Below are 144,179 nucleotides of genomic sequence, written 5' to 3'. Positions count from 1 at the left end.
CCTTCATGGTCAAATAGCCCTTACACAGCCTGGAGGTGTGTTTGGGGTCATTGTCCTGTTGAAAAATAAATGCAAACCAGATGGAATAGCATGCCGCTGCAAGATGCTGTGGTAGCCATGCTGGTTCAGTATGCCTTCAATTTTGAATAAATCCCTAACAGTGTCACCAGCAAAGCACCCCCACACCATCACACCTCCTCCTCCATGCTTCACGGTGGGAACCAGGCATGTAGAGTCCATCCGTTCACCTTTTCTGCGTCGCACAAAGACATGGTGGTTGGAACCAAAGATCTCAAATTTGGACTCATCAGACCAATACACAGATTTCCACTTGTGTTCTTTAACCCAAACAAGTCTCTTCTGCTTGTTGCCTGTCCTTAGCAGTGGTTTCCTAGCAGATATTCTACCATGAAGGGCTGATTCACACAGTCTCCTCTTAACAGTTGTTCTAGAGATGTGTCTGCTGCTAGAACTCTGTGTGGCATTGACCTGGTCTCTAATCTGAGCTGCTGTTAACCTGCGATTTCTGAGGCTGGTGACTCGGATGAACTTATCCTCCGCAGCAGAGGTGACTCTTGGTCTTCCTTTCCTGGGGCGGTCCGCATGTGAGCCAGTTTCTTTGTAGCGCTTGATGGTTTTTGTGACTGCACTTGGGGACACTTTCAAAGTTTTCCAAATTTTTCAGACTGACTGACATTCATTTCTTAAAGTAATGATGGCCAATCGTTTTTCTTTACTTAGCTGCTTTTTTCTTGCCATAATACAAATTCTAACAGTCTATTCAGTAGGACTATCAGCTGTGTATCCACCTGACTTCTCCACAACGCAACTGATGGTCCCAACCCCATTTATAAGGCAAGAAATCCCACTTATTAAACCTGACAGGGCACACCTGTGAAGTGAAAACCATTTCAGGTGACTACCTCTTGAAGCTCATCAAGAGAAGGCCAAAGGTGTGCAAAGCAGTAATCAAAGCAAAAGGTGGCTACTTTGAAGAACCTAGAATATGACATATTTTCAGTTGTTTCACACTTTTTTGTTATGTATATAATTCCACATGTGTTAATTCATGATGCCTTCAGTGTGAATCTACAATTTTCATAGTCATGAAAATAAAGAAAACTCTTTGAATGAGAAGGTGTGTCCAAACTTTTGGTCTGTACTCTATGTATGCAGGTACATACGTCTAACTGGTTACCACCCGTCTGTACCCTTACTGCAGACTGCTAGCAATTCATTCATAACTTCTAGTAGAAATAATAAAGGAACGGCTCAACATAGAGCCATAAGACTGGATGCTCCAGAATTGTTATTACATGGGGAATGCATGAAGCTATTAAAACGAGCATGTCAGGAGTGGGGAGAGGTCCTCTTGAATGCACCTTCATTTCTGCTGATCAAGTAGTTATTGGGAACTTTTGGTTTGTCTATGATTGTATACAGGGCCGGTGCAAGGATCTTTGCTGCACCTAGGCAAGATAAAAATTGCCGCCCACCCTTATCAGATGATCTGCCCATATCATGACATCACATATGTTCCACCCGTTTTTCAGCATTTAAATTAAAAGAGAGTTATATGTTGCAATAAAGCACCCTATTAAGAACGGTGGAGAATACCTATCATAACTTAAGCCATAGCTAAGCCATAGAAACAAGCCTGGGGCGCAAAACAATAAGGCCCTCCCCCCATGACACTTGATGACTTTTACAGAAGAAACTGTATATTGTGGGGCACAGTGTTTGCTATATGTTTATAACAAACATATTTCATATGAAAACTTACAGTTACTTGGCTTGACCCTTGGGGATCTCGGACACCACTTCAACACATGGCTGGGGGGCTCGGCGGAGCTGATGTGTTTTATCCTAATGAGAAAGATTTCATAATAAGGATTTGGAGAAGGGGCAGAGGGACAGCAGAGCAGGGAGAGGCTGGTGCTGCTACTAGGGGGTCATACCATGGGGGAGTAATAAAGTCCACCATTATGCCCCCCCCCAGTAGAAATAATTCTCCTTATAATGTGACAGTGCAAAAAATACCCCCTTGTAATGCCCCCAGTTGAGCTAATGTCCCCATAGTGTGCCAGTATAAAATACCCCTATATAGTGCCCCCAGTAAATGCCCCCATAGTGCTCCTCTCCCCCCTCCCTCCTAGTGCCCCCCATAATGTAGCAGTATAAAATACCCTATATATAGTGCCCCAATAGATGCCCTCAGTGTCCCCCATCATTTATAAGTATAAAATACCCCTTCTCAGTGCCCCCATAGTACTCCTCTCCCACCTTCCCCATAGTACCCACCATAATGTGTCCCAGTATAAAATGCCCCTATACAGAGCCCCCATATAAAATAGCCGTTCTTTGTGGCCTCAGTAGATGCCCCTATAGAGCCCACCAATAATGTGCCAGTAATAATTGCCCTCAATGTGCCAGTATTAAGTGCCCCCATAAATGTCCCCCAATAATGTGCCAGTAAAATGTGCCTTTATAGATGCCCCCCAATCATGTGCCAGTAACAAGAGCCCTCCCACCATCATGTGTCAGTAACAAGAGCCCCCATATCATGTGCCAGTAGCCAGAGCCCCCCCATCTCATGTGCCAGTAGCCAGAGCCCCCCACCCCTATCATGTGCCAGTAGCCAGAGCCCCCCACCCCTATGTCATGTGCCAGTAGCCAGAGCCCCCCACCCCTATGTCATGTGCCAGTAGCCAGAGCCCCCCACCCCTATGTCATGTGCCAGTAGCCAGAGCCCCCCACCCCTATGTCATGTGCCAGTAGCCAGAGCCCCCCACCCCTATCTCATGTGCCAGTAGCCAGAGCCCCCCACCCCTATCTCATGTGCCAGTAGCCAGAGCCCCCCACCCCTATCTCATGTGCCAGTAGCCAGAGCCCCCCATCTCATGTGCCAGTAGCCAGAGCCCTCCTATCTCATGTACCAGTAGCCAAACAAATAAATAAATTAATAAAAGGGAGTTGAAGCCGCGCTGCTCTAGATTAGGTTCCCCGGTCAGTGATGAATAGTGTTGGGCTCCACACGTCTTTTCTCTGTCACTCTAACAGGGCTCGATCTTCCAAACACAGTAGCCTCTGTGAGGTTCAAAGAACAGGCAAAATAGTGAAGTACCCTTTATCAGATGGTATAAAAAGGTTTTAATGTACTCACAACAAAGTTGTTCAACAAAGGCATATAGTAATTATTCCACTTTACAACGTCTCGTTCCTGCCCGACCCGGGTTTCGCTGTCTCGCTTCCTCAGGGGCGAACTGCGCATATGCGCAATCAGGCTCCTTAAGTAGCCCAGCTGCCTCATTACATTCAGTATTTCACCGGATCGTATCCGGGAAATACAAGTCAAGCTTTTGTATTATACATTTATAAAACAGCATTACTTTCATCTTCATTAATCTCATCAGTTTTGTCATAAATCATGACCGCACTTCTCTTATATTACGATATCATTATAATCAGCCTATCATAATCCATTACATCATCAGCCTATCATAATCCATACATTATCATTATAATCAGCCTATCATAATCCATTATTACATTTATCTAATGCATCGATCCCCATTAACCGCCACACTTTAAACATATTTCCTAAAGTTTGTTACACATTTTCCTTCTCATGGTTTTGTCCACCATCTCCCTCCATCTATCAATCATCATGGGTCGTCATATCGCCCCACCCTCTCCTGGAGCGTCATTCGAATCTGCCCAATCCCACCTCCCCGGTTACCTCCAGCTACGTCACTCCATGACGCTACCCTACCAGGACAGTCCAACCTCCTGACGTCACCCGAAGGTCCTCAAGAGGCGAGATGGGAGAGAGTCGAATATCGCACCAGGTAAGGTATTTCACAAAAGGCACGGTTTCAAATCAAACTCGATATTTAGTCCACCTGGCTGCAGAGTCCCCAACTGATAGATCCACTCGACCTCTTTCTTATTTATTTGTATCAGTGAGTCCCCTCCTCGCCAATGGGGTCTCACTACCTCAACTCCAGCAAATTTCAAACCCCAAGGGTTCTTCCCGTGTACAAGTTTGAAATGGGCTGATACACTATGAGTGATAAGACCTTTTTTTATATTTCGTATATGTTCTTGTATTCGAACCTTAAGTTTTCTTATCGTCCTACCCACGTACTGGAGCCCACATGGGCACTCCAGTACGTATATGACATTCTCGTTTTCACATGAACAATTTCCTCTTATGCGGAATTCCATTCCATTCTTGCTGGATATTATGCTATTGCTATTTCTCTTGCGCTCCTTTGTGTTCCGGTTTCTGCAACCTACGCAGAAACTACACCAGGTGAATTTTCCTCCCTCTCTATTTATTTTAATATTCGCAGGTGGAATAGCGCTATGCACAAGTTTGGTTTTGATGTTAGCCGCTCTTTTGAAAATGAAGGAAGGATTTTCGGGTATGATTTTTCCTAAAACAGGATCATTTCTAAGTGTCCCCCAGTTCTTTTTTACCATTTTTTTAATATTATCGGACATGGAACAATACTTTGTCACGAATGAGAATTTATAATCCTCATTCCCCTTTTTCTTCACTATTCTATTTGTGTTATCACTTTCTTCCTTTTTCTCTTTTTCTCTTTTTCCACCTTATCTATGCATGCGTCCAGATCCGCCTCATTGTAACCCCTTTCGACAAACCTATTTTTTAGTCTATTACTCTGTGCTCTATATTCCTCCGTTTTCGTGCAATTACGGGCCATCCTCTTGAACTGTCCCTTTGGGATATTCTTGAGCCAAGGTCCGTAATGGCAACTGGTCACATCAATATAGGAGTTAACATCTGTTTCCTTAAAGTATGAACTAGTCAGGAACTGGCCGTCTTCTATCCGCATGCACAGATCGAGAAAATTTACTGAACTGTTACTGATTTCCCCCACAAATTTTAAATTCCAATGGTTACTATTTAATTGGTCAATGAAGGACTCGAGGCCTTCTTTCTCTCCTTCCCACACTAGGAGACAGTCATCGATATACCTCCTCCAGAAGGTCAATTTTCCTCCTGGGGTATCTGCTCCTAGTGTGGGAAGGATGGTGGCCTCCTCCCATGCCCCCATAAAGATGTTAGCAAAACTTGGGGCGAATTTCGCCCCCATCGCCGTACCAATACACTGTACATAATATGAATCAATGCACCAGAAATAGTTGTGATCAAGGCAGTAGCTGAGGCATTCCATAATGAAGGCTCCCTGTAGTTCCCCTATTTTCTCATCTTTTCTAATCCTGTTTTCCACAGCTTCCATCCCTAGATTCTTTGGGATGACGGTGTATAAGGATGCCACATCAATTGTGGCCATCCAAGTATTGATAGTAGGGGGATTTAGTTCTTTAATCAGTTGCAATACTGCACCAGTGTCTTTCAGGTGCGAGGGATTCTGCACCACATATGCCTGCAGATGGAAATCTATATATTCAGTAACCCTGCATGTCAGAGAGTTAAGCCCCGAAATTATGGGTCTTCCCGGGGGGTCGATCAGGCTCTTATGTACCTTTGGCAAGTGGTATATCACCGGTACCACCGGGAAGGGAACAGTAAGATATTCATATTCTTTTTTATCTAATATCCCCTTTTTATAACCCTCGTACAGAATGTTATCAAGAGTCATTTTATAGTCTTGAGTAGGATTATTTTTCAATTTCCTATATGTTGTTACATCCGATACCAGTCTTGCCATTTCTATCTCATATTTTTCTTTATTCATCACGACCACCCCCCCCCCCTTTGTCTGCCGGTTTAATTATTAAGTTGGAATTCTTTTCCAGATCTTTAAGCGCTTTCCTCTCTATATAGCTAAGGTTCTGTTTTACCTTATTTGTATCCATCTCTTCTAATTCTTTTAGCAGTCCTGTCTTAAAGGCCTCCACACATTCATTATTCCGATTTTTTGGGAAAAACCTAGATTTTCCTTTCATATTTGTATGTACAATCCCTTCTTTTTCTTCGGTTTGTGTCGATAGTTCTACAGGATTTCTACTCTGTGGTGCAGGGTTATTAACCCAATATTTAGCCATATTTATCTTCCGAATAAATTTATGGATGTCGAGAAATGCCTCAAATTTGTTTATCTTCTGATTAGGGGCATATTTTAAGCCCCTACTCAGAACATTTTTTTCTCCTTCCGTTAGAATATGATCACTTAAATTAAATATTCCTATGTTTCCTTGATTCTTTTGGTTTTTGGGCTCATCCTTCCTTTTTCCTTTTCCCCGTCCTCCTCTATTAGACTTCTTTTTTGTGGTGTCCTTATTAATAGGTCTTTCATTTCTCCCTCCCTCTGAACTCCTTTTATACTTTGATGGGGAAAATTCTGCTCATTTTGTTGTTTATAATCGGGTCTATTATTGACACTCATGTCACTTCTTTGGTTACCACCATAGTTTCTATCTCCCTGATATCCTCCTTCATAGTTATTCATCCTATAGTTTTCTTGTGATCTCCATTTTGATTTTCCCTTATAACCTCCTCCCTGATAAATTTGTTGGTAAGGCTGTTTATTCCGATATCCCCTGTATCCATTATTTTGTCCATAATTCCCTCTATATTGGTCTCCTCTATAGTTATAATCATAGTTACTAGCCCCATTCCCACCATAGTTTTGTCGATATGTGTGGTTCTGCTGGTATGAGTAGTCATTCCCATTCTCAAACCTGGGTTCAAATACATGTGCACTTTCTCTATTAGGATTGTGTGTGTATTCATAATTCTTGTTAAATTGCCCATAATTCCGCTGCGGTACATGGTTATTATGATGCTGATTATATTTAAAATCCCTTTGTCTCCCAACTCCATTCTCTGCTTTCCTTAAACCCTCAGTGTAGTATCCTTCTTTAGGATTACTAACACTGAAATCATCCACACTTCCCGTTCCTAAAATAGTCTCCTCAACATTCTTACGTTTATTCTTCCATTTATATATCGTATCCATCTTATACTCATTACAAATTTTAACATACTTCTTGGATTTCTTATTCCTTATTTCCTTTTCGGACTTAAGTATCGCTTCCTGACACTGTTTGCTACATTTTTCATAGATCTCTCTATTATTTTCTTTCTCAGGTTCAAGTATTTCTTGTAATTCATCAATAACATTACTGATTTTTTTCAACTTATTTTTCCGGACAATAATAATGTATTGCATAACCTTCCATGCACATTCATTTAGTATTTTCTCCCAACCAACCAAATCCTCGTCCTCCTCAGTAATTAAAGGGAGTTGCCATCTAAGACCTTCTGGTATTCTGCCTTCCGTAAGGAGTTTCTCCAGGGAGGCAATATCCCAGGTGGTCCTTATCTCCCTGATGAATTCCCTTTCCAGTTTCACAAACAGTGTTCTTATATCATCAGACCCCTTATCATTCTTGACAGGAGTCTCACAGAAAGCATCGAAATCACACTTAAAATTCGCTCTAAAATCAAAAATGTCCATACTGGTAGCAGGACTTGACAACCTCCAAAACAATTCAAAACAATACAATAAAAAGTCAGTCCTGTGTCTCAGTGAGGACAAGTACTTGCGCTGCTGCAGTCTCCGTGGTAGTGTGGTAGGTATTCACACTCAATGCAGTTAATAAAAGGGAGTTGAAGCCGCGCTGCTCTAGATTAGGTTCCCCGGTCAGTGATGAATAGTGTTGGGCTCCACACGTCTTTTCTCTGTCACTCTAACAGGGCTCGATCTTCCAAACACAGTAGCCTCTGTGAGGTTCAAAGAACAGGCAAAATAGTGAAGTACCCTTTATCAGATGGTATAAAAAGGTTTTAATGTACTCACAACAAAGTTGTTCAACAAAGGCATATAGTAATTATTCCACTTTACAACGTCTCGTTCCTGCCCGACCCGGGTTTCGCTGTCTCGCTTCCTCAGGGGCGAACTGCGCATATGCGCAATCAGGCTCCTTAAGTAGCCCAGCTGCCTCATTACATTCAGTATTTCACCGGATCGTATCCGGGAAATACAAGTCAAGCTTTTGTATTATACATTTATAAAACAGCATTACTTTCATCTTCATTAATCTCATCAGTTTTGTCATAAATCATGACCGCACTTCTCTTATATTACGATATCATTATAATCAGCCTATCATAATCCATTACATCATCAGCCTATCATAATCCATACATTATCATTATAATCAGCCTATCATAATCCATTATTACATTTATCTAATGCATCGATCCCCATTAACCGCCACACTTTAAACATATTTCCTAAAGTTTGTTACACATTTTCCTTCTCATGGTTTTGTCCACAATAAATAAATTATACTTACCTCCATGTCAGCGATGCGATGCAGGCCTCTTCCAGCCTGTGTCCTGCGCTGAACGGCTCAGGGCTCAGGCGGCGTGATTATGTCATCGCGCCGACCTCTGATAGGCTGCCGGCCTAGCGCCTATCAGAGGAAGGGGAAGGGACACACCTTTCCCTCCCCTGCTGCACAGCCATCTGTATCGCTGTCCTGAGGACGGCGATACAGATGACTGGAGATGAGCGCTTCCACAATGGAAGCGCTCATCTCCGTGTCCACAATCTTGACTCGTGCATATAGTTAGTTGCGGGCCGGTGCCCCTAAGGACTCTATAGAAGCACTGGCCCTGCTTACTAGAGCGGCGGCACAGCATGAGGGGCGCCGCCGGCCACTTAATCAACGTTATTTTTTTTTAACCGCACGGTTCCGGCGCCTCCTGCTAAATTGCGCCCTAGGCGGCTGCCAAAGTCGCCTTACAGGTGGCGCTGGCCCTGTCCCTATAAAAGGAACTTTAGTGTAAACAAATGTAAGGCTTTGGTCTATTAAGAAATGTTTGCATGTGGACATACACTGCTATTTAGAGCTGCTAATGACTGTGAAGTGAACAACCATATATTTCAGTTTTAATAACCAGTTAAAGCACTCCGTCCTATTTTTTGGCCTATATAGTGCAGAATAACCCATTATAAAAGAAGAACCTGCCACCAAGTAGTAAAGTTAAAATCTGCTGTATGTTATAGAGCAGAAGGATTATACAGATATGGAATAAAACTTGGCTTTCTTCAACTCGTCCTCAACTGTAAACACAAAAGAGCAAAAGGAGCTTCATCCGTTTTTTGGGTTTAAGATTCATCCAAACTTGTAACTTATACGTGTAACCCTCTGCTTTTTCTATACTTAAGCTGTTGTCTCACTTCAGCAAATTGCCTTTTCTTGTAGACAAAGTTAATACAAGGCACTTACTCTTATTTTTGCTCCTGTTGTGAATGTGATTGCTGCCGTTATGCCAAAATCTCCCCACTGAGGGACAATAAAGGGATTCTTTTCTTCTTCTTTCTAATGTACTGTGATTGTCCATATTGTCTCCATTCCTCGCTTGATTCATTTTTCCCATCACATTATAGGTACGACCACCCTATAATCCAGCAGCGGTGGCCATGCTTCCACACCATAGGAGAAAGTTCCAGCCTTACTGGTGGCAGAGACCACATGAGTGCACATAGGCCAGCAATCTTTCCTATAGTGTGCTAGCATTACCACCACTGAAGGATTGCAGGATGGTCATAACCTTGGAAACGAGCAGTGTATTATGTGATGGAAAAAATGCATCCAGCCAGAAAAGGAGGCAATATGGACAATCACAATACATTAGTAAGTGCCTTGTATTAACCTTCTCTACATGATACAGTCAATGATTGGCAGTATCGGCTATCTCATTACACACTCGCCACATCTACTTGAGCCAACCTTGCAGGCAGTTACTGGGTGGAGAGTGCACATATGATTTTGTAATATTTTTTGTAATATTTTCAGATTCTAGATGATTCATTTCTTAAACATGATTATTAGAGATGAGAAAATCGAAGCTGACAAAGTGGAATTCGTTTAGAATTTCTGGAAAAATTTGATTTGCAACGAATGCTAATTTCCTCGCTCTTCGTGGTAACGAATCACAATATTTCCTAAAATGGCGGCTACACATGTGAGGACTGAGGACATGGGGCAAGGAACTCTGGGAAGGCGGGATCACCCAGATTAACATGCATGCATGCAGCCAATCAGCAGCCAGCCCTGTGATGTCACAGCCCTACAAATACGGCAGCCATTTTAGATTCTGCCTTTTTCCAATGTTCTGAGTGCAGCAACCGACGTGAGAAGGCGCTAGGGGCAGCAATTAGAAAAATATCATTCTGAAAAAAGAAACTGAAAAAATGATTTATAAGTGCAGGGAAAGGATAGGGAGGAATCATTTCACAGCATCTTAGTGCAGGGAGAGACGTCAGAAGACGCTATCGATAGCGATAGCAAAGCGAAAGATTATTTGGGGATCCAAATAGCCATTATACAGCTCTGTCATTTCAGCTATTTGTCATTGGGGTGCAAGTGCTATGTTGAAAAGCCTTTAAGTGGCTTAAATCTGTGGAAAAAGAAAAATATATACGCAGTTTACGGCTGCAGTTTTTTCTGGTCAAAGCGTATTGGGGCGTATATAAAATATATACACACTGCACTGTTGCAGTTTTTTCTGGTGAAAGCGTATAGGGGCGTATTTCAGTAAAAAAAGAAAAAATATACGCACTTTACCGCTTCATTTTTTTCCTAGTGAAAGCTTACCTGTACTACAAGAAAAATATATTCTCAGTTTAATCATTTTTGGGGTGAACACGTATAGTGGCCTATTTTAGTACAACAAGAAAAATATATTTGTCGCTTTTAGGGATGTTTTAATTTATGTTTAATTTATTATATTCAGCTAAAAGTATGTCAAGCAGAGAACTGCCAGGCAATGCACAAAGGAGTGGCAGAGGCCTAAATGTTTCTGGCGCAGGCAGAGGTCCCAGCAGAGTAAGGGATCGTGACTAGGGTTGGTACCGAACTTTTGGATTTTTGGACCATGGAACCGAACTTTTCAGTGAAAGTTCGGTGTTCGGCGAGTTAATGACGCTTTTTGAGCAGCCAATCAACAAGCGTTTAACTCGTGTGGCCTTAGAAGCCATCACAGCCATGCCTACTAATGGCATGGCTGTGATTGGCCGGTGCAGCATGTGACCCAGCCTCTATATAAGCTGGAGTCACGTAGCGCTGCACATCAATCTGCTGTGCTTAGTGTAGGGATAGGATGCTGCTGCTGTGAGGGAAAGAATAGGACAGAATCTTTAATCTGAAGTGCTTGTTTACTCAGCGATCTACCTAGATTTTGTTTTGTGGGTGCAGTGCACAATCTTTCTACACTGCCCTGAGCCCAGTGACCCAGAAAAAAAAAACTTTTATCCGTCTGTTAGTTGCAATTTTATGCAAGTTCTGTGCACCAGCACAGCATATGTGCATTTGTGACAGTCAAATAGAAGCTTGAAATACTGCAATTATTTTCAGTTTTTTTTTTTATAAGATCCTACATCTGTGGCCTTGGCAGGATTTGTCTGTGTGCAATTTAAACTGGAAAAACTGCAATAATTTTCTGGGTTTTAAAAAAAACACCCTTTTTGGGCAAAATACAACATTTTACAGCCCTTGCTGCATCTATTCAAGCGTCATATACTGCTATCATATTCTGTTATTAAAAAAACACCCATTTTAGGCAAAATACTAATTTAGCGGCGTTTTCTAAATCTGTCCGTGTGAAATACAAGCTTGAAATACAGCAATAATTTTCTGGGTTAAAAAAAGCACCCCTTTTTGGCAATACCCTCCATCTGGGGCATAAGCAGCATTAGTCACTGTGAAGTTTAAGCTTGAAATACTGCAATACATTTTCTGGTTTTAAAAAACACCCTTTTTGGGCAAAATACTAAATTTTACAGCCCTTGTTGCATCTTTCAGTGTAAAATACAAGCGTTAGATACTGCTGTCATATTCTGTTATTAAAAAAGAAACACCCTTTTTGGGCAAAATAATAAATTGTACAGCCCTTGTTGCATCTTTCAGTGTGAAATACAAGCGTTAGATACTGCTGTCTTATTCTGTAATAAAAAAAAACACCCATTTTGGGCAAAATACTAAATTTGCGGAGAATGAGGAGAGCGTTGAATAAGGGACGTGGCCCTGGTCGTGGTGCTGCTGGTGGAGCTCCTGTTACAGGGAGAGGACGTGGTCGATCTGTGCCAGCTACACGCACAAGTGAAACACCTTTCTCAGGTGTAAGTAGGCGACAGAACCTGCAGCGGTATTTTGTCTGGCCTAATGTGGCTCTACGAATGGTAAGCCTGAACAAGTACAGTCGATAGTAGATTGAATGGCTGACAGTGCCTCCAGTTCCTTTACATTGTCTCCCACCCAGTCTCCTGCTGAAAGATCAAAGTTGGCGCCTGCAGCCAATGTCCATTAGAGATGTCCCGAATAGTTAGCCGGCGAATAGTTCCCGGCGAACATAGCTTGTTCGCGTTCGCCGCGGTGGGCGAACATATGTGATGTTCGGTCCGCCCCCAATACATCATCATTGAGTAAACTTTGACCCTGTACCTCACAGTCAGCAGACACATTCCAGCCAATCAGCAGCAGACCCTCCCACCTCCTGGACAGTATCCATTTTAGATTCATTTGGAAGCTGCATTCTTAGTGAGAGGAGGGAGAGTGCTGCTGATCTAATAGGAAAGTGTCCACAGACTCATCTGCTATAAAAACAGCGTCCTGACAGCACCCCAAAAAGCCCTTTTCAGGGCTGGTATATCAGTCTGCTTTTTTATATTTTTTTATATTTATATATATTGCAGTTGCCTGGCTGCCCGTGTGTGAGAGGCTGCAGGCTCAGTCACAGACAGTACTGTGTGCACACCATTCATACAGGGTGTGACAGAAAATACCTTGCAGTTAAAGAAAATGCAATTTATTATTTCTTTGTGATATAATAGCAGTTGCAAGCCAGTGAGTGACTGTCTGGCCTACAGACAGTACTGTGTGCACACCATTCATACAGGGTGTCACTCACACATACCTTTTAGATAAAAAAAAATCAATTTAATATTTTTCTGTGATATAATCCCAGTTGCAAGCCAGTGTGTGTCTGGCCCACACAGACTGTACTGTGGCCACTGGCTAGGCCTCCACTCATACCGTTACATGGCGTCACTCACTCACAAATACCTTGCAGATAAAAAAAATATCAATTTAATATTTTTCTGTGATATAATCCCAGTTGCAAGCCAGTGTGTGTCTGGCCCACAGACTGTACTGTGGCCACTGGCTATCCCACCACTCATACCGTTACAGGGTGTCACTCACTCACAAATACCTTGCAGATAAAAAAAATTATATTTAATATTTTTCTGTGATATAATCCCAGTTGCAAGCCAGTGTGTGTCTGGCCCACACAGACTGTACTGTGGCCACTGGCTAGCCCACCACTCATACCGTTACAGGGTGTCACTCACTCACAAATACCTTGCAGATAAAAAAAAAATCTATTCAATAATTTTCTGTGATATAATCCCAGTTGCAAGCCAGTGTGTGACTGGCCCACAGACTGTACTGTGGCCACTGGCTAGCCCACCACTCATACCGTTGCAGGGTGTCACTCACTCACAAATACCTTGCAGATAAAAAAAATTCAATTTAATATTTTTCTGTGATATAATCCCAGTTGCAAGCCAGTGTGTGTCTGGCCCACACAGACTGTACTATGCCCACTGCCCACCACTTATATAGAGTGGCACAGTACCTTGCACGCATAGTACCACTTATCTAAAAAAAAATGACAGGCAGAGGCAGGCCACCCCGCAGGGGCCGTTGTGGTCGTGGTGCTGTGATTTCCATTGGCCCTGGAATAATGCCCAGTGTTCAGAGGCCACGTACCCTGAACCCAAAAAATTCTGAGAAAATAGTTGACTGGCTTACACAGGACACCCAATCTTCAACATCTTCCGCTAAGAACCTTGACGCACCATCCTCCTCCAGCTCAGCTTTCGTCACCTGCTCTCAAGTTACCACTCTCCCGACCGCCGCTACCACCACCACCACCACTACCACCACAGCCGCTTCAATGGATCCCTCAGAGGAAATATTTACACATCAGTTGGATGAAATTAGTGATGTGCAACCATTATTGCCAGAGGATGTAGATAACAGGGATATGTTTCAGTCAGGCAGCATTACACAGATGGACGTACAGTGTGATGATGATGATGATGATGTTGTTGTACCCGCTGCTGCTTCCTTTGCTGAGGTGTCAGACACAAGTGAAGTGGTTGATGATGACGATGTGTCCGTGGATGCCACGTGGGTGCCTGCTCGAAGAGAAGAAGAAGAGGGGGAAAGTTCAGAAGGGGAGACAGAGAGGAGGAGATGAGTTGGAAGCAGGGGGAGGTCGTCGCAAGGAGCTAGTGGCACAGTCAGACAGCATGTATCGGCACCCGGGGTCAGCCAGACAGCACGCCAATCAACGCATGCTGTTGCCACCACCAGAATGCCATCATTGCAAAGCTCAGCAGTGTGGCATTTTTTTTGTGTGTCTGCCTCTGATAACAGCAATGCCATTTGCAACCTGTGCCAAAAGAAACTGAGTCGTGGGAAGTCCAACACCCACCTAGGTACAACTGCTTTGCGAAGGCACATGATCTCAAATCACAAACGCCTATGGGATCAACACATGAGTACAAGCAGCACACAAACTCAAAGCCACCATCCTCCTCCTGGTCCAGCATCTTCAGCCACGTCAACCACTGCTGTCCTCCTTGCCCCCTCTCAACCATCTGCCACTCCGCCTCTCACCTTCAGCAGTTCCATCTCATATGCCCACAGTCAGGTGTCTGTCAAGGAAATGTTTGAGCGTAAGAAGCCAATGTCACAGAGACACCCCCTTGCCCGGCGTCTGACAGCTGGCTTGACGGAACTCTTAGCCCGCCAGCTTTTACCATACCAGCTGGTGGAGTCTGATGCCTTCAAAAAATTTGTCGCTATTGGGACACCACAGTGGAAGGTACCCGAACAATTTTTTTTTTTCAAAACAGGCAATCCCAAACCTCTACTCAGTGATTGAAAAGGAAGTCATGGCATCTCTGGCATACAGTGTTGGGGCAAGGGTCCATATGACCACTGATACCTGGTCTGCAAAGCACGGTCAGGGCAGGTATATCACGTACACTGCGCATTGGGTCAACCTGCTGACGGCTGCCAAGCATGGAATGCGTGGCTCTGCAGCGGAGTTGGTGACACCGCCACGACTTGCAGGCAGGCCTATTGCCACCTCCTCTACTCCTCCTACTCCATCCTCTTCGATAACCTCTTCGGCTGAGTCCTCTTTTGCTGCGGCGTCTGGCTGCACATCAACTGAATACCCCCAGCTCCCCAGGGGCTATTCCACATCCCGGATATGACAGTGTCACGCTGTCTTGGGGTTGACTTGCCTAAAAGCAGAGAGCCACACCGGACCAGCACTCCTGTTCGCCCTGAACGCACAGGTGGATCAGTGGCTGACCCCGCACCAACTGGAGATAGACAAAGTGGTGTGTGACAATGGAAGCAATTTGTTGGCGGCATTGAATTTGGGCAAGTTGTCACATGTGCCGTGCATGGCACATGTGTTGAATCTCATCGTACAACGCTTTGTGTCCAAGTACCCAGGCTTACAGGACGTCCTCAAGCAGGCCAGGAAGGTGTGTGGCCATTTCAGGCATTCCTACATGGCCATGGCGCACTTTTCAGACATTCAGTGCCAAAACAACATTCCAGTGAGGCGCTTGATTTGAGACAGCCCGACACGTTGGAATTCAACACTCCTAATGTTCGACCGCCTGCTCCAACAAGAAAAAGCCATCAATGAGTATTTGTATGACCGGGGTGCTAGGACAGCCTCTGCAGAGCTGGGAATTTTTTTGCCACGTTACTGGACGCTCATGCGTCCTTTTGAGGAGGTGACAAACCTAGTCAGTCGCACCGAAGGCACCATGAGCAACCTCATCCCATTTGTTTTCTTCCTGGAGCGTGCCCTGCGAAGAGTGCTGGATCAGGCATTAGATGAGTGTGAAGAGGAAGAGTTGTGGTCACCATCACCACCAGAAACAGCCTTGTCATCATCGCTTGCCGGACCTGCGGCAACGCTGCAAGAGGAGTATGAGGAAGAGGAGTCAGAGGAGGAATGTTGCTTTGAGGAGGAGGAAGACCAACCACAGCAGGCATCCCAGGGTGCTCGTTATTGTCACCTATCTGGGACCCGTGGTGTTGTACGTGGCTGGGGGGGAAGAACAATGACATCAGTGAGGACGAGGAACGGGAAATGAGTAGCTCGGCATCCAACCTTGTGCAAATGGGGTCTCTCATGCTGTCATTTCTGTTGAGGGACCCTCGTATAAAAAGGATGAAGGAGAATGACCTGTATTGGGTGGCCACGCTACTAGACCCCCGGTATAAGCAGAAAGTGGCGAAAATGTTACCTAATTACCGAAAGTCAGAAAGGATGCAGCAGTTCAAAACCAAACTAAAAATATGCTTTACACAGCTTATAAGGGGGATGTCACAGCACAACGGGAATCTAACTGGGGAAAAGGTGAAAGTAATCCTCCTCCTACCACGACCACGGCGGCAAGGACAGGACGCTTTACATATGTGTTGTTGATGGAGGACATGCAGAGCTTTTTCAGTCCTACACATCGCCACACCTTTCGGGATCCAGCCTTAGAGAACGACTCGACTGACAGGTAGCAGACTACCTTGCCTTAACTGCAGATATCAACACTCTGAGGAGCGATGAACCCCTTGATTAATGGGTGTGCAGGCTTGACCTGTGGCCTGAGCTATCCCAGTTTGCGATAGAACTTCTGGCCTGCCCCGCTTCAAATGTCCTGTCAGAAAGGACCTTCAGTGCAGCAGGAGGCATTGTCACTGACAATAAGTGTTAATTACCTCACCTTCATTAAGATGAATGAGGCATGGATCCCGAAAGGACTGATAGTGGGGGATACGTTTGACTAACAAAAGGCCTGATGACATGCCTTGGCCTCAAAATTGTCCCCACGCTGCTGTATTTAATGTCTGCATACCGGATGACTTTCGAGAATTCTCCGCCACCAACTAGGGTTCAAGCCACAATGTTTTAGTCACCTTTCTGCCTTGAAAACATAATTTTTTCCGGCCGCTGCTGCAACAATACCATTATTTTTCGGGCATGTATACATGCCTAATTTTTCTGGCCTCTGGTGCTGCACTGTGGCTGCAAAAAAACAAAAACAAAAAAAAACATACATGTGTCAATTCCCCTTGATCGTTACCTTGTTGTGGTGAAGGGGCTTGCGTATCACAATGAAGCGATCATCACCTCTATGAGTGTGTTGGCAATGTTGCCACACCCCAGATGATAAGGCCGTTGCTTCATTATGATCAGACCAAAAGCGATCGGCTGGATAATTTTTCATAGAAAAAACATAATTTTTATTTTATTTTTTGTATGGGTTTTTAATACATAAAATAAAAAAATCATAATAAAGTCTCCTAATAGTTTATTAGAAATCATGCAGACAATTTAAAAAATCCCCATCAATTCTAATACAAAGCAAGTACAAAGCTCAGAACTAAATTATTGCAGGATGTCGTAATGGTTCGTTAATTCGAAAACGGTTAATCAATTCTACACACGTCCCCGGATAGGGGACGTAACAGGGATTAAACTGATAGGAATAGTACTAGTTAAGACACCACTCATATAGGGTGTCACAGCACATTGCTCCGTGCACGCGCAGTGCCCCAACTTGGGAGTAAGAGGACCGACCAAGCTGCTTTTTCCATCTCCCGGTTCCTAAAATCAATTCAGTTTGGTGTATCAGAGTTTGGTCTGTCACTGTGAAGGCAGTCGAAGGTACCCGGCCTAAATTTTTTTTCACAAAAGGCAATCCCTGATATGGGACGTAACAGGGATTAAACTGATGAGAATAGTACTACAGAAAATACCACTCATATCGGGTGTGAGAGTAAATTGCACGGCGCAGACGCAGTGACCGTGGCGTGGATTCAAACAAAGGGGAGGGAGCCAGCGTTTTTTTAACCATCTCCCCGTTCGAAAAATCAATTCAATTCACCTTTCGGGGACCCTTGGTGTACATGGCTGGGTGGAGAAAGAAACCTTCAATGACATCAACGGGACATGGCTAGCTTGGTATCCAACCTTGTGGAAATGGGGAGTTTGCGGTTGGGCAAATGGACTGTTTGCGGTGCATTAAAAGGGGAGTTTGGTCTGTCAATGTCTGTGAAGCGGGCGTAAGCCTTACACTACCTGATCGATACAACATCACACCTGATCGTATACACACACTGGATGTTTTAACCCACGTTGTTCAAAAAAAATTGGGATTGTTAGGTGATTTATGCCCTTTATGGATTAAAACCCAACTCTGCGTCAACTATGTAATTTTCCATGGGAGTTTTGCCATGGATCCCCATCCGGCATGCCACAGTCCAGGTGTTAGTCCCCTTGAAACAACTTTTCCATCACTACTGTGGCTAGAAAGAGTCCCTGTGGGTTTAAAAATTTGCCTACCTAATTTGCAGAAATTCGTGTTCGCCGTTCACGAACGGAAAATTTTATGTTCGCGACATCTCTAATGTCCATCAGTCTTTCACCTCACCCTCTTGCAAATCAGCCAAGCAGTCTGAGCCCCAAGTCATGCAGCAGTCTCTTCTGCTTTTTGATGACTCTGCTAGCAGGGTTTCCTAGGGCCATCCACATAGCCCAGCCCCAGAAGTGGAAGAGATTGAGTGCATCGATGCCCAAACACTTATGTTTCAAGATGAGTACATGGGAGGACCACCGCAGCATGTCTCTGATGATGATGAAACACAGGTGCCAACTGCTGTGGCTTTCAAAAGTGTGCAGACTGACAAGGAGGGCAGGGGTGAAGACTGGGTGGAAGATGATGTGGAGGACGATGAGGTCCTCGACCTCACATGGAACCAAGGTCATGCGAGTGACCTATGTAGTTCGGAGAAAGAGGCAGTGGTCGCACAGAGCCACCAGCACAGCAAAACAGGGTGCAAAAGCGGAGCGGCCGTCCCCTAGACAGTACGCCTGCTACTGCCCACCGCAGCAAGGGACTGAGCACACCAAAGCCAGCTCCAAGGAGTTCCCTGGCATTGCAGTTCTTCAGATAATGTGCTGACGACAAGACACTGACGCTGTGCAATCAGAGCCTGAAGCGAGGCATAAATGTTCTCAACCTGAGCACAACCTGCATGACCAGGCATCTAAGTGCAAAGCAAAAGCTGCAGTGGAGTAGACACCTCAAAAACCAAGAAAGGTCTCTGGCTCCTCCTGCTTCCTCCTTCTGCCACCTGCCACCCCGCAAACAGAGGATCTTCCAGCAACACCACCACCTGGGTCACCAAGCATCTCCACAATGTCCCACGGAAGCGTTCAGCTCTCCATCTCCCAAACACTGGAGCATAAGAGGAAGTACCCCCCTACCCACCAGCGATCCCTGGCCCTGAATGCCAGCATTTCAAAATTACTGGCCTTTGAAATGCTGTCATTCCGTCTGGTGGAGACAGAGTTTTAAAAGCCTTATGGCGGTGGCTGTCCCACAGTATGTCATGCCCAGCTGCCACTACTTTTCCAGGCGAGCCATCCCTTCCCTGCACAACCAAGTGGGGGACAAAATCAGGTGTGCACTGCACTGGGTAAATGCAGTGGCGGCTGGTCCTGAGGCGGATAGCAGTTTGGCGCATGTCCTTCCACTACCGAGGATTGCAGAGCGCTTCAGTTTGCTCATCCTCTACCGGCTCCTCATCCGGTCAGCGTAACATCTTCACCACCAACTTCAGCACAGCCAGGGGTAAACGACAGCAGGCAGTTTAAAACGTATTTGTTTGACAAACCCCACACCACGCAGGAGCTGTGGACGGGCCTTGAACAATAGACCGATGAGTGGTTGGTGCCAGTGAGCCTCAAGCCCGGCCTGGTGGTGTGCGATAATTGGGCGAAATCTCGTAGCAGCTCTGGGACTAGCTGGTTTGATGCACATCCCTTGCCTGGCGTATGTGCTGAATTTGGTGGTGCTGAGATTCCTTAAAAATTACCCCGATATGTCAGAGCTGCCGCAGAAAGTTCGGGCCGTCTGTGCACGCTTTCGACGTTCCCACCCTGCTGCTGCTCGCCTGTCAGCGCTGCAACCTAACTTCGGCCTTCCCGCTCACCGCCTCATATGCGACGTGCCCACAAGGTGGAACTCCACCTTGCACATGCTGGCCAGACTGTGCAAGCAGCAGCAGGTGATAATGGAGTTTCAGCTGCAGCACGCACGGGTGAGTCGCTCTGCGGAACAGCACCACTTCACCACCAATGACTGGACCTCCATGCGAGACCTGTGTTCCTTGTTGCGCTTTTCAAGTACTCCACCAACATGGCCGTTCTCAGCGTTACTATCCCACTTCTATGCCTCCTTGAAAAAACAATTCTGGCGATGATGGAATTGGATGTTGCACAGTAGGAAGAGGAAGAGGGATCATTTCATAGGGTTTCCGGCCAGTCATTCACAAGTGGGTCCGAGGGTGGGTTGCTGCACCCACAAACGCCAGGTACACAATTGTACAGCTAGGGCACAGTTCTGAAGGATGATGAGGTGGAGGAGGAGGAGATAGAGGAGGAGGAACCGTGTTCACAGCAGGGTGGCACCCAAACCAGCTCATGGCCATGTGCGTGGCTGGGGGGATACAGAGGACACAGACGATACACCTCCCACAGAGGACAGCTTTTCGTTGCCTCTGGGCAGCCTGGCATACATGAGCGATTACATGCTGCAGTGTCTCCCCAATGACCGTCGAGTTGCCCACATTCTAACTTGTGCTGATTACTGGGTGGCCACGCTGTTGGATCCCCATTACAAGGACAACATACCGTCCTTAACTCCATCACTGGAGTGTGATCGTAAGATGCGCGGGTACATGTTCTGCATAGGAGACAGGAACCGAAATTTTTAAAAAAATCATCTGTTCCATTGGTGGGTGACATTAACCCATTTCTGCGAACGAAAGAAAAGACCGGCACTCACTTTATCTTCAAAGGTTTTTTTCTTTTTATTCGCCACGCATAGAAATATTCGGTGACGCGCGTTTCGGCTCTATAGCGAGCCTTTCTCAAACCAATGGCATATAACAACGTCATACAATACAGGTGATTTAAATAGACCGCCACAGCGGAAATGACATCATGTAGTCATGGTGATTTAGACCAACAAAATAGACACAAATAAAAAAAGAGAAAGAAAAAGAGCAAAGGGGGAGGGAACAAAAGAAAAAAGGAAACACAAGATAACAATTTAACTAATCAGATACACGTGAGAAACAGCCCAATCGCAACAGCATCAATGAAAATGTAGCAATCCTGAATTCTTATGAAGTTCTCTAGATATTCGTACTAGCTTGCAATTCAGATGATGCGGTTGGGGGGTTCCTCACGTTCTCTGTAAAATACAAAAGAATAATCAAGTATAAGTTTAACATACATATAAAAAAACAGACATCTACAGGAAGCTATGGAGATCGTACTCCCGGTTTAACCCCATGGGTTCCAGTGTCTGAAGTGTATGAATCCAATAGGATTCACGCTTCTTTAGCATTTTTAAACGATTACCACCTCTGCGAGGTTGTTGTACCTGCTCGATAATTTGAAAGCGCAATTGCGCAATATTGTGCTTACAGCGATCAAAGTGATGAGGGACGGGTAGGAGTAAATTTTTTTTTCTAATAGTGGACTTATGCTTAGAAAAGCGGTCCTTCATGCGCATGGATGTTTCACCTATATATAACAGTCCACAAGGACACTTAAGTAGATATATGATAAAACTGCTATTGCATGTGAAAAAGCCTCGAACTGGAAAGCGCTTGCCTGTATGGGGATGCGTAAAATATTCCCCTTTAATAACACTTGAACAGTGTATACACCCTAGACAAGGGAATGTACCCTTTCTAGGAGTTGATAATGTCTTCTGTCGCTTCTCAGTTTGAGCACTACCCACATCCGCCCTCACCACCATATCGCGAATATTTTTGTTACGTTTATAACACAATAATGGAGGATTTTTAAATTCCTCAATCGAGGGATAAGCCCTAGTCAAGATGTTCCAATGCTTAGAAAAAATAAATCGACACCTATTGACCCATGGGTGGAACTTAGTGACAAACGGTATACGTGACCCCCTGGACTCCTGTTTAGGAGTCAAGGAGGTAACCCTACTCCTCTCACTATCCAGCAGTGCTGTGGGATATCCTCTATTCTCGAATCTCATAGACATTTCATCAAGACGTTTTTCTTTTACTTCAGTATTAGAGACAATCCTACGTACCCTTTGAAATTGGGAATGGGGTAATGCTTTTTTTACTGTGGACGGATGATAGCTTGAGAAATGGAGAAGAGAATTTTTGTCGGTATTTTTGATATACAAATCAGTCACAATTGACCCACCTGTACCCTTAATGACCAGGGTATCCAAAAAATTGATCTCATGATTACTATAATGTAAAGTGAACTGCAACTCGGGCCAAATTGAATTCAAGAATTCTGAAAAGGCACGAAGGGATCGAATGCCGCCCCGCCATACACAAAACACGTCATCGACGAATCTTCGCCAAAAAATACAATGAATTTTAAACAGATCATTGGTGTAAATATACTTGTCTTCAAACCATGACATGTATGAATTTGCATATGGCGGTGCGGCATTCGAGCCCATCGCGGTCCCACAGCACTGCTGGTAGTAGGTGTCCTGAAATAAAAAATAATTTTCAGTTAAAATAATTTCAAGAAGTTTCAAAAAAAATTCTTTGGCACCTTCACTGTAAGAGGAGAAGGATAGGAGCCACTCTACAGCCCGTATACCCTTCCAGTGAACAATAGAAGTGTACAAAGAACAGACATCGAAGGTTACTAACAGATCATCATCCTGCAACACCAGGGTCCCAACTTCACGTAAAAATTGAACACCAGTGTTCTATACACTGCCCAAAGTGCACAAATCTTTGTCTCAACCACCGGGTCGGCCCATTGTGGCCCTAACTGACTCTATTCTGTCTCCGCCAGCTATTTTGCTTGAAAAGGTTATGACACCCCTAACCAAAAATATGCCGTCTTTCCTGCTTGATACGAATCAATTTTTACGTGAAGTTGGGACCCTGGTGTTGCAGGATGATGATCTGTTAGTAACCTTCGATGTCTGTTCTTTGTACACTTCTATTGTTCACTGGAAGGGTATACGGGCTGTAGAGTGGCTCCTATCCTTCTCCTCTTACAGTGAAGGTGCCAAAGAATTTTTTTTGAAACTTCTTGAAATTATTTTAACTGAAAATTATTTTTTATTTCAGGACACCTACTACCAGCAGTGCTGTGGGACCGCGATGGGCTCGAATGCCGCACCGCCATATGCAAATTCATACATGTCATGGTTTGAAGACAAGTATATTTACACCAATGATCTGTTTAAAATTCATTGTATTTTTTGGCGAAGATTCGTCGATGACGTGTTTTGTGTATGGCGGGGCGGCATTCGATCCCTTCGTGCCTTTTCAGAATTCTTGAATTCAATTTGGCCCGAGTTGCAGTTCACTTTACATTATAGTGATCATGAGATCAATTTTTTGGATACCCTGGTCATTAAGGGTACAGGTGGGTCAATTGTGACTGATTTGTATATCAAAAATACCGACAAAAATTCTCTTCTCCATTTCTCAAGCTATCATCCGTCCACAGTAAAAAAAGCATTACCCCATTCCCAATTTCAAAGGGTACGTAGGATTGTCTCTAATACTGAAGTAAAGAAAAACGTCTTGATGAAATGTCTATGAGATTCGAGAATAGAGGATATCCCACAGCACTGCTGGATAGTGAGAGGAGTAGGGTTACCTCCTTGACTCCTAAACAGGAGTCCAGGGGGTCACGTATACCGTTTGTCACTAAGTTCCACCCATGGGTCAATAGGTGTCGATTTATTTTTTCTAAGCATTGGAACATCTTGACTAGGGCTTATCCCTCGATTGAGGAATTTAAAAATCCTCCATTATTGTGTTATAAACGTAACAAAAATATTCGCGATATGGTGGTGAGGGCGGATGTGGGTAGTGCTCAAACTGAGAAGCGACAGAAGACATTATCAACTCCTAGAAAGGGTACATTCCCTTGCCTAGGGTGTATACACTGTTCAAGTGTATTAAAGGGGAATATTTTACGCATCCCCATACAGGCAAGCGCTTTCCAGTTCGAGGCTTTTTCACATGCAATAGCAGTTTTATCATATATCTACTTAAGTGTCCTTGTGGACTGTTATATATAGGTGAAACATCCATGCGCATGAAGGACCGCTTTCTCAAGCATAAGTCCACTATTAGAAAAAATAATTTACTCCTACCCGTCCCTCATCACTTTGATCGCTGTAAGCACAATATTGCGCAATTGCGCTTTCAAATTATTGAGCAGGTACAACAACCTCGCAGAGGTGGTAATCGTTTAAAAATGCTAAAGAAGCGTGAATCCTATTGGATTCATACACTTCAGACACTGGAACCCATGGGGTTAAACCGGGAGTACGATCTCCATAGCTTCCTGTAGATGTCTGTTTCTTTTATATGTATGTTAAACTTATACTTGATTATTCTTTGTATTTTACAGAGAACGTGAGGAACCCCCCAACCGCATCATCTGAATTGCAAGCTAGTACGAATATCTAGAGAACTTCATAAGAATTCAGGATTGCTACCATTTTCATTGATGCTGTTGCGATTGGGCTGTTTCTCACGTGTATCTGATTAGTTAAATTGTTATCTTGTGTTTCCTTTTTCTTTTGTTCCCTCCCCCTTTGCTCTTTTTCTTTCTCTTTTTTTATTTGTGTCTATTTTGTTGGTCTAAATCACCATGACTACATGATGTCATTTCCGCTGTGGCGGTCTATTTAAATCACCTGTATTGTATGACGTTGTTATATGCCATTGGTTTGAGAAAGGCTCGCTATAGAGCCGAAACGCGCGTCACCGAATATTTCTATGCGTGGCGAATAAAAAGAAAAAAACCTTTGAAGATAAAGTGAGTGCCGGTCTTTTCTTTCGTTCACTTGTACTTGGACTTCGGCCCTGGACACGTGCACCACGCCTACAAACGGAGTGCCGGCTGACCCTTATTGAAATATTGCAGTTCTTTTCAGCGCGAGCACCTGTGCATTTTCTACATGGCTTCATTCTCCTATACGGAAGAGCGGGCACGGGAGATTGTGTCCAGTGTGACCGCTAATGTGGACTTTCTAAAAATACCTCCCACGGAGTATCGAGGGAGAGAACTTGAAAAGGAGGTGAGGAGATTAACCTCCTGGGAACTACATGTATCTACACTCGCTGAATATTGCCGCTTGCACCGTATCCCACGTGGATTGCGAGTCCATTTGAGACCTACGTTTTTTTGTGACAACATTGATTATTGCACTAACTTCTCAAATATTCTAAATAAGTGCTCCATGGACTTGATGGTATTAACCATCGAATACCTGACGGAAGCTATCATGACTAGCAGGCAGAAAATTGCCACCATTGAGACGCAACTGAAGGACGCTTTACCAGCTGAGGAATTGATTACTCTCAAATCCAAAGTGGAAAAAATTGGCGCTGACCTGAAAAGGGAGATAGAAAGTACTAAACGCCAGAAATTTATCAGAGATTCTGAGGACTATCAGAATAAACGTGTATACAAATGGCAAGATCTGTCTGGCACAGCCATACCTCTATTCACCAGGCAGCAACGTCGGGGAACCTCGATGTCATCCGGATCGGGAAGTGATTCCACTATTGGACCTCCGCGTGCACCTTTTTTAGGCAGAAGGAGACAAAGACCTCAACAAAGAAAAATACCAGACGAGCAGGACGCCATTATCGGGGGCATCGATGCACCACGAACAACACGCTCTCAGGTAGAGATGAAACTTTAATTTTCAATATATCCTCTAAAAGCTTAAGTCCTCTTCAGTTGCAGGTACTGGAGAAGGGACTATCATTTTGTCCTACTAGTCCGCTTGACAGTTTTGAGTTTGACATGGACTGTCAGCGCTTCTTTAGGAATCTCCGACTTAAGGCACACTTCTCAGGCTTGCAGTCCACTAATGTTGAAAAAAGTGCAAGTACAGCAACCACCAGTGACACTTGCTTATCATTGAAGGATTTTGGACTGAGAACCAAGAGTCACTTTCAACCACCTAAGTGCTATCATCCTGTTGAAACGTTTATTTTATTGGTCCAACGTGACATGTCAAAATCTTTGCAGGAGATACGGCAGAGTGGATTTCATGTAAACCACAACTTGTCGCGCCTTGAAAGGCAGGCTATCGATAACTTATTGGGGGACGATAGCCTGATTTTCAAGCCTGCTGACAAGGGGGGTGCTCTTGTCCTCATGGACAAGGAGTATTACGTCAGTGAGATCTTGGGCCAGTTGGCCAATATCGATGTATATCGTCCTTTGGACGGCGATCCGGTATACATTATAAAAAGAAATTGTGTACTTTGGTTGATACATTCATTTCACAGCAGATTATTGACCCCAAATTGGGGGAATATCTGATTAATCATCATCCTGTAACACCAGTGTTCTATACACTGCCCAAAGTGCACAAATCTTTGTCTCAACCACCGGGTCGGCCCATTGTGGCCTTGACTGACTCTATTCTTGTCTCCACCAGCTATTTTGCTTGAAAAGGTTATGACACCCCTAACCAAAAATATGCCGTCTTTCCTGCTTGATACGAATCAATTTTTGCGTGAGGTTGGGACCCTGGTGTTACAGGATGATGATTTATTAGTAACCTTCGATGTTTGTTCTCTGTACACTTCTATTGTTCACTGGAAGGGTATACGGGCTGTAGAGTGGCTTCTATCCTTCTCCTCTCACAGTGAAGGTGCCAAAGAATTTTTCCTGAAACTTCTTGAAATCATTTTAACTGAAAATTATTTTTTATTTCAGGACACCTACTACCAGCAGTGCTGTGGGACCGCGATGGGCTCGAATGCCGCACCGCCATATGCAAATTCATACATGTCATGGTTTGAAGACAAGTATATTTACACCAATGATCTGTTTAAAATTCATTGTATTTTTTGGCGAAGATTCGTCGATGACGTGTTTTGTGTATGGCGGGGCGGCATTCGATCCCTTCGTGCCTTTTCAGAATTCTTGAATTCAATTTGGCCCGAGCTGCAGTTTACTTTACATTATAGTGATCATGAGATTAATTTTTTAGATACCCTGGTCATTAAGGGTGCAGGTGGGTCAATTGTGACTGATTTGTATATCAAAAATACCGACAAAAATTCTCTTCTCCATTTCTCAAGCTATCATCCGTCCACAGTAAAAAAAGCATTACCCCATTCCCAATTTCAAAGGGTACGTAGGATTGTTCTCTAATACTGAAGTGAAAGAAAAACGTCTTGATGAAATGTCTATGAGATTCGAGAATAGAGGATATCCCACAGCACTGCTGGATAGTGAGAGGAGTAGGGTTACCTCCTTGACCCCTAAACAGGAGTCCAGGGGGTCACGTATACCGTTTGTTACTAAGTTCCACCCATGGGTCAATAGGTGTCGATTTATTTTTTCTAAGCATTGGAACATCTTGTACTAGGGCTTATCCCTCTATTGAGGAGTTTAAAAATCCTCCATTATTGTGTTATAAACGTAACAAAAATATCCGCGATATGGTGGTGAGGGCGGATGTGGGCAGTGCTCAAACTGAGAAGCGACAGAAGACTCTATCAACTCCTAGAAAGGGCACATTCCCTTGCCTAGGGTGTATACACTGTTCAAGTGTAATTAAAGGGGAATATTTCACGCATCCCCATACAGGCAAGCGCTTTCCAGTTCGAGGCTTTTTCACATGCAATAGCAGTTTTATCATATATTTACTCAAGTGCCCTTGTGGACTGTTATATATAGGTGAAACATCCATGCGCATGAAGGACCGCTTCTCTAAGCATAAGTCCACTATTAGAAAAAATAATTTACTCCTACCCGTCCCTCATCACTTTGACCGCTGTAAGCACAATATTGCGCAATTGCGCTTTCAAATTATTGAGCAGGTACAACAACCTCGCAGAGGTGGTAATCGTTTAAAAATGCTAAAGAAGCGTGAATCCTATTGGATTCATACACTTCAGACACTGGAACCCATGGGGTTAAACCGGGAGTATGATCTCCATAGCTTCCTGTAGATGTCTGTTTCTTTTATATGTATGTTAAACTTATACTTGATTATTCTTTTGTATTTTACAGAAAACGTGAGGAACCCCCCAACCGCATCATCTGAATTGCAAGCTAGTACGAATATCTAGAGAACTTCATAAGAATTCAGGATTGCTACATTTTCATTGATGCTGTTGCGATTGGGCTGTTTCTCACGTGTATCTGATTAGTTAAATTGTTATCTTGTGTTTCCTTTTTCTTTTGTTCCCTCCCCCTTTGCTCTTTTCTTTCTCTTTTTTATTTGTGTCTATTTTGTTGGTCTAAATCACCATGACTACATGATGTCATTTCCGCTGTGGCGGTCTATTTAAATCACCTGTATTGTATGACGTTGTTATATGCCATTGGTTTGAGAAAGGCTCGCTATAGAGCCGAAACGCGCGTCACCGAATATTTCTATGCGTGGCGAATAAAAGAAAAAAACCTTTGAAGATAAAGTGAGTGCCGGTCTTTTCTTTCGTTCACTTGTACTTGGACTTCGGCCCTGGACACGTGCACCACGCCTACAAACAGAGTGCCGGCTGACCCTTATTGAAATATTAACCCATTTCTGGCAATGAAAAAACCCTGCTCTGCATAGGTGACAGGGACTTAAATTTCTAAAATTCGTCTTTAATTGGCCCTTTCACTCGATCCTCCAGCTTTAATAAATTTGTCCACATTTCAGCTAGATCACATTGCAGCTAATGACCTCCCTTGGATGTGGTCTCCCTTTCTCATGCTCCCTCTATGGCGTGGAACCCCGATACACCGATAACCATGATCAACATGGTAGGCGTAGAAAAGAAAGAAATAGGTGTTTTTTCTACTCAGCTGACAGGACAGGAGGAGCAGGAGCAAACAGAGGAGCTACAGGGCGATAAGGAAGATGAGACACAGGACCCAGCATGCAGTGGAGATGGAGGCAGGGAGTCCCTCCGAGTCACTTGCACAAATAGCCTGATGCATGCTCACTTGCTTGCGTAGTGATAGCCGAATGGTCACCATTCGGCAAAAGGATGACTTCTGACTCTCCACCTTGTTGGACCCTCGCTACCGGTCCAAAATGGGGGCCTTTTTTTACACCTGCTGAGAGGGAGGACAAACTGAACTACTACAGAGACATCCTATGTAGTCAGTTGGCCACTGCCTATCTGCACCATCATCCATCCTCTCGCAGGTCTGACCGGGGGAGGGGGCCCTCTGTGCTCACGTTCCTATACCATGGCTGATGGGAAGGAGTGGGGTGGCAGGATCAGTACCAGCTCTATCAGCAGCAGCCTGAGTCTACAGTCGCTGATGAGCAGCTTTCTTCAAAGGCATAGTTAAGAAACTACTCACCAGCAGCAGCAGGTAGACCTGGAGCAGGACTAGAGATGTCCCGAACTATTCGCCGGCGAACATCGCTTGTTCGCATTCGCCGCGGCGGGCGAACATATGCGATGTTCGGTCCGCCCCCTATACGTCATCATTGAGCAAACTTTGACCCTGTACCTCACAGTCAGCAGACACATTCCAGCCAATTAGCAGCATACCCTCCTTCCCAGACCCTCCCACCTCCTATCAAAAAAGCAAGGACAGCATCCATCTTAGATTCATTCAGAAGCTGCAGTGTTAGTGAGAGGAGGGACAGTCCAGCTGCTGCTGATTTAATAGGGAAATCGATAGTTAGGCCAGTGTATTCAATGTCCACTCCAGTCCTCAAAGACTCATCTGATCTGCTGTAAGGACAGCGTCCTGACAGTGACCCAAAAAGCCCTTTTTTGGGCTAGTACATCAGTCTGCTTTTTTTTTTCTCTCTGTAATCTAATTGCAGCTGCCTGCCAGCGTGTGTGTCAGGCCTACAGCGTGTACTGTGCCCACTAATGCCAGTGCCCAGTGCCACCACTCATATCTGGTGTCACAGTAGATTGCATTTAAAAAAATATATATATATTTTTTCACTGTAGTCTAATTGCAGTTGCGTGCAAGCGTGTGTGTCAGGCCTACAGGGTGTAATGTGCCCACTACTGCCAGTGCCCAGTGCCACCACTCATATCTGGTGTCACAGTAGCTTGCACGCATAGTACAACTAATCGAAAAAAAAATGACAGGCAGAGGCAGGCCACCCCGCAGGGGCCGTCATGGTCGTGGTGCTGTGATTTCCTTTGGCCCTAGAATAATGCCCAGTGTTCAGAGGCCACGTACCCTGAACTCGAAAAGTTCTGAGGACATAGTTGACTGGATAACACAGGACACCCAATCTTCTACAGCTTCCGCTCGGAACCTTCACGCACCATTCTCCTCCAGCTCAGCTTCGGGCACCTCTCAAGTTACCACTCGCCCGCCTGCCGCCACCACCAACACTAGCACAACAGCCGCTTCACTTGATCTGTCAGAGGAGTTATTTACACATCAGTTGGAAGAAATTAGTGATGCGCAACCATTATTGCCAGAAAATGTCGATAACAGGGATATGTCTCAGTCAGGCAGCATTACACATGGACGTACAGTGTGATGATGATGTTGTACCCGCTGCTGCTTCCTTTGCTGAGTTGTCAGATACAAGTGAAGCGGTTGATGATGACGATGTGTCCGTGGATGTCACGTGGGTGCCTGCTCGAAGAGAAGAAGAACAGGGGGAAAGTTCAGATGGGGAGACAGAGAGGAGGAGGAGACGAGTTGGAAGCAGGGGGAGGTCGTCGCAAGGAGCTAGTGGCACAGTCAGACAGCATGTATCGGCACCCGGGGTCAGCCAGACAGCACGCCAATCAACGCATGCTGTTGCCACCACCAGAATGCAGTCATTGCAAAGCTCAGCAGTGGGGCATTTTTTTTGTGTGTCTGCCTCTGATAACAGCGATGCCATTTGCAACCTGTGCCAAAAGAAACTGAGTCGTGGGAAGTCCAAAACCCACCTAGGTACAACTGCTTTGCGAAGGCACATGATCTCAAATCACAAACGCCTATGGGATCAACACATGAGTACAAGCAGCACACAAACTCAAAGCCACCATCCTCCTCCTGGTCCAGCATCTTCAGCCACGTCAACCACTGCTGTCCTCCTTGCCCCCTCTCAACCATCCGCCACTCCGCCTCTCACCTTCAGTAGTTCCTGCTCATCTGCCCACAGTCAGGTGTCTGTCAAGGAAATGTTTGAGCGTAAGAAGTCAATGTCACAGAGTCAGCCCCTTGCCCGGCGTCTGACAGCTGGCTTGACGAAACTCTTAGCCCGCCAGCTTTTACCAAACAAGCTTGTGGAGTCTGAGGCATTCAAAAACGTGTAGCTATTGGGACACCGCAGTGGAAGGTACCCGGCCGAATTTTTTTTTCACAAAAGGCAATCCCCAACCTGTACTCTATTGTGGAAAAGGAAGTCATGGCATGTCTGGCACACAGTGTTGGGGCAAGGGTCCATCTTACCACTGATACCTGGTCTGCCAAGCACGGTCAGGGCAGGTATATCACGTACACTGCGCATTGGGTAAACCTGTTGACGTCTGCCAAGCATGGAATGCGTGGCTCTGCAGAGGAGTGGTGACACCGCCACGACTTACAGGCAGGCCTGCTGCCACCTCCTCTACTCCATCCTCTTCGCCAACATCCTCGGCTGTGTCCTCTTCTGCTGCTGCGTCTTGCTCCACATCAACTGCACCCCCCCAGCGGCTTTTCCACATCCCGGATATGACAGTGTTGGGGTTGATTTGCCTGAAAGCAGAGAGTCACACCGGACCAGCACTCCTGTCCACCCTGAACGCACAGGTTGATCAGTAGCTGACTCCACACCAACTGGAGATCGGCAAAGTGGTGTGTGACAACAAAAGCAATTTGTTGGCGGCATTGAATTTGGGCAAGTTGACACATGTGCCGTGCATGGCACAGGTGTTGAATCTGATCGTACAACGCTTTGTGCATAAGTACCCAGGCTTACAGGAAGTCCTCAAGCAGGCCAGGAAGGTGTGTGGCAATTTCAGGCGTTCCTGCACGGCCATGGCGCACTTTTCAGATATTCAGCGGCGAAACAACATGCCAGTGAGGCGCTTGATTTGCGACAGCCCGACACGTTGGAATTCAACACTCCTAATGTTCGACCGCCTGCTCCAACAAGAAAAATCCGTCAATAAGTATTTGTATGACCGGGGTGCTAGGACAGCTTCTGAGGAGCTGGGTATTTTTTTGCCATGTTATTGGACGCTCATGCGCAATGCCTGTAGTAGGCTCATGCGTCCTTTTGAGGAGGTGACAAACCTAGTCAGTCGCACCGAAGGCACCATCAGCGACATCATCCCATTTGTTTTCTTCCTGGAGTGTGCCCTGTGAAGAGTGCTGGATCAGGGCGTAGATGAGCGCGAAGAGGAAGATGAAGAGTTGTGGTCACCATCACCACCAGAAACAGCCTTATCAGCATCGCTTGCTGGACCTGCAGCAACGCTGGAGGAGGAGTCGGAGGAAGGGGAGTCAGAGGAGGAATGTGGCTTTGAGGAGGAGGAAGACCAACCACAGCAGGCATCCCAGGGTGCTTGTTGTCACCTATCTAGTACCCGGGGTGTTGTAAGTGGCTGGGGAAGAACAGACCTTCAATGACATCAATGAGGACGAGGAACGGGACATGAGTAGTTCAGCATCCAACATTGTGCAAATGGGGTCTTTCATGCCGTCAGGCCTGTTTAGGGACCCTCATAAAAAAAGGCTGAAGGAGAACGACCTGTACTGAGTAGCCACGCAACTAGACCCCTGGTCTAAGCAGAAAGTGGCTGAAATGTTACCAAATTACCAGAAGTTGGTGTCACCACCAGACATCTGAGAAGCTCTGACAGATGTGCTTCAGAACCTCCTGCTTGAGGTTCCTTTTGTTTTGCTTTCGTTTTCTCATCTCGTTAGCCTCTCTCAGCTGTCATGTAGTTGCACTGATTGCATCCCTTTAAATCCCTTCCCATACTGCATCACTTTGCGGTTTATACAACTTCCTGGAGTGTGCTGATGCTAGAAGCTGTTACTGCTGCATCCACAAGATAAGTCTGTTTTCTTAATTTCTGTTTGCCTGTGGGCTTGATCCTAGGTGACCCTGACTCCCTCCGTATTAAGTGTAGGGAGCCGGTGGTCGTGTCCCCTCACTATTATAGGGTGTTCAGGTGCATACAGTCGAGGAACGAGGATATACAATTTTCTACCATTGAGATTTTTGCATAGGCTGAGCAGTAAGGGAGAGAGCTAGGGCTCTTACAGGGCTTAACCTCCTGTTCCTTAGTTTTGGATCAAGTCAGTCGGATCTTCATTTGTGTCTTCTAGTTTTCTGTACACCTTCCATGACATTATAAACCGCCAAAAACCGTCTTAAGCATGAATCCGGTTTCAACCTTGATTGACCGCATACAGGGTCTTTCACTGGAGGTAGCAGATCTCCGGAAAACTGTCTCTTAGTTTGAGGTGAACGTTTCTGCTTGCGTTCATGGAATTTGTTCTGAGCCTAAAATCTCACTTCCGGATACGTTCTCCGGGGGTAGTGAGAATTTTGTTCGTTTTAGAGAGGCTTGCAAACTCAATTTTCACCTACTTCCCTATTCCTCTGGTGATGAGGAGCGGAGGGTGGGGATCATCATCTCGCTGCTCAGGGATAACGCTCAGTCTTGGGCCTTTTCGCTGCTGGTGGGGGCACGGCCCCTCCGTTCAGTGGATGAATTTTTTTTAGCCCTGGGTCAGATATATGATGATCCGGATCGTATTGCTCTGGCTAAGTCTAGACTACGTCTTTTATGCCAGGGTAAACAGTCCGCAGAGATATACTGTTCAGAATTTCGGAGATGGGCAGCTGATACTGGTTGGAATGATGCTGCACTCCGAAGTCAATTTTGCCATGGTCTTTCAGAGAGACTGAAAGATGCATTTGCCTTTCATGAGAGACCTACCTCCTTAGACACTGCCATGTCTTGGGCCGTTCGTATTTACAGGCGTCTTAGAGAGAGAGGAGAGATCACTCCTTCCTGTCATACTCAGTCCAAGGATAGTGCGGCGGTCTCATTCAGTGCACAGGGGTCTGAGTCGCTCACAATCCCTTCTGAGCAGGAGCCCATGCAGCTGGGTTTGCTTGCCTCTGACAATAGAAGATTCAGCTATCATAGGAAGTTTTGCTTCTGTTGTGGAGGTATAAATCATTTGGCAAATGTTTGTCCCTCTAGGAGATTCAGGCAGTTTTTTGAGAGTAATAAAGAAACAAAAATAAAAAAATCCTCTAAAAACGTTCCATCTGTTACTATTGGCAAGGTTGATGCGGAAATTGAAGGTTTTCCGTTTGCTTGTAGTTCCCGTTTTGTCCTACCTGCGCTAGAGAGCAAGAACATTTTTTGTGAGATTTTTGTAGATAGTGGAGCAGCTGTCAATCTCATTGATAATCAATTTGCTATAACTCATGGTTTCCAGGTATGCGTTTTGGGAAAGGATATACCTGTTTTTGCTATTGATTCCGTTCCACTTTCTCAGAAATCGTTAAAGGGCATAGTTCACAATATCCGTTTGATTGTGAGTGATACTCATGTTGAGGATGTGTCATGTTTCGTCCTAAGCGGGTTGCCTACTCCTCTAGTGTTGGGGCTACCCTGGCTCACTAAACATAACCCCACCATTAATTGGCAAGCGAGGCAAATAAATGGTTGGAGTGACTTTTGCAGAGAGAATTGCCTCACGACATCTGTTTCTGAGGTTTCTACTAAGACTGTACCATCTTTTCTCTCTGAATTTTCGGATGTGTTTTCTGAGTGGTGTTCAGGAATTGTCCCCTCACAGGGAGTACGATTGCCATATTAATCTCACCCCAGGCGCCAAGCTGCTTAAATCTCGTTTATACAATCTCTCCCAACCTGAAAGGGTCGCTATGCGTGCTTATATCTCTGAGAGTCTGAGAAAGGGACACATACGACCCTCGAAGTCACCTGTTGCCGCTGGTTTTTTCTTTGTTAAGAAGAAAGATGGTTCTTTAAGACCATGTCTGGATTTCAGGGAGCTGAACAGTATCACAATTAGTGACCCTTATCCGCTTCCTCTGATCCCGGACCTGTTTAACCAGATTGTTGGGGCTAAAGTTTTTTCCAAGTTGGATCTAAGAGGGGCATACAACCTGGTCAGGGTCAGAGAAGAAGACGATTGGAAGACGGCCTTCAATACCCCTGACGGCCATTTTGAGAATTTGGTTATGCCTTTTGGTTTGATGAATGTTCCAGCCGTCTTTCAGCATTTTGTGAACAGCATTTTTTATCATTTAACCACTTCAACCCCGCTAGCTAAAACCCCCTTAATGACCAGGCCACTTTTTACACTTCTGCACTACACTACTTTCACCGTTTATTGCTCGGTCATGCAACTTACCACCCAAATGAATTTTACCTCCTTTTCTTCTCACTAATAGAGCTTTCATTTGGTGGTATTTCATTGCTGCTGACATTTTTACTTTTTTTGTTATTAATCGAAATTTAACGATTTTTTTTCAAAAAAATTTCATTTTTCACTTTCAGCTGTAAAATTTTGCAAAAAAACCGACATCCATATATAAATCTTTCCCTAAATTTATTGTTCTACATGTCTTTGATAAAAAAAAAAATGTTTGGGCAAAAAAAAAAAAATGGTTTGGGTAAAAGTTATAGCGTTTACAAACTATGGTACAAAAATGTGAATTTCTGCTTTTTGAAGCAGCTCTGACTTTCTGAGCACCTGTCATGTTTCCTGAGGTTCTACAATGCCCAGACAGTAGAAAACCCCCACAAATGACCCTGGTTTTTTAGGGGCCCTAAAGCGTGAGAAGTCTGGAATATAAATGTCTAAAAAGTTTTACGCATTTGGATTCCGTGAGGGGTATGGTGAGTTCATGTGAGATTACATTTTTTGACACAAGTTAGTGGAATATGAGACTTTGTAAGGAAAAACAAACAAACAAAAAAAAACTAATATTTCCGCTAACTTGGGCCAAAAAAATGTCTGAATGGAGCCTTACAGGGGGGGTGATCAATGACAGGGGGGTGATCACCCATATAGACTCCCTGATCAACCCCCTGTCATTGATCACCCCCCTGGTAAGGCTCCATTCAGACGTCCGTATGATTTTTACGGATCCACGGATACATGGATCGGATCCGCAAAACACATACGGACGTCTGAATGGAGCCTTACAGGGGGGTGATCAATGACGGGGTGATCAGGGAGTGTATATGGGTGATCACCCCCCTGTCATTGATCACCCCCCTGTAAGGCTCCATTCAGACGTCCGTATGATTTTTATGGATCCATGGATCGGATCCGCAAAACACATGCGGACGTCTGAATGGAGCCTTACAGGGGGGTGATCAATGACAGGGGGGTGATCAGGGAGTGTATATGGGTGATCACCCCCCTGTCATGGATCACCCCCCTGTAAGGCTCCATTTAGACGTCCGTATGATTTTTACGGATCCATGGATACATGGATCGGATCCGCAAAACACATGCGGACGTCTGAATGGAGCCTTACAGGGGGGTGATCAATGACAGAGGGGTGATCACCCATACAGACTCCCTGATCACCCCCTGTCATTGATCACCCCCCTGTAAGGCTCCATTCAGACGTCCGCATGTGTTTTGCGGATCCGATCCATGTATCCGTAAAAATCATACGGACGTCTGAATGGAGCCTAACAGGGGGGTGATCAATGACAGGGGAGTGATCAATGACAGGGGGGTGATCAGGGAGTCTGTATGGGGTGATCAGGGGTGATCAGTGGTTCATAAAGGGTTAATAAGTGACAAGGGGGGGGGGTAGTGTAGTGTAGTGGTGTTTGGTGCTACTTTAGTGAGCTGCCCGAGTCCTCTGGTGGTCGATCCAAACAAAAGGGACCACCAGAGGACCAGGTAGCAGGTATATTAGACGCTGTTATCAAAACAGCGTCTAATATACCTGTTAGGGGTTAAAAAAAATCACATCTCCAGCCTGCCAGCGAGCGATCGCCGCTGGCAGGCTGGAGATCCACTCGCTTACCTTCCGTTCCTGTGAGCGCGCGCGCGCCTGTGTGCGCGCGTTCACAGGAAATCTCGGCTCTCGCGGGAGGACGCGTACACAGGAAATCTCGGCTCTCGCAGGAGGACGCGTATATGCGTCCACCCAGAAGAGCAGGGCCGCCGGCAGGACGCAATCCTGCGTACGGCGGTGCTGAGGTAGTTAATGGGGAAATTTGTATTAGTGTATCTAGATGACATTTAGATTTTTTCTCCTGATTTCAAAACTCATAAGGACCACCTATGTCAGGTTTAGCTCATCCTGCAGGAGAATAAATTGTACGCTAAACTGGAAAAATGTGTGTTTGCGGTTCCAGAAATTCAATTTCTGGGGTTTCTTCTCTCCGCTTCTGGTTTTCGCATGGACCCCGAGAAGGTCCGCGCTGTGCTTGAGTGGGAGCTTCCTGAGAATCAGAAGGCGCTGATGCGTTTTTTGGGTTTTGCCAATTATTACAGGAAGTTTAGTTTGAATTATTCCTCTGTTGTTAAACCACTCACTGATATGACTAGAAAGGGGGTAGATTTTTCCTCCTGGTCAGTAGAGGCGCGTAAGGCCTTTTCTAGTATCAAGGAGAGTTTTGCTTCCGCTCCCATCTTGGTACAACCTGATATCTCTCTGCCCTTCATAGTTGAGGTGGACGCTTCTGAGGTGGGTGTGGGTGCGGTCTTGTCTCAGGGTCCCTCTCCCGACAAATGGCGACCGTGTGCCTTTTTCTCGAAGAAACTCTCCTCCGCAGAGAGAAATTGTGATGTGGGAGATAGGGAGTTGTTGGCCATCAAGTTAGCTTTTGAGGAATGGCGCCATTGGCTAGAGGGAGCCAGACACCCTATTACCGTGTTTACTGACCATAAGAATCTGGCCTACTTGGAGTCAGCCAAGCCTCTGAACCCGAGACAGGCCAGATGGTCTTTGTTCTTTTCAAGGTTTAATTTTGTTGTCACGTTCCGCCCTGGGGTTAAGAATGTGAAGGCGGATGCCCTGTCACGTTGTTTTCCGGGAGGTGGGAATTTTAAAGACCCGGGTCCCATTTTGGCTGGAGGTGTGGTGGTCTCTGCTCTTTATCCTGAATTGGAGGCAGAGGTTCAGGTAGCCCAGTCAGAGGCTCCTGATCTTTGTCCTCCTGGGAGGTTGTTTGTGCCTCTCGCTTTAAGACACAAGATTTTTAAGGAGCACCACGATACTGTCCTTGCTGGGCACCCGGGGACAAGAGCCACAGTGGATCTCATCGCTCGGAGATTTTTGGTGGCCGGCGCTTCGTAAGTCGGTTGAGGGTTTTGTGGCAGCCTGCGAGACCTGCGCTCGTGCCAAAGTCCCTCATTCACGGCCATCAGGTCCTCTTCTTCCGTTACCCATTCCTTCCCGTCCTTGGACACATCTGTCCATGGACTTCATTACGGACCTGCCTCGTTCCTCGGGGAAGACTGTGATTCTGGTGGTGGTGGACCGTTTTAGCAAAATGGTGCATTTCATTCCTTTTCCTGGCTTGCCCAATGCCAAGACGCTGGCGCAGGCATTTATTGATCACATTGTCAAATTGCATGGTATTCCTTCAGACATAGTCTCTGATAGGGGCACGCAGTTTGTTTCCAGATTCTGGAAGGCTTTCTGTTCTCGCTTGGGGGTTCGGTTGTCATTCTCTTCTGCTTTCCACCCGCAGTCGAATGGCCAGACAGAGCGCGTCAATCAGAATCTGAAGACATATCTGCGCTGTTTTGTGGTGGAGAATCAGGAGGATTGGTGTTCTTTTTTGTCCCTTGCTGAGTTTGCTTTAAATAACCATCGCCAGGAGTCCTCTGATAAGTCACCATTTTTTGGTGCATATGGGTTTCATCCGCAGTTTGGGACATTCTCTGGAGAGGGGTCTTCTGGTTTACCCGATGAGGACAGATTCTCCTCCTCTTTGTCATTTATTTGGCAAAAGATTCAGGGTAATCTGAAGAGGATGAGTGAGAGATATAAGCGTGTGGCGGATAAGAGACGTGTGCCTGGTCCGGACCTGAATGTTGGTGATCTGGTGTGGTTGTCTACTAAGAATATCAAATTGAAGGTTCCCTCCTGGAAGTTGGGTCCTAAGTTTATTGGGCCTTACAAAATCTTGTTCGTCATCAATCCTGTTGCCTACCGTCTTGATCTTCCTCAGACTTGGAAGATCCATAATGTTTTTCATAAGTCCTTATTAAAACCTTATGTCCAACCCATTGTACCCTCGTCTTTGCCTGGCATCAGAACGGGTGTTTAGTGCGGCAAGGGCCATAGTTACTTCAAGGAGAACTCGTCTTTCTGCCCAAAAGGTGGAGAGACTGACCTTTGTCAAGATAAATCAGGTGTGAATCAGCCAGGTTACCACCCACCAATGCCTGATGCATCTGATTAGATCATCCATGCCGCCTCACCCAAACCTTGAAAAAAAAGAGACCGTTTTCTTCTGGCTACCTGCATCAGCTACTACTCTGATGCTGCCATCCACCTGATGCCACACAAATCTGATGCCAAGTCCTCCTTCTTTCACCCACCTTCGACAGCAAGTACTGGTATTGCCACCCACTGCCCCACTCTGTCACTGGGTCACTTTGTGTTCTCCTGATGCTGCTGCCAACTCCACACTATGTCACCTTCGCACTCTGTGGTCTCCTGATGCTGCAATATACACAATATGTCACCTTGCCACTCTGTGGTATCCTGCTGATGCTGCCACCACCTCCAGACTCTTCCATTGTGCCACTTGGTGGCCTCCTCATACTGTTGCCATCTCCAGATTGGGTTATTGTGCCACTCGGTGGCCTTCTCTTGATGCTGCCGCAACCTCCAGACTTGGTCATTGTGCCACTCTGTGGCATTCTCTTGATGCTGCCGCAACCTCCAGACTTGGTCATTGTGCCACTCGGTGGCCTCCTCATACTGCTGCCAACTCCAGATGCAGTCATTGTGCCACTCGGTGACCTCCTTATAATGCTGCTAACTCAAGACTCGGTCATTGTACCACTCTGTGGTCTCCTCATGCTGCTTCCACCTCACCACTATGTCATGGGTCCACTCTGTGGACTTCTCATGCTGTTCCCACCCTCCCCACTTTATGACTGGGCCACTATTTTGCCTTTCGGCCTGGCTGACATAATTTATTTGACCTTTCTGCTGATCTGTCAGAAGGAAGGAAAAATGACACACACAACAGATCCTGTCTGTGTAACAGCTGTAAGGCCTGTATGGTCCCATCAGAATTGGCTTATGATTTGGTAGCCAAAAGCAGGAGTGGGTACAAAACACAGAAGACATGAAAATATTCCATTCACATGTCATCTCTGTTTTAGATTCACTCCTGTTTTTTTAGGCATTAGCAATACTAATGGATTATTGAGCAAATGCTGAGCGCGTGAAGGCTTATGCTCGACAGACAGGATCCGTTTTTTGTGGGTTATTGTTCTGATGGATCAAAGGAAGGGCAAATTAATCAGTGATGTCAATGCCAACTTACTGCTGACACCCTCTCCACTCTGTCGGGGGGGGCTCTACTTGTATAAGCGTTTAATAGAACAGGACATCTATGTGGAATCAGCTGACAACATTGTAAAAGGAGTGTGCTTCTTCTTTGCACTAACGTCGACCTGTAAGGCTGAGTTCATACTTGAGTTATTTGGTCAGCTTTGGTTCCGTGACTGCAAAAATAAGTGAAGTGTGCAGTGTTTCTGAGAGTGACGCCTGTCATCTGCATGTCATACAGACTTACAGTATTATTTCACTACCAAAACTGACTCCCTATGTGTGTACGCCGCAAATTTATTCGGAGCGGACCAAATTTTTCTAAAAAAATTCGCCAAACCAGCGAATCAAATTTTTTATAAATTCGCTCATCTCTAAATGGTTATGGGGGCTGTTATAAATTATTATATTATAACAATAATATGTTATATAATAACGTTAACACGGAAGAGAACAGTATACTGTATATATACTACAGAGAACAGTATAATATATATATAGTAGGAAAGCACAATGGGCCGTCATTGACGGAAGATATGCGTCACCGAGGTTCCTGGCCTCGGCGAGGTAAGAGACGGTAATTTTTAGTGTCAGCGGCAGCTAGTGCTGACTGGCACTATTGGTTATTTAGTGTGGCTGTAAAGCCGATCCGGGCCGGCTCTTACTGGGAGCAGCAAAAGTGAAGGGTGGGTGGCTGTTCCCCATGTTCCAGGCCAGGTTTTGGTTAGGGATATAAAACCCAGCCAGCAGTCTCACCCGGGTGTGAATTATCCTCCATCTGACAGTGGAGCTTTGCCAGTCTCTGTGTTGGGGCCTGAGAGTTTAGGGTTAGGGTCAGGATTAAAGCCTGCTATCTTGCTTGGATGAAAGCACGTGGACTTCTGTTTCACCCAAGGACTTATGTGTTGCTGCCTGATGTGAACAAACACCAGACCCAAGGTGACTTTTTTCCTTGAAACTGACTTTTTGTTGTCACTTTCCTTATGTGTGAATAAAATACTGAACTGTTTAAGTTAAAGATGTTGTCGTTGCCACTGTACTGCGTCCGTAAGCCTGTCTACCAGAGCAAATCCCCACAATATATATATATATCCTCAAAGCCCCTTTCTATGTTACTAATATATATATATATATATATATATATATACACACATACACACACACACTCACAGTGGATATAAAAAATCTACACACCCCTGTTAAAATGTCATGTTTCTGTGATGTAAAAAAAAATGGGACAAAGATAAATCATTTCAGAACTTTTTCCACCTTTAATGTGACCTATAAACTATACAACTCAATTGAAAAACAAACTGAAATCTTTTAGGTACAGGGAAGAAAACAAAATAACTAAAATAATGTGGTTGCATAAGTGTGCACACCGTCTTATAACTGGGGATGTAGCTATGTTCAAAATTAAGCAATCACATTCAAAATCATGTTAAATAGGAGTCAGCATACACCTTCCATTATTTGAGGTGCCTCTGATTAACCACAAATAAAGTTCAGCTGCTCTAATTGGTCTTTCCTGAAATCAGAGGATTCTCATTGTTAAAAGGTATCAGTCAGGAGAAGGGTACAAAAGAATTTCCAAGGCATTAGATATACCATGGAACACAGTGAAGACAGTAATCATCAAGTGGAGAAAATATGGCACAACAGTGACATTACCAAGAACTGGACGTCCCACCAAATTTTATGAAAAGACGAGAAGAAAACTGGGAGGCTACCAAGAGGCCTACAGCAACATTAAAGGAGCTGCAGGAATATCTGGCAAGTACTGGCTGTGTGGTAAATGTGACAACAATCTCCCGTATTCTTCATATGTCTGGGCTATGGGGTAGAGTGGCAAGACGAAAGCCTTTTCTTACAAAGAAAAACATCCAAGCCAGGCTACATTTTGCAAAAACACATCCGAAGTCTCCCAAAAGCATGTGGGAAAAGGTTCTATGGTCTGATGAAAGCAAGGTTGAACTTTTTGGCCATAATTTCAAAAGATATGTTTGGCGCAAAACCAACACTGCACATCACCAAAAGAACACCATACCCACAGTAAAGCATGGGGGTGGCAGCATCAGGCTTTGGGGCTGTTTTTCTTCATCTGGAACTGGGGCCTTAGTTAAGCTAGAGGGAATTATCAACAGTTCCAAATACCAGTCAATATTGGCACAAAACCTTCAGGCTTCTGCTAGAAAGCTGAACATGAAGAGGAATTTCATCTTTCAGCATGACAACGACCCAAAGCATACATCCAAATCAACAAAGGAATGGCTTCACCAGAAGATGATTAAAGTTTTGGAATGGCCCAGCCAAAGACCAGACCTGAATCCGATTGAAAATCTGTGGGGTGATCTGAAGAGGGCTGTGCACAGGATATGCCCTCACAATCTGACAGATTTAGAGTGTTTTTGCAAAGAAGAGTGGGCAAATCATGCCAAGTCAAAATGTGCCATGCTTATAGTCTCATACCCAAAAAGACAATTAATCTCTATTAGGGCTCATGCACATATCCGCAAAAAAAAAAAAAAAAATGCACAGATGAAGTCCGTGTGTATTCCGTATTGTGGAGAACGGAACGTCTGGCCCCTAATGAAACAGTACTATTCGTAATGCGAACAAAAATAGGACATGTTCCTTTTTTTTGTGGAACTGAAATAGAATGCACACGGAGTAACTTCCGTTATTTTATTTTTTTTACAGACCTACTGAAGTTAATGGTTCTGCATATGGTCCACAAAAATAGGATTTTTACTCTATCCATTCTGAGCTGTGCCTCGTACATAGCTCAGTATGGAGAATGCGATAGCAGGCCTGGATCGCTTCAGCAGCGTCCAGGCTGCCATGGCAACTGATCGGAAGGCAGAGGGTACTGGCACAAAGTGCATTTCTGATATGCATTCAGGATGCAGTTTTCAATTTAGCCAGTTTGGCAGCCTCGTTAACCCCTTGTGTTCTGCATAGAGGGAATTATTTAAGTAATTTCAGCTAGCTACAATAAAAAACTGCATCCTAAATGCATGTCAGAACTGCGCTGTGTGCCAGCACCCAGAACGAGCAGCATCGCTCTGCCTTCATTCACAGGTGCCGCGATCTGTGTTGATCGTGGCACCTGAGGGATTAAATGATGGGCGCAACGCAATCTCCGCTCCCTGTCAGGTCAGACACATACCTTCAGGCATTATGACGTACAGTTATGTCAAAATACATGAAGGGGTTATAAGCCCGGAAAACCGCTTTAATTTACAGCCAAAGCATTTCCCACATTCTGTATATTAAATAGGCTTCTCTCCTGTGTGAATTCTCAGGTGTCTCACAAAACTTGATTTCTCACTAAAACACTTTCCAGATTTAGTGCATGAAAATGGTTTCTCTCCTGTGTGAGTTTTCCAATGTTCAACAATATTTGATTTCTGACGAAAACACTTCTCACATTCTGGACATGAAAATGGCTTATCCCTTGTGTGAATTCTCTGATGCGCCTCAAGACTTGATTTCTTACTAAAACACTTTCCACATTCAGGACATGAATATGGCTTCTCTCCTGTGTGAGTTTTCTGATGTTGAACAAGATTTGATTTAACACTAAAACACTTCTCACATTCTGGACATGAAAATGGCTTCTCCCCTGTGTGAGTTTTCTGATGTTGAACAAGATTTGATTTCAGACGAAAACACTTCTCACATTCTGGACATGAAAATGGCTTCTCTCCTGTGTGAATTCTCTGATGAGTCTCAAGATGATATTTACTTTTAAAGGACGTCCTACATTCAGTACATGAATATGGCTTCTCTCCTGTGTGAGTTCTCAGATGTGTATTAAGATTTGATTTCCCATAAAAATATTTCCCACATTCAGGACATGAAAATGGCTTAACCCCGGTATGAACTCTCTGATGTACCTCAAGAATTGATTTATTACTAAAACACTTCTCACATTCGGAACATGAAAATCCCTTCTCTCCTTTGTGAATTCTCTGATGTTGCACAAGACTTACTTTATCAATAAAACATTTCCCACATTCCGGACATGGAAACGGCTTCTCTCCTGTGTGAATTCTCTGATGTCTATTAAGATTTGATTTCTTAGCAAACCACTTTTCACATTCAGGACATGAAAATGACTTCTCTCCTGTGTGAATTGTCAGATGTATATTAAGTTGTGGTTTCTGATTAAAACATTTCTCACATTCAGGACATGAAAACGGCTTCTCTCCTGTATGAATTCTCTGATGTTGCACAAGACTTGATTTATCACTAAAACATTTCCCACATTCTGGACATGGAAATGGCCGCTCTCCTGTGTGAATTCTCTGATGTTTCACAAGAGTTGATTTATGACTAAAACATTTCCCACATTCTGAACATGAAAATAGCTTCTCCCCTGTATGAGTTCTCAGGTGTATCTTAAGATGATGTTGACCCTTAAACCACTTCCCACATTCTGAACATGAAAATGGCTTCTCTCCTGTGTGAGTTTTCTGATGGTCAACAAGATTTGATTTCCGACTATAACAGTTCCCACATTCTAAACATGAAAATGGCTTCTCCCCTGTGTGAGTTTTTTGATGTACAACAAGATGCGATTTCTGACGAAAACACTTCCCACATTCTGAACATGAATATGGATTCTCTCCTGTGTGAATTCTGTGATGTTTCACAAGAGTTGATTTATGACTAAAACATTTCCCACATTCTGAACATAAATATAGCTTCTCTCCAGTATGAGTTATTAGGTGTATCTTAAGATGATGTTGACTCCTAAACCACTTCCCACAATCCGAACATGAAAATGGCTTCTCTCCTGTGTGAGATTTCTGATGTTCAACAAGATTTGATTTCTGACGAAAACAGTTCCCACATTCTGAACATGAAAATGGCTTCTCCCCTGTGTGAATTTTGAGATGTTTAAGAAGACTTGATTTATCATAAAAACAGTTCCCACATTCTGAACATGAAAATGGCTTCTCTCTTGTGTGAGTTTTCTGACTTTCAGCAGCACTTAATATCACATTAAAAGTTTTCTCTCTTTCAGAACATGACTGTTCATCTTTCTGAATTTCTTTGTGCACAGAAAGATTAGCATTATTTTCAAAATCTTTCCTATATCCAGAATTTGCAGACGACATCTCACCCAGGTTATGTCCAGTTCTATTATTGCTGATTTGTGATTGATTACCTTCTATTTCATAAGAAGGAGATATAATTAGATAACCTTGGAAGCTTTTTATCCAGTCTTCACCTGAAGAAAGAACAATGTATAAGATAAAAGGTTCTCTTATTCCTGATTACACACAAACAGTTAAAATATAAAATGAAATTAACATGCAGATAAAAAATGTACCAATGTTATAAATACTAACTGCACACTTTAGACATTAAAAAATGTACCAATGTTATAAATACTAACTGCAGACATTAAACGCATTGATTAAAATTAATCTGTTACCAAATTCTGTTTGACACACGCAGGAGCATCATTGGCATTGACCACTAAAGTCATATAATTTAGTGATTACATAACTAGCGTTGAGCAGATCAAAGCTGACGAAGTGGAATTTCATCCGAATTTCAGGAAAAATTTGATTCACAGCAAAGCCGAATTTCCTTGTGCTTCGCGGTAATGAATCGATTTTTACTAAAATGGTAGTAAAAATAAAAGAAATCATACTTACCTTATCCGTTTGAGTGTGAAGAGGATGCCACGGCGATTCCGCATGAAGATCCTGTGTGAAATCTCATCATCACGAGATTTTGCACTGGATCTTCAAGCAAGATGGCCACAGCGGCCTCTTCACGATCAAATGGAGGACCTAAATACAATATATTTTTTTAAGTACAGCCAGGTCCATAAATATTGGGATATTGACACAATTCTAACATTTTTGGCTCTATACACCACCACAATGGATTTGAAATGAAACAAACATCCAAATCAGTATTTACATCCAAATCAGGTGAACGGTGCAGGAAATACAACAGTTTGCATATGTGCCTCCCACTTGTTAAGGAACCAAAAGTAATGGGACAGAATAATAATCATAAATCAAACTTTCACTTTTTAATACTTGGTTGCAAATCCTTTGCAGTCAATTACAGCCTGAAGTCTGGAACGTATAGACATCGGACCCCCGCCGGTCAGATGCTGATGATCTATCCAGAGGATAGATCATCAGTTTAAACAAACTGAACCCCTTTAAAGGAAAAATGGAGGTGAAATTTCCAAGTGTCACTTCTTTTTGCAGATTTTCCATTTTTATACATTTTTTCCTGTAAGACACCAAGGGGTTGTAAACTGCTGTAAGGGTACACGACAGGGCTCAAAAGAAAAGTAGCGCCATATGGTTTTTGGAGGGCAATTTTGCTGACTGGTTTTTAGGCACCATGTTACATTTGAAGACCCCCTGATGCACCCCTACAGTAGAAACTCCCAAAATGTGACCCCATTTTGGAAACTACAGGATGAGGTGACAGTTTTATTTGTACTATTTTGGGTTACACATGATCTTTGGTTTTTGTGAGGCAAGGAAGCCACAAAATGGCTATTGTGGCACCACCTGACAGGATAGATCATGTGTTGTTTTTATAGAGCAGGTTGATACGGATGAGACAATAGCAAATATATGTATTTGTATTTTTTGTTTCAGTTTTACGTAATAAAGCATATTTTAAAACAAAAATGTTTTTGCATCTTCATTATCTTAAAGCTTACATTTATTTTATTTTTTGTGCAGGGGCTGTTTTTTCAGGACAAGCTGACATTTTTATTAGTAACATTATTGGGTACATATGATTTTTTGATCATTCAATATTACACTAAATCAAAAAATGGCTATTTTGGCACCATTTTTTTAAAATATTTTTTTAACAGCATTCTCCTGAGGTGGTAGATTATGTGACATTTTTATAGAGCCGGTCGTTACAGACGTGGCGATAACTAATATGTCGATTTTATGGTGAAGTACTTTACCGTAATTTTCGCCCTATAAGATGCATTCCTCCAAAAGTAGGAGCCCTGCGTTTTATGGGGCGAATACTATTGAGCGCTTCCATTATGTACTCTGTACTCACCGCTTCCTGGTCCTCGGCTGTCAAGGCTGCAAACAGCGTGAGGGCTCTCTGTGACCTCACACTATGCGCACGGGTTCACATGCGCACCAGTTCACATCACAGCCGACAGCAGGAGGAAAAGGATTGCGATGTAGGTGAGGAGCGGCGGCATCCAGAAGCAGGAGAGGTAAGTGTTATTTTATAAAACATGAGGCTGCTGGGGGCATAAAGGGGACTGAGAGGCATAATGGGGGCTGAGGCATAATGGGGGCTGAGGCATAATGGCTGATATGAGGGCTGATGAGAGGTATAAGGCTCTTATCGGAGGTCTGACTGGGGGTCATTTACATTGGGGTCTGAGCTGAGGTCTGATTGAGGTATTATTGGGATCTTATTAACATTGGGGGTCTGATTGGAGCTGTCAGCTGAGGTCTGATTAACATTGGGGATCTCATTGGTGGTCTGACCTAAGGTGTAATGAAAAATATTTTTTCTTATTGTCCTCCTCTAAAACCTAGGGGCGTTTTCACTTTTTTCTGTGGGACGTCACCTATTCAGGGTTTCATTCATTTTTCAGTACAATACAATACATTCTGTACTATACTGCATTGAACTGCCAGCATCTTACACAGTAAGACTCTGACACTTGCCTTGGAGACCCAGCCTGGGGGCTGTATCTCCTGGGCTTCCTTAGCTGTCAGGCACCAATGCCTATGTAAGGCATCTGGGCTGCCATGGCATACATCGGCCCCCTGTCACCTTAGCACAGGGGGGTGATGGAGTCTGAGGGAGCCCCCTCAATCTGTAAAGCCCGAACATGGCGAGATCAGCTCTGACCGCTGCATGTTAATGGGTTAATCGGGTGGCATCACTGTCAGTAACAGCCGGACCCGTGCTGCTGGTTGGGCAGGCGCAGCTCCTGAACCCGCCTAATCACATCATGTACATGCGGCAAAAGACCGCATTCCCTCACGTACATGTACGTTATAATGTGGGAAGGGGTTAAACTTCATAAACAATTTCTCTGCTTAGGGCTCCTGCTTCCCAAATGCCTAACACAAAACTCCAATAATATATACATATATACACTCACCTAAAGAATTATTAGGAACACCATACTAATACGGTGTTGGACCCCCTTTTGCCTTCAGAACTGCCTTAATTCTATGTGGCATTGATTCAACAAGGTGCTGATAGCATTCTTTAGAAATGTTGGCCCATATTGATAGGATAGCATCTTGCAGTTGATGGAGATTTGAGGGATGCACATCCAGGGCACGAAGCTCCCGTTCCACCACATCCCAAAGATGCTCTATTGGGTTGAGATCTGGTGACTGTGGGGCCATTTTAGTACAGTGAACTCATTGTCATGTTCAAGAAACCAATTTGAAATTATTCGAGCTTTGTGACATGGTGCATTATCCTGCTGGAAGTAGCCATCAGAGGATGGGTACATGGTGGTCATGAAGGGATGGACATGGTCAGAAACAATGCTCAGGAAGCCCGTGGCATTTAAACGATGGCCAATTGGCACTAAGGGGCCTAAAGTGTGCCCAGAAAACATCCCCCACACCATTACACCACCACCACCAGCCTGCACAGTGGTAACAAGGCATGATGGATACATGTTCTCATTCTGTTAAGCCGAATTCAGACTAGATAATCACATTAATGAGAAATAGAACAGGTGTTTCTAATAATTCTTTAGGTGAGTGTATATATATATATATATATATATATATATATATATCAAAATAGGGTTATTCTAACTTTTTGCATTTTTAAAACTATTCACATCAGTTTTGAACAAAAGATGGAAAGTGGGTGTGGTTAGCTATGTTAATGAGCTTTACGCCAGATTTATCATAACCAATTCCCAAAGCTCCCCCGGAAGAGCGGTGGTGTAAAAATCTGGAGTAACATTTCTGGACAAGAGTGTTCGGTTTAAAGATGAGCCAAATTGATCGAACAATGTATGACAATTTAGATGTTTGGTGCAAAGTACTTCAACGCCGACTTGGAAAACTGACCTCAGATATTTCCATCATGAAATATAATATATAAAGTCTCAGTTGAACAGGACAGCTATGGTCACATGATCAAGTCCAATAGATGAGGCAGCATTGCCTCTTCCTCTCTTCACTATATAACGCTCATTGGACACTGCTGTATATAGCCTGGAAAAGAGGCCAGACGTTGTTATAAATCAGTTGATTCTCTCTTCTGGTTCCCCTTCTGTAAGGGACATAGATTTCTTTATTGCAGGTTTATGATAGTTGTGGAAGCAAAGCCAAAAGGGACTACAAAACTTGTTGAGGGCAGTTAATGGGCCCAATCGAAGGGGTTCTCTGGGAAGTAATAACATAACATTATTGTACAGAAATATTACTTTACTATAAATACATCAAACATTTCGTTATTTATAATGGCTTGTCTTCTCTACAGGGCAATCATCAGTCTAGAACAGTGGTGGCGAACCGGCGGCACTCAGAGCCTTCCCTGTGGGCACCCACGCCCTGGAAGAAGTTTATGGTGTACCAATATGCCTTAGACTTTTCCTGCCATTCATCAGCACAGGGTGCGCCAATAACGGCACAAGCATCGCATTGAATGCAGGCAGGCTATTATAGCTAAATGGTAAATTATGTGGAAGATATACTATACTGGACTGTAGTATTCAGGGTAAATTGCTTTGTTGGCACGTTGCGATACATATGTGGGTTTTGGGTTACAGTTTGGGCACTTGGTCTCTATAAGGTTTGCCATCACTGGTCTAGAATAAAAAGACAACAATCCTATATGTGGGGATGCGGAGTCCTTACAGCTCCTGGAGCTCACACACCGCCTTACAGGCCGGGGCTCTCCGGGTCAGGGCTCGACGGTCAGAGCAGTCTGCTGAACCTTGCTGGCCTCTCTCTGACACGGGGGAGGGGAAGGGGGGTTATGGGGGTACGCCAGTGAGTCATGTAATAAGTCTTAAAGGGGTTGTCCGAGTTATGAAAAAAAATAATATAGCACTGAAAATCTGATATATAACTGAGCTAAGCAAGTTTTATGCAAAAAAAAAAATATATTTTTCCTCATTTCCCTGGTTCTTTTCTGGGCCTTTGTTTACATGCAATAAAAACAATCTCTGCCCCTCCCCCACTCTGCTGAGGGAGTGCATACAAGAGCTGCCCTGAGTGACATGTCTGCCTGCTGGGAGACTCTGCAGCATGTTGTATGTGGAGGACTACAAGTCCAAGCTGTATAATGACACTGGTAAGGGAGTGGATACGAGTGCTGCCCTGAGTGCTGGGAGACTCTGCAGCATGTTGCATGTGTAGGACTACATGTCCCAGCTGTATAATGATACTGCTAATACACACAGGATCTTCCCCCTACCTTCTTGTGCAATGCTCTCTCTAGTATATCAGCTCCAGTGCCCAGAATTGTCCCTGCTGCAGAGCTGTGCAGCTGAAGGGGTTAAGAATCTTAGGAGAGAGAGCAGACGGCAGTGAAGGGGGGCGTGGCCAGCACAGTGACGTCTCATTTACAGGCTTGTAAACGACCTTTATCAGAGCAGGAAGAGAAGCTGACATCACAGGTCATGTGACCCTCAGTGAAATCTGAGAAACCAGCCACCGGAGATAAAGGGAGTGAATTGGAAAGCTGTTACATTTGCTTAGTTAGGAACATAGAAAGAACAAAAAAATAACTCGGATAACCCCTTTAAGGTACATAAATAAATGTACAAGAAAAAGAAAATCCAACCGTCTGTCAGATGAGAGACACTTCTGTATCACCTCAGTACTTACAGGAAAGTCCTAACAGGAAGGAATCTGAGGGGGGATCGGGTCCCTGCGTCACCAGGTGGTATCTGCCGGACAGCGCGTGCCTGCGGTACTACTGCGCATGTCCTGAAGTCACACTGACCACTAACAAAATGTATGGGCTACCGGGAGGAGGTTTACTAGAATGTATGGGCTGACGGGAGGAGGTTCACTAGAATGTATGGGCAAACGGGAGGTGGTTCACTAGAATGTATGGGCAGACGGGAGGAGGTTAGTTCGGTGTCTGGAGGAGTAGAGCTCCACTAATGTGCACTGAGACAAGACGTTAGGGGACCAGATAGCGGGTCTGTTACTGAAAGATACAGATTAGGGCTGCAGCTAACGATTATTTGAATAATCGATTAATTGTCAATAATTTCATCAATTCATCGGGAAAAAACCACCAAAATGACAAAAAAAAGGGGTTCATATGATTTTACTTGAAAAATTATGTTCCAAGGCCATATTAAAACAAATTGTGGATGGCAAACTGTTATGGAGGATCTGTGGATAACAGTGCACACATCCCCCTCCCATAACAGTGCCATACACAGATCGCCCTCTTCATAACAGCCCGGGCCCCGATGCCCACAGCAGTAGACTATTCCTTAACTGGCAGTAACTTTTACTTCAACTTTAAATCAGCGCATCTTTATTACCTGACAATGAAGCTCCAGTAACAGGTAGAGCGGGCGGCGGTGTAACGTCACTCACTCATGTAACGCGCCTGCTCTGGATGCTTAAATCATGTAGTGGGTAGAGCAGGCGCGCCACGTGAGTGAGTGACGTTACGCCGCCGCCGCCCGCTCTGCCTGTTACTGGTGCTTCATTGTCAGGTATAAAAGATGCGTTGATTTAAAGTTGAAGTAAAAGTTACTCGTTTAAGGACCGGCAGGCATAGCGCCGGAGCGCCCACTTCCGCCCGCATAGCAACAAATTGGCTGATTATTCGATAACGGGATTGGTCGACAACGAATCCAGTTATCTAATATAATCGATAACTTTGATTAATCGTTGCAGCCCTAATATATATTAACTACACCTAGTGTTGCCACCTCTCCCACCAAAAAATAACGGTACGTTAAGGGTACGTGTGGGCGTATCTTAACACAGGGTGTTAAGTTGCTATCATACTGTGGCTCCCTAAAATAATGCCCCCAATAGTGCCCCCCAGTAAGAGTAATGGACCCATTAGTGCCTCCCAGTAAAAATAATGCCCCCATTAGTGCACCCCATAATTAGCGCCCCCAGAAAGATTAATGCCCTGATTAGTGCCCCCCAGGAAAAAAAAATGCCCTGATTAGTGCCCCCCAGGAAAAATAATGCCCTGATTAGTGCCCCCCAGGAAAAATAATGCCCTGATTAAGGCCCCCCAGGAAAAATAATGCCCTGATTAGGGCCCCCCAGGAAAAATAATGCCCTGATTAGGGCCCCCCAGGAAAAATAATGCCCTGATTAGGGCCCCCAGGAAAAATAATGGCACCACAAGAATAATGCCCCCAGGAATAATAATGCTCCCCATTAGTGCTCCCAGTAAGAAAAATTCCCCCCATTAGTGCCCCAGTAAGAATAATGCCTCCCATTAGTGCCCCCAGTAAGAATAATGCCTCCCATTAGTGCCACCAGTAAGAATAATGCCTCCCATTAGTCCCCCTAGAAAGAATAATGCCCTGATTAGTGCCCCCCAGGAAAAATAATGCCCTGATTAGTGCCCCCCAGGAAAAATAATGCCCTGATTAGTGCCCCCCAAGATAATTAGTGCCCCCCCCATGAATAATATCCCCCGTTAGAATAATGTCCCCAGTTAGTGCCCCCAGGAAAAATAATGCTCCCCATTAGTGCCCCCCAGTAAGAGTAATGGGTCCATTAGTGTTCCCCAGAATTAATGCCCCCATTAGAGCCCCCAGAAAGAGTAATGGGCCCATTAGTGCCTCCCAGTAAAAATAATGCCCCCATTAGTGCACCCCATAATTAGTGCCCCCCAGGAAAAATAATGCTCTGATTAGTGCCCCCCAAGAAGAATAATGCCCCCCATTAGTGCCCCCAGTAAGAATAATGCCCCCCATTAGTGCCCCCAGTAAGAATAATGCCCCCCGTTAGTGCCCCCAGTAAGGATAATGCCCCCATTAGTGCCCCCAGAAAATATAATGCCCTGATTAGTGCCCCCGAAGATAAATAATGCTCTGATTAGTGACCCCCAGGAAAAATAATGCCCTGATTAGTGCCCCCAAAGAAGAATAATGCCCCCATTAGTGCCCCCCATTAGAATAATGTTCCCCGTTAGTGCCCCAGGAATAATAATGCTCCCCATTAGTGCCCCCAGTAAAAATAATGGCCTCATTAGTGCCCCCAGTAAGAATAATGCCTCCCATTAGTGCCCCCAGTAAGAATAATGCCTCCCATTAGTGCCCCCAGTAAGAATAATGCCTCCCATTAGTGCCCCCAGTAAGAATAATGCCTCCCATTAGTGCCCCCAGTAAGAATAATGCCTCCCATTAGTGCCCCCAGTAAGAATAATGCCTCCCATTAGTGCCCCCAGTAAGAATAATGCCTCCCATTAGTGCCCCCAGTAAGAATAATGCCTCCCATTAGTGCCCCCAGTAAGAATAATGCCTCCCATTAGTGCCCCCAGTAAGAATAATGCCTCCCATTAGTGCCCCCAGTAAGAATAATGCCTCCCATTAGTGCCCCCAGTAAGAATAATGCCTCCCATTAGTGCCCCCAGTAAGAATAATGCCTCCCATTAGTGCCCCTAGTAAGAATAATGCCCTCCATTAGTGCCCCTAGTAAGAATAATGCCCTCCATTAGTGCCCCCAGTAATAATAATACCCCCATTAGTGCCCCCTTCTCTGCTTTTGCAACAACAACAAAAAAGCCCTCCCCTCCTCCATTTGCTCGCACTGTGGTGAACACTCGCTGCTGACTGGAAGCTCAGGACAGGACCTGCCTCTAGCGTGAGAACATCTCACAGGTCCTGTCCTCCAGTCAGCAGTGCGATCAAATTGAGGAGGGGAGTGTTTTTAAAAAAAAATTAACATGGGGGGAGGTAAGGGCTGTACTAATGAGCGCTCCGCAATGGAAGCCTCATTAGTAACAGGAAATTACCGGCAAGGTTCAAAAAAAAATTCGGCAGGGCCACTAAAATACCGGCTGGGTGTCAACTCTGTGTAGATAAAAAAAAAAATACTTAGAATGTCTTTAACTAAATTCATAGCGGGAGATTTATCAAAACTGGTGTAAAGTAGACCTGGCTTAGTGGCTCATAGCAACCAGATTTCTCCTTTCATTTTCGAAATGAGCACTGAAAAATGAAAGGTGAATTCTGATTGGTTGCTATGGGCAACTAAACCAGTTTTCCATTACACCAGATAAATCTCCCTCATAGAGTTTAGCCAAAATCTGGGATAAGGAAATCGGGGATAGTCTGTACCGGGATGCGATCCAACCCCCAAAAAACTATGGAATCTAGAAACCAACCCTGATAGATTATATCTGGATCCCAAAAGATAATAATGGTGTCCCAGACACAGGGGGTGTGCTGTGGCCTCCATATATGACGGACGTGGTAATATGGTAAGAGCCGCACCGTATTACTGATCGATAGGATGCGCGCTCCTGTCCAGCAGCTTTCACCCTCGACAATGGGGCAATCTGTCTCCATCCGCGCTCTGGTCCTTGTACCCCCCCAGGACTAGGAAGATCCCCAGATAGAGGAACTGCCCAGCCCCAGGGGTGGTCCCGGTCCCATCAGTCACACACCCAGCTCTCAATACCAAACAATTATTCTTATTACAGTATAATAGCCCCACACATACTCCGGATCGCAAACAATCAGGATGGGGATGATCCCCATTTAGAGGACCTACACCGCCCCGGCACAAGGCTTGTAAAATGGCTCCAGATATGACAAATATCCTGGTCGAAGGGTAATCAACCCAATTATAGGGGTCACATTGTTGTATAGATCTACTCGTATAGATCTACTCTTATCAGGGGCCTCCTGGGCCTAACACTGCTGGCACCGCCACTTCATGGACTGTCCAATTTGGACCTAAAGGTCATGCTGCTTAATCTTGTATATGTGATTCCTATATGTAGTACTGTGCGGTGTACGGAAGATGTCCATAAACTACAAGCTGACTTGAACACTCTGAGTGATTGGGCATCAACTTGGCAAATGAGGTTCAATGTAAAGTTCTGCATCTTGGTAGTAATAATCTCTGTGCTTCATATGTCCTAGGGGATGTAGCACTGGGAGAGTCACTTATAGAGAAGGATTTGGGAGTCCTTGTAGATGGTAGATTAAATAACAGCACAATGTCAATCACCTGCTTCTAAGGCCACCAGGACATTGTCATGCATTAAACGAGGCATGGATTTGCGGGGCAGGGATGTGATATTACCACTTTACAAAGTGTTGGTGCGGCCTCATCTGGAATATGCAGTTCAGTTATGGACATCAGTCCATAGAAAGGATGCCCTAGAGCTGTAGAGAGTACTTATGAGAGCGACTAAACTGATAAGGAGCATGGAGGGTCTTAGTTATGAAGAAAGATTAAAATAATTAAATTAATTTTGTCTTGAGAAGAGACGTCTAAGGGGGGACATGATTAACCTATACAAATATATACCGTATTTTTCGCCCCATAAGACACACCTAGGTTTTAGAGGGAGAAAATAAGAAGAAAATATTACACCTCAGGTCAGACCACAAATGAAACCCCCAATATTAATCAGACTTCAGCTTACAGACCCCCAATGTTAATAAGACCCTCAATCATGAGCCATGTGTCATAAGCCCCCAGCCATGTGTCAGCAGCCACCAGCCTCAGATCACAAAAAAAAATATAGCACTTAACTCTTCTGCTCCTGGACGCCGCCACTACTCACTGCCTGCGCTCTGTCTTAGGTTCGCTGGGACCCGCACCTACAATGAACGGAGCAGGGAAATGAACGGAGGCATTTCATTTCTATGGGGCCGCCGAAAATAGCCAAGCACTGGCTTGGCTATTTCTGTCTGTCCCATAGAAATTAATGGGAGAGGGGGCTGGGCATGCGCGGTGCACTCCCATTCACTTCTATGGGAGCAGCGCTTGATGGTGGACGGACCCCTGAAAATCCGGGGTCCTGCAGCCACAGCTCTCCGCCCTCTGTTCTCGTTGTAGGTGCGAGTCCCTAGCGATATGCCCCCATTATCTGAGATGGGAATACCCCTTTAAGCCACACCTCAAATGGGGTGCGTTTGTGGGCATGACTTAAAGCGAACCTTTCACCAGGATTTCACTTAATAAACTATTACCAGTACCTTATAGATTATCCTTATTAAGTTTCAATGCATTCTTGTGCCGCTTTCCTGGGATGGATATTCATGAAAAAAAACGACTTATAAAGTCCTCGTCTCCAGCTCCTGAAGTCACGCTAGCAGTCAAGGGGGTAGCCCTTCCCTCACTACGGGCTGTAACGCCCCTGCCCTAACCCCGCCTCTAAGTAGTGTAACTGACACCTGGCTCAGTCGCCGGGACCGCCCTTGTACAGGCGGCGCATGCACCGTCGGACTTGAGCACGATCCTGTAACTGAATCGCGAATGCGCCGTCAGACTCGATGACTGCCTGTCTTATCTTCTCTTCCTCACGCGCGATTCCGTTACAGGATCGCGCTCGAGTCTGACGGCGCATGCGCCGCCTGTACAAGCGCGGTCCCGGCGACTGAGCCGGGTGTCAGTTACACTACTTAGAGGAGGGGTTAGGGCAGGGGCGTTACAGCCCGGAGTGAGGGAAGGGCTACCCCCTTGACTGCTAGCGTGACTTCAGGAGCTGCAGACGAGGACTTTATAAGTCGATTTTTTCATGAATATCCATCACAGGAAAGCGGCACAAGAATGCATTGAAACACAATGAGGATAATCTATAAGGTACTGGTAATAGTTTATTAAGTGAAATCCTGGTGAAAGGTTCGCTTTAACACAGGGTTTTATGTTGCTATCATACTGTGGCTCCCAAAAATATTAATGCCCCCAATAATATTATTGCCCCCCCAGGAAGAATAATGCCATTAGTGTTTCCCAGAACCCACATCGTTCAGCAGCGTCTGACGTCGTCAGCGCGCCTCCTCCCTCCCATTTGTGGTGCCACAGTTAAGTATTTAAGTGGTGTAGGTGCCTGGCAGCCGAGCTCTTGCAGTTACAAGGTGCAGTTTCTGTCCTGGGTCAGACTTACCTTATTGATGCCTATGTTTGTGAGTAACTGGGTCCCTGTTTCTATTATTTAGGCTACATGCATACGACCGTTGTGTTTTGCGGTCCGCAAATTGAGGATCCGCAAAAAACGGATGGCCCGTGTGCAATATAACTGCCTATTCTTGCCCAGAAAACGGACATGAAAAGGACAGGTTATATTTTTTTTGGGGGACCACGGAACGGAGCAACGGATGCGGACAGCACTTTGGGTGCTGTCCCCATCTTTTGCGGCCCCATTGAAGTGAATGGGTCAGAATTCAAGCCGCAAAAACTGTGGCTCGAATGCGGCCCAAAACAACGGTCGTGTGCATGAGGCCTTACGCTGGGTTCAGACCTGAGCGTCCGCGATGGAGCGCTCTGTATGCGCGATTGTACGGGCGTTTGCAATCGTTCATACAGAGACAAGCGAACGCCCATTGTCGCGCGTTCCCGCTGAAGTCTATGTACGGGAACGCGCGACAAGACGCCCCAAAGAAGCTCATGTACTTCTTGGGGCGTCGGGCGTTTTACAGCGCGATCGTACGCGCTGTAAAACGCTCAGGTGAGAACCATTCCCATAGGGAATCATTGGTTATTGCCTGTTGAGCGTTTTACAGCGCGTTGGAACGTGCTGTAAAACGCTCAGGTCTGAACCCAGCCTTAAAACAGATGTCCAGCTATTTCAGCAAGGGGGGGAAAGAAAGCTAAGAAACACAGGCTGTGTCTGTCATGTGAACAGCCCCTTTCTGATAAACACCTGTGTGATTGCTGTGAGGCTTGTCATGTGGAATTAGCTGCTCATTCTTCTCAGAAGCAAAAAGAGAAAACACGCTCTGTGCATCTCCTGTATCCAACCGCTGCCTGATGACCACACATCTAACATTTGTGTAGATGGTTCTCAGCCTGATGAAGCTCCTGATAATGAAACAAAAAAGTTGTTGATTCTTTTAAAAATCTATTCTGTCATGTTCTCCAAAGAAAAGTTAAAAAAAAAAAATAAAAAAAAAGCTGTACCCGTTACCGTCTTCCTCCTCTGAGGAATCTGCCCGCTCTGAAGAAGTTTCTTCTGGTTCAGAAGATAAATTGACTATTGCTGAAGATAATTTTCTTTTCAGAAAGGAAAATGCAAATCGTTTAATAAAGGAGGTAGAAAATATAATGGAGTCTGAGAAGGAGACAACTGCTGATCAGGATGAAGAAAGTTTATTCTACTTTCCAAGAAAAAGAGCATGTGTATTCCCAAGCCATCCTGTATTGGAGTCTGTCATTCATTATGAATGGAAATATCCTATTAAAAAGATGGACCTAGGGTATAGATTTAAAGCCATGTATAAAACGGATCCATCCAGGGTTGATCCTGCTGTCACTAGACTTGCCAGAAGATCATTTTTTCCTTCAGATTATTTCACTTTGCTTAACCTGTTTGGGACACAGGGCGGTGATCGGAACAAGGTGCCTACTTGGGTCAATGCGCGGGGGGGTTCCGTGAACCCCCCGTGTCGGCGATCGACGCAAACCGCAGGTCAATTCAGACCTGCGGTTTGCGGCTTTTACATGTTGCGGGCAGAGGTGCCATCGGGTCCCCATGCGGCTGTAGGGGGGACCCGATGGCATGGAAGGCGTCGGCGCTGCCTTCCGGTGACGATCCTGTGAGATCCAGCCCCCCTGGATTTCACAGGCCGGAAGCTGTATGAGTAATACACACTGTATAACTCATACAGCTAGTGCATTCCAATACAGAAGTTTTGGAATGCATTGTAAAGGGGATCAGACCCCCAAAAGTTGAAGTCCCAAAGTGGGACAAAAAAAAAGTGAAAAAAAAGTAGAAAAAATAACGTTTTCCCCCCCAAAAAATTTAAAGTTTCAAGTTAAAGAAAACCAAAAAAGTCATTTCCCCCAAATAAAGTTAAAAAAAATTGGTGAACACCGTAAAAAATAAAAACGGTGTAAAAAAGAAATTTTTGGTCACCTTACATCACAAAAAGTGTAATAGCAAGCGATCAAAAAGTCATATGCACCCCAAAATAGTGCCAATTAAATAGTCATCTCATCCCGCAAAAAATGAGACCCTACCTAAGATAATCGCCCAAAAACTGAAAAAACTATGGCTCTCAGACTATGGAAACACTAATACATGATTATAATTTTTTTTGTTTAAAAAATTAAATCCTTGTGTAAAACTTGTATAAATAAAGAAATAGTATACATATTAGGTATCGCAGCGTCCGTGACAACCTGCTCTATAAAATTACCACATGATCTAACCCAGGCATGCTCAACCTGCGGCCCTCCAGCTGTTGCAAAACTACAACTCCCAGCATGCCTGAACAGCCTACAGCTATCAGCCTACAGCAGGCATTGTGGGAGTTGTAGTTTTACAACAGCTGGAGGGCCGCAGGTTGAGCATGCCTGATCTAACCTGTCAGATGAAAGCTACTTTCACACTTGCGTTTGGGGCCGCTTGTGAGAGCCCTCAAACGGATCTCACAAGCGGAACCTCAAACGGATCCGTTCATCCCCAATGCATTCTGAATGAATAAGGATCAGTTCAGAATGCATCAGTTTGGCTCCGTTCCGCCTCTATTCCGCTCTAGAGGCGGACACCAAAACGCAGCTTGCAGCGTTTTGGTGTCCGCTTTTGGTGTCCGCCTGGCCGTGCAGAGCCAAACGGATCCGTCCTGACTTACAATGCAAGTCAATGGGACGGATCAGTTTGACGTTGACACAATATGGTGCAATTGCAAACGGATCCATCCCCCATTGACTTTCAATGTAAAGTCAGGAGTCCCTATTAATATACCATCGGATCGGAGTTTTCTCCAATCCGATGGTATATTTTAACTTGAAGCGTTCCCATTACCATGGGAACGCCTCTATGTTAGACTATACCATCGGATTTTAGTTAGATCATGAAAACTCAAATCCGACATAGTGATGGGGACGCTTCAAGTTACAATATACTAAGAACTGTGGACATAACTACCCCCTGCTGCCTGGCAGCACCCAATCTCTTACAGGGGGCTGTGATCCGCACAATTAACCCATCAGGTGCCGCACCTGAGGGGTTAATTGTGCGGATCTCAGCCCCCTGATCGGGTTCTGCCAGGCAGCAGGGGCCAGACCCCCCTCCCTCCCCAGTTTTAAATTAATTGGTGGCCAGTGCGGCCCCCCTCCCTCCCCAGTATTAAATTCATTGGTGGCCAGTGCGGCCCCCCCTCCCTCCCTCCCCTGTATTAAATTCATTGGTGGCCAAGCGCCCCCCCCCCCTCCCTCCACAGTATCAAATTCATTGGTTGCCAGTGCGGCCCCCACTCCCTCCCTCCCCTGTATTAAATTCATTGGTGGCCAAAGCGCCCCCCCCCCTCCCTCCACAGTATTAAATTTATTGGTGGCCTGTGCGGCCTCCCCTCACCGCCCCCCCCTAATTAAAATCACCCCCCCCCCATCATTGGTGGCAGCGGAGAGTTCCGATCGGAGCCCCAGTTTAATCGCCGGAGCTCCAATCGGTTACCATGGCAGCCAAGACGCTACTGCAGTCCTGGCTGCCATGGTTACTTAGCAATTTTAGAAGCATTATACTTACCTGCGCTGTCTGTGACCGGCCGGGCGCTCCTACTACTGGTAAGTGAAAGGTCTGTGCGGCGCATTGCTTATAGCACAGACCTTTCACTTACCAGTAGGAGGAGCGCCCGGCCAGCCACAGACAGCGCAGGTAAGAATAATGTGTCTAAAATTTCTAAGTAACCATGGCAGCCAGGACTGCAGTAGCGTCTTGGCTGCCATGGTAACCGATCGGAGCCCCAGCGATTAAACTGGGGCTCAGATCGGAACTCTCCGCTGCTACCAATGATGGGGGGGTGATTTTAATTGGGGGGGGTGAGAGGGGAGGCCGCACTGGCCACCAATGAATTTAATACAGGGGAGGGAGGGGGGGCCGCACTGGCCACCAATGAATTTAATACAGGGGAGGGAGGGAGGGGGGGCCGCACTGGCCACCAATGAATTTAATACTGGGGAGGGAGGGAGGGGGCGGCCGCACTGGCCACCAATTAATTTAACCCCTTAGGGACGCATGATGTACCATTACGGCATGTTTCCCCGAGTCCTTAAGGACCCATGACGTACCGGTACGTCATGAGTTTAAAATGAGATTGCGGCGCTGCAGGGGTTAATCCGCACGGGATGCCGGTTGAAATCATTCAGCCGGCATCCTGTCACAACGCCGGGGGGGCAATAAATATTGAGTTTTGTTTGTCTGTTAACCCTTGCTTTGTTACTTGTAAAAAAAAATTTTAATGGAAAATCTGCCCAAAAAGTGAAATTTAGAAATTGGATCTCTATTTTCCATTAATTCTTGTGGTACACCTAAAGGGTTAACGACGCTTGTAAAAATCAGTTTTGAATACCTTTAGCTGTAGTGGTCCCTAAAAATTGGGTTTTTGTAAATTTCAGAAAAATTTCAAGATTTGTTTCTAAACTTCTAAGCCTTGTAACATCCCCAAAAAATAAAATATCATTCCCAAAATAATTCAAACATGAAGTACACATATAGGGAATGTAAAGTCATCACAATTTTTGGGGGTATTACTATGTATTACAGAAGTAGAGAACCTGAAACTTTGAAATTTGCTAATTTTTCCAGATTTTTGGTAAATTCGTTTTTTTTAATGCAAAAAATAAAAAAAAATTTGACTTCATGAAGTACAATATGTGACGAAAAAAAACTATCTTAGAATGGCCTGGATAAGTCAAAGTGTTTTAAAGTTATCACCACTTAAAGTGACACTGGTCAGATTTGCAAAAAATTGCCAAATCCTTAAGGTGAAATAGGGCTGAGTCCTTAAGGGGTTAATACTAGGGAGGGAGGGGGGCCGCACTGGCCACCAATGAATTTAATACTGGGGAGGGAGGGGGGTCTGGCCCCTGCTGCCTGGCGGCAGCTGATCTCCTAGAGGGGGCTAAATGGAAAATCTGCCAAAAAAGTGAAATTTTTAAATTGGATCTCTATTTTCCATTAATTCTTGTGGAACACCTAAAGGGTTAACGATGCTTGTAAAATCAGTTTCGAATACCTTGAGGGGTGTAGTTTCTAGAATGGGGTCATTTTTGGGTGGTTTCTATTATGTAAGCCTCACAAAGTGACTTCAGACCTGAACTGGTCCTTTTGAAAATTTCAGAAAAATTTTAAGATTTGCTTCTAAACTTCTAAGCCTTGTGACATCCCCAAAAAATGAAAAATTAGTCCCAAAATGATCCAAACTTGAAGTAGACATATGGGGAATGTAAAGTAATAACTATTTTTTCAGGTATTACTATGTATTATAGAAGTAGAGAAATTGAAATACTGGCCCCTGCTGCCTGGCGGCAGCTGATCTCTTAGAGGGGGCTATGATACGCACAATTAACCCCTCAGGTGCGGGTTAATTGTGCGGATCACAGCCCCCTGTAAGAGATCGGTGCTGCCAGGCAGCAGGGGGCAGTTATGTACACAGTTCTTAGTATATTCTAACTTGAAGCGTCCCCATCAGCATGGGAACGCCTCTGTGTTAGAATATACTGTAGGATCTGAGTTTTCACAATGTGAAAACTCAGATCTGAAAAAGCTGTTTATGCAGACGGATCCGTTCTGAACGGATGCAAGCGTTTGCATTATAGGTGCGGATCCGTCTGTGCAGGTACCAGACGGATCCGCACCGAAAGCAAGTGTGAAAGTAGCCGAATGTTGTAAATAAAAAATAAATAAAAAAGGTGCCAAAACAGCTATTTCTTGTTACCTTGCCTCACAAATAGTGTAATATAGAGCAACCAAAAATCATATGTACCCTAAACTAGTACCAACAAAACTGCCACCCTATCCCATAGTTTCTAAAATAGGGTCACTTTTTTGGAGTTTCTACTCTAGGGGTGCATCGGGGGGCTTCAAATGTGACATGGTGTCAAAAAAACTGTCCAGCAAACTCTGCCTTCCAAAAACCGTATGGAATTCCTTTCCTTCTGCGCACTGCCGTGTGCCCGTAAAGCAGTTTATGACCACATATGGGGTGTTACTGTAAACTACAGAAACAGCGCTATAAATATTGAGTTTTGTTTGGCTGTTAACCCTTGCTTTGTAACGGAAAAAAAATATTAAAACGGAAAATCTGCCAAAAAAGTGAAATTTTTAAATTGGATCTCTATTTTCCATTAATTCTTGTGGAACACCTAAAGGGTTAACGACGCTTGTAAAATCAGTTTCGAATACCTTGAGGGGTGTAGTTTCTAGAATGGGGTCATTTTTGGGTGGTTTCTATTATGTAAGCCTCACAAAGTGACTTCAGACCTGAACTGGTCCTTTTGAAAATTTCAGAAAAATTTTAAGATTTGCTTCTAAACTTCTAAGCCTTGTGACATCCCCAAAAAATGAAAAATTAGTCCCAAAATGATCCAAACTTGAAGTAGACATATGGGGAATGTAAAGTAATAACTATTTTTTCAGGTATTACTATGTATTATAGAAGTAGAGAAATTTTTGGTAAATTTACTCCATTTTACCAGTGTCATGAAGTACAATATGTGACGAAAAAACGGGCGGCTACTTGCTGGTAGCTGCTGCAGAAATCCGCCCCCTCGTCGTGTTGATTGACAGGGCCAGCCGGGATCTCCTCCTCCGGCCAGCCCTGTCGGCATTTCAAAAATCGCGCGCCTCTGTTGATTCGGCGCAGGCGCTCTGAGATGAGGAGGCTCGTCTCCTCAGCACTCCCTCAGTGCGCCTGCGCCGATGACGTCTTCTATTTCGGTGATGTCATCGGCGCAGGCGCACTGAGGGAGTTCTGAGGAGACGAGCCTCCTCATCTCAGAGCGCCTGCGCCGAATCAACAGAGGCGCGCGATTTTTGAAATGCCGACAGGGCTGGCCGGAGGAGGAGATCCCGGCTGGCCCTGTCAATCAACACGACGAGGGGGCGGATTTCTGCAGCAGCTACCAGCAAGTAGCCGCCCTACTTGCTGGTAGAGACCGAATTTACATATATTAAAACTTCGTTTTTTGCTGAAACTGCTGGATCAAAGTAAGTAACACAATTATATTGTCATATATCGCAATATAACTAATTTCACTAGCCCAAAAAAAAATAATCACTTTAGTGGGGTGACAGAAGCCCTTTAAGGGTTCTAGCCAAGAATATGGCACTTTCTAATTCTGTTAGAAGATCCATTTTGCTGAAACTGTGGTCAATAGACATGGCATCAAAGAGTGATCTATGTTTTCTTCCTTTTGAGCCAGGACGATTGTTTGGCTCTCAGCTGGACAAACTGCTATAAGCCATTAAGGAAGATAAAGATCTAGAGTTCCTGCAGTCCAGAGGTTTTTCGTGCCTACAGAAAACAAGATACCAAAGATCTGGCTTTCGTAGACGTTTCAACAGGGAGAACAGATCGTAGATTCAGTGGAAAACTGTCAGAAAAATTAAGGAGAAAAACTGATGAAATAAGCCATCCAAATCAGAATTCTGATGCCAAAAGTCAAAGAGTAGGGGGTTGCCTTATTCAATATTACTCAACTTAGCAAAAGACTACTTAAGACAGATGGTTTTTGGAAATCATAAAAGAAGGTTATGCTCTGGAATTCCATCGCCATCTAAGAATTCTAAATCAGAAAGAAGACCCGCAATTTATACAACTAGTAGAAGAATTTCTACAAAAAGGAGCATTAGAACCAGTCTCAAGACATCAAGAAGGGGCAGGAGTGTATTCTAGACTGTTCCCAAGCCAGGAGGAAGATGGTGTTTGATCATAGACCTTCGTTATCTGAATGGTTATATCAGAAAAATCCACTTCAGAATGGAAACCATAAGATCGGTCACTGCGGTGCTTCAAGACAGTCAATTCATGGTTTCTTTAGACCTGAAAGATGCTTACCTACATATACCAATAAGACAGTCTTCAAGAAAATTCTTGTGTGTCCATTCTCAAGAATGGCGAAATAAAACATTTCTAGTTCAAAGCAATACCTTTCGGTCTCTCTTCCGCACCCAGGATATTCACAAAGATTGCAGTCGTAGCAGTGGCGAGTTTTCGTCTCCAGGCCTTACAAGTATTCCCATATCTAGACGACTGGCTCATAGTAGCTCCATCCGAGTGCCTCTGTTAAAGACTCATCTTCAGGTGGTCACCAAACTTCTCCAATCATTAGGGTTCCTGATCAACTGGGATAAATCAGACATCCACTCTACCACTTCCATGCTGTTTTCTGGATTCCAGATAGATACATGAGCCATGATCCTTTACTTACCTCTACCAAAGATTGATTCTCTAAAGAAAGAAGTAAAAGCTCTAATCACTTCTCCAATACCTTCAGTCCGCAGAGTGATGAAGACTCTTGGTCACCTAACTGCAGTGATAGATGCTGTTCCCTGGGCAAGAATTCATATGAGAGATCTCCCACAAGACATGTTACAAGTCTGGCATTACAGTCATCACAATTTGGGAGCTAGGGTCGAAGAGCATCCAGTGCTCAAAATCTCAAATGGTGGTTACAGGATCGAAATTTATCCAGGGGGAAAACGTTCCGGTTCTCTTTGCCTATAGTAGTTACCACAAATATTTCTGCCCTAGGGTGGTCATCTTCAAGACCGGTGGATTCAGGGTTGGTGGTCCACTTTGTAGAAACAGTCAAATTTCCGAGAACTAAAGGCAGTCAAGCTTGCTTCTATGTCATTTTCAAGCAAATCTGATGGGAAAATCTGTGATGATTCAGTCGGACAATCTTCCTTCTGTATTTTACCTGAACAAACAAGGAAGGACAAGAAGTCAGTCCCCTCTGAGGTTATGCAAGGAGATCTTTGCCTGGGCAAAATTGTATCTTCTAGACTTAAGAGCAATGCATATTCAAGCGGATCATCTGAGTCGGAGGAAGATCAATCCGGCGGATTGAGAGCTAAACCCACGTTACTTCAAACAGATTACAGCCAAGTGGGGCATGCCAGCTTGTGATTGATTTGACTTGGCATCCAGACAGAACAGGAAACTACTAAAATTTTGTTCCCTAAACAAGTTCAACAGACCTATGATAGTGGATGCATTCTCGATCAGCTGAAAAGGCCTGTTTGTTTACATATTTCCTCCAGTCCCTCTCATCCTCAGGGTTCTACAGAGAATTCTAGTGGAGAAGCCTCTGGCTATACTAATAGCCCCATTTTGGCCTTGAAGGGCTTGGTTCCCTCTTCTACTCAAGCTGTCAAAGGGAGAATATTGGAAACTTCCGCTTGTTTCCAATCTATTATAACAGAACGGGCTATATCGCCAAAACCAGGACAGACTTCATCTTATAGCTTTGAGACTGAAAGGTTCAGATTAGAAGAAAAAGGTCTCTCTGAGTCAGTGATTAATACTTTACTGTGTGCCCTTAAAGACGGTACAAATATTAAATATGCAAAGATATGGAAAAAATTTGCATCCTGGTAGACATAGTCTAATTGTACAGACATTAATGTTTCTTTTATTCTCCAATTCCTTCAAGGTGGCTTTCCAGAAAGATCTCAAATCAAATACATCGAGAATCCATATGACAGCAATCAACGCGATAACTGAGAACAAGTTTGTTCATCATCCGTTAATATTCAGATTCTTTAACCCCTTAAGGACACATGACGTATCGGTACGGCATGTTTTCCGAGTCCTTAGGGACACATGATGTACCTGTACGTCATGTGTTGTTCCGATCACTGCCGCCCGGCCGGCTGTGATCGGAACAAGGTGCCTGCTCAAATCATTGAGCAGGCACCTTGGCTAAATGCGCCGGGGGGTCCCGTGGCCCCCCCATGTCGGCGATCGCAACAAAGCGCAGGTCAATTCAGACCTGCGGTTTGTTGCGCTTTCTGCAGTTTCTGATCTGGTCAGGGACCGCGGGGATCAGAAACTTTAGTGTGCCTAAAATACATATGTTTGACCCCCCTGCACCCCTGAAATTTTTTATCCCGGTGGGAGGTGCATGGGGGGCGTTGCGGCAGGCGGGATCGCGATACCCCGCCCGCCTCCCCTTAAATAATCGTTGGTGTTGAGTGGGTATACCAGGGTGTCAGCAAATTGCTGACACCCTGGTATAAACGGCTGACATCTGTGATGCAATGTCGGCCGTTTAACCCTTTCCATAGCGCGGTCCGTACGGACCGCTGTATGGAAAAGGTTAACAGCTCAGGGAGCTCCCTCCCTCTCCCATCAGGGGGCTGCTGTGCCTTTGCAGCCCCCCGATGGAGAGGGAGAGAGCTCCCAGACAGCCCCCCCGACAGCCCCGCCCTTAACCTTACCCGTCTGCGAAGTTCTGACCACTACTGAGCAGACGGGGAAGGTTCCCATGGCAACAGGACGCCGTTTCAGGCATCCTGCTGTCCATGGTGCTGAACAGATCTGTGCTAAAGGCATAGATCTGTTCAGACAAAGTGTAGGTAAAATACAGTACAGTACAATATATATTGTACTGTACTGTATTATACAGACATCAGACCCACTGGATCTTCAAGAACCAAGTGGGTCTGGGTAAAAAAAAAAGTTAAAAAAGGGAAAAAAATAAAAATAAAAACAAAACATTTATCACTGATTAAAAATTAAAAAAATTCCCTACCATCCGTGCGGCTCCCGGGGTGCTCCAGAATGACGTCAGAGCGCCCCATGCGCATGGATGACGTGATCCATGCGATCACGTCATTCATGCGCGTGGGGCGCCCTGACGTCACTCTGAAGCGCCCAGGGAGCCGCACGGACGGTAAGTATACTGCTCCCCCGCTCCCCACTACACTTTACCATGGCAAACAGGACTTTAGCGTCCTGGCAGCCATGGTAACCATTCAGAAAAAGCTAAACGTCGGATCCGGTAATGTGCCAAAATGACGTTTAGCTTAAGGCCGGATCCGGATTAATGCCTTTCAAAGGGCATTAATTCCGGATCCGGCCTTGCGGCAAGTGTTCAGGATTTTTGGCCGGAGCAAAAAGCGCAGCGTGCTGCGGTATTTTCTCCGGTCAAAAAACATTCCGGTCCTGAACTTAAGACATCCTGATGCATCCTGAACAGATTTCTCTCCATTCAGAATGCATGGGGATAATCCTGATCAGGATTCTTCCGGCATAGAGCCCCGACGACAGAACTCTATGCCGGAACAGAACAACGCAAGTGTGAAAGAGCCCTTAGACTATGGAAACACTAAAACATGATTTTTTTTGTTTCAAAAATGAAATCATTGTGTAAAACGTACATAAATAAAAAAAGTATACATATTAGGTATCGCCGTGTAAGTATCGACCGGCTCTATAAAAATATCACATGATCAAACCCCTCAGGTGACCACCGTAAAAAAATAAAAATAAAAAAGGTGTAAAAAAAGCTATTTTTTGTCATCTTACGTCACAAAAAGTGTAATAGCAAGCGATCAAAAAATCATATGCACCCCAAAATAGTGCCAAACTATCATCTCATCCCGCAAAAAATGAGACCCTACTAACGATAATCGCCCAAAAACTGAAAAAACTATGGCTCTTAGATTATAGAGACACAAACTTTTTTTTGTTTTTAAAATGAAATCATTGTGTAAAACTTACATAAATAAAAAAATTTTTATACATATTAGGTATCGCCGTGTCCGTGACAACCTGCTCTATAAAATTACCACATGATCTAACCTGTCAGATGAATGTTGTAAATAACAACAAAAAAAAGGGTGCCAAAAAAGCTATTTCTTGTTACCCTGCCGCACAAAAAGTGTAATATAGAGCAACCAAAAATCATATGTACCCTAAACTAGTACCAACAAAACTGCCACCCTATCCCGTAGTTTCTAAAATGGGGTCACTTTTCTGGAGTTTCTACTCTAGGGGTGCATCGGGGGGCTTCAAATGGGACATGGTGTCAAAAAAACAGTCCAGCAAAACCTGCCTTCCAAAAACCGTATGGCATTCCTTTCCTTCTGCTCCCTGCCGTGTGCCCGTACAGCAGTTTACGACCACATATGGGGTGTTTCTGTAAACTACATAATCAGGGCCATAAGTAATGAGTTTTGTTTGGCTGTTAACCCTTGCTTTGTAACTGGAAAAAAAATATTAAAATGGAAAATCTGCCAAAAAAAGTGAAATTTTGAAATTGTATCTCTATTTTCCATTAAATCTTGTGCAACACCTAAAGGGTTAACAAAGTTTGTAAAATCAGTTTTGAATACCTTGAGGGGTGTAGTTTCTTAGATGGGGTCACTTTTATGGAGTTTCTACTCTAGGGGTGCATCAGGGGGCTTCAAATGGGACATGGTGTCAAAAAACCAGTCCAGCAAAATCTGCCTTCCAAAAACCAAATGGCGCACATTTCACTCTACGCCCCGCTGTGTGGCCGTACAGTAGTTTACGGCCACATATGGGGTGTTTCTGTAAACGGCAGAGTCAGGGCAATAAAGAAACAGTCTTGTTTGGCTGTTAACCCTTTCTTTGTTAGTGGAAAAAATGGGTTAAAATGGAAAATTAGGCAAAAAAATGAAATTCTCAAATTTCATCCCCATTTGCCACTAACTCTTGTGCAACACCTAAAGGGTTAACGACGCTTGTAAAATCAGTTTTGAATACCTTGAGGGGTGTAGTTTCTAGAATGGGGTCATTTTTGGATGGTTTCTATTATGTAAGCCTCGCAAAGTGACTTTAGACCTGAACTGGTCCCTCAAAATTGGGTTTTTGTAAATTTCTGAAAAATTTCAAGATTTGCTTCTAAACTTCTAAGCCTTGTAACATCCCCAAAAAATAAACTATCATTCCCAAAATAATTCAAACATGAAGTAGACATATGTGGAATGTAAAGTCATCACAATTTTTGGGGGTATTACTATGTATTACAGAAGTAGAGAAACTGAAACTTTGAAATTTGCAAATTTTTGGTAAATTAGTTTTTTTTATGGAAAAAAATTTAATAATTTTTTGACATCATTTTACCAGTGTCATGAAGTACAATATGTGACGAAAAAACAATCTCAGAATGGCCTGGATAAGTCAAAGCGTTTTAAAGTTATCACCACTTAAAGTGACACTGGTCAGATTTTAAAAAAATGGCCTGGTCCTTAAGGTGAAATAAGGCTGTGTCTTTAAGGGGTTAACCCCTTCACGCATCCTCATATAACCATCCTGTTTGATAGCCCGGGCCCTGCTGCATCCGCCGGCATCGCTGTATGCGGTGATGCCGGCGGATTAACCCTTTCACATGAAGAGGTCAGCGCTGACCGCAGCACATGCGGGTTTTGCAGAGGGTGGGGGCTCCCTCTGACTCCATCACCCCCCGCGCCTCAGTGACAGGGAACCAATGGTTCCTATGGCAGGCGCGATGCTTTACACAGGCATCGGAGCCTGCCAGCTACGGAAGCCCAGGAGATCCAGACGGAACAGTTCAATTCAGTACAATACATAATGTATTGTACTGAATTGAAACAGGGATCAAACCCTGAAAAGGTGACGTCCCACAGTGGGACAAATATAAAAAGTGTTCTAAAATAATATAGCCAGGTCACAGTTGCTCTACCAACCCAAAACTATGGTTTAGGTGCACTTTCCACGACACACCCAATGCTAAGAACACACCCAAAATTAAGAATATATATGTTGGAGGGCACTCAGTTATCTGGTGTTGCACAGAATATACAGATGCGTTTATTTATAAAAATAGAGATTTTTATTACCCAAAAATATATAAATAAAATGGGAATAAAAATGAGTAGAATAAAAAATAAACCGCAAAAAATTCTGTGGAAAAGGAGTTTGTTATTCTGAAACACGTCTGGTGCCTTTAACAGCAGTGGATTCAAGAATGCGCCATATTAACTGCGTTTTTCAACAGTACTACAATTGAACATTTATCTAAAAGTAACAGACTGCTATAGCGCAACAGAGGTGACTGATACAAGCTATGTCTGCGGGGATGTTTCGTGGCTAAGGGATCCCAGCTAAGCCACATACAATGGATATAAAAAGTCTACACACCCCTGTTAAAATGTCAGGGTTCTGTGATGTAAAAAAATAAGACAAAGATAAATCATTTCAGAACTTTTTCCACCTTTAATGTGACCTATAAACTGTACAACTCCATTGAAAACATGTTTATATATTTTTATATGTGAAATTGAAAAAGGGGGGCGATTTTAACTTATAATATACTGGTGTTTTATTAATAATTTTCAAAAAAAATGACTATACATGGCCTAGTACAGGGAATCTTTTGATCCCGTCCCCTATTCACCCTAATAGATCTCTATTAGGGCTCATGCACAAGACCGTATGTATTTTGCGGTCCGCAAAAAAAACGGATACACAAAAAAGCACAGATGATGTCCGTGTGCCTTCCGTATTTTGGAGAACAGAACGTCTGGCCCCTGATGAACATTACTATCCGTAATGCAAACAATAATAGGACTTGTTCCTTTTTTTTTTTTTTTTTGTGGAACTGACATACGGAAACAGAATGCACACAGAGTAACTTTAGTTTTTATTTTTTAATATTTTTTTTTTACGGACCTATTGAAGTAAATGGTTATGCATACGGTACACACAAAAAAAGGAACAGACACGGAGAGAAAATACGTTTGTGTGCATGAGCCCTTAGGGTGAATAGGATTTTTACTCTATCCATTCTGAGCTGTGCATCGTGCATAGCTCAGTATGGAGAATGCCATGGCAGGCCTGGATCGCTTCAGCAGCGTCCAAGCTGCCATGGCAACCGATGGGAAGGCAGAGGGTACTGGCACACAGTGCAGTTCTGACATGCATTCAGGATGCAGTTTTCAATTTAGCCAGTTTGGCAGCCTCGTTAACCCCGGGAGTTCTGCATATAGGAAATGATTTAAGTAATTTAAGCTAGCTACAATAAAAAACTGGATCCTGAATGCATGTCAGAACTGCACTGTGTGCCAGCACCCAGAGGGAGCAGCATCCCTCTGCCTTCATTCACAGGTGCCACGATCTGTGTTGATCGCGGCACCTGAGTGGTTAAATGACGAGTGCGACGCAATCTACACTCCCTGTCAGGTCAAATACATCCCCTCAGGCATGATGACGTACAGTTATATCATAATACGTGAAGGGGTTAAAAGCCCAGACAACCCCTTTAGTTTACAGCCAAAGCATTTCCCACATTCTGTATATTAAGTAGGCTTCTCTCCTGTGTGAATTTTTAGGTGTCTACCAAAACTTGATTTCGCACCAAAACACTTTCCACATTCAGCGCATGAAAATGGCTTCTCTCCTGTGTGAGTTCTCTTATGAGACTCAAGATGATGTTTACTTTTAAATGACGTACTACATTCAGGACATGAATATGGCTTCTCTCCTGTGTGAGTTCTCAGATGTGAAATAAGTAGTGATTCTTGTCTAAAACACTTCTCACATTCAGGACATAAAAATGGCTTCTCTCCTGTATGAGTTCTCAGATGTGTATCAAGATTTGATTTCCAATTAAAACACTTTCCACATTCAGGACATGAAAATGGCTTAACCCCAGTGTGAATTCTCTGATGTACCTCAAGAACAGATTTCTGACTAAAACACTTCTCACATTCGGGACATGAAAATCCCTTCTCTCCTTTATGATTTATCTGATGTCGTACAAGACTTGATTTATCACTAAAACATTTCCCACATTCCGGACATGGAAACGGCTTCTCTCCTGTGTGAATTCTCTGATGTCTATTAAGACTTGATTTCAGAGCAAACCACTTATCACATTCAGAACATGAAAATGACTTCTCTCCTGTGTGAGTTGCCAGATGTATATCAAGATTTGGTTTCTGATTAAAACATTTCTCACATTCAGGACATGAAAATGGCTTCTCTCCCGTGTGAATTCTTTGATGTTGCGCAAGACTTGATGTATCACTAAAACATTTCCCACATTCCGGACATGTAAATCGACGCTCTCCTGTATGAATTCTCTGATGTTTCACAAGAGTTGATTTATAACTAAAACATTTCCCACATTCTGAACATGAATATAGCTTCTCCCCAGTATGAGTTCTTAGGTGTATCTTAAGATGATGTTGGCTCCTAAACCACTTCCCACATTCCGAACATGAAAATGGTTTCTCTTCTGTGTGAGTTTTCTGATGTTCAACAAGATTTGATTTCTGACGAAAACAGTTCCCACATTCTAAACATGAAAATGGCTTCTCTCCTGTGTGAATTTTGAGATGTTTAAGAAGACTTGATTTCTGACTAAAACACTTGCCACATTCTGAACATGAATATGGCTTCTCTCCTGTGTGAGTTTTCTGATGTTTAAAAAGATTTGATTTAAGACTAAAACACTTCCCACATTCTAAACATGAAAATGGCTTCTCTTCTGTGTGAATTTTGAGATGTTTAAGAAGACTTGATTTCTGACGAAAACACTTCCCACATTCTGAACATGAATTTGGCTTCTCTCCTGTGTGTTTTCTCTGACTTTCAGCAACACTTGATATCACATTAAAAGTTTTCTCTCTTTCAGAACATGACCGTTCATCTTTCTGAATTTCTTTGTGCACAGAAAGATTTGCATTATTTTCAAAGTCTTTCCCATATTCAGAATTTTCAGACATTTCACCCAGGTTATGCCCGGTTCTATTATTGCTAATTTGTGATTGATTACCTTCTATTTCATAAGAAGGAGATAGAATTAGATGACCCTGGGAGCCTTTTATCCAGTCTTCACCTGAAGAAAGAAAAAATGTATAAGATAAAAGGTTCTCTTTTCCCTAATTACACACAGTTAAAATATAAAATGTAATTAACATGCAGATAAAAAAAATATGTACCAACCTTATAAATACTAACTGCATACTTAAATGGTTGGCCACCATAAGTATAAAAAACAAAGTGCCCCAGACAATAACAAAAAATAAATAAATTATAATAGAATATGGACAGACATATTTTTTAAGCTATTGCTCAAGATATGGGTTTATCTATGGGGAGTACACTAGCTTCCTCAGACATGTCTGTCCGAAGGGAACAAGGTTATTTCATGGATAAGCCATGACGAGATAAGAATTCATATCCTTGAGACACATCTGCTGTATGAGGTGCAATTCATATATTTATAATTATATTCTATATATTTCTGTATGGTATATTTAGTTTTACAACATATTTTAACCAATAATTAGTATAATGTGTCATGTATGTGTAACAATGTATATATATATATATATATATATATATATATAATACTATGTATGTGTCATTTAGAATGTATCCTGTGGAAGATACAGAAACACTGAAGTAAGTTTCTGGTAATTGGATTTCTGAGAAGAGTTAAATGTTATTTCATCCATGTAGATAAGTAAAGTATACAAGTCCCGATGTCGAGTATCAAGGCTGTTATAAATCGTATCAATTAACATATATTCAAAAAGATAGGAGAAAACGATGACTCCAACAAGTCTAGGTTATAGGTAATTAAAAGTGTCAGGAAAAGACCTTCCTCTATGATGTATATTAAAAGGGTTAAGAAGGTCATGTGAACGTATTATCAGGTATTTAGAATTAATGTTTAAGGTTACGATATTAATCTGCAGTACCACAGTGCCACCTGGAGACAGATGGACAATATTATATTATTTTATAATTTGTTTTTAAACCATGTCAAGGGTTAATATGACATCATTGTGTTATTAGCATGCGAATACACCCACCTTACCTGATTGGAAATCCCTAATCTAAAGGGGATGATTCTTTGATAAGGGGGGAAATAATTACTCGTGTGCAGAACATCAAGAGAGATCCAAAGATCCATCCATTCAATCAAGACCAAAAGAAAAACTGAAAAGAATACTATACCAGAAGAAACTTGGATTATTATTTTTTTGACTACTAGGAAAGTTCTTGAAAACTGGTCCCATCTGAACTTTGTCTACCTTTGACCTGGTAATGTATATTGTGTTTACTGCTCGTGATATTAATAAGATATTTCTCTCGATATATAGCCAAGGGTTCCCATACTGTGGGAATAGATAGTGTTAGGCGCCTCCATAATGCTGATTATTCTCTTAGCAAAGATGCATATTGTTAATGGAAGATCTGACATTATTTGAAAAAAGGACTAAACCCTTGGAAAGTTATTTTTCCATAGTCTGATTGCCGAGCTGAATATTTTATCATATTAATATCATATATTTTTGATTGGTCATAGGAAAACAGGGTCAAGGGATAATAACACTTATTTTCCTGCATAATCCGTTTTATTGGTATAGCCTGTTTGATAAACAGAAGATACAAAGTTTCTTTTGGTATACGAGTCTGTTTGTTAAAGGTATGACACTGGTTGTCATAAATCACTAAGTTATACTGTGCTGGTGAGATAGGGGTGTGTTAGCACCACCGTGTGGCGTGTTCAGGTATTATTCTGTAACTTCATCATTTGTTTTGCAATTGTATTGATTTTATATTCTTCGTTTTATAATAAACGATTTATATTTTGCATATACAATTGTCCCTTTGTTTCACTGCTTGCACAAATCAAAATTAAGATACTTGATAAAAAGGACTTAGAGGCGTTTATGTCCACCCGAAGGATCATATAATTATTTTGATCCATACATATATTTTTTTTTATCCTCTCTTATATGAAGATTTTTTTTTATATAGAAGATATATGACATGTCGGGGAGCAAGGAGAAGATTCGGAGGATGCGGAGCAGTGCTGGGCTCCTTCACAGTGGTCGTGGCTGGGCTCTGGAAAAGTTAGTAGCCTCATTTACACACACACACTATATATATATATATATATATATTTGTTTTTTTGACACAATAAAAGCACACAGAGCTATGGGGACTGGATATTGCGGATGTGCTAGCGGCGATCTAGCAGCCCATGGCCTCAGCTTTATGCCTAAAATCCAGGTGACAGGTTCCCTTTAAGACCAAGCCAGTTTTCACCATAAAGATCAGGCCGCATTTTGCAAGTCTAACGTTTCACTTTATGTGGTAATAACTCTGGAACGCTTTCATTTATCCTAGAGATTCTGAGACAGTTTTTTGTGACATATTGTACTTCTTAGTGGTAAATTTGAGTCAATATTTTTGACCTTTACGTATAAAAAAAATTATACATTTACAGAAAATTTAGAAAAATGTACTATTTTCTAAATTTGAATTTCTTTGTTTTTAAGATGGATGGTGATGCCTCATAGTTATTACATATCATTCCCCATATGTCTACTTTCTGTTGGAATCATTTTGTAAATGTCTCTTTATTTTTAGGACGTTAAAAGACTTTGAACTTTAGAAGCAATTGATATTTACATTTTTTTTCCAAACCCACTTTAAGTACAAATTCAATTATGAATCCTTTTGTGGGGCTTACATAATAGAAACCACCCATAAATGAGCCATTTTAGAACCTATTCCCCTCAAATTATTCAAAACTGATTTTACAAACTTTGATAACCCTTTACGTGTTCCATAAGAATTAACCCTTTCAACCCCGGGACAGTTTTCACCTTCCTGCCAAAGCCATTTTTTGCTAATCTGACATGTGCCACTTTATGTGGCAATAACTTTAAAACACTTTTACTTATCCAGGCCATTCTGAGATTGTTTTTTTGTCACATATTGTACTTCATGACATAACAAATTTACCCAAAATTTAGAAAAATTTAAAACTTTCAATTTCTCTTTTATAATAGATAGTAACTCCAAAAATAGTTATTACTTTACATTTCCTATATGTCTACTTCATGTTTGGATCAATTTGTGAATGGCATTTTATTTTGGGGGACATTAAAAGGCTTAGAAGTTTAGAAGCAAATCTTGAAATTTTTCAGAAAATTTCCAAAACCCTTTTTAAGGACCAGTTCAGGTCTGAAGTCACTTTGTGAGGCTTACATAATAGAAGCCACCCAAAAATGACCACATTTTAGAAACTACACCCCTCAAGGTATTCAAAACTGATTTTACAAACGTTGTTAACCCTTTAGGTGTTCCACAAGAATTAATGGAAAATGAAGATGGAATTTCAAAATTTAACTTTTTGGGTAGATTTTCCATTTTAATCATTTTTTTTTTCCAGTAACAAAGCAAGGGTTAACAGCCAAACAAAACTCAATATTTATTGCCCTGATTCTGTAGTTTACAGAAACACCCAATATGTGGTCGTAAACTACTGAATGGGCACACGGCAGGGCGCAGAAGGAAAGGAATGCCACATGGTTTTTGGAAGGAAGATTTCACTGGGATAATTTTAAGCTGCCATGTCACATTTAACCACTTAAGGACCACAGGTTTATACCCCCCTAGTGACCAGGCCCTTTTTTACAAATCGGCACTCCACAACTTTAGCGGTTTATTGCTCGGTCATGCAACTTACCACTCAAATGAATTTTACCTCCTTTTCTTCTCACTAATAGAGCTTTCATTTGGTGGTATTTCATTGCTGCTGACATTTTAACTTTTTTTGTTATTAATCAAAATTTAACGATTTTTTTGCAAAAAAATGACATTTTTCACTTTCAGTTGTAAAATTTTGCAAAAAAAAACGACATCCATATATAAATTTTTCGCAAAATTTATTGTTCTACATGTCTTTGATAAAAAAAAAATGTTTGGGTAAAAAAAAAAATGGTTTGGGTAAAAGTTATAGCGTTTACAAACTATGGTACAAAAATGTGAATTTCCGCTTTTTGAAGCAGCTCTGACTTTCTGAGCACCTGTCATGATTCCTGAGGTTCTACAATGCCCAGACAGTACAAACACACCACAAATGACCCCATTTCGGAAAGTAGACACCCTAAGGTATTCGCTGATGGGCATAGTGAGTTCATAGAACTTTTTATTTTTTGTCACAAGTTAGCGGAAAATGATGATTTATTATTTTTTTTTTTTTTTCTTACAAAGTCTAATATTCCACTAACTTGTGACAAAAAATAAAAACTTCCATGAACTCAATATGCCCATCACGAAATACCTTGGGGTGTCTTCTTTCCAAAATGGGGTCACTTGTGGGGTAGTTATACTGCCCTGGCAATTTAGGGGCCCAAATGTGTGAGAAGAACTTTGCAATCAAAATGTGTAAAAAATGGCCTGCGAAATCCGAAAGGTGTTCTTTGGAATGTGGGCCCCTTTGCCCACCTTGGCTGCAAAAAAGTGTCACACATCTGGTATCGCCGTACTCAGGAGAAGTTGGGGAATGTGTTTTGGGGTGTCATTTTACATATACCCATGCTGGGTGAGAGAAATATCTTGGCAAAAGACAACTTTTCCCATTTTTTTATACACAGTTGGCATTTGACCAAGATATTTATATCACCCAGCATGGGTATATGTAAAATGACACCCCAAAACACATTGCCCAACTTCTCCTGAGTACGGCGATACCAGATGTGTGACACTTTTTTGCAGCCTAGGTGGGCAAAGGGGCCCACATTCCAAAGAACACCTTTAGGATTTCACCGGCCATTTTTTACAGATTTTGATTTCAAACTACTTCTCACACATTTGGGCCCCTAAATTGCCAGGGCAGTATAACTACGCCACAAGTGACCCCATTTTGGAAAGAAGACACCCCAAGGTATTCCGTGAGGGGCATGGCGAGTTCCTGGAATTTTTTATTTTTTGTCACAAGTTAGTGGAATATGAGACTTTGTAAGGAAAAAACAAAACAAACAAAAAATTTCCGCTAACTTGTGCCCAAGAAAATGTCTAAATGGAGCCTTACAGGGGGTGATCAATGACAGGGGGGTGATCAGGGAATCTATATGGGGTGATCACCCCCCTGTCATTGATCACACCCCTGTCATTGATCACCCCCCTGTAAGGCTCCATTCAGACGTCCGTATAATTTTTTACGGATCCACGGATACATGGATCGGATCTGCAAAACGCATGCGGACGTCTGAATGGAGCCTTACAGGGGGGTGATCAACGACGGAGGTGATCAGGGAGTCTATATGGGTGATCACCCCTCTGTCATTGATCACCCCCCTGTAAGGCTCCATTCAGACGTCCGCATGTGTTTTGCGGATCCGATCCATGTATCCGTGGATCCGTAAAAAATCATACGGACGTCTGAATGGAGCCTTACAGGGGGGTGATCAATGACAGGGGGTGATCAGGGAGTGTATATGGGGTGATCACCCCCCTGTCACTGATCACCCCCCTGTAAGGCTCCATTCAGACGTCCGTATGTGTTTTGCGGATCCGATCCATGTATTCGTGGATCCGTAAAAATCATACGGACGTCTGAATGGAGCCTTACTGTCACGACCCTCGGTCTTGGTCGTGACTCCTTGGGGGCCGCATGCGGTTGCCCGCGTTTTGGAGTTCGTCAACCGCAGCTGGGGGCACTTAGTGGTTGCCTCAGGTGCGTTTGTCGCGGACAACAGTCATGCGTGCGGTTGCCCTTGGCAACGTGTTTTATATGTGTGCACATTCCCTGTTTGGTGTCCACAGGGTTTGAGTTGTATGCACTTCCCCTTTTAGTTGCTGTCTTCCCTTCCACTGGTGTTGGAAGGGTTAATTCCCTTCTGTGTGTGTGAACATTGGGTGTGTCTCTATGTGGGTGTGACCTCAGGCCTCCTTATATGTTGGTGTGTTGGAGTCTGAAGGTTCAGTCAGACATTTGGTGTATGTGCTTGGCTGAGGAGCCAATGGGGCGAAGCTACCATCTGTGGGATTATGACTGAACGCCTCTAAGTCAGAATCCCCCCTAAACGTGACGATAGTTGTCGCAATAGTAATCCTGCTCAGTACGAGAGGAACCGCAGGTTCAGACATTTGGTGTTGGCTGGCAACCTGGGGCTGTTGTGTACGGTCCAGGTTTGTTGGCGGCAGCTCTGGAGGGAGACACTGGTGGTTTTTAGGCATTGCCCCTCCCCCCCTCCCTGTTGTTTGGTCCCACCAGCCTCCCTTTTCGGTTGGGGGGGGCTTTGAGGGGAGGGAGTGTCACGATATGAGGCGGCTCCCTCGAAAGAGGGTGGAGCATGCACCTCCATAGGCCGTTGGGGTGCATGCGCGTTCTCCGGAGGGAGAGCGTTATGGGGTTCGCCGTTAACGGCACGGTTGGTGGCTTTCCCCCGCCACCTTGCTAACCGTGTCCGTGTTGGTGACCCCTCGTCCCTCTCAGGGTTCCTATCTCTGGTCGTCTGCTGGCAGCATTCCTGCAGGTGTGCTGGTTGGGGAGTGTCTGCTGGCAGCGACCTGGAGTAGGAACGTCCACCTGAGTTGGACGCGGTGTCCTGTTTTCCTCCTCCGGACTGCTTTGTTGGCTGGCGACCTGGGGACTGTTGTGTACGGTCCAGGTCTGTTGGCGGCAGTTCCGGGGGGAGTTATGGGCATCTATCCGGCAGTGCCTTCAGTTGTTCTCCCTTCCAGTCTGCTTTGTTGGCTGGCAACCTGGGGCTGTTGTGTACGGTCCAGGTTTGTTGGCGGCAGCTCTGGAGGGAGACACTGGTGGTTTTTAGGCATTGCCCCTCCCCCCCTCCCTGTTGTTTGGTCCCACCAGCCTTCCTTTTCGGTTGGGGGGGGCTTTGAGGGGAGGGAGTGTCACGACCCTCGGTCTTGGTCGTGACTCCTTGGGGGCCGCATGCGGTTGCCCGCGTTTTGGAGTTCGTCAACCGCAGCTGGGGGCACTTAGTGGTTGCCTCAGGTGCGTTTGTCGCGGACAACAGTCATGCGTGCGGTTGCCCTTGGCAACGTGTTTTATATGTGTGCACATTCCCTGTTTGGTGTCCACAGGGTTTGAGTTGTATGCACTTCCCCTTTTAGTTGCTGTCTTCCCTTCCACTGGTGTTGGAAGGGTTAATTCCCTTCTGTGTGTGTGAACATTGGGTGTGTCTCTATGTGGGTGTGACCTCAGGCCTCCTTATATGTTGGTGTGTTGGAGTCTGAAGGTTCAGTTTGGATTTGGCTCAGCTTGGTGTGGAGCTCTGCTCCTGGGCTGCTTGTGATCCTGTCTGTGTGAGTCACCCTTATTTATTATTCTGTTTCCCTTGCTGTGTCTGTTGTCCCCTCCGGTGTGTTTGTCATTCCTCTCCCCACCTGGTGTATGTAGTTGTGGTGTGGGTTTTGTCTGAGAGGTTTGATTATGGTGTGTGATGGCTCCGGAAGGGGCGTGCTTACCCGGAGGGGTTAAGTGAAGGCAAGACCGTGGGTTTCCCAGCCCGGAGCCTCTTTCCATCTTGGCTGCGGCAGGTAAGAGTAGATAACATTGTTATTGTGCTTTGTGTCTTACCTGCCGTACGGCTTCCCCCATTGCCTTGCATCCTGTCAGCTACTGGGCCTCTGGAGACGCCTGTCATCCGTGTCGTGGATGCACAGACATTCTCTGCCCTGTCATCAGGCCTAGGGTGTAGCAGGGATAGCAGGGTCCTAGGTTGGAGAGTATGAGCCCCCTTACCTTATGAGGCGGCTCATACGCTAGGAGTCCAGGGAGAGCGTTTAGGGTTACGTGAGGAGGTGACCAGCTCCCTGTCCCCTGATATCTGGCGTTGCAGCAACAGCTATTGCACGGTGGGGGGTTTTTCCCCACTCACCACCGTGACACTTACAGGGGGGGTGATCAATGACAGGGGGTGATCAGGAAGTCTATATGGGTGATCACCCCTCTGTCATTGATCACCCCCCTGTAAGGCTCCATTCAGACGTCCGTATGTGTTTTGCGGATCCGATCCATGTATCTGTGGATCCGTAAAAATCATACGGACGTCTGAATGGAGCCTTACAGGGGGGTGATCAATGACGGAGGTGATCAGGGAGTCTATATGGGTGATCACTCCTCTGTCATTGATCACCCCCCTGTAAGGCTCCATTCAGACGTCCGCATGTGTTTTGCGGATCCGATCCATGTATCAGTGGATCCGTAAAAATCATACGGACGTCTGAATGGAGCCTTACAGGGGGGTGATCAATGACAGGGGGGTGATCAATGACAGGGAAGTGATCAGGAAGTCTATATGCGTGATCACCCCCTTGTCATTGATCACCCCCCTGTAAGGCTCCATTCAGACGTCCGTATGCGTTTTGCGGATCCGATCCATGTATCCGTGGATCCGTAAAAATCATACGGACCTCTGAATGGAGCCTTACAGGGGGGTGATCAATGACAGGGGGGTGATCAGGGAGTTTATATGGGCTGATCAGTGGTTTATAAAGGGTTAATAAGTGACAGGGGGGGGGGTGTAGTGTAGTGTAGTGGTGTTTGGTGCTACTTTAGTGAGCTGCCTGAGTCCTCTGGTGGTCGATCCTAACAAAAGGGACCACCAGAGGACCAGGTAGCAGGTATATTAGACGCTGTTATCAAAACAGCGTCTAATATACCTGTTAGGGGTTAAAAAAATCAGATCTCCAGCCTGCCAGCGAGCGATCGCTGCTGGCAGGCTGGAGATCCACTCGCTTACCTTCCGTTCCTGTGAGCGCGCGCGCCTGCGTGCGCGCGTTCACAGGAAATCTCTGCTCACGCGAGATGACGCCTATTGGCGTTAGCGTAGCCTGGGAGAGCCGCCGCAATGACGCCTTTCGGCGTTAGCGTGGCGGCAAGCGGTTAAAGACCCCCTGATGCACCCCTAGAGAAGAAACTTCAAAAAAAAAAAAACTATTTTGGAAACTACGGGATAAGGTGGCAGTTTTGTTGGTTTTGTTGGTACTATTTTAGGGCACATATGATTTTTGGCAGCTCTATATTACACTTTTTGTGAGGCAAGGTAACAAGAAACAGCTGTTTTGGCACAGTTTTTATTTTTTGTTATTTACAATGTTCATCTGACAGGTTAGATCATGTGGTATTTTTATAGTTACAGACGCGACAATACCAAATAGGACTCCTTTTTTTGTTTCAGTTTTACATAAAGCATTTTTGAAAAAATTATTTTTTTAGTGTCTCCATATTCTGAAAGCCATCTTTTATTTAAATTTTAGGCGACTGTCTTATGTAGGGGCTAATTTTTTTCGGTATGAGATCACGTTTTGTTTGTTCCTATTTTAGGTTGCATATGACTTTTTGATCACTTGGTATTACACTTTTTGTGATGTAAGGTGACAAAAAAGCTTTTTTGACACACTTATTTTTGTGGTTAGGTCATGTGATATTTTTATACAGCAGGTTCTTAAAGACGCGGCGATACCTAAGGGTACTTTCACACTTGCGGCAGGACAGATCCGACAGGCTGTTCACCCTGTCGGATCCGTCCTTCCGCTGTTTCGCCGTGCCGTCCCCATTGACTATAATGGGGACGGGGCGGCGCTCCGGCGCAGTACGGCAGTGCACGGCGAAAGGCCGCCGGACTAAAAGTCCTGCATGTCCGACTTTTTAGTCTGGCGGCCTCTGACCGCGAACTGCCATACTGCGCCGGAACGCCACCCTGTCCCCATTATAGTCAATGGGGACGGAGCGGCAGTCCGGCGGCACGGCGAAACAGTGGAAGGACGGACCCGACAGGGTGAACAGCCTGTCGGATCCGTCCTGCCGCAAGTGTGAAAGTACCTGTCGGATCCATCCTGCCGCAAGTGTGAAAGTACCCTTATATGTATACTTTTTTTTTTATTATTTAAGTTTTACACAATAACAGCATTTTTTAAACAAAAAAAAATAACCATGTTTTAGTGCAGGCATGGCCAACCTGCGGCTCTCCAGCTGTTGTAAAACTACAACTCCCACCATGCCCTGCTGTAGGATAATAGATGTAGGCAGTCTGGGCATGCTGGGACTTGTAGTTTTGCAACAGCTGGAGAGCCTCAGATCCCTGTTTTAGTATCTCCATATTCTGAGAGCCATAGTTTTTTTTTGGGCGATTGTCTTAGGTAAGGCTGGGTTCACACGGGCGTCACGTTTTGGCTCAGGATGCGTCCCAGGTGCATTGCGGTAAACCCGCGTGAGTAGATACGCAATTGCAGTCAGTTTTGACTGCGATTGCACTCCGTTATTCAGTTTTTATTGCGTGGGTTCAATACGTTTCGCATGCGCGTGATAAAAAAAACTGAATGTGGTACCCAGACCCGAACTTCTTTACTGAAGTTCAGGTTTGGGTTCAAGGTTGTGTATATGTAATTATTTTCCCTTATAACATGGTTAGAAGGGAAAATAATAGCATTCTTTAATACAGAATGCTTAGTAGGTGGTCAATTGAGGGTTACATTTTTATTTATTTATTCACTTCCTCCAATTGATCGCGTAGCTGCCGGTCTCCTGTTCTTTCTTCGGGACCTGTCAAAGGACCTGTGGTAACGTCACTGTGCTCATCACATGATCCATCAACATGGTGATGAACCATGTGATGAGCTCAGTGAAGTCACCACAGGTCCTTTGACAGGTCCCGAAGAAAGAACAGGAGACCGGCAGCTACGCAATCAATTGGAGGTGGCAAGTTAATTATTTTTTTAACCCTCAATTGACCACCTACTAAGCATTCTGTATTAAAGCATGCTATTATTTTCCCTTATAACCATGTATAAGGGAAAATAATACAGCTGAATAGACTCATCTTAGCAACCATGCGTGAAAATCGCACCGCATCCGTACTTGCTTGCGATTTTCACGCAGCCCATTTACTTATATGGTGCCTGCGTTGAGTGAAAAAACGCACAATATAGAGCACGCTGCGATTTTCACGCAACATGATGCGTGAAAATCACTGCTCATGTGCACAGCCCCATAGAAATAAATGGGTCCGGATTCAGTGCGGGTGCAATGCGTTCACCTCACGCATTGCACCCACGTGGAAATCTCACCCGTGTGAACCCAACCTATGAGCTAATTTTTTGCGGGAGATGACGTTTGATATATGATATGATATTGGGGTGCGTCTGACTTTTTGATCGCTTGCTATTACACTTTTTGTGATGTAAGGCGACAAAAAAAAAAAGACCTTTTTTGACACAATTTTTATTTTTTACCGTGTTCACTTGAGGGGTTAGGTCATGTGCTGTTTTTATAGAGCAGGTCATTACGGACGTGGCAATACCTAATATGTCTACTTTTGTATTTATTTAATTTTTACACAATGGTATCAATTTTGAAACAAAAACAAAATCATGTTGTAGTGTTTCAATAGTCAGAGACAGTTTTTTTTTTTTGGGGGGGGGGGGCGATTGTCTTAGGTAAGGGCTCATTGTTTGCAGGATGAGGTGATGTTAGATTGGTACTATTCTGGGGGGTATACGCCTTTTTGATTGATGATGTAAGGTGACATAAAAAAAAACTTTTTAGCACAGTTTTTATTGACGGTGTTCACCTGAGGGGTTAGGTCATGTGATATTTTTATAGAGCTGGTCAATACGGACACGGCGATACCCATTATGTCTTCTTTTTTACCTGAAACTTTTTTTCACTTTATTTTTTGTCCAACTCTGGAGCTTCAACTTTTGGGGGTCTGATCCACTTCACAATGCATCACAATACTTATGTATTGTGATGCATTGGCTTTTAGTGTATTACAGACTGTAATACACTTACAGCCTGCTAACCTGTGAGATCCAGGAGGATGGATCTCACAGGCTGTCATGGAAGGCAGCCACGATGCCTAAGGAAGGCATCAAGTAGCCTTCCCTGCCATCGTGTCCCAGTCACAGCAGCGCGGCGACCTGATAGAAGCGCTCTCCCTCCCTCCACAGATGTGCCGCGGTCCTTAGAAATCCAGCGCCAGCGCCATTCACAAGATTCGCCGCGCCTGCGCACTTCATTCCCCATTATGGGAAGAGGCACAAGAGCGTTTAATGCGCATGTGCCGGCCCGTACATCTAGCCGGCCTTGTGCCTTTGCCCATAATGGGGAATAAAGTGCGCAGGCACAGCGAATCTTGTGAACGGTGCTAGATTTCTGAAGAACCTAGGGCGGGCCAGAGGGGTGAAAGTGGAGGGGTTTTATATGAAAAGCGAAGAGGGGCCTGGGCACCGGCCGCTTGTACGCCGCCCCTTCAAAACCTAATTTTTCATATTGAATAAAAGTGTTTTTTAGCAAAAATAAGCGACGAACAGCTATACGGTAAGTAGCATTTAAATATGGGGACTATAATGCAGATTAGGGGGGATAGTGTTCTATAATGTGTTCATTTTAGGTGAAAGACCTTTAATATTTTTTAAACAGCGTTCCCCTGAGGGGGTAGATCATGTGATATTTTTATAGAGCAGGTCATTACGGACGAGGCAATCATGTTTTAGTGTCTGCACATTTTCTGAAAGCCATATTCTTTTATCGTTTGGGCTATTGTCTTATATGGGGGCTCATGTATTGTGGGAAGAGATGACGAATTGATTGGTATTATTTTGGGGTACATATATCTTCTTGATCACTTGGAATTACACTTTTTGTTATGCAAGGTGACAAAAAAAATATGGTATTTTTTTTGCAGTTTTTATTTTTTCACCAGAGGTGGTAGATTATGTGCTATTTTTTATAGAGTCGTTCGTTACAGACGTGGCAATAACTAATATGATTGTTTATTTATTTATACACGATTTTATGTTGAAGCTTTTTTTTTTCTTTACATGAAACTTTTTTTTTTATATATAAAAAAAAGTTTTTTACTTTTTGTTTTAATTGTTACATTGTCCCACTGTGGGACCAAAGGCGTACATAGAAATAGCAAAACTCAGAATTAGACCCCCCATAAAAAGTACATGCAGCGGTTGTCATTGGTAGTACGTGTGTGTCTATATATTTCTTATAATATAAAAATTTGTTTGTCTGTCTGTCTAGACGTTCTTTATGCGAGACCAAACGACTAGACTGATCTTCACCAAATTTGGCACAAAGGTACATCAGGTCTCCAGGAAGGTTTTAGACCGGGTCTCATCTCTCTAGGGAGTACCGTTCCTGAGATATTCCCAAAAAAATTACCCACATTAGCCAATACAAGCCTGCACATCTTTCTCTTCAAATCCCAACTGCCATAAACACAGTTTTACTCCAGGTTTCCATAACAACCCAGCCATTTTTCTTTACTGCTAAAGGGGTGGCCACTGTGAAGGTCACTGTTAAAGGGGTGGCCACTGTGAAGGTCACTGTTAAAGGGGTGGCCACTGTGAAGGTCACTGTTAAAGGGGTGGCCACTGTGAAGGTCACTGTTAAAGGGGTGGCCACTGTGAAGGTCACTGTTAAAGGGGTGGCCACTGTGAAGGTCACTGTTAAAGGGGTGGCCACTGTGAAGGTCACTGTTAAAGGGGTGGTCAATGCTAAAGGGGTGGTCACTGTTAAAGGGGTGAGCATTGTGGAGGTCATTGTTAAAGGGGCGGCCACTGTGGAGGTCAATGTTAAAGGGGCTGGTACTACAGAGGTCACTGTTATGGGGGAAACTGTTGATATCTTTTTAAGATACACAGAAACATAAAATAAAATTGATTAAATATACCCGTGTGAAGCCGGGTCCTTCTGCTAGTATCTTATATTATAAAATATAGTTTCTGTCTGTCTGTCTGTCTAGACGTTCTTAATGCGCGACTGGACGTTCTTTATGCGCGACCAAACGACTAAACAGATATTCACCAAATTTGGCACACATGTACATCAGGTGTCCGGGAAGGTTTTAGACCGGGTCTAAGCTCTCTAGGACGTACCGTTCCTGAGACATTCCAAAAAATGACCTGCATTAGCCAATAGAAGCCAGCAAGCCTTTCACTTAAATCCAAACTGCCTTTTACATGGTCACATGTCCCTTATTAGCCAACAAAAACTCGCAGGTCCTACTCCAGGTTGCAGTCATATGACGTATGACGGCACAACCACACTTCTACATGCATGGGGGAAAGGGGCCACTATTAAATAGACGGCCGCTGTGGAGTTCACTGTTAAAGGGGCGGGTGCTGTGGACGTCCCTGTTAAAGGGGCGTGGCACTGTGGACGTCCCTTTTAAAGGGGCGTGGCACTGTGGACGTCCCTTTTAAAGGGGCGTGGCACTGTGGACGTCCCTTTTAAAGGGGCGTGGCACTGTGGAGGTCACTGGTAAAGGGGCGTGGCACTGTGGAGGCCACTGTTAAAGGGTCGGGCGCTGTGGAGGCCACTGTTAAAGGGGCGGGCGCTGTGGAGGTCCCTGGTAAAGGGGCGGGCGCTGTGGAGGTCCCTGGTAAAGGGGCGGGCGCTGTGGAGGTCCCTGGTAAAGGGGCGGGCGCTGTGGAGGTCCCTGGTAAAGGGGCGGGCGCTGTGGAGGTCCCTGGTAAAGGGGCGGGCGCTGTGGAGGTCCCTGGTAAAGGGGCGGGCGCTGTGGAGGTCCCTGGTAAAGGGGCGTGGCACTGTGGAGGTCACTGGTAAAGGGGCGTGGCACTGTGGAGGTCACTGGTAAAGGGGCGTGGCACTGTGGAGGTCACTGGTAAAGGGGCGGGCACTGTGGAGGTCAGCTCAGACAGTATCACACAGGATAGGATTAGATACACAGCTCAGTTGACAGTGGGGTGAAGCCGGGTCCTTCTGCTAGTCTCATAGATATTATATATATATATATATATATATATATATATAATGAGTTTCGGTCTGGACGTTATTTATGTGCGACCAAACTAATGGACCGATCGTCACCCATTTTGGTACATCAGGTGCCCAGGAAGGTTTTACACCGGATCTCAGGTCTCTAGGACGTACAGTTCCAAAGATATTCCCAAAAAATACATAGTATATAAGGCCAAAAAAATACATTTGTCCATCTAGTTCGGCCTGTTATCCTGCAAGTTGATCCAGAGAAAGGCAAAAAAAAATAATTATGTGAGGTAGAAGCCAATTTTCCCCACTTAAGGGGAAAAAAATTCCTTCCCAACTCTAATCAGAATAACTCCCTCGATCAACGACCCATCTCTAGTAGCTATAGCCTGTAATATTATTTCACTCCAGAAATACATCCAGGCCCCTCTTGAACTCTTTTAGTGAACTCAACATCACCACCTCCTCAGGCAGAGAGTTCCATAGTCTCACTGCTCTTACCGTAAAGAATCCTCTTCTATGTTTGTGTACAAACCTTCTTTCCTCCAGAGGCAGAGGATGTCCCCTCGTCACAGTCACAGTCCTGGGGATAAATAGATGGGAGAGATCTCTGTACTGACCCCTGATATATTTATACATAGTTATTAGATCTCCCCTCAGTCATCTTTTTTTCTAAAGTGAATAACCCTAATGCTGATACTCTTTCAGGGTACTGTAGTTGACCCATTCCAGTTATTACTTTAATTGCCCTCCTCTGAACCCTCTCCAGCTCTGCTATGTCTGCCTTGTTCACAGGAGCCCAGAACTGTACACAGTACTCCATGTGTGGTCTGACTGATTTGTAAAGTGGTAGGACTATGTTCTCATCACGGACATCTATGCCCCTTTTGATGCAACCCATTATCTTATCGGCCTTGGCAGCAGCTGCCTGACACTGGTTTTTACTGCTTAGTTTGCTGTTCACTAAAATTTCTAGGTTCTTTTCCATGTCAGTGTTACCGAGTGTTTTACTGTTTAGTATGTACGGATAATTTTCATTATATATATATATATATATATATATATATATATATATATATATACACACACAGACATATACAGTGGATATAAAAAGTTTACACACCTGTTAAAATGTCAGGTTTCTGTGATGTAAAAAAATGAGAGAAATATAAATCATTTCAGAACTTTTTCCACCTTTAATGTGACCTATAAACTGTACAACTCAATTAAAAAACAAACTAAAATCTTATTAGGTGGAGGGAAGAAAAATATAAAAATCTAATAATATGGTTGCATAAGTGTGCACACCCTTAAACTAATACTTTGTTGAAGCTCCTTTTGATTTTATTACAGCATTCGTCTTTTTGGGTATGAGTCTATCAGCATGGCACATTTTTACTTGGCAAGATTTGCCCACTCTTTGCAAAAACACTCCAAATCTGTCAGATTGCGAGGACATCTCCTGGGCACAGCCCTCTTCAGATCACCCCACAGATTTTCAATCCAATGCAGGTCTGGGCTCTGGCTGGGCCATTCTAAAACTTTAATCTTCTTCTGGTGAAGCTATTCCTTTGTTGATTTGGATGTATGCTTTGGGTCATTGTTATGCTAAAAGAATGAAGTTCCTCTTCATGTTCAGCTTTATAGCATTTGTGTGTCTGGTATTAAACAATACTTTTTTGTGTTTATTAACCAGCCCAGTTTTGACATCTCCTGTATGACATAGTCGGTCAGCCTGGATGTTGTCATCGAAGACTTTCCTACAATGAGGAAGTCGTCTAAATAAGGGAACATTTTTAGACCCTCTAGTCTGAAATATGATATTTCTATTATAATTTTCATAAATACCCTTGGGGCAGATGAAATGCCGAAGGGCAACGCTGTGAATTGGAAATGATTTATTACACCTTCCTAATCTTTTAGTGCGAACCTGAGGTAGGTTTGCGATTTTTTTTATGTATGGGGACATGATAGTATGCCCCTTTTTTGATTAGGGGAATTATGGATGCAATCGACTCCAAATTTTCGGTAAGTTATGTGCTTGTTTTATTCTTTGAGGTTTATGATGGTACGGGAGGATCCGTCGGGTTTTTGGACCAGAAATAGTCTTGAGTAAAACCCCCTCCCCCTTTCTGTATTGGGGACCTCTGTTATGACGCCTGAAGTTTTTAAGTCTAGGACTCCCTGCCAGATCTTTTGTAACACGCTTGGGCTGTGGGATGTCACCTGGAATCTTTTTGGGGGTATTAAGGAAAATTCTATGCAGTATCCGCTTTGGATTATACTTAGGGCCCAGGGATTTTAGGTAACTTTCTGCAATGCTCATAGAAAATTCCTCAATCTTCCCCCGACGCTGGCGTCATTGCTTATCGGACTGTTTATTTTGGGGATTGAGGAGGAAACTCCTGCCTTTGACTCCTTTCGGATAACTCCATAGACCCGTTTCCCTTTACCTCTATAGGATTTTGACCGGGAGGAGCAGGGACGAGAAGGTTTTTTCTTTTTCTCTTCTGGGAACCCCTTTTTTGTGTCCGCTGCCTTTTCCAAGATTGTGTCGAGAACAGGCCCGAACACCTACTCTCCAGAGAAGGCAATGGAAAATAGTTTGGCTTTCGATGTTCTGTCACCTCCCCAGGACTTAACCCATAGCGCACTTCTCACAGCATTTGATATAGCTGCGTCCTTCGCGGCGAATCTGACAGATTCCGCTGAGGCGTCAGCTAAAAAGGCAGTGGTGGATCTAAGAAGGGGGATGGAACCTAGGATTTCATCCCTGGGAGTCTTGTTTTTTAAGTGATTCTCAAGCTCATTAAACTAGATATACATAGTTCTGGCAACTGATGTCGCTGCTATGTTGGTCTTAATACCCAACATGGAAGTCTCCCAGCATTTACATAGCAGAGAATGGGCTTTCCTCTCCATTGGGTCAGATAATTGTGAAGAGTCCTCAAATGGGAGGGAAGGAAACAGACTTAAGCGAGGCCAAGGAGGACTTAATTTCACTCTGTATCATGGACTTAACCTCCACGAGGATAGACGGATACTCCTCTTTTACCAGATCATTAATACAAGGCTGACAGAGTTTTTTTAGTATAACCCTCCTGTAGCCTTTTAGCACGATTAGCACATCTTGTATTTCTGGCCTTGATCTTAGCCTTTGCTCCCTATAAGAGAGGAGCAACTATGCATTAGACAGGCATGAGGCACTTGTAAAGAAACATTTGTTTCTTATTCCCCACAGGGTAACTCACTGTTGGAGTGGCCGAGGGAGGATCCGCCGATTCCATGTGGCTTGTTGGGGTATCTGGAGCAGACATGTCTCCTGGAGCTAAATAGGACTCACAGTGGAGGCAGGAGCAGTTCGAGCATGCCGCTCTTTCATGCTCCGTGCAGCATCTGATGTCATCCCGTAAGCGCGTGCGCTCTCCACTGCTGCCTAGTTCCGCCCCCACCCAGAAGTGCCTGAGCACCGGACCTACGGCATGCATCGTTGCCGGCGTGCCACGCTTATGGCGGTCTGCTTCCTCACAGAAGGGAAGGGAGACCCCGGGTCATGGAGGGAAAGCAGGCCCCCGATAACAGGGACGAGTCCCTTGTGTGCTACACCTCTGCCCAGCGTTGGAATCTACCGCAGGAGGGCAGAGGGAGATGGGAACGACATCTTCCATCCGAACCAGGTACCGAGCAATCCACTAAAAAATTATACCTCCCACAGGAGGTGCTCTGTGTAGGTGCTCCATAGGGACAGGAAACACTGAGGGTGAGAGTAGGTTAGGGCCTTTTAAACTGTGCTCCTGTCCCTATAGAGGACAAGGGTCCAATCTCTATGGTAGCCGTCATGGTGGATGATAAGGATACTCTCGATCAAGTGTTTGTCGATAACATCGTGAAACTACACGGCATTCCCTCTGATGTGGTGTCTGATAGAGGGACTCAATTTGTTTCCCAATTCTGGAAGGTGTTCTGTACTCGTCTGAGGGTCCAATTGTCCTCTTCTGCCTTTCATCCTTAGTCGAACAGACAGACTGAGCACACTAACCAGAATCTGGAGACTTATTTGAGATGTTTTGTCTCTGAGAATCAGGAAGAGTGGTCTTCATTTTTGTCGTTGGCCGAGTTTTCTATAAATACCCGTAGACAGGAGTCCACTCATAAGTTAACGTTTTTTGGTGCATATGGATTCTATCCGCAGTTTTGCACATTTCCTCAGGTACCTGAGACGTCTGGTATACCTGAAAAGGAAAGATTCTCCTCTTCGTTATCATCTATTTGGTGCAAGAGTCAAAACAATTTAAATAAAATAGGCAAAAAGTATAAACGTTTGGCTGACAAGAGACGTATGAGTGGTCCAGGACCTGAGAGTGGGTGATTCTTTGTGGTTGTCCACAAGATACATTAAGTTGAAGGTACCCTCTTGGAAGTTGAGGCCAAGGTTTATTGGGCCATACAAGATCTCTGCCATTATTATTCTGGTTGTTTTCATCTTGAACTTTCGCTGACTTTAAGAATTCATAATGTGTTTCACAAGTCATTACTAAAAAGATATGTTGAATGTGCTGCACCGTCCTCCCTGCCACCCCCTCCTGTCATGGTGGATGGTAATCTTGAGTTGCAGATTATCAGGATAGTGAACTCACGTATTCTTCGTGGATCTTTTCAGTATCTCATGCACTGGAAGGGTTACGGTCCAGAGGAAAGAATGTGGCTTCCTGCGACCGACTTAAATGCCAGTCACCTTGTGAAGGCCTTTCTAAGGGCGCATCCTGATGAGGTCAGTCCCGGGGGGCCGGAGGTCACCCGAAGAAGGAGAGGTACTGTCACGGTCCCTCCCATGACAGAGGTGAGAAAATCAGATAGCCTCACGTGCAGCAAGTCTGACAGGTCTCTCTATTTTCCTTTTAGCTGTTGTTTGACAGGATGTCACCCCTCCTTAGGTTCTGCTCGTTATCAGTAATTAGGCTCTATTTAGGTCCACATCACACTGCTGACCATGCGGTTGATATTTCCTCCTTGGAGTTGCTAGAGCTTGTTTGTTTTGGATCTCCTGCTTCTCTGCTTTCTTTGGATCTCTAAGCTAAGCACTAGTTGCCTTTTGTTTGTTGTTCTCTGGTGTGTTTTGTTTCTAGGCCTCAGGGAGACGCGGGTTCCTTTATCTGGGAAGGAAACAGCTGCCTCATCTCCTGCTACCTATCCTAGGGCTTGTCAATTTTAGCAGGGCTTAGGTATCCGGCGCATGAGCATTTCCACCATCAGGATCCGCTTATACTGGCAGGAGTTAGGGAAAGGCCTAGGGACTACTAGGAAGTCACCATCCCTTTTCCTTAGTTTTTGAGGCCTAGACTGTTGTCTGTTTCTTGTTGTGTGTTTCTGGCGTTTTCCCCTTCCCCATAACTCGTGACAGTATATATGTATGTGTGTATGTTCCGCCATCACTCAAAAATGCAACCATCGATTTCAACGAAACTTGGTATACACATCCCTTGCTACCTGGAAAGAAATCTTGTGGGGGTTACAGCTCTCTAGGATGTGCCGTTCCTAAAATATTCCTCAAAAATGACCTACATTAGCCAATACAAGCCTGGAAGTGTTTCTCTTTACAATCCAACTGCCATACACAAGGTCACATGTCCCTTATCAGCCAATAGGCGCTCACAGGCCCTTAGTCTCCACATACACTCAGTCTTACTCCAGATTTCCATAACAACCCAGCCATTTTTCTAAACTTCTGTAGGTCAGCTTTAGGCTAGGGCTACACTGACGACAATAAGTTGTGCAACACATAGGGCACAACTACACTGTTACATGTGGCGCAACAATTTTTATAATAATAGTCTATGGTGTTGCACTGCGACAATGTGACATGCTGTGACGCGACAGTCGCAGAAAAATCCACCTTGGTTGGATTTTTTGCAAATGTCGTGTCGCAGCATAGCCTATCATTATAAAAATTGTTGAGATAAAGTGTCCGCACGACACATGTCATCGTGTAGCCATAGCATTAAAGGGGCAGGGCTGCTGTGGAGGTCACAGTTAACCTCTTAAGGACCCACGCCATACATGTACGGTGCGGTGATTGGGTGGGTGCAGGAGATGCGCCCACCCGATCCGCAGCAGGGGTCCGGCGGTCACTGAAAGCCAGACCCCTGCTGCATGTGCCGACATCGGTGAAAGCACAGATGCCAGCGCATTAACCCGTGCATTGTCCGTGCAGAAACGGGGACCCAATAGCAGGGAAGGCAGCCCGATGCCTTCCGGGAGAGCCTGTGAGATCCAGCCCCCTGTGAGTAATACACTCACAGCCAATGCATTACAATAAAGAAGTATTGTGATCGAACACCCAAAAGTTGAAGTCCCAGAATGGGACAAAAAAATAAAGTGAAAAAAAGTTAGATAAATAAAGCTTTACAAAAAAAGTTAAAGTTTCAAGTAAAAAAAAAAATAATAATATCCTTTGCCGAAGATAAAGTAAATAAAAAAAATAAAAATGATATAGAAAGAAAAGTAGACATATTAGTTATCGCCGCATCTGAATCAACTGGCTTTATAAAAATATCACATGAACTAACCCCTCAGGTGAACACAGTCCAAAAAACATAAAAACTGTGCTAAAAAAATTATATATTTTTTTTGTCACCTTACATCACTAAAAGTGCAACACAAAGCAATCAAAAAGGTGTATGCCCCCCCAAAATAGTACCAATCTAACCGTCAACTCATCCCGCAAAATATGAGCCCCTACCTCCTATAGTGAGCGCTGTATATACAGCGATCTAGAAGGCAGGGACACCTGGGCACTGTCCCTGCCTTCTCTCTGGATTGCCCTGCTGTCACTGACAGCGGGCTCCCCGCTCAGCAGCTGCACAATTAGCGTGCAGCTGCGATCTCTGAATGGACGTTCCAGAACGTCCATTCAGAGTTAAACATCCACCCATAGGACGTTTATATCCTATGGGCGGATGTGAGGTGGTTACGTTTTGTTTGGCTGTTAACCCTTGCTTTGCTACTGAAAAAAAATGGAAAATCTGCCAAAAAAGTTAAATTCTGAAAAGTCATCTCCATTTTCCATTAATTCTTGTGGAACATTTTGGCCTCTTTCACACGAGCGTGACTGATTAGGGCCGGATGCGTTCAGGGTGCGTTCAGTGAAACTCGCACCATTTTGCAAGCAAGTTCAGTCAGTTTTTTCCGCGCGGGTGCAATGCGTTTTGATGCGTTTTTCAAGCGCGTGATAAAAAACTAAAGGTTTACAAACAACATCTCTTAGCAACCATCAGTGAAAAACGCATTGCACCCGCACTTGCTTGCGGATGCAATGCGTTTTTCACGCAGCCCCATTCACTTCTATGGGGCCAGGGCTGCGTGAAAAACGCAGAATATAGAACATGCTGCGATTTTCACGCAACGCAGAACTGATGCGTGAAAAACAACGCCCATGTACACAGACCCATTGAAATGAATGGGTCAGGATTCAGTGCGGGTGCTATGCATTCACATCACGCATTGTACCCGTGCGGAAAACTCACTCATGTGAAAGGGGCCTTAAAGGGTTAACAAAGTTTGTGAAATCAGTTTTGAATACCTTGAGGGGTGTAGTTTCTAAAATGGGGTCATTTTTGGGTGGTTTCTATTATGTAAGCCTCACAAAGTGACTTCAGACCTGAACTGGTCCTGAAAAAGTGGGTTTTGGAAATTTTGTGAAGAATTTCAAGATTTGCTTCTAAACTTCTAAATCTTGTAACGTCCCCAAAAAATAAAATGTCATTCACAAAATGATCCAAACATGAAGTAAACCAGGGCTTGACAAATTTCCTTGGAATCTAGGAGCCAGCTTTTACCTTATAAAGACTTATTTTCAGCGACAAAAATAACACCTCTTAAAATTTGGGGCTTTTTCACACTTGCGTTGTCTGGATCCGTCATGTACTCCATTTGCCGGAATTACACGCCGGATCCGGAAAAACGAAGTGAACTGAAAGCATTTGAAGACGGATCCGTCTTCAAAATGCGTTCAGTGTTACTATGGCAGCCAGGACGCTATTTAAGTCCTGGTTGCCATAGTAGTAGTGGGGAGCGGGGGAGCAGTATACTTACCGTCCGTGCGGCTCCCGGGGCGCTCCAGAATGACGTCAGGGCGCCCCATGCGCATGGATGACGTGATCGCATGGACACGTCATCCATGCGCATGGGGCGCTCTGATGTCATTCTGGAGCGCCCCGGGAGCCGCACGGACGGTAAGTATACTGCTCCCCACTACAGTTTACCATGGCTGCCAGGACTTTAGCGTCCCAGCAGCCATGGTAACCATTCAGAAAAAGCTAAACGTCGGATCCGGCAATGCGCCAAAACGACGTTTAGCTTAAGGCCGGATCCGGATCAATGAATTTCAATGGGCATTAATTCCGGATCCGGCCTTGCGGCAAGTGTTCAGGATTTTTGGCCGGAGCAAAAAGCACAGCATGCTGCGGTATTTTCTCCGGCCAAAAAACTTTCCGGTCCTGAACTGAAGACATCCTGATGCATCCTGAACGGATTTCTCTCCATTCAGAATGCATGGGGATAATCCTGATCAGGATTCTTCCGGCATAGAGCCCCGACGACGGAACTCTATGCCGGAAGAAAAGAACGCAAGTGTGAAAGAGCCCTAACATGTAAAGAAGTCTAGAACCAAACAACACGGGCATTGGTTATTATCAGTGCGCCGCGACGTCACTGTGCGTAGAATCCCTGCGCCGCGACGTCACTGTGCGTAGAATCCCTGCGCCGCGACGTCACTGTGCGTAGAATCCCTGCGCCGCGACGTCACTGTGCGTAGAATCCCTGCGCCGCGACGTCACTGTGCGTAGAATCTAACTGCTGCAGCTGACAGAACAGAGATCCCTTCCCCAGGATGTTTGGTCCGGGCTCATTCATCTCATAGAACTGCAGCTATGAAATCCACAGCGTATTGCAGCAAATACCAGCAAAATTGATAAGATTTTACCAAAAGTCCTCACACTTCATAAAATCCACACGGAAATGAACCTATTTCAAATCCGCATCGTGGTAGCATATGATTTTGCCATGTGTAACTGACCGTGGCTGAATTCCACAGCAAATCCACACACTACATGTAGAGTTTGATAGAAATCCACAACAGGTAATCCTCTGTGGAAAATATTTCCATTGGAATTACCCTAGGAATACTGAGGGGCTTCCAGCTCTCTCATGGATGGTCACCAAGCTTTCCTGGTCTCCTAGTCCTGAGGAGAACATATCTCAGTACGGGAACATATCGAGAAGTTATCAGATGATTTAGCCATCTCCTAGGAGACCTGTGTGGTATACAGCCTGTCACCCAGCTTTCCTGAGGAGAACATATCTCAGTACGGGAACATATAGAGAAGTCATCAGATGATTTGGCCATTCAGGAGTCTTAGTTCTCATAGGAGCTGCAACCCGGCTTTCCAAGACTCCTGAATGGGTAAATCATATGATAACGTATCTAAATGTTATAAGGGAAAATAATACAATCTACACAACACCGATCCCAAATCTGAACTTCTGTGAAGAAGTTCGGGTCTGAGTACCAAACATGCAGATTTTTCTCACGCGTGTGCAAAACGCATTACAATGTTTTGCACTTGCGCGGAAAAATCGCGCATTTTCCCGCGACGCACCCGCATCTTATCCGGGCCAAAAACATGACGCCCGTGGGAAAGAGGCCTAAGGGTTAACAGCCAAACAAAACGTAATATTTTATACACTGAGTCTGCGGTTTACAGAAACACCCCATATGTGGTCGTAAACTGATGTAAGGGCACACGGCAGGGCGCAGAAGAAAAGGAACGCCATATGGTTTTTGGAGGGCAGATTTTGCTGAACTGGTTTTTAGATGCCATGTCCGATTGAAAGCCCCCCTGATGCACCCTTACAGTTGAAACTCCCAAAAAATTACCCCATTTTGGAAACTAGGGGATAAGGTGCCAGTTTTATTGGTACCATTTTCGGGTACATATGATTTTTAATTGCTCTATATTACGTTTTTTGTGAGGCAAGGTAACCAAAAAATGGCTGTTTCGGCACCGATTTTTTACAAGATTCATCTGACATTGTAGATCATGTGCTATTTTTATAAAGCAGGTTGTTACGGACACAATTATATCAAATACGTCTACTTTCTTTGTTTGCTTCAGTTTTATATAATAAAGCATTTTTGAAAAAGAAATTATGTTTTTGTGTGTCCATTTTCTAAACGCCATATTTTTTTTTATTTTTCTGCCGATCACCTTGTGCAGGGGCTCGCTGTTTTGCAGAAAGAGGTGGTTTTTATTGGTGTGATTTCTTGGGGACATAGGATTTTTTCATTAATGCACTTTATGGGGCAAGGTGACCCAAAAATTGGCAGTTTTGGAACAGTTTTTATTTATTTATTTTTACAGCATTCACCTGAAGGGTAAGGTCATATGACATTTTTATAGAGCAGATCGTTACGGACGTGGCAATACCTAATATGTATACTTTTTCTTATTTATTTAAGTTTTACACAATATTAGCATTTTTTAAACAAAAAAAAAAGATATTTTAGTGTCTAGATATTTTTGGGTGATTGTCTTAAATAGGGTATCATTTTTTGCAGGATGAGGTGACCGTTTGGTACTATTTTGGGGGGCATACGCCTTTTTGATGTATTGGTGTTGCACTTTTTGTGATGTAAGGTGACAAAAATTGCTTTTTTTACACTTTTTTATGGTGTTTATTGGATGGGGTTGATCATGTGATATATTTATAGAGACAGTCGTTTTTTTTTTTTATAGGAAAAGGCAATTTCTTTTTTAAATTTACATTTTTATTTATTTTTTACTTTTATTATTTTAACTTTTCTTGAAAGATCTAGTGGGGCTGTTGGCTGTACTATACTTTGCAATGCTCTTGGAGGGCACCAGTACACGTTACCTGATTGGAAAAGGCACTTTTACACTGCCGCAATCCGATTGGTTAGTTTGTGCAGACTAACCAATTGGATCGATTGTCGGCAAGGGACCACTCTGGTCCCTTGCCGGCATTACTGGACTGTGTGCTGTCCGTGACAGGAGCAGGGCAGGGGCAGAAGCTTTAACTCAAGCACTTTGTAGCGCTTGGATTAAAGAGCTGCCATGACGTCTATACACCTGCTAGCTGCACGAGGCATGTGCAGATAGAACGTATACAGCCATATGGCAGTCGGGAAGGGGTTAGGGGGCGGGGTCAGTGTTAAGGGGCGGGGCACTGTGTGGAGGTCACTGTTATGGGGGCGGGGCACTGTGTGGAGGTCACTGTTATAGGGGCGGGGCGCCGTGGAGGTCACTGTTATGGGGGCGGGGCGCCGTGGAGGTCACTGTTATGGGGGCGGGGCGCCGTGGAGGTCACTGTTATGGGGGCGGGGCGCCGTGGAGGTCACTGTTATGGGGGGGGGGCGCCGTGGAGGTCACTGTTATGGGGGTGGGGTGGAGGTCACTGTTATGGGGGCGGGGCGCCGTGGAGGTCACTGTTATGGGGGCGGGGTGCTGCAGAGGTCACTGTTATGGGGGCGGGGTGCCGTGGAGGTCACTGTTAAGGGGGCGGGGCGCCGTGGAGGTCACTGTTATGGGGGCGGGGTGCCGTGGAGGTCACTGTTATGGGGGCGGGGCGGAGGTCACTGTTATGGGGGCGGGGCGCCGTGGAGGTCACTGTTATGGGGGCGGGGCGCCGTGGAGGTCACTGTTATGGGGGCGGGGTGCTGCAGAGGTCACTGTTATGGGGGCGGGGTGCCGTGGAGGTCACTGTTATGGGGGCGGGGCACCGTGGAGGTCCCTGTTATGGGGGCGGGGCGCCGTGGAGGTCACTGTTATGGGGGCGGGGCGCCGTGGAGGTCACTGTTATGGGGGCGGGGTGCTGCAGAGGTCACTGTTATGGGGGCGGGGTGCCGTGGAGGTCACTGTTATGGGGGCGGGGTGCTGTGGAGGTCACTGTTATGGGGGCGGGGTGCTGTGGAGGTCACTGTTATGGGGGCGGGGTGCTGTGGAGGTCACTGTTATGGGGGCGGGGTGCCGTGGAGGTCACTGTTATGGGGGCGGGGTGCTGTGGAGGTCACTGTTATGGGGGCGGGGCGCTGTGGAGGTCACTGTTATGGGGGCGGGGCGCTGTGGAGGTCACTGTTATGGGGGCGGGGTGCTGTGGAGGTCACTGTTATGGGGGCGGGGTGCTGTGGAGGTCACTGTTATGGGGGCGGGGCACTGTGGAGGTCACTGTTATGGGGGCGGGGTGCTGTGGAGGTCACTGTTATGGGGGCGGGGTGCTGTGGAGGTCACTGTTATGGGGGATACTGTCGACACACAAACATTATATGAAACAGATGAATACACCGGTGTGAAGCCGGGTCCTTCTGCTGATCTATAATATATATATAATTACACACACATAATAATTAGGGAGGAGCCGACTTGTGTTATCACGTTTGGCGCACAAGGTTCGGGTTATCTGAGAATTCCGTTATGGATTCCGCGAACAGTCGCTCGTCCCTAGTAATAATACAGAGACGAGACCTAGACTTCAGATCCTGAGGGGATCCGGTCCCTGCCGCTCAGTGTCCTATTAGTAATAGTAATAAGGCAATGACTGATCCCCTTCATATGTCTATGGGGGTCTGAGGTCTGTGGGAGGCCGCTGTGAGCAGGTCTGTGTATATATATACCACTGTCTCCCTGTCTCCCGGCTACATCACACACATTCCCCAGCCGTCAGCGCACTAGTGTGTCCCCCTCCCCCCAGCATATGAGGGGCCACATAACGGTCACACAGACTGCGAGCGAATCCGACCGTCTGTCAGATGAGAGACACTTCTGTATCACCTCAGTACTTACAGGAAAGTCCTAACAGGAAGGAATCTGAGGGGGGATCGGGTCCCTGCGTCACCAGGTGGTATCTGCCGGACAGCGCGAGCCTGCTGTACTACTGCGCATGTCCTGAAGGAGGTGCTTTACTAGAATGTATGGGCAAACGGGAGGAGGTTTACTAGAATGTATTGGCAAACGGGAGGTGGTGTACTAGAATGTATGGGCAAATGGGAGGTGGTTCACTAGAATGTATGGGCTGGGAGGAGGTTCACTAGAATGTATGGGCTAATGGGAGGTGGTTCACTAGAATGTATGGGCTAACGGGAGGTGGTTCACTAGAATGTATGGGCTAACGGGAGGAGGTTCACTAGAATGTATGGGCTAACGGGAGGTGGTTCACTAGAATGTATGGGCTAATGGGAGGTGGTTCACTAGAATGTATGGGCTAACGGGAGGTGGTTCACTAGACTGTATGGGCTAATGGGAGGTGGTTCACTAGAATGTATGGGCTGACGGGAGGAGGTTAGTTCGGTGTCTGGATGAGTAGAGAAGGGTCAGTCCCCGGACATAGAGCTCCACTAATGTGCACTGAGACAAGACGTTAGGGGACCGGACAGCGGGTCTGTTACTGAGAGATACAGATTACCTGCACCCAGTGTTACCGCCTCTCCCAGCAAAAAATAACGGCCAAGTTAAGCCACACCCGAAATGGGGTGTGGTTGTGGGCGTGACTTATCACAGTGTTAAGTTGCTATCATTGTTACTCCCAAAAATATTAATGCTGCTCAGAAAGAGTAATGCCCCCATTAGTGCCCCCTTCTCTGCTTTTGCAAAAAAATAAATAAAAAGTCCTCCCCTCCCCCATTTGCTCGCGCTGTGGTGAACAGTAATGGCCAGTTTGCATTGTTCGCCCGCGAACACATGCGGCCTGCCATCTTTTTTCACAAGTCCGACGAGGCGCAGGTAAGCCCTTGCCTGTGCGTGTGCCCCGAGCCGGTCTGAAAACAAGTGCGGTCAGCGGGAGCAGGCAGTTCAGAGAACAGCCCAATGAAGGCCCCCTGTGGCTGTTCTCTGAACTGCCTGCTCCCGCTGACCGCACTTGTTTTCAGACCGGCTCGGGGCACACGCACAGGCAAGGGCTTACCTGCGCCTCGTCGGACTTGTGAAAAAAGATGGCAGGCCGCATGTGTTCGCGGGCGAACAATGCAAAATGGCCATTACTGGTGTAGAACACTCGCTGCTGACTGGAAGCTCAGGACAGGACCTGCCTCCAGCGTGATGACGTCTCACAGGTCCTGTCCTCCCGTCAGCAGCGTGAGCAAATGGAGGAGGGGAGTGTTAACACAGGCGGGGGAAGGGCTGTACTGATGAGCGCTCCGCAATGGAAGCCTCATTAGTAACAGGAAAATACCGTCAGCCCTACCGCCACCTGTTCTGTGTAGATGAAAAGCACTTATAATGTCCTTAATTAAATTCATAGGGGGAGATTTATCAAAACTGGTGTAAAGTAGACCTGGTTTAGGCTACGTTCACACCTGCGTTTGGTGCTGATCCGTCTTGTATCTGCACAGAAGGATCCGCACCAATAATGAAAACGCTTGTATCCGTTAATAAGGGATCCATTTGCATTATTCTTTAAAAAAGAGTGGGTTCACACTGGCGTTTCTGAGATCCGTTTCAGGGCTCTCACAAGAGGCCCAAAACGGATCAGTTCAGCCCCAATGCATTCTGAATTGATAAGGATCCGCTCAGAATGCATCCATTTGGCTGCGATTGGTCTCCGTTCGGCTTTGGAGGCGGACACTATAGCACTGCTTGCAGCATTATGGTGACCGCCTGGCGATGCGGAGTCAAACGGATCCGTCCTGACTTACATTGAAAGTCAGAAAGAGAAGAGAACGACCCCAGAAGTCCCCCAGCCTATATAGCAAGGGCAATGCCCGTATAATAAATAAATATAGGGGGACACCCGAAAGAAAATAATTCTGTACAAGCTCCGAGCATAACGGCAGAAAACAGAAGAAAAGAGCTTGGAGTACCAATAATTAGAAAAATATATAAGCTTTTATTAAATTCATGATAAAAAACACACATATAGTGAATGACAAGGACAGGGTAAGGGAGCAGGGGAACAGAAAACGAGCGCCACCCTGGACGGACACACTGGTCACAACATATAATAGTCTATCAATAGAGTTACTGCAGATATGGGAAAAAACAGATAATGTATGGTACAATGACCAACCCATAGGTGCAGACCTGATAAATCATTTACTGTAAAGGGTGAGTGGAGATCAAAGAGTGGTCAAACCGCCATGGCTGTAGTGCATACTATATGGTACAAAAGACATAGGTCATACAAGGTGTAGACAGTGTACCAATAAATAAACAATAATGGACCAAGTGAAATGGCTCAACATTGGCAGCACATAGCCATGGCTGGGAGCCTGTGATCAGACACTCACCAATATGGGACCAAGTGTGAACGGAAAACCAGGATGGCGCTACCCCAACGCGCGTTTCGGCGCGTTTCACCCCCTGACGAAGGCACGCCGAAACGCGCGTTGGGGTAGCGCCATCCTGGTTTTCCGTTCACACTTGGTCCCATATTGGTGAGTGTCTGATCACAGGCTCCCAGCCATGGCTATGTGCTGCCAATGTTGAGCCATTTCACTTGGTCCATTATTGTTTATTTATTGGTACACTGTCTACACCTTGTATGACCTATGTCTTTTGTACCATATAGTATGCACTACAGCCATGGCGGTTTGACCACTCTTTGATCTCCACTCACCCTTTACAGTAAATGATTTATCAGGTCTGCACCTATGGGTTGGTCATTGTACCATACATTATCTGTTTTTTCCCATATCTGCAGTAACTCTATTGATAGACTATTATATGTTGTGACCAGTGTGTCTGTCCAGGGTGGCGCTCGTTTTCTGTTCCCCTGCTCCCTTACCCTGTCCTTGTCATTCACTATATGTGTGTTTTTTATCATGAATTTAATAAAAGCTTATATATTTTTCTAATTATTGGTACTCCAAGCTCTTTTCTTCTGTTTTCTTACATTGAAAGTCATTGGGGGACAGATTTATTTTCAATTGCACCATATTGTGTCAGTGAAAACGGATCCGTCCCCATTGACTTACATTTTAAGTCAGGATGGATCCGTTTGGCTCCGCATCGTAAGGCATGTTCAAAGACCCTTCTTAGAGACCCTCGGGATATTACTATAAATTTTTCTATGGTCTTGTTAGACCAACAAATCCCTGTAGGGGTCACTAACTAATATTTGAAAAATCTATAAACTTATCTTTATTAATGCCAAACTACGACTTACATACACAAACTTGTTTAAAATTGTCAAGGTGCAGTGAGATGATATAAGGTTATTCATTTCTATATGCTAAATAACTCTTAGGGCTCTTTCACATCTGCGTTCTTGTCTTCCGGCATAGAGTTCCGTCGTCGGGGCTCTATGCCGGAAGAATCCTGATCAGTTTTATCCTAATGCATTCTGAATGGAGAGAAATCCGTTCAGGATGCATCAGGATGTCTTCAGTTCCGGACCGGAACGTTTTTTGGCCGGAGAAAATACCGCAGCATGCTGCGCTTTTTGCTCCGGCCAAAAATCCTGAACACTTGCCGCAAGGCATGATCCGGAATTAATGCCCATTGAAAGGCATTGATCCGGATCCGGCCTTAAGCTAAACGTCGTTTCGGCGCATTGCTGGATCCGACGTTTAGCTTTTTCTGAATGGTTACCATGGCTGCCGGGTTGCTAAAGTCCTGGCAGCCATGGTAAAGTGTAGTGGGGAGCGGGGGAGCAGTATACTTACCGTCCGTGCGGCTCCCGGGGCGCTCCAGAGTGACGTCAGGGAGCCCCAGGCGCATGGATCACGTGATTAAATGGCACGTCCTCCATGCGCATGGGGCGCTCTGACGTCATTCTGGGGCGCCCCGGGAGCCGCACGGACTGTAAGTATACCGCTCCCCTGCTCCTCACTACTACTATGGCAACCAGGACTTTAATAGCGTCCTGGGTGCCATAGTAACACTGAAAGCATTTGAAGACGGATCCGTCTTCAAATGCTTTCAGTTCACTTGCGTTTTTCCGGATCCGGCGTGTAATTCCGGCAAGTGGAGTACACGCCGGATCCGGACAACGCAAGTGTGAAAGAGGCCTTAGCTGTATTGGGATATTCCCTTCTGCCTGTAGGGTGCGCTAACGAGGCACATACAATTATATATTTTAGAGAACCTCTTGTATATTTTTTTATATTTTTTTATATTTATTATGGGGTAATTGGGACCGGTCCTTTCTTTATCAACAACCTTTTTATGTTCCAAGTTGTTGATCCACTGCACATGGGATACAGGAGTGACGAGTACACTGTGTATTGCAGTCTATCCGTGCATGCGAGCTCCAGATGGCACCATCCCCTATGCTCCTATTGTGGGATAACCCTATTTACAGTCTGAGTCTTCTACTCAATTTTCTGATAGGTGCCCCCCTATAGTGCGGTGTAATTACTGGACGGGTTGCTGCTGACTGTCGTCACTGTGCGCTAACTGTGCACTCACTCACTGCTAAATGCTCGATTGCAGCACGAGTTACTGCTCCCTGTTATCACTGTGCACTCACTGAAATAACCCTGTGCAGTAGCCAGGTAGGCTCGCTCAGACTCCCTTGTGCATTATAACATTGGATTGATATCACTGTGCCTTCATTGTGGCTCCCTCAATCTCTCACTGTCCCTGTTTAAAACGTGAGACGCTACACTGTTACACCCCTCCCGACATGTTTCGCCACTATGTGGCTTCGTCAGGGGAAGTGGGTATAGACGTGCGCGCGCCCACAGGTAACTCCTTTTAAATGTATAAAGATGCCGCCCATCCCAGCGCTCCTATCAACATTGTATCTTCCTCTCCTATTGACAGAGGCAGTGTCCATTCAGCATAGTGTCTGCCCTCTGACGCGCACCCTCCACGCCCATGCTCCGCTCCCCTGTGCACGATCTCCACGTGACACCAACCACAGCGAGCGTGTGCTGCACCCCTCCTTCTCTTCCACGTCATAGCTGACCGCCGCTCCTGGGAACGTCTGATAGGTACGATATCGGGCAAGCCGTCCTTGCAATGTGACGTGGCTGATGCCTCACATAACAACATTGATCTTAACCCCTTCCTGTCATCAATCTCAACCCCTTCCAGTGATCTCGGCCAGTTATCCTATTGAGGGTTCCCCTTCTGTTTTTCTTTACATAGATATATATCTCCACATTCTTGTGGACCGTACCATCTCAGTTCATAGGGATATTTACATTGTCCCAATTCTTTGATCCTATATCCATATGCGTCATCTCCTTCCTATGTGTCGGATATTACTAGTCGTTGCTATTGGCAGGCGTTACTTTATGTCAGACATTGCTAGTTAGCCTTATTCATTATTTTAGATATTTGTCAATCTAGACTCAGGAGGAGCTAGATCAATGTCCCTGAATCTCTTAGGCCCCTTTCACACGGGCGAGTTTTCCGTGCGGGTGCGATGCGTGCGGTGAACGCACTGCACCCGCACTGAATCCTGACCCATTCATTTCTATGGGGCTGTGCACACGAGCGGTGATTTTCACGCATCACTTGTGCGTTGCGTGAAAATCGCAGCATGCTCCTCTTTGTGCGTTTTTCACGTAACTGCAGGCCCTATAGAAATGAATGGGGTTGCGTGAAAATCGCATGCATCCGCAAGCAACTGCGGATGCGGTGCGATTTTCACGCATGGTTGCTAGGTGACAGTCTATTCACTGTATTATTTTCCCTTATAACATGGTTATAAGGGAAAATAATAGCATTCTGAATACAGAATGCATAGTATAATAGTGCTGGAGGGGTTAAAAATAATAAAAAAAAGTTAACTCACCTTCTCCTCTTGTTCGCGTAGATGCCGGTCTGTTCTTTAGCTGTGGGCTAAAGGACCTTTGATGACGTCAGATCACATGCTCCATCACCACGGTGATGGACCATGTGATTGGAGCATGTGATCTGACGTCACCACAGGTCATTCAGTCCACAGCTAAAGAACAGACCGGCATCTACCCGAACAAGAGGAGAAGGTGAGTTAACTTTTTTTATTATTTTTAACCCTTCCAGCACTATTATACTAAGCATTCTGTATTCAGAATGCTATTATTTTCCCTTATTACCATGTTATAAGGGAAAATAATACAATCTTCAGAACATCAATCCCAAGCCCGAACTTCGGTGAAGAAGTTCGGGTCTGGGTACCAAACATGCGCGATTTTTCTCACGCGAGTGCAAAACGCATGACAATGTTTTGCACTCGCGCGGAAAAATCGTGCATTTTCCCGCAACGCACCCGCCTCTTATCCGGGCAAAAAACATGACGCCCGTGTGAAAGAGGCCTAACAATTTCCACTGACTCAGAGATTGAGTTTCTATCTCCTTCCTGATGTTATCTACGCTGGGATGTTGGCTGCCAACTTGTGAGTCCTGTGGTATTGTGTGTTGGCTGTCTTTTTTGACAATAATATGTATCAATAATATTTAACTATGTTAGATGAAGGCTGTAAACGAGAACCCTTCATTGAGGCCTCTTGGACTCAAGGTTTGTAACCTATGTATCCACTTTGCTTCTTCTTGCAAGAGTTTTTGATCTAAATTGCCACTTCTTGGTCCTAAGGTCATTTTGACAAGGCCCCAGAATTTCAACACCTCTAAATTCCCATCATGTACGTAGGTAATGTGCCTATAGAGTGAAGTATCCTTTCCGGTATTAATGGCACTAATGTGACCTGATATTCTCCGTCTTAATTCTTGTGTGGTTTTCCCCACATCCAATTTTGGGCAGTTACAAGAGGCGATATAAATAATACCGCTACTGCGACAGTTGAAGTGCTCCCTGATTGTGTATTCACGTCTATCTACTGGGTTGTTAAACTTTTTCACTCTGGGTAGGTATTTACAAAAAGTGCAGTTGCCACATGGGAATGACCCCACGATATTTGATCGTAACCAATTTGTATTTATTATCTCTCTTTTAGGAAGAAAACTGTGGACAAGTTTATCCTTCAGGCTTGGTCCTCTTCTGTACGTGACACTCGGATATGGTGACAAAACCAGACTCAACTCATCATCACTGGTAAGTATTCTCCAGTGTTTTTTCAAGATTTTCATTATCTCATGATTATTGCAGTCATAAGTTCCTATACATCTTATCCTCTTTTCTTCCTGTCTCTGAGCTTTACTGGATTCACTGGATAATAGAACCTCCCTATTAGTACTTCTAGCACGATTAAATGCTTTTTTGAGGCATTTTCGTGGATAGCCTCTGGCCCTGAATCTTTTGAATAATTCATCTGCTTCATTTTTGAAGCTTTCTTCTGTGGTGCAGTTTCTCCTTGCCCTTAAATACTGCCCCACAGGTATTCCCTCCTTCAAGGCCCTCGGGTGCCAGCTCGTCCAGTAAAGCAGACTATCTGTATATAATTATATATGTACAGCTGGTATAACCTGGGTATCGTCTGTATATAATTCTATATGTACAGCTGGTATAACCTGGGTATCGTCTGTATATAATTCTATATGTACAGCTGGTATAACCTGGGTATCGTCTGTATATAATTCTATATGTACAGCTGGTATAACCTGGATATCTCCTGTATATAATTATATATGTACAGCTGGTATAACCTGGGTATCTCCTGTATATAATTATATATGTACAGCTGGAATAACCTGGGTATCTCCTGTATATAATTGTATATGTACAGCTGGTATAACCTGGGTATCGTCTGTATATAATTCTATATGTACAGCTGGTATAACCTGGGTATCTCCTGTATATAATTCTATATGTACAGCTGGTATAACCTGGGTATCTCCTGTATATAATTCTATATGTACAGCTGGTATAACCTGGGTATCTCCTGTATATAATTATATATGTACAGCTGGTATAACCTCGGTATCTCCTGTATATAATTATATATGTACAGCTGGTATAACCTGGGTATCGTCTGTATATAATTCTATATGTACAGCTGGTATAACCTGGGTATCGTCTGTATATAATTCTATATGTACAGCTGGTATAACCTGGGTATCGTCTGTATATAATTCTATATGTACAGCTGGTATAACCTGGGTATCTCCTGTCTATAATTATATATGTACAGCTGGTATAACCTGGGTATCGTCTGTATATAATTCTATATGTACAGCTGGTATAACCTGGGTATCGTCTGTATATAATTCTATATGTACAGCTGGTATAAGTTATACATCTTCTTGTATATAGTGACATAGAGCATGCTGTTATAACCTGGGTATCTCTTGTGTGTGTATATATATATATATATATATATATTTATTTTTTTTTTTTATTGTGAAGCAGTGACATAGTTCAGTCTACACCCCTATTCCACCACAGGTGAGGACTGCTGGGTGTTATCACTGGGTGGGGGTAAACCAGCCCTCAGTGTAGGAGCCCAGGGGGAACTTGGAGAAGGAAGTCAGCAGTAGGCTCTGTGTGGTTCCAGCGATGAGGGCTTGGGGCCACGAGGCTGTGTGAAAGCCAGGAGGCTGCTGGATCTCATGGCTGACGGAAGCCATAGTCCTGTGTGAACTGCTCTCTGTAGGTGAGTTATAGACGACCTCTGTATTAGCTAGGGCCTGGACGGGCAGGTGTTCATTTTATGTTTTTGTTTTGTGTGGGTTCTGAAGAGCCAAAATAAACCACCATTTGGACTTTAACCATGTTGTCAGAGGAGAAGTCTGTGATTGTGACCGCCCTGTAAGAGAGCGATCCCTTACAATATATGCAGCACTTTTTAGGGTCCAATATATAGAAAATAAAAATAAATAAGCAGCACACATTAAAACGGGGGCAAATCCTTTCAGGGGCCTGCGACCAAGGTCCCATATACATATGCTAAAGAAAGACGGCAGCACTCCAAAATTGTGATGAAAAAAGTGGCTGGTTTATTCACCCATCTAGCAGCAACGTTTCAGCTCTCTCTATGGAGCCTTTGTCCAGCTGAATAACATGTGTACTTATATGCACTTTATATGTATTATGAGACATTATCACGATCAACAAATTATGACAGCACCATGATCAGACAGATGAATTATGTTTTTAAAGCCATCTTTAATATTTATATAGCACTTTATCAATTAACTATGGATTTGATTATGTAAATTGCTTTCACTATTTATGTATGACACTGTGCACATGTTATTCAGCTGGACAAAGGCTCCATAGAGAGAGCTGAAACGTTGCTGCTAGATGGGTGAATAAACCAGACACTTTTTTCATCACAATTTTGGAGTGCTGCCGTCTTTCTTTAGCATATGTATATGGGACCTTGGTCGCACGCCCTTGAAAGGATTTGCACCCATTTTAATGTGTGCTGCTTTTTTCTTTTTCTCTTCTATAAAAAAATAATATATATATATATATATATACACACACATATACACACACACAGCTGGTATAAATTATATATATATATATATCTTTTGTAGGGATTTGCTCTGGTAGGCAGGGTAAGCGGACGCAATACAAAGACAAGACCACGGTTGAAAAGCAAAAGTTCCGTGTTTATTCACACAAAAAGGCAGAAAAGAAAATATAAACAAAGTCACCTTGGTTTAGATCCTGGTGTTCACACCTTGCTGCGGGTACCGCAATAGAAGGTCAAGTCCTGGTGTTCACTTCACACCATGCTGCGGGTACCGCATAAAGAGTCCCAGACCTGGATGTTGTTCCCTTGTCCTACCAGACAGGTCGCAGGCATGCATCCAGCTACAAGCCTCACACACAGACACAGCCTCAGATCCCAATACAGAGATTCCACAATCACCTGGAGGATCATTCCACACCCACCTGAGCTGCTGGCTGGGTTTTTAAACCCCAGCCCAAAACCTGGCCTGGACGTGGGGAACAGCCACCCACCCTGCTCTTTGGCTGCTCCCAATAAGAACCGGCCCGGATCGGCTTTTCGGCCACACTAAGAAAAAACAGTGTCAGCGAGCACTAGCTGCTGCTGACACACAAAATAACCGGTTCCTATCTCACCGAGGCCAGGAAACTCAGTGACACGTACCTTCCGTCAATGACGGACCCTTGCGCCTTCCGACATACCTCCCCACTTTGTTCAACCCTGGGGTGGAGAACACACGCCAGACAGTAAACTCGGGACAGGGCATCCGCGTTTCCTTGCAACCGGCCTGCCCTGTGATCTACTTAAAGTTTTGCAGAGACAAGAACCACCTGGTGACCCGAGCATTCCACTCTTTGGCCTGGCTCATCCACTTGAGAGGGGAGTGGTCGGTCACCAAACGGAACTTCCTCCCCAACAAATAATAGTGGGGAGACTCGAGTGCCCACTTGATGGCCAGGCACTCTCTCTCTCCACTATACTGTACCGGGTCTCCGCTGGAGTGAGCTTACGGCTGAGGAAGACAATGGGATGCTCCTCCCCGTTGACTACCTGAGACAGTACCGCACCGAGGCCTACTTCGGAGGCGTCGGTCTGTACCACAAATTCCCTCTTGAAATTCTGCGTCACCAAAACCGGGAACCCACACAGGGCCGACTTCGAAGCGGAGAAAGCCTCTTTCCCCTGATCATTCCAGCGGACTATAACGGACTTCCGTCCCTTTAAGAGCTCTGTCAACGGAGCTGCTAAAGTGGCGAAATGGGGGACAAACCTCATATAATAGCCCACCATTCCCAGGAACGACTTTACTTGTCTAGAGGTGGCAGGTCGGGGCCAATTCCGTATCGCCTCTATTTTGTGTACTTAGGATTTGATAACTCCGCGCCCAATGACATACCCAAGGTGTTTAGTCTCCTCTAACCCTATCGCACATTTCTTTGGGTTAGCTGTTAGCCCCGCCTTTCGAAGGGTGTCCACTACGGCCTGTACCTTGGGCAGGTGACTTTCCCAGTCAGTACTGTGAATGATAATATTGCCCAGGTAAGCCAAGGCGTACCGCCGATGTGGACGAAGTACAATATCCATTAGACGTTGAAAAGTGGCGGGGGCGCCATGCAGGCCAAAGGGTAACACCTTATACTGGTACAGCCCCTCTGGTGTCATGAAGGCAGTTTTCTCTTTGACAGCCTCCGTCAAAGGCACCTGCCAGTACTCTTTGGTGAGGTGCAAAACAGAAAAATACCTGGCTTGGCCTAATTTCTCAATTAGTTCATCTACCGGAGGCATGGGATATGCATCAAATTTAGATATTTTGCTTAATTTCCGAAACTTTTTACAAAATCGTAACGTCCCATCTGGCTTGGGAATTAAGACTGGCCCACTCACTTTTGGACTCCTCAGTGCATGAGCTGTACTTCCTCCAGATGGCTTTTCGCCGATGTCACTGCCAGTTCTGTGAGAAGATCTGGCAGTCGTTTTTCTCTACCTCTTGTATGATGTTCTTTGTTTTGGTTTCACTTTCTCATCTCCTTTCCTTCTGCCAGGTGTCACTTATTTCGACTAATCGTCTTCCTTTATAATCCCTCCCATACTGCCTCACTTTGCGGTTTATACTACTTCTTGGATTGTGTTCACTGCTGGAGGCTCCTGCTGCTGATTCCTCAGATAAATCTTTTACTTTATTGTGTTTCCTTGCTGGCTTGATTCTAGGTGACCCTGACTCCGTCCGTATTAAGTGCAGGGAGCCGGTGGTCATGTCCCCTCACTATGATAGGGTTTTCAGGTGTCACACAGTATTTGGTATGCGGGCATGCAATCGTCTACCATACAGACCCTTGCATATGCATAGCAGTCAGGGAGAGCTCTTAGGGTTTTATAGGGCTCACCTATAAGCTCCTTAGTTTGGGATCAAGACAGTCGCTCGTTTATTTATATGTTCCAGTTATCTGCTAACTTCATCTTTGACAGCCTAGCCTCGGGTACCCGATATGGCTGTAACCGGATTTTCGCCTGAGGCTCAGTGACAATGTCATGTTGGATTACGGAAGTGGGTCCAGGGAGGTCTGAGAACACATCCGTGTTCCGACTAATGAACTCCCTGGTTTCCTGAGCCTGTTTAGAGGAGAGGCTGTCAGCAATTTCTTTGTGGAAACCGCTTCCCTTGCATGAAACATAGAAGCCGGAACCTCTTGTCCAAGAAAACCCGGTCGCGGGCTGTCTTCCATACAGGTTTTCCTATCCTTCCAAGGTTTTAGTAAATCAACATGGTAAACCTGCTCCGGCTTGTGTACCTTGTAATTTACTGCTCCAATTTTTTCATGTACCTCGTGTGGCCCATGCCACCTGGCTAGGAACTTACTGTCCACGGTCGGCACCAGAACCAAAACCCGATCATCCGGGTTAAAGTTCCGGACCCGAGCCTGCCGATTATAGATCCGACTCTGGGCTCGCTGAGCGGCCTCCATATGTTCCCTGACCAGAGGCAAAACGGTCTGTATCCGCTGTTGCATCCTGGTAACATATCCAAGGATGCTTTTATGCGGAGTGAGTTGTTGTTGCCACGCCTCTTTGGCTACGTCCAACAAGCCACGAGGATGTCTGCCATATAGCAATTCGAAGGGCGAGAGCCCAGTAGTGGTCTCAGGAACCTCTCGCACTGCGAACATAAGATAGGGCAGAAGAAGGTCCCAATCCTTTCCATCTTTGGTCACCACCCTTTTTAACATGGTTTTTAGAGTTTTATTAAACCTTTCCACCAGACCGTCCATTTGTGGATGGTACACGGACGTCCGTAACTGTTTAATATGCAGCAACTTAGAGTTCCCTCATGACGTTGAACATAAAAGGGGTCCCCTGGTCAGTCAGAACTTCTTTAGGAAGCCCCACTCGGGAGAACATTTCAATTAGCTCCTTAGCTATAAGTTTCGCCGATGTATGTCGCAGTGGCACTGCCTCCAGGTAACGAGTAGCGTAATCAAGGACAACCAAAATGTGTTGGTGTCCCCTAGCCGACTTTGGTACAGGACCTACTAGGTCCATAGCGATTCGCTCAAACGGTACCTCAATGATCGGGAAGAGTACCAAGGGACTGCGAAAAAAGGTGCTGGGGGCTAGTTGCCTGGCAGGTCGGGCAATACTTACAGAACTCGTCCACCTCTTTAAACACACTGGGCCAGTTAAACCGTTGTAGTATCTGGTCCTGTGTTTTCTGCATTCCCAGATGACCCCGGAGAACATGCTGGTGGGCTAACTCTAACATGAGTTTGCGATAAGCCTGGGGCACCACCGACTGTTCTCGCAGCTGATTTACCTGATACAACATATCCTGATGAACCACAAAACAGGGGAACAATGACTCTGCCCCTGGTTGTTGTGGTTCTCAATCTATTATTTGTAAATTTTCTCAGGCTCAGGAAAAGGTTGGATCGCAGTGTTGTGCAGTATCAAAATTATCCCCGGAGACATTGAGGTCTGCCAGCTCAGGACCCGGCGGTAAGTCCTCCGTGTCTTCCACCATCACACTTAGTGGGGTTGTCTCCCCCTTTACCTTTGGGTAGTCGGCCACTTGATCGTTCGGCAAGTCAAAATACACCCGCTGGGACTCTGATGTCAGCCCACTGGTCTTGGGGCAGCTTTTCCCTGGTGGCCACTTTCTCATACATCGCCAGGTAGGTCTCAACGTCGTCTGCAGGTGTTATTTTAGGGATCACTGCATGGACTGCTTTCCGGGCATCGTTTATGCTTGGGGTTGCTCCAGCTGTCTGCAAAGCCATTATGTGCTGTAGCAGCAACTGGTTGGTCTCCTGCTTCTGCTTATTAGCCTCGCATTGCTGCAGGTTATCCTCCACAAGGGCCTTCATAACAGCCTCCATTTTGTCACGTGACACCGGTTTGATGAATGACATACAACCGTGTGCAAACCAACAATATTTTGGCGTTCACGCCAGCCTCACTGCGCTTGCCCGCATCCTCCACCAATTGTAGGGATTTGCTCTGGTAGGCAGGGTAAGCGGATACAATACAGAGGCAAGACCACGATTGAAAAGCAAAAGTTCTGTGTTTATTCACACAAAAATGCAGAAAAGAAAATATAAACAAAGTCACCTTGGTTTAAATCCTGGTGTTCCATTCACACCTTGATGCGGGTACCGCAATAGAAGGTCAAGTCCTGGTGTTCACTTCACACCATGCTGCGGGTACCGCATAAAGAGTCCCAGACCTGAATGTCGTTCCCTTGTCCTTCTAGACAGGTCGCAGGCATGCATCCAGCTACAAGCCTCACACACAGACACAGCCTCAGATCCCAAATTCAGAGATTCCACAGCTCCACAATCACCTGGAGGATCATTCCACATCCAGCTGAGCTGCTGGCTGGGTTTTTAAACCCCAGCCCAAAACCTGGCCTGGACGTGGGGAACAGTCACCCACCCTGCTCTTTGGCTGCTCCCAATAAGAACCGGCCCGGATCGGCTTTTCGGCCACACTAAGAAAAAACAGTGTCAGCGCGCACTAGCTGCTGCTGACACACAAAATAACCGGTTCCTATCTCACCGAGGCCAGGAACCTCGGTGACACGTACCTTCCGTCAATGACGGACCCTTTCGCTTTCCTACACTTCTTATATACAGTGATATGGGCCATGCTAGTATAACCTGGGTATCTCCTGTCTATAATTATATATGTACAGCTGGTATACATTATGCATCTTGGATATAGAGATATAGACCATGCTGGTATAACCTGGGTATCTCCTGTATATAATTATATACAGGGAGTGCAGAATTATTAGGCAAATGAGTATTTTGACCACATCATCCTCTTTATGCATGTTGTCTTACTCCAAGCTGTATAGGCTCGAAAGCCTACTACCAATTAAGCATATTAGGTGATGTGCATCTCTGTAATGAGAAGGGGTGTGGTCTAATGACATCAACACCCTATATCAGGTGTGCATAATTATTAGGCAACTTCCTTTCCTTTGGCAAAATGGGTCAAAAGAAGGACTTGACAGGCTCAGAAAAGTCAAAAATAGTGAGATATCTTGCAGAGGGATGCAGCACTCTTAAAATTGGAAAGCTTCTGAAGCGTGATCATCGAACACTCAAGCGTTTCATTCAAAATAGTCAACAGGGTCGCAAGAAGCGTGTGGAAAAACCAAGGCGCAAAATAACTGCCCATGAACTGAGAAAAGTCAAGCGTGCAGCTGCCAAGATGCCACTTACCACCAGTTTGGCCATATTTCAGAGCTGCAACATCTCTGGAGTGCCCAAAAGCACAAGGTGTGCAATACTCAGAGACATGGCCAAGGTAAGAAAGGCTAAAAGACGACCACCACTGAACAAGACACACAAGCTGAAACGTCAAGACTGGGCCAAGAAATATCTCAAGACTGATTTTTCTAAGGTTTTATGGACTGATGAAATGAGAGTGAGTCTTGATGGGCCAGATGGATGGGCCCGTGGCTGGATTGGTAAAGGGCAGAGAGCTCCAGTCCGACTCAGACGCCAGCAAGGTGGAGGTGGAGTACTGGTTTGGGCTGGTATCATCAAAGATGAGCTTGTGGGGCCTTTTCTGGTTGAAGATGGAGTCAAGCTCAACTCCCAGTCCTACTGCCAGTTTCTGGAAGACACCTTCTTCAAGCAGTGGTACAGGAAGAAGTCTGCATCCTTCAAGAAAAACATGATTTTCATGCAGGACAATGCTCCATCACACGCGTCCAAGTACTCCACAGCGTGGCTGGCAAGAAAGGGTATAAAAGAAGAAAATCTAATGACATGGCCTCCTTGTTCACCTGATCTGAACCCCATTGAGAACCTGTGGTCCATCATCAAATGTGAGATTTACAAGGAGGGAAAACAGTACACCTCTCTGAACAGTGTCTGGGAGGCTGTGGTTGCTGCTGCACGCAATGTTGATGGTGAACAGATCAAAACACTGACAGAATCCATGGATGGCAGGCTTTTGAGTGTCCTTGCAAAGAAAGGTGGCTATATTGGTCACTGATTTGTTTTTGTTTTGTTTTTGAATGTCAGAAATGTATATTTGTGAATGTTGAGATGTTATATTGGTTTCACTGGTAAAAATAAATAATTGAAATGGGTATATATTTGTTTTTTGTTAAGTTGCCTGATAATTATGCACAGTAATAGTCACCTGCACACACAGATATCCCCCTAAAATAGCTAAAACTAAAAACAAACTAAAAACTACTTCCAAAAATATTCAGCTTTGATATTAATGAGTTTGTTGGGTTCATTGAGAACATGGTTGTTGTTCAATAATAAAATTAATCCTCAAAAATACAACTTGCCTAATAATTCTGCACTCCCCGTACATTGCTTGTTTGTGAATGTCCTAATCCTGCTTCTCCTCCTCCTTCAGTTCACCCCCTACAGGGCTTAGGTGGCCGTGAGATGTAGGTGCCACATCTCCTGTCCCCTGGCCAGCCAGATTTAGTAGCATCTGCTCCAGGACAGAAAGGAGTGAAATGAAGTAGTTCATCCCATAGTCCTGGCGACTGACAAATAAAGTGGCCTCCTCAAATGGCCTGAGCAAACAACATGATGTGCCACTGGCTAATGTCGACGTTACACAGGGAAGTGCTCCTGTCCGCCTGCATCATCAAGAAATAGTTTATGGTCTGCCACTGCTAATATAGTCGGTCCAACATGTGAAGGGGTGGAGTTCCAACAGTTGGAAACGTCACATATCAGGGAATCTTGGGAAACATTATTTTATGTAAGAGTGGCTGAAGTGCTGAAGACTTCAGGAACCAATTTACAACCAGATTAAAGATGTACGCCATGCAGGGCACATGGCTCAGCCCTCGTTAATCAGCGCCAACACAATTTTCTTCCCATTGTCAGTGACCATGGCTCCCATTTTCACTTGGCAAGGAAACAGCCAGGATTTTTTGATGGAGTTTAACTCCATTTGCCCAGGCAAACCAGGTGCATAACAGTGTGACACGGCGTGCTCTGCAAAGGTGGCATGCTGTAGGAGCACTACAAATTGTGCTTGCAGTGGAGACTGAGGACAAGGTGGAGGATGAAGAGGCAGAGGAGGACATTGGCACAGGACTAACAGCTTGAGAACGTGGAGGCGGCAGTGCTGTCATCTTGTCAAGTTGCTGGTGTGGCTGGGCAGGAACCACATTTACCCAGTGGGCCGTAAAGGACATATATTGTTCTTGACTGTAGTTGAAGCTCTCCACGTCTGCACTGCCGTGAACTTTAGCAGACACCAACAGGCTCATGGACTAGCCCACCTTCTGTTTAACATACGTGTGCAGGGCTGGTACTGCCTTTTTGGAAACGTAATGATGACTTGGGACTTTCAACCTTAGCTTTGCACAAGCCATCAGTCCTCTGAAAGGTGCAGAGTCCATCACATCGAAAGGGAGAGACTGTAGTACCAGCAACTTGGCCAGGAGCATGTTGAGCTTCTGCGCCTTTGTATGAGTGCATGCATACTGTTGTCTTTTTGAAATTGCCTCACTGATCGATTGCTAAAAAAACTAGTGATAAGGAGTAGAAGGAGGAGCAGGAGCGTCAGGACCAGTAGATGATGGGAAGGAAACAGCTTCCTTCTGCTGAGGTGGTGGAGCCTTGACTGCTGGAGAATGAGTGCGGGCCATTGGATGATGCAGCAGTTGCTGCTTAAGGCTGTACCACTACATTAGCGCCACGGTTTTTGACATATAGCTGCCACGGTTTTTGACATATAGCTGCTGCCACCATTATGCCACTGTCTGCCTTCCTACGATCATATTGCTGCTGATCCCCCTAGTGCCACTTCCATTACCTGCTACTTAATTGCCACTACTACTACCGTCCCCCTAAACAGCGCACACACATCTTCTGTCTTGTCTGTCCCCAGCAATTTTGCAAATTCCTTCATAGTTCCTATCAGATAATTTATAAAAGATTTAGTTTTAAAAACTAACTCAGCCAGAAGTTTTCCAGGGTAACCTGTTCAGTCATTTATTCTGTCATGTTCTTCCATTTTTATATTTTTCCTTTCTGAGGATTCTATATATACTTTTGCTCCGCTTCTGACACTGCTCCCATCAACTCACATTTAACTATTCTTACTCTACAATTAAATGAATCATCTAATAAAAAGAAAATTGGACTTCACACAATACAAGATTATCTCTTTCTAAGGGCTCGTTCACACGAATGTGTGAAGGCCGTGCCTGTGCTGTGGACCGCAAATTGTGGTCCGCAATGCATGGGCACTGTCCGTGGGGCAGGCGCATGTGGATCGCAGACCCATTCAAGTTAATGGGTCCGCAATCCTTCCGTTCCGCAAAAAAAAAAAAAATAGAGCAAGTTCTATCTTTTTGCGGTGCTAAAGCACAGAACGGAATCCCAGACAGCACTCCGTAGTGCTTCCATAGTGTTCCGTTCCGTTCTTCCATTCCCCATCTCCGGATTTGTGGACCCATTGAAATGAATGGGTCCGCATCCGTGATGTGGAATGACCATGGAACGGTGCCTGTGTATTGCAGATCCACAAATGTGGTCCACAATATGGAAACGAGCATCACAGGTTTGTGTGAACGAGCCCTAACAAAGATAAAACCAGCCTGTAGATCATGTGGATCCAATGATGTTCCCATTCATTTCTTCAATTACTCTTGTAGATTGTTTTCAAGCTGCAGCTCAGGTGCATGTCCTTTTTCACAGAGCATGTCCTTTCTGACGCAGCTCTCGTCCTGTCCATGTTATTCCTGCCGGCACCTGTGATGGCTTCTAACCATGGAAAGGGCTGGTGACCGATGAAGGATATAAGTGAGCATGTGCGTCCTCCTCAGTAATGTTACTTAGGTGGATAGAGAAATAAGGAAAACAACAAACAGCAGGTGGCGCTATACAGATACATTTTATTAAATAACTCAGCGGCCATATTACATTATAATTACATGCAAATACAAGAGAGTTGATTCCACCATAATTGAATTACAAGGTCACTTTGGAGAAATAGGTCTCCAACTAACTTTAAGAGATTTGCTGATCTATAGTTGTAGTAATAATAGTTTTCTGTATTATATCCAGATATTTGTAGAGGTTGTACAGGATTAGAACTTGTGGCTGCTTTCCTAGAGAAACAGCCCCACATCTGTCCATAGGTTACGTCTGCTATTGCAGTATGGCACAGCGGTGAACAGGAAGAGAGAAGGGAGATGGCACGTGTGCACTGCATGCGCCGTCTCCTCATAAGCAGGTCAGAGGGCGATCCGGTTGTCAGACCCCCAACGATCTCATATTGATGACCTATTCTGAGGATAGGATTTTAACCCTTTAGGGTTGAGGTCTATTTAAGTTTAAACTTTTTGAATTTTACTGCCCCTCGTTCCAATAACCATAACTTTTCTATTCTTTTGTTCACATAGATATATGAGTGTGACGGTAGTAGAAAATATCCCCGTCAAGCATTCCCTTCTTCCCATAAAAGAAAATCATCCAATATTCCACGAGTAGGAATATCCCTGGAATCGCCGAGTAATCCACACTTTACTGGCATACAGAACTCACAATTTATGCAGCATAAAACTCCTCCTCTGGGCCAGGCTAGATAATTGAGTTTTAACAATACACACAGCTCAATTGTCTGCTGGCCAGAACATTTACAATTTTTAACACTTTCAGAATACACACAGCTCAATTGTCTGCTGGCCAGAACATTTACAACTTTTAACACTTTTCAGAAAAGTACTTTCCATCCCACATACAAACATAATTTCAACCTCCCTGTTCGGTGCACGAATACATTCATTCTTGACATTTGGAACCGAACAATATAGACCTTAAAATAGCAGGGAGAGAATTAAACTGAAGCATATAGGCAATTGCATCAAAGTCCTTCACAATGAGGGCCTATTTTTTTGTAGGACATCATGCACTTTTTTAATGTCACCATTTAATTTACCATATCTTGTATTGGAAAAGGGGAAAAAAAAATTTGTGTGGAAAAATTGAAAAAAAGCGTTCACTGTGAACTAAAAATGACCTGCCGTCATTATTTTGCTCTTACTGAATGTGGAGATATCAAACTTGTATAGGTTTTACTACTTAAAAAAAAAATAAAAAAATTTTAAAAAAAAATGTTCATTGCCATATAACTTTTACATTTCGGTCTACAAAGCCGTGTAATGGCTTGTTTTTTGCGGAACGAACAATATTTTATATTGGTAACATTTGGGCGGTATGTACGGCTTTCACTGTACAGGATTTTTTTTTAAGTTCAGACATTTTCACACATAACGATGCATATTATGTTTATTTTTTTATTGCTTATATATTTTTTATATGCAAAATTGGGAAAGGGGGTGATTTAAACTTATATTGCTGTTTTTTTTTCTTTCATTTCTTTTTAAATAACAATACTCTCCTATTCACCCTAATAGATCTCTATTAGGTCTCATGCACATGACCGTATGTATTTTGCAGTGCACAAAAAAAAACTGATCTGCAAAAAGCATGGATGACATCCTTGTGCATTCTGTATTTTGGAGAATGGAACGTCTGACCCCTAAGAGAACAGTACTATCTGTAATGCAAACAATAATAGGACATGTTCTTTTTCTTTGCGGAATGGACATGCGGAAATGAAATGCACATGGAGTAACCTCCGTTTTTTTACGGACACATTGAACTAAATAGTTCTGCATACAGTCCGCAAAAAAAACTGAACAAACACGGAAATAAAATATATTCGTGTGCATGACCCCTTAGGGTGAATAGTATTTTTACTCTCTCCATTCTGAGCTGTGCCTCGTGCATAGCTTAGTATAAAGAACTCATATTGTATTGTCAAGGTGGGGAGTGGAGAAAACCCCCACCGTACGATGACTGGGGGATAAGGAAACTAGGCCTGAACACAAGGATAAGGGAGCAGGTCACCTCCTAATGCGTCCCTTTACCTAGCCCTAACTCCTCACCGTATGAGCGGACCTGGATGGTAGGACGGCTCATACCCTGGAAACCTAAGGCCCTAAGAATTCCTCACAAAGGTGCTCAGGAGAGGCGCACTGTTCTTCCAGGACACGGAAGAACAGGAGTCTCAAAAGGCATAGAAGCAGGGAAAGGAAAAGAACATATGCAGCAAGAGAAAAGGCAGGTAAGAAAACAAGACAACACACCCACCTGCCGCTGCCACAATGACTGGAATCCGTGAATACATACCGGGGCCCTAACACCAAACAGGACACCATACCAGCAACTCTCACAGGTATCCAGCACACCAAACATACAACACATGTAAGGGAGGGAAGACATCGCTGGAGACCTCGATGTCCCACTAGGTGGCCCTCACACTGGAAGATGGAACAACCAGACAAGGAGCATAGGTCCAGCACACACCAAGGCTGATGTACAACTGACTCCTGACCTTAAGCCACAGGTATAAGAAGCACCTAATGACCACACCCAGCAAGGTAGTTTACCCTTACTGCACCAGACAGGGGAAGGCTATAACTTAAAGGGGAAGTGCACACACGAGCCACAACATTGCCCCCAGCAACAGCATGCGTGGCAACCATGTCACGGCGCACACAGCAAAGGCTGTGACATGTATAGAGTGGGCCTGCTGCAGAGGTCTGCTCCATATATCCCCTCAGGCATTATGACGTACAGTTAAGTCATATTGCATGAAGGGCTTAAAAGCCCGGACAACCCCTTTAATTTGCAGCCAAGGCATTTCCCACATTTTGTATATTAAATAGGCTTCTCTCTTGTGTGACTTCTCAGGTGTCTCCTAAAACTTGATTTCTCAGTAAAACACTTTCCACATTCAGTGCATGAAAATAGTTTCTCTCCTGTATGAATTCTCAGATGTGTATCAAGACTTTCTTTCTGAGTAAAACATTTCTCACATACAGGACATGGAAATGGTTTCTCTCCTGTATGAATTTTCTGATGTCTTTTATAAGTTGATTTATCAGCAAAACATTTCTCACATTCAGGACATGAATATGGTTTCTCTCCTGTGTGAGTTCTCAGATGTGTATCAAGATGTTCTTTCCTATTAAAACATTTCTCACATTCAGAACATGGATATGGCTTCTCCCCTGTGTGAGCTCTCAGATGTTTATTAAGATGTGCTTTCTGTTTAAAACATTTCCCACATTCAGGACATGAATATGGCTTCTCTCCTGTGTGAGCTCTCAGATGTTTATTAAGACTTGCTTTCTGAGTAAAACATTTATCACATTCAGAACATGTATATGGCTTCTCTCCTGTGTGAGCTCTCAGATGTGTATTAAGATATGTTTTCTGATTGAAACATTTCCCACATTCAGGACATGAAAATGGCTTCACTCCTGTGTGAATTCTCTGATGCACCCCAAGACTTGAATTGTTTCTTAAACACTTCCCACATTCTAAACATGAATATGGCTTCTCTCCTGTGTGATTTCTCTGATTTTCAGCAACACTTGATATCACATTAAAAGTTTTCTCTCTTTCAGAACATAAAAATGACCATTCATCTTTCAGAATTTCTTTGTGCACAGAAAGATTAGCATTATTTTCAAAATCTTTCCCATATTCAGAATGTACAGACATTTCAACCAGATTATGTCCAGTTCTATTAATGCTAATTTGTGATTGAGTAGCTTCTATTTCATAAGAAGGAGATAGAATTAGATGACCTTGGGAGCCTTTTATCCAGTCTTCACCTGGAGAAAGAAAAATTTTATAAGATAAAAGGTTCTCTTTTTCCAAAATACACACAAACAGTTAAAATATAAAATGCAATTAAAATGCATATAAAAATGTACCAATGTTATAAATACTAACTGCTAATAAGACATGAAATGCATTTCAGAAAATAAATCTGTCACCAAATTCTGTCTGACACACACAGGAACATCAATAGCATTGACCACTAAAATCATATTTACTCTGCAACAATTTCAAAAAAGATTTAATAGCAGTTTCACTGATTGATTAGTGATTGCATAACGCAATAGCGTTGAGCAAATGAAAGCTGACGAAGTGGAATTCGGAAAAATTTGATTCAAAGCATAGCCGAATTTCCTTATGCTTCATGGTAACGAATCAATTTTCCCTGAAATGGTGATAAAAATAAAATAACTCATACTTACCTCATCCATTTGAAATCGAAGAGGCCGCCGCGGCCATCCTGCATGAAGATCCTATGTGACATCTCGTCATCACGAGCCGCACAAGATTTTGCATTGGATCTTCAAGCAAGATAGTCACAGCAGCCTCTTTGCAATCCAATGGATGAGGTACCATAAGTACAATTTAATTTCTTTTTAAGTGAGTAACTTCTTAAAGGACTAAATATTGATCTCCATGTCACAATAAGCAATAAACACAGAATCTGAGGGGGTTCAATGATGGGCGGCAAAGTAATACATTACAAAGGAAATTTTTTGTATAATTTTGTGAAGCAAATTCAATTTTTGAGAACTTCGCTCATCTCTATAAATAACTATAGAAATTAATTTCATGTACCAGTTTCATAAATTTACATTTATCTATATTAACCCCTTCAAAACCAAGCCAGTTTGTACCATAAGGACCAGGCCACATTTTGCAAATCGGACATGTTTATGTAGTAATAACTCAGTGGCATTCAAGAATAAAGGACTGCTTTCACAACATCGCATCGGTGAGTGCCACCCGATTCATTTTCTTTTTTACTATGGATTTTGTCGCTTCTATGAGGGCTTGAGCACCGCTATATTGCTTTTAGATGACGTGGACGTGCGCTGAATGTTTTGAGGTGTCAAGTTGTTAGCCCAGCAGCTGTGCCGCCGGTTTCTTTGTTTTTGTGAATAACTCTGGAACGCTTTCACTTATCCAAGAAATTCTGAGATTGTTTTCTTGCGACATATTGTACTTCATTTTACTGGTAAATTTAAGTTAACATTTTTTTTTACCCTTATTTTTTTTTAAATATCATTTACAGAACATTTAGAAAAATTCACAAAAATTCTAAATTTTAATTTCTTTGCTTTCAAGACGGATAGTGATACCTCATAAAATAGTTATAACATATCATTCCCCATATGTCTAGTTTATGTTGGCATCCTTTTGTAAATTACATTTTATTTTTTTAGGACATTAGAAGGCATTGTATTTTAGAAGCAATTTTGATATTTTTAAAGAAAATTTCCAAACCCACTTTTTAAAGTACTAATTCAGCTATGAATTCCTTTTGTGGGGCTTACATAATAGAAACCACCCATGAATTACACCATTTTAGAACCTACTCCCCTCAAATTATTTTAAATTGATTTTACAAACTTTGTTAACCCTTTATGTGGTCTATAGGAATTAAAGGAAAATAGAGGTGAAATTTCCATTCCATTTCCATTCTTATCCATTTTTCCTGTAAGACATCAAGGGTTAACAGCCATACAAAACTTAATATTTATTTTCCTGATTTGGCAGTTTTTAGAAACACCCCATATGTGGTCATAAACTTAGGCTCAAAAGGAAGGAGTGCCATATGGTTTTTAAAGGGCAGATTTTGCTCACAGTTTTTTTGTCACATTTGAAGACTCCCTGATGCACCCCTACAGTAGAATCTCACAATATGTGACCCCATTTTGGAAACTACGGGATGAGGTGACAGTTTTATTGGTGCTATTTTGGGTACATGGGATTTTTGATCGCTCCATATTATGCTTTTTGTGAGGCAAGGAAGCCACAAAATGGCTGTTATCAGACCATTTATATTTTTTATGGAGTTCTCCTGACAGGATAAAGCAGGTATTGTTTTTATAGAGCAGGTTGATACAGATGCGACAATACCAAATATGTGTATTTTAATTTTTGTTTCAATTTTACATAATATAATGTTTTTGTGTCTTTATTTTAGAAATCCAATTTTTACATATGTCTTTTTGATTGCTTGGAATTATACATATTTTGATGTAAGGTGACAAAAAAAATAGCATTTTTTTTTTTTTTTTTAAGTATTCACCTGATGTGGTAGATTGTGACATTTTTATAGAGCCGATACCTAATATGTCTTTTTTTTTTTTTTATACACGATTTTATGGTGAATCAGATTTTTTTCTTTACTTACTCAAACACTTTTTTCACTTTTTATATTTGTCCCACTGTGGGACTTCACCTTTTCGGGGTTTCATCCATGTTTCAGTACAGTACAATCCATTCTGTATTGAACTGCATTTAACTGTCAGCTTCTTACACAGTAAGACTCTGACACTTGCCTAGGAGACCCCGCCTGGATCTACTGGGCTTCCGTAACTGGCAGGCAACAATGGCAACCATCACCACAGCGTGGGGGGCCGATGGAGTTAGAGGGATCCCCCTCCCTCTATAAAGCCCGCACAAGTCAAGGTCAGCGCTGACTGCGGCATATTAAAGGGTTAATACGCAGGCATCACTGTCAGTAACAGCTGGGCCAATGCTGCTGATCGGGCAGGAACAGCTCCCATACCTGCCCAATCACATCACGCACATGTACATGCAGATGCAGCAAAAAACGCATTCCCTCACGTACATGTACGTGATAATGTGGTAAGGGGTTAAACTTCATAAACAAATTCTCTGCTTAACACTCCTGCTTCTCAAATGCCTAACACAAAACTCCAGCAGAACAACAATGACATCCACCTCAGTGGTAGCAGCCTTTGGGGGAAAATTTCTGCACTGTGGAATTCTTCTTAAAAAAAATAAAAAAATAAAAATATAATTCTTAAAAATAGATGAAAAGTGGGTGGGGTTAGCTATGTTAATTAGCTTTACTCCAGATTTATCACTCTGAATTTTTTAAGAAGTGATAATGAAGTCCCAAAGCCACCCAGTAGAGTGGTGGTGTAAAAATCTGGAGTAACATTTCTGGACAAGAGCGTTAGGTTTAAAGATGAGTCAAATTGATTGAACAATGTATGACAATTGAGATGTTTAGTGCAAAGTAGATCAACGCCGACTCGGAAAACTGACTTCAGATATTACCCTCGTGAAATACAATATATAAAGTCTCAGTTGAACAGGACAGCTATGGTCACATAATCAAGTCCAATAGATGAGGCAGCATTGAGCCAGATGTTGTTATAAATCAGTTATAAATCTTCTGGTTCCCCTTCTGTAAGGGACATAGATTTCTATATTGCAGGTTTATGATAGTTGTGGAAGCAAAGCCAAAAGGTACTACAAAACTTGTTGAGGGCAGTTAATGGGCCCAATCTAAGGGATTCTGTGTTAAGTAATAAAATAACATTATTCTACAGAAATATTACTTTACTATAAAAACATCAAACATTTTGTTATTTATAATGGCTTGTCTTCTCTACAGGGCAATCATCAGTCTAGAATCAAAAGACCACAATCCTATAAGTACAAAGAAAACCAGTCCTAATCACACAGCAGGATGGGTTATTTCAGAACATGAATCTATAGATCTGCCCGAGGGCTATTCGGACCCCTAGAACATCTTTTAGGCATAACACACCAAAACAAGCAGACAGGCAGGGCAAGGTCCATAATGAATCAGTACATGACAGTAAGCTGGACCAGCAAGTAAGGGTTATTTGGTAGGTAATACCTCTGGACCAAGTACACCGGTTTGATTTCGGGCCAAACCCAGAGGACAGAAACTCAGTCAGACCCGTTCTTTATAGAGGCTCTGATGGTGAGGATGAACTCAGCCGAGGGCTCACTGGTTGCACATGCATGATAGTCCCGGTGCACTTGGCCACTTACAAGCAGAGACAGATGTTGGTGCAAGCACCAACAGTCCAGACACACATGGCATGGACTGGAACTCAAGCACACAAACAGGAACCCAAACATACGCAGTACAATGTTCAGACAAGACATAACAGGAACCAGAAAACAAGACAGATGCCTGGATCCAATGTAGAACGGATGCATTGTGGTCACAGACAGAGCTGCACAGACTGGCAGACAGGCAGATGCCTGGACTCCATGAGGAATGGATGCATGGCGGTCACAGGCAGAGCGGGATACATAGACTAGATGTTCTTCCTCTAGAGAACTCAGGAGCCTTCTCCACGAAGGGGAAGAACTAGATAAGCAGATCCCTGTTCTCAATGCAGATTTAATCCATGGGCAAACAGACAGAGCTACACACAAGACAAAGGACCAGACTAGCAGATGCCTGTTCTCCATGCGGTGTAAGTTCATGGGCAAACACACAGAGCTGCACACAAAACAAAGTACTGGAGTAGAAGTTGCCTGTTCCTCATGTGGAGTTAGTCCATGGGCCAACAGACAGAGCTGCACACAAGACATGGAAATGGACAAGGTGAACTTGATGCCTCAGTAGGTGACCACACGGACAGGGAAGATAGAAGAGCCCCAGGTTAGGTGCATAGCACCTGCACCCAGCAAATCTGGAGACAGACTGACCTCCAGGCCCACAGCTAACAGGAATATATAGCACATAGTGACCACACCCAGACCAAGACATTAACCCCACAAGAACCAGACATCAGGGAGGGGAGAAAGAACAGTATACACACAGGCTGCCGTACCTACCCATGGGAAGCAACCTACACGGTATCCACCATAGCTAGTATGCCAGAGCAACCAATGTGTGGAAACATGGCAACCCGTGTCACAGTGAGCCACACCATGACACTGCCATTATAAATAATGAGGGGAATCTGATAATGCATTTATAATAAAGTAATATTTCAGTATTCTCTACGATTTTATTTAATTAATTGTGGAAGATGAGGAGTTACAGATTGGTACATGGATCCCAACAGCCCCTAGAGACTGGCACATGGACCCAGGTGGAGAAGTGAGGCTTTGACACATATTTCTTATGGTAAAATCACTAGAATCTATTTTCTGATTGACATTGTTTCTGTACGGCATTTTATACACATTTTATATCAGATTGGTCTAGTGCCAGGAAAATGATGGAATCTAAATGAATTATTAATAATAATAATCACCATCAGGCTCTTTTAACCATTTGCTTTTCTCCTCTTTTTAATATAATTCCAAACTAGAAGATTGTCCTCCAGTCGCTCATGTTCTTAATGATGAATTTATTTAAGTCATAAGGGCACAAAAAAACTTCAAAAGACATTCTGGACGGCTTTATGACACTTCTAAGCTTGTGTGTAATAGATGACTTTGGGGTGATATTTACTATATACTGTACTGACTGCTTTCTGTATAGAGACCTTTATTATATTACTATGTACAGATATCTATAGAGGTGCTGGAAATAAAAGTATCTATGGGGAAAATAACGTATTGACAAATCAGACACCAATTCCCCCTGTCAGTAATCTTCTTTCCTCCTATTATTGATGCTTTGGTGTGGTCCAGTGATGGCAGTCAGGAGCGGTGATTGTCCGTGTTCCCGGCACAGTTAAAGGTATGTACTATCACATGTATGGACACCGCGTGTACAATCACTTACACACTACTGTGCGGACAATCACCAGTCACTGCTGCCATCACTGAACCTCCAGGAAAGAGTTATTCCCATTGTAAGAATTCCCTCCCTCTTACTGGGTCCAATTCTAAGATTCAGGGCAAGAAATGAAATACAAGAAGAAGTGTAGAAAATGTGTATTGTAAACGGTGGAAAATCAGTGTCCAGTTATGATGGGAGTTATATGGAGATCTACATGGAGACATACACAAGAGATATTACAGAGACACATTGTCCTTATACACAGCACAGATTACAATATCTTATAATTCCATCCACTTACAGTCAGTTCAGTGACACTTACCAGACAAGGACCCTTCACACACTCAGGACTTGATCTCCAGTCAGTGTCTTCTCTTCAGCAAGTCAGTGATCTAAGTAAATTCCCTTAGTGAATTCTAGCTTTTTGGGCCATGCTTGGGTCCTTTATACCCCTTTGGTGGCTATAGCTATCTGCTCCTCCTCCTCCCCCCAGGAGACGCCCAGTCCCACCTTCATAATCAGTGAAACTTAGGATCATCAGATCTGGCTTTCCTCATTACAATATACATTGGAAAGAATAATGGTGGCTTCTCCTCATCAAACAGTTTAGCATTTTCTGGCCTCCTGAGAAGGTCCTTCATTTACACATTGTATTTGCAGGGTAGAGACCTATTGTTCACACTCCTATTTACCATCTGTAAGAGATTCCTGGGATACTCTGATGGCAGTCAGGAGCGGTGATTGTCCGTGTTCCCGGCACAGTTACAGGTATGTACTATCACATGTATGGACACTGCGTCTACAATTACTTACACACTACTGTGCGGACAATCACCAGTCACTGCTGCCATCACTGAACCTCCAGGAAAGAGTTAGTCCAATTGTAAGAATTTTCTTCCTCTTACTGGGTCTGATTCTAAGGTTCAGGGCAAGAAATGAAATACAAGAAGGAGTGTAGAAAATGTGTATTGTAAACAGTGGAAAATCAGTGTCCAGTTATGATGGGAGTTATATGGAGATCTACATGGAGACATACACAAGAGACATGACAGACAGAGGCACATTGTTCATATACACAGCACAGATTACAATATCTTATAATTCCATCCACTTACAGTCAGTTCAGTGACACTTACCAGACATGGACCATTCACACACTCAGGACTTGATCTCCAGTCAGTGTCTTCTCTTCAGCAACTCAGTGATCCAAGTAAATTCCCTTGGTGAATTCTAGCTTTTTGGGCCATGCTTGGGTCTTTTATACCCCTTTGGTGGCTATAGCTATCTGCTCCTCCTCCCCCCAGGAGACGCCCAGTCCTACCTTCATAATCAGTGAAACTTAGGATCATCAGATCTGGCTTTCCTCATTACAATATACATTGAAAAGAATAATGGTGCCTTCTCCTCATCAAACAGTTTAGCATTTTCTGGCCTCCTGAGATGGTCCTTCATTTACACATTGTATTTGCAGGGTAGAGACCTATTGTTCACACTCCTATTTAGCATCTGTAAGAGATTCCTGGGATACTCTGAGACCTTTTCATGTGAGAATCAGTGTAAACAATGAGCATTTTAGATCCTGATGAGATACATTCCATTCAGATCTATAACCACATGACTATACATCCATAATTCACATATATGAAAGTCTCCATTTAAGGATGACCGAAGATCCTATTCTTCACTGCCTTATGCGGATCACGGACCTATTGAAGTTAAAATGTCCACACTGTGCTCAAGGACGTTATAAAGGTTTTGTGGATCAGTGGTTTGTGGACCGAAAAACTGATACTGTTGTGTGCATGGGGCCTCAGAGGGAAATACCTATGTGACAACTTTACATGAGTATTTGTTACATATGTACATAGTTAATACGGTTAAAAAAAATACATACATCCATCAAGTTCAACCAAGGGATAGGTAGGGACGCGAATCCCAGAAGGAAGTGAGACTTAGATTTCTACATGTTTTCATAAGCATTAATGTTTTTTACTTTTAAGTATTCGTCTAAACCCTTTTTGAAACTGTCCACTGTTCCTAGTGTGACCACGTCCTGAGGAAGTCTATGCCACAGATTCACAGTTCTCACAGTAAAGAAGCTTTGACGCTTCTGGAGACTGAAATTTTTCTTCTTCAGTCGGAGGAAGTGTCCCTCGGTCTTTTGAGCACATTTTACATGGAACAGCTTTTCGCCATATTTTTTGTATGGCCCATTTATATACTTGTATAGGTTAATCATGTCCTCCCTTAGACGTCTCTTCTCAAGACTAAATAAATTCAATTATTTTAATCTTTCTTCATAACTAAGACCCTCCATGCCCCTTATCATTTTAGTCGCTCTCCTCTGTACATTGTCCCGCTGCAGTGCATCCTATGTACTGGTGCCAAGAACTGGACTGCATATTCCAGATGAGGCCGCACCAACACTTTGTAAAGTGGTAGTATTACATCCCTGCCCCGCGAGTCCATGCCTCGTTTAATGCATGACAATATCCTGGTGGCCTTAGAAGCAGCTGATTGACATTGTATGCTACAGGAAAATTTAGACTAGAACCTTCAGAATCACAAGTCGCTGACCCACCCCCCTAGGAGACCTATTGTCACGATACATTGATTGGTTACTTCGACCACTAGTGCAGAAGGTCCCCTCACATCTCAGGGACACAACTGATCTCCTCCCTTCACTGGCTTTAAACCAGTAGCGGGAGGAGTATCACCTGGTGTCCCTGGATGTAGAGAGTCTGTATACGCGCATGCCCAAGAAAAGGGTATCCAGGCCATATCAGAAATTCTCTTAAATACAGACGAAAGCGAGGTCTTCAGAGATTTCATTGTAGATGGGCTAAGACTGATACTGAGCAATAATGCCTCCTTGTTTGGGAATGCGTGGTTCAGACAATGCGTCGGTACCGCGATGGGTACTCCCGTTGCGTGTACCTTCGCAAATTTATACCTTGCACACTTAGAAGATAAATTTATCTATTCGGTCTCCAACCCATATGTAGCATATATGCAAACATTTTTATGATTCATCGATGAAATTCTCATAATTTGGACTAGTACTGAAGCTATGTTTAAAGATTTTGTGCAATATCAAAATCATGTTAATGATATGAATATGCGTTTCACCTATAACTATGGAGGCGATCGTCTTGAATTTTTGGATGTATTGATAAAGGTGAGATATGGGGAGCTTATGAAAGAGGGCTATAGAAACCCAACAGCTCCCTTCTACACTATCAGAGCTACCATGCTGAATCAGTAAAGAGTGCCGTTCCTTACGGCCAATTCAGACGTTTGGCACGCATCAACAAAACTGAGGACAGTTACAATCGCCAGACAGGGGAGTTAGGATCTCGCTTGAGAGCAAGGGGTTACCCCCCCCAGGCTCCTGGACGAGGCTTTGACCAAGGCCACTCTATTAGGACGTGATAAGTTTTATAAATACGATTCAATTCAGGAATCATCAAAAATCCAGGGAAAAAAACTTTTGTTTTTTCTTTTAGATATAGCCCGATGGCTGAAGTTATTAACCCCTTAAGGACACATGACGTACCGGTACGGCATGTTTCCCGAGTCCTTAAGGACACATGACGTACCGGTACGTCATGGCTTTAAATAGCGATGCGGGGGTTAATCGGAACGGGATGCCGGCTGAAATCATTCAGCCGGCATCCTGTAACAATGCAGGGGGGGGGTCATTTGACCCCCCCGCATCGACGATCGCAGAAAACCGCAGGTCAATTCAGCCCTGCGGTTTTCTGCGTTTCCGGTCCATTCGGGTGTCCTGTGACCCGATGAACCGGAAAAAGACTGCGATCGGTGGCGTAATTTTACACCACCAATCGCAGTCCGAGGATTTGCAGAGGCGGAGCTGGCCCTGGTGCTGAACGCCGCTGTCCAGGGTGCTGATTGGTGCAGGGGAGAGAGGCGCGAGATTCAAACTTCCTGCGCTCCTCTCTCCCCTCCTCTTCCTGTCCAGCACCCTGACCGTGCAGCATCGTCCAGCACCAGCTCCTGTGTCCCCCTAATCGGCATCCATCACCCTCCTGCACCCATCGCCACCCAGGTAGGTTAGGGTCAGTGAGGGAGAGGCACCTTTAGGCAGGGATAGAAGGGAAAAGTTAGAAAAAAAAAAAAAAAAAAAAGCACATTTATTCCAAACTTTTTTTTTTCAGCTACCAGACCCCAGACCCCCCCTGCCACTTGCCCCCCCCGCATCCCCCCCACCACCAGCCCCTTCCCCCACCACCACTTTTTTTTTTTCTGCGTGCGCTGACTGGCCGGTACTTTTTAGCGTCCGTCCACTGTTAGCGCATCGCCCGCCCCACCACCCCACCGACCGCTGATCAGCGTTGAACCGCTGATCAGCAAGTTTGAACTTTTTTTTTTTTTTTCTAACACTTGCCCATTTTTTTTGCCTGGACTTTTTAGTACGTGAACACCCGTGCCCCCACACACACGCACATAGAATAAAGGTTTACACGCACGCACATACACACGCACACACACCCATGGCCCGCCGGGTGTTCTCGGCCGAGGAGGCATATGCCCAGATTGCCTCCGACTCTGAGAGCCCCAGTGAGGATGAGGATGACCCCACGTTCCTTTTGTCATCCGCATCCTCCTCATCATCATCGGATGACGATGAGCCACCAAGGCAGCGGAGACGCCGCCAGGCGGAGCCAGGGGCCACACATGCTAGGGATCCTGTGGCCCACCCTAGTACGAGCCGCCCTGGGGTTCGTACTGGTTTCCCGGCCCACCAAATAAGTTCACCGGAGCCCCCTGCCGATGAACTTAGCTGGTGTCCCCCAGTGGACTTTGAGCCTGAGATTCCGGATTTCGCTGGCAATCCTGGAATCCAGATTCCCACAGTGGGGTTTACTGAAATAGACTTTTTTAGTTTTTTTTTCAGTAACCCACTGGTGAATCTGATGGTGGAGTAGACGAATCTGTACGCCCAAAAGTTCGTCGCTCAAAACCCGGGCTCATTTTTGGCTAGACCCGGTGGCTGGACGCCGGTCAGTGCAGCCGAGATGAGGACATTTTGGGGCCTCGTGCTGCATATGGGTCTAGTGCAAAAACCCAGTGTCAGGCTGTACTGGAGTGGGGACGTGCTATACCAGACCCCACTGTACAGTACGGCCATGACACGCTCCCGGTTTGAGGCCATCCGGAAATGTCTGCATTATTCCGATAATGCAGCATGTCCCCCCCGAAGTGATCCTGCCTATGACCGGCTGTACAAGATACGGCCGGTCATCGATCACTTTGGGGCCACATTTCAGCAGGCCTACGTACCTGGAAGGGAGGTCGCGGTTGATGAGTCTCTCGTTGCGTTCAAGGGGAGACTCAGTTTCCGCCAATACATTCCCACAAAGCGGGCGAGGTATGGCGTGAAGCTATACAAAATTTGTGAGAGTACCTCAGGGTACACTTACAAATTTCGTGTGTACGAGGGGCGAGATTCCCGGATTCAACCACCAGAATGTCCCCCCACTCTGGGTGTTAGCGGGAAACTCGTGTGGGACCTTATGTACCCACTGCTGGATAAGGGTTACCACTTGTACGTGGACAACTTTTATACCAGCATTCCCTTGTTCAGGTCCCTTGCCGCCAGATCCACGTTCGCTTGTGGGACCGTGCGGAAAAATCAACGCGGCCTCCCTGCCCACCCCCTCCAGGTACCTATCCCCAGGGGTGAGACCCGTGCCCTTACCAGTGGAAGCCTGTTGCTGGTCAGGTATAAGGACAAGAGGGATGTCCTTATGCTGTCCACAATCCACGGTAACAGCACCACCCCAGTCTCTGTGCGAGGTACCACGGCAACGGTCCTCAAGCCCGATTGTATCGTCGACTACAATCGGTATATGGGAGGAGTTGATCTCTCTGATCAAGTCCTCAAGCCATATAATGCCATGCGCAAAACCCGGGCATGGTACAAAAAAGTTGCGGTCTACATGGTGCAGGTTGCCATGTACAACTCTTTTGTACTATCCCGAAGCGCTGGCAGCACAGGGACATTCCTCCAATTCTATGAGGCAGTCCTCAAAGACCTGATCTTTTCGGACCGGGAAAGAGCAGGCCGGAGTACCTCGGGAACTGGAGGCGCCCGGATCGTCCCTGGCCAACACTTTCCAGGTGTGGTCCCCCATACTGGAAAGAAGGGACGAACCCAAAAAAGATGCAGAGTGTGTCACAAGAGGGGTATACGGAAGGACACCACTACTCAGTGTGACACTTGCCCCGATCATCCGGGCCTCTGCGTTATCGATTGCTTCAGGGAGTATCACACTTCCATGGAGTACTAAATTTTTATAATCTCCAACAGTCCCCTAGAGAACATAAAACACTATGTCTCTCAGACTTTGGAGACACAGAAACAATTTTTTTTCCCCCAAAAAATATTAGTTTTAGTGCAGGCATCCTCAAACTGCGGCCCTCCAGATGTTGTAAAACTATAACTCCCAGCATGCCCAGACAACCTACAGCCATCAGCAGGGCATGGTGGGAATTGTAGTTTTACAACATCTGGAGGGCCGCAGTTTTAGGATGCCTGCTTAGTGTCTCCAAAGTCTGAGAGCCATACATATTGGGCATCGTCGCGTGCGTAAAAGTCGTCGCTATAAAAATAACATTTGACCAAACCCCTCGGATGAACGGTGTTAAAAATATAAAATAAAAACGGTGCCAAAACACCCATTTTTGGGCAAAATTTCCATTTGAATCCTTTTTTTCCAGTAATAAAGCAAGGGTTAACAGCCAAAAAAAACTCAATATTTATGGCCCTGATTCTGTAGTTTGCAGAAACACCCCATATGTGGTCGTAAATGGCTATATAGCCGCACGGCAGGGCATAGAACGAAGGGAACTCCATATGGTTTCTGGAAGGCAGATTTTGATGGACAGTTTTTTTTTTTGACACCATGTCCCATTAGAAGCCCCCCCTGATGTAGCCTAGACTAGAAACTCCAAAAAAGTGACCCCATCTAAGAAACTACACCCCTCAAGGTATTCAAAAGTTACTTTATAAACTTTGTTAACCCTTTAGGTGTTCCACAAAACTAAATAGCAAATGTAGAAAAATTTTAGAATTTTATTTTTTTTGTTACCTTGCCTCAAAAAAGTGTAATATAGAGCAACCAAAATACATATTTACCCCTAAAATAGTACCAAAACAACAACCACCTTATCCCATAGTTTCCTAGATGGGGTCACTTTTATGGAGTTTCTACTCTAGGGGTGCATCAGGGGGCTTGAAAGGGTACATGGTGTAAATAAACCAGTCCAGCAAAATCTGCCTTCCAAAAACCGTATGGCGTTCCCCTTCTTCTATGTCCTGCCGTTTAGCCAAATAGTAGTTTACGACCACATTTGGGGTGTTTCTGCAAACTACAGAATCAGGGCAACCCATTTTGAGTTTTGTTTGGCTGTTAACCCATTTTTTTCAGTAATAAAGTAAGGGTTAAAATGGAAAATTTTCCAAAAAATAGAAATTTCTAAATTGTTTCTCCATCTGCCATTAACTCTTGTGGAACACCTAAAGGGTTAACAAAGTTTGTAAACCCAGTTTTGAATACCTTGAGGGGTGTACTTTCTTAGATGGAGTCACTTTTTTGAAATTTTTATTCTAGGGGTACAACAGGGGGCTTCAAATGGGACATGGTATAAACAAAACCAGTCCTGCAAAATCTGCCTTCCAAAACCCATATGGTGTTCCCCTCCTTCTATGTCCTCCCGTTCGGCCAAACAGTAGTTTACGACCACATATGGGGTGTTTTTGCAAACTACAGAATCAGGGCAACCCATTTTGAGTTTTGTTTGGCAGTTAACCCTTGTTTTACTCCTGGAAAAAATTGATTATATTGGAAAATTTTCCAAAAAATAGAAATTTCTAAATTGTTTCTCCATCTGCCAATAACTCTTGTGGAACACCTAAAGGGTTAACAAAGTTTGTAAACCCAGTTTTGAATACCTTGAGGGGTGTACTTTCTTAGATGGAGTCACTTTTTTGAAATTTCTATTCTAGGGGTGCAACAGGGGGCTTCAAATGGGACATGGTATAAACAAAACCAGTCCTGCAAAATCTGCCTTCCAAAACCCATATGGCGTTCCCCTCTTTCTACGTGCTCCCGTTTGGCCAAACAGTAGTTTACGACCACATATGGGGTGTTTTTGCAAACTACAGAATCAGGGCAACCCATATTGAGTTTTGTTTGGCTGTTAACCCTTACTTTATTGCTGGAAAAAATGGGTTAAAATGGAAATTTTCCAAAAAATAGAAATTTCTAAATTGTTTCTCCATCTGCCATTAACTCTTGTGGAACACCTAAAGGGTTAACAAAGTTTGTAAACCCAGTTTTGAATACCTTGAGGGGTGTACTTTCTTAGATGGAGTCACTTTTTTGAAATTTTTATTCTAGGGGTACAACAGGGGGCTTCAAATGGGACATGGTATAAACAAAACCAGTCCTGCCAAATCTGCCTTCCAAAACCCATATGGTGTTCCCCTCCTTCTATGTCCTCCCGTTCGGCCAAACAGTAGTTTACGACCACATATGGGGTGTTTTTGCAAACTACAGAATCAGGGCAACCCATTTTGAGTTTTGTTTGGCAGTTAACCCTTGTTTTACTCCTGGAAAAAATTGATTATATTGGAAAATTTTCCAAAAAATAGAAATTTCTAAATTGTTTCTCCATCTGCCAATAACTCTTGTGGAACACCTAAAGGGTTAACAAAGTTTGTAAACCCAGTTTTGAATACCTTGAGGGGTGTACTTTCTTAGATGGAGTCACTTTTTTGAAATTTCTATTCTAGGGGTGCAACAGGGGGCTTCAAATGGGACATGGTATAAACAAAACCAGTCCTGCAAAATCTGCCTTCCAAAACCCATATGGCGTTCCCCTCTTTCTACGTGCTCCCGTTTGGCCAAACAGTAGTTTACGACCACATATGGGGTGTTTCTGCAAACTACAGAATCAGGGCAACCCATTTTGAGTTTTGTTTGGCAGTTAACCCTTGTTTTTTTCCTGGAAAAAATTGATTATATTGGAAAATTTTCCAAAAAATCTAAATTCTAAAAATGTATGTCCATTTGCCATGAAGTGTTGTGGAAGACCTAAAGGGTTAACAAAGTTTGTAAAAACAGTTTTGAATACCTTGAGGGGTGTAGTTTCTAGAATGGGGTCATTTTTGGGTGGTTTCTATTATGTAAGCCTCACAAAGTGACTTCAAACCTGAACTGGTCCATAAAAAGTGGGATTTTGAAGATTTCTGAAAATTTCAAAATTTGCTTCTAAACTTCTAAGCCTTGTAACATCCCCAAAAAATAAAATATAATTCCCAAAATGCTACAAACATGAAGTAGACATATGGGGAATGTAAAGTCATCACAATTTTTGGGGGTATTACTATGTATTACAGAAGTAGAGAAACTGAAACTTTGAAATTTGCAAATTTTTCAAAATTTTTGGTTAATATGGTATTTTTTTATGCAAAAAAATTACTTTTTTGACCCAATTTTAGCAGTGTCATGAAGTACAATATGCGACGAAAAAACAATCTCAGAACGGCCTGGGTAAGTCAAAGCGTTTTAAAGTTATCAGCACTTAAAGTGACAGTGGTCAGATTTGCAAAAAATGGCCTGGTCCTTAAGGTGAAATAGGGCTGTGTCCTTAAGGGGTTAAAAAGGCTATTAAAGATACCTGGAGTATCATTGCCAACGATACAAGTTCCTATCTTAAGGATTCCCGCCCCCTTGTCGCCTTTAGACGTTGCCATACGTTACGTGACAAATTGGTCCGCAGCCACTTTCAAGATTTGAGAAATAAGACTTGGCTGGACGCATGGCAACCGAAGGGCAACAAACGCTGCGGTAATTGTACTATGTGTCTCTTTAACCCTCAGTGGTCCACAGTGAATTTTGAGGGCATTTTTCATAGAGTAAATACTTTAATCACTTGCAAAGCAAAATTTGTAATTTACATTTTGCTGTGCACATGTGGTATGTTCTACATTGGTAAAACAGTGCGCAGTTTATTTGAACGTATCCGGGAACATATCCATTCAATTGAGACGGGTAAAGGGGTCCCCCGGTTAATTGATCATATTAGTTCTGCACATAATGGCAATGTATCTGTCCTCAGGTTTGCTGGACTTAAAACCGTACCTCTCGCTCCAAGAGGGGGCGACAGGGGACGCGATCTATTGAAAAGAGAAGGACGCTGGATCATACGCTCTGCAGCCACTGGCCCCTTAGGTTTCAATGAGAAACTGGACATGAGTGTTTTTCTGTGACATTCATAAATTTGATTTTTCTGTGATATCCATAAATATGACTGCTCTGATTATTGCTTTTAATTATATGTGTTACTATATTTCTGTTTGGCTGACACACCAGGGTGCAGTTACGCCTACTCCATGATGCAGACACCACAATTAGTGCATTTAGTCAGCACCTGTGGTACTACTGAGCGTATAAAAATGCAGTCACTCCTTGAGAGTCAGTCAAACGTGGCCAGATGAAGCGTGGACAACGCGAAAACGGCCGTCGCCATGTAACCTGGGATTGTATCCTGTTTTGTATCCCTACCCTCTGCTGTAATGAAAAAGACATTTTGCAACGTAAGGTGAGTGCCGCCATTTATCTTTATTCACTGGATATTATTTTTTCAGTGTTTATATCCCTTTGAACTTCCACCCATAAGGTTTCCACATCCTCATCATCCTCACGCATTTGCCTCTTCAATTGTCTCTTTCTCACTTGTCTTCAGATCACTCCTCACATACAGGCACACACCACCGCCTTTTCTATTGACCCGGTCTTTCCTAAATAGTGTAAAACCCTCAATGTTTACAGCCCAGTCATGTAAAGAGTCCAACCATGTCTCAACCCCACCAACTACATCTATGTGTTCTTCTAGTACCATAGCCTCCAGCTCCCCCAATTTGCTAGCTAGATTTCTGGCATTTGTCAAAAAACATTTTAAATTACTATTAACTGTAAAGTGATTATCCAGGATTTTTTGGTTACCTTGGTTTATTTTTGTATGTAACAGATTCTTGTTACCAGCAGTTCTATTTTTCATAAATGTATAGTTCTGCCCAGTCTTCTCCCTATTTTCCTCGCTAACCCCAGGCCCCACTAAATCCCCACTGTCCCTGTCACTACCAGAGCTTTGAGACGTTCTCACAGCTCTGTTTCTCCACCCCTGTGATGATGTCACTACTAGAGCTTGGAGGAGTTCCCTCTACCCTGTTTCTCCGCCCCTGTGATGAGGTCTTTACTTTCTGTTTCCTTCCTCCCAGCTGTCCCTCCTGTGTTTGATTTCGCTGCCTTTAAATCACCCCTCCTCCTTTGTAGAGGTGCGGATTATACTTTTCATTTGAGCTGTATCTCTCGCTTGAGTATCTTCACCTGTGTGATATCTTTTCACTGGATCTGTGTTCTGCTGAAGCAAGTACTTCGGATATTGTCTGCTGACTTTGGATCTGTTTTCACTGCAGCTGCAGCTCCTTCAGTAAAGTGTTCAGACATTGTGTATTTCTGTTTCTTTGCTGACTGGATCCGAGGCGACCCCGGTTCCGTCCATATACTGAGCAGGGCACCGGTGACCGTGCCCCTTCCACTATTGTAGGGGTTTCAGTGGTCATCAGCCTTAGGTACGCGGGCATGTCTCAATCCACCGTCTGGATCTGGACATGTGCATAGCAGCTTAGGGAGAGCTTTTCGGGTCTGACAGGGGTCACCCTTTATCCTCCCTAGTTTGGGTCCGGTCAGTTGCTATTCACTGTGTAGGCTCTTGTTGCTCACTTACAGTCGTGACAGTCCCCTTCTATAACCCACTGTCTATCTACACTATCTACCCCCTTATTAGTATGAAACCTCCCCCACCAGATCCTAGTTTAAAAGCTCCTCTAGCCGTCTAACCATTTTTTTCCCCAGGGAAGTTGCACCCTCCCCATTTAGTTGCAGCCCGGCCCGACTGTAAAGCCTGTAACCGACCACGAAGTCGGCCCAGTTCTTCATAAACCCAAACCCTTCCTTCCTGCACCAGCTTCTGAGCCACTTATTTAACTCCCTAAGCTTGCGTTGTCTCTCTAGTGACGCTCGTTGCACTGGTAGTATTTCTGAAAACACAACCTTGGAGGTCCTGGACTTGAGCTTCTCATCTAGTTCCCTAAAGTCCTTTTTAAGGACCTTCCATCTCCCACTGACTTTGTCATTGGTGCCAATGTGTTCCATGACCGCCGGGTCTTGCCCAGCCCCACCCCCACCCATCAATCTGTCAATCCAATCCGCAATATGCCAAACCCGAGCACCCGGCAAACAACACACTGTTTGGCATTCAAGGTCTCGGCTACAGATGACCCTGTCTGTCCGCCTAATAGAGTCCTCTACCACCAGCATCTGTCTGACCCTTGCTGCAGTCCTTTTCCCATCCTTCCTGCAACGGTCATCTTCCTGGTTGCTAGGAGAAACGCTCTGCTGCAGTGTTGCTGGCCCTGGGCTTTCATCCCTAATATCAGCCAAACAGGCATATTTACTAGGGTGTTCCAGCTCAGGACTAGCCTCCCTGGTACTTTTCCCTCTGCCCCTTCTTCCTACATTAACCCAACTGCTTATCTGATATTCCTGATCTTGCCCTCCTCCTCCCACCTCCATTTCACTGACCCCAGCCAGTGCCTGCACAGTGAGGTCTAAGCCTCTCTTCAGTTTTGCAATGCCCCTAAGTGTTGTTATTAAGGGTGTCAGCTGCTACTTTTAAGTTGTAACTGATATGATTTCGTGCAGGGGTTCTTAGTACATCCAGTAATATACTCAATTGGCTAACTGTAGATATGGTCCAAGATAGGTTAGAGAAGGTAAATGTGAACAAGGCTCCGGGTCCAGAAGGATTACACCCAAGAGTGCTTAAAGAGCTCTGTTCAATCATTGATGTGCCCCTGTTTTATTTTTTAAAAGATTCTCTAGGTACTGGTACAGTCAGTGCCAAGTGATTGGCGCAAGACAAATGCGGGGCTCATATTGAAAAAAGGATCTACAGTACAGACCAAAAGTTTGGACACACCTTCTCATTCAAAGAGTTTTCTTTATTTTAATGACTATGAAAATTGTAGATTCACACTGAAGGCATCAACACTATGAATTAACACATGTGTCATTATTTACATTACAAAAAAGTGTGAAGCAACTGAAAATATGTCAAATTCTAGGTTCTTCAAAGTAGCCACCTTTTGCTTTGATTACTGCTTTGCACACTCTTGGCATTCTTTTGATGAGCTTCAAGGGGTAGTCACCTGAAATGGTTTTCACTACACAGGTGTGCCCTGTCAGGTTTAATAGGTGGGATTTCTTGCCTTATAAATGGGGTTGGGACCATCAGTTGCGTTGTGGAGAAGTCAGGTGGATACACAGCTGATAGTCCTACTGAATAGACTGTTAGAATTTGTATTATGGCAAGAAAAAAGCAGGTAAGTAAAGAAAAACGAGTAGCAATCATTACTTTAAGAAATTAAGGTCAGTCAGTCCGAAAAATTGGGAAAACTTTGAAAGTGTCCCCAAGTGCAGTCGCAAAAACCATCAATCACTACAAAGAAACTGGCTCACATGCGGACCGCCCCAGGAAAGGAAGACCAAGAGTCACCTCTGCTGCGGAGGATAAGTTTATCCGAGTCACCAGCCTCAGAAATCGCAGGTTAGCAGCAGCTCAGATTAGAGACCAGGTCAATGTCACACAGAGTTCTAGCAGCAGACACATCTCTAGAACAACTGTTAAGAGGAGACTGTGTGAATCTGGCCTTCATGGTAGAATATCTGCTAGGAAACCACTGCTAAGGACAGGCAACAAGCAGAAGAGACTTGTTTGGGCTAAAGAACACAAGGAATGGACATTATACCAGTGGAAATCTGTGCTTTG

At 44.3% G+C, this 144,179-nt stretch overlaps 2 protein-coding genes across 4 annotated transcripts; both read right to left on the bottom strand.

The window, feature by feature from the left end:
• Window positions 1-43,078: 43,078 nt before the first annotated feature.
• On the bottom strand, window positions 43,079-102,032 carry LOC122932736 (gastrula zinc finger protein XlCGF26.1-like). 3 transcript variants are annotated; one of them, XM_044287331.1, is made up of 3 exons: window positions 101,911-102,032; window positions 74,309-74,371; window positions 43,079-45,861 (listed from the first exon to the last, which is right to left on the bottom strand). In XM_044287331.1, the coding sequence occupies exon 3, from the start codon at window positions 45,746-45,748 to the stop codon at window positions 43,895-43,897; it is 1,854 nt and encodes a 617-aa protein (XP_044143266.1). In that variant the 5' UTR covers window positions 45,749-45,861; window positions 74,309-74,371; window positions 101,911-102,032; the 3' UTR covers window positions 43,079-43,894. The 3 variants fall into 3 exon arrangements, 2 of the variants coding, with proteins under 2 accessions (XP_044143266.1, XP_044143265.1); XR_006388333.1 differs by lacking the exon at window positions 43,079-45,861 and adding an exon at window positions 73,913-74,194; XM_044287330.1 differs by lacking the exons at window positions 74,309-74,371; window positions 101,911-102,032 and adding an exon at window positions 65,685-65,819.
• On the bottom strand, window positions 72,205-73,895 carry LOC122931768 (oocyte zinc finger protein XlCOF22-like; the record flags this gene model as incomplete). The annotated part of the gene is made up of 1 exon (XM_044285827.1): window positions 72,205-73,895. A coding segment is annotated over one exon (1,068 nt), but the record flags the coding sequence as incomplete, so codon positions are not given.
• Window positions 102,033-144,179: the final 42,147 nt, after the last annotated feature.

The sequence above is a fragment of the Bufo gargarizans genome, chromosome 3 (assembly GCF_014858855.1).
Source record: "Bufo gargarizans isolate SCDJY-AF-19 chromosome 3, ASM1485885v1, whole genome shotgun sequence".
Classification (NCBI taxonomy): Eukaryota; Metazoa; Chordata; class Amphibia; order Anura; family Bufonidae; genus Bufo; species Bufo gargarizans.
Note: the sequence above shows the minus strand (reverse complement) of the source record. Positions and strands in the feature narration are given on the sequence as shown.

Coding starts and splice junctions, on each gene's coding strand:
- LOC122932736 (XM_044287330.1), bottom strand. CDS start 65,796: ATGAGCCAGTCGTCTAGATATGGGAATACTTGTAAGGCCTGGAGACGA. Junction 45,862..65,684: donor TGCGGAAGAGAGACCGAAAG/GTATTGCTTTGA, acceptor TTCTTTCTTCAG/GTGAAGACTGGATAAAAAGC.